The 116949-nt window shown below is 49.4% G+C and overlaps 3 protein-coding genes across 14 annotated transcripts; 1 reads left to right on the top strand and 2 right to left on the bottom strand.

The window, feature by feature from the left end:
- Nucleotides 1–14230: 14230 nt before the first annotated feature.
- On the top strand, nucleotides 14231–24174 carry PRR7 (proline rich 7, synaptic). 3 transcript variants are annotated; one of them, XM_079964271.1, is made up of 3 exons: nucleotides 14231–14966; nucleotides 22241–22554; nucleotides 23409–24174. In XM_079964271.1, exons 2-3 carry the CDS (start codon nucleotides 22257–22259, stop codon nucleotides 23795–23797), a joined length of 687 nt encoding a protein of 228 aa, XP_079820397.1. In that variant the 5' UTR covers nucleotides 14231–14966; nucleotides 22241–22256; the 3' UTR covers nucleotides 23798–24174. The 3 variants fall into 3 exon arrangements, with proteins under 3 accessions (XP_079820397.1, XP_079820395.1, XP_079820396.1); XM_079964269.1 differs by having other exon boundaries at nucleotides 14236–14966; nucleotides 21459–22554; XM_079964270.1 differs by having other exon boundaries at nucleotides 14242–14966; nucleotides 21459–22476.
- Nucleotides 24175–24659: 485 nt separating this feature from the next.
- Nucleotides 24660–64686, bottom strand: DBN1 (drebrin 1). Of its 8 annotated transcripts, none has more exons than XM_079964261.1 (15): nucleotides 64459–64686; nucleotides 41139–41194; nucleotides 40047–40159; nucleotides 38061–38135; nucleotides 36913–37059; nucleotides 36330–36407; nucleotides 35758–35909; nucleotides 32557–32620; nucleotides 32214–32273; nucleotides 31528–31639; nucleotides 28934–29074; nucleotides 27376–27510; nucleotides 26518–27260; nucleotides 25821–25923; nucleotides 24660–25648 (listed from the first exon to the last, which is right to left on the bottom strand). In XM_079964261.1, exons 1-15 carry the CDS (start codon nucleotides 64542–64544, stop codon nucleotides 25578–25580), a joined length of 2136 nt encoding a protein of 711 aa, XP_079820387.1. In that variant the 5' UTR covers nucleotides 64545–64686; the 3' UTR covers nucleotides 24660–25577. The 8 variants fall into 8 exon arrangements, with proteins under 8 accessions (XP_079820387.1, XP_079820388.1, XP_079820385.1 ...); XM_079964262.1 differs by lacking the exon at nucleotides 64459–64686 and adding an exon at nucleotides 44792–44815; XM_079964259.1 differs by lacking the exon at nucleotides 64459–64686 and adding an exon at nucleotides 43896–44149.
- Nucleotides 64687–67780: 3094 nt separating this feature from the next.
- On the bottom strand, nucleotides 67781–110004 carry PDLIM7 (PDZ and LIM domain 7). Of its 3 annotated transcripts, XM_079964284.1 has the most exons (14): nucleotides 109865–110004; nucleotides 104891–104997; nucleotides 86220–86371; nucleotides 84890–84920; nucleotides 81376–81392; nucleotides 80096–80179; nucleotides 79112–79266; nucleotides 78534–78570; nucleotides 73490–73548; nucleotides 72886–73126; nucleotides 71961–72141; nucleotides 70911–71031; nucleotides 69558–69673; nucleotides 67781–69123 (listed from the first exon to the last, which is right to left on the bottom strand). In XM_079964284.1, the coding sequence occupies exons 2-14, from the start codon at nucleotides 104993–104995 to the stop codon at nucleotides 69037–69039; spliced, it is 1386 nt and encodes a 461-aa protein (XP_079820410.1). In that variant the 5' UTR covers nucleotides 104996–104997; nucleotides 109865–110004; the 3' UTR covers nucleotides 67781–69036. The 3 variants fall into 3 exon arrangements, with proteins under 3 accessions (XP_079820410.1, XP_079820411.1, XP_079820412.1); XM_079964285.1 differs by lacking the exons at nucleotides 78534–78570; nucleotides 79112–79266; nucleotides 80096–80179; nucleotides 81376–81392 and adding an exon at nucleotides 83267–83439; XM_079964286.1 differs by lacking the exons at nucleotides 78534–78570; nucleotides 79112–79266; nucleotides 80096–80179; nucleotides 81376–81392 and having other exon boundaries at nucleotides 73490–73544.
- Nucleotides 110005–116949: the final 6945 nt, after the last annotated feature.

Below are 116949 nucleotides of genomic sequence, written 5' to 3'. Positions count from 1 at the left end.
GATTATTATGGCATGTAACACGGTGGCTAAATTGTAACTGCCCTGATTGTGCCAGTACCAAAGTACAGGAGAAAGCAAGCTTACTCTTGGAAGCCTGAGCTGACCTTGAATAGGGTAAGCATCTAATCAATGTCAGATCAATTACTCACAACCAGTCTGTCTTTGAGCTGAGCTTTGATTTCTTAGCCCTACCATCAGGGATGTGTGGGAATCTGTTGCTCAACCACAAGGGGAATCCCCATAGCTGACCCAATATATTTTAGCACCTGAGGCGAACCACAAAGTGGTGCCCCTCCTCACCAGGCAAGAAGCATGACATCAGGAACAGAGGGAATAAAGAACAACGTTGGGATTCGCTGCCCTTGTGGTCGCTTCTTTGAGCCTCTGGTGGGCTGGCCCCGAGCAGCCCCTGAATCCTTTGTAATGCACTGCAGGCAGGCCCACTTGCTGTAGCCAAGGACTTGCATGTGCTTTGTGGCCCTCATCCAGCCCGTCACTACTTGGAGCAGGGGTAGGCAACCTAAGGCCCAGGGGCTGGATGCAGCCCATTCGCCTTCTCAATCCGGCCCGTGGACAGTCCGGGAATCGGCATGTTTTTACACGAGTAGAATGTGTCCTTTTATTTAAAATGCAGTTCTGTGTTATTTGTGGGGCATAGGAATTTGTTCATCCCGCCCCAAAAAATATAGTCCAGCCCACCACATGGTCTGAGGGACGGTGGACCGGCCCACAGCTGAAAAAGGTTGCTGACCCCTGACTTGGAGGCACCTATTAAAGCATCTTACTTGGGTCAGCATAGAAGGTGTGAAATAACTGAAAGGAGCCGAAGCTGCTCAAAACCAGTTCTTGCCTAACAGGAGAACTGGTGTTTTGCACTTAACAGCACTAATCCAGGGTGGGAATTCAGCATTGCACTCTTCACTAGCAGGATTCCTTGTGCAGACACTGGGTTAACTGAATTGGGGCCCGTGTGATTTATGGTGTGTTGTCACTCTTCTTGGTAAGAGTGAGCCACTGAACTTATAAGGTTCTCTGAAATTAAAATTGGATAAATCGTACATGTTGATTCAGCTTTCTTTGTTTAGCTAGCAAAAAGAATCCATTGGAAATACCTCCAGGCTGCAACTGAAGGAGTAGCAAGCTGTTGAGAAAGCAGCAGCTTTGGAGCTGAAAGACACCCACAATAGATAGGTTTTTAATACCCAGGCCCTTTCTGCCCAAGATAGTTTATTCACTCACTACAGCTGCAGGAGCATAACTTCTAATTAGGGCTGCAATGTGTGGCCAATTGATCAGAAGGAAACCATTTTGATGGCTTAAAATGAGATCCCCATTTAATCAGTTGACAGATGTTATCTCTCTTCTTTTTTTAAAAGAAATGTCTAACAGTGTTAATTGAAACTGCATATGGCAAGCAACACTTTAGAAGAGGTATTGCCTCCTAGGTGAGAGAAAATGAACTGCCTCTTTTAAGATGATGCCTCCTGCGACACATCTAAAAACAAGCTAATCTTTTCTGCAGAACTATTTTTTCTCAGAACCAATCTTTTGCAGACTTAACTGCTAAAATTGTGATTTGTATGACTGAGTCTGCGGTTCCTTTAATCAATAGTACCCTAAGTTTGAATGTTCTTGAATTCAGCCTGGGTAGCCTGTGCTCTTTTTTTTTTTTAATAATATTTATTGAACATTTTCAAATATAACAGAAAAAAGAAATGAAATAAAACATCCATTTTGTAACCTTATATTCATTGACATCTTTCCAGGACTTCCCCACCCCACCCCCTCTTGTATTCCAATTCCTTCAAATAGATTCAACAAATTCTTATCCCAAATTTTAAACTTATTATAATTGACCCAATGTTAAAAGTATTTTTCCCTCCCCTAAAATCGACCCCGCTCCCTTCCACGAATTCCCCTCTTTAATATACAGAATAGATTAAAATAAAAGAAAATAGAAAAAAGAATAAGATATAGTTTAACACCCTTTGGATTCCAAACTTCCCTCCCCCCTTTCCCGGTTGCGTTCCCCAATGTCCATCAATGCCTGTTGTCATCCTGAAGATCCCACGTCTAGGCCAAAATCCTTCACAAGTCCACTTTGCCGTCTTTTTAATAGTCTTTGCCATCTTTTTGATCATCTTTAATTTCAAACGTCCAATCTTGGAAAAACTCTGTCTCAAAAAGGTCCATTTTTTCCATCCAGATCTCTATATTTAAGAGTAAAAACTCCAATTTTGTTTCTTTAAGCCTTTCAAATCTGGATGTCCCAAATGTTCCCACTTCCAGCTTTATCCAGTTCTTGTTGTTCATGTTGTTCTTATTATTCTCTCTCCTCACTTTCCTCTGGTTTCTTTCCCTGCTCCACTGCAAAAATGTTCCAATTCCAAAAGCTTCTAAATCCCCTACAGAGGCTTTGTTATTCAGGAACAAAACTTTACGTCAAGTAGCCTGTGCTCTTGATGAACATAACCTGCACCCTTTTGCAATCACTGCATAATTTGTCTACATTTATTGTGTTTAAAGTCTGGGTTCACTTTACATTTTCTAATCCTCTCCAGAGCTTAGCATCTAATGCCATTGGGTGTCTGTACAGCTATGCTGCAACAGATGCTTGTTCTCATACCTCATACCTTCATACCTGGATTAGCAGGTAAAACATCTTACACTGTATTTCCCCGACAGTCCTAGCTTTTGACATTTCAGCTTCAGAAGAGAGGTTGATGATGGGCGTGTAAGCCTGCTGCCATATATAACATAATCGCTTAACAGGGTAACATTTAGTTTATGTTAAAACAAGTCATTGTGAGGGTGTGTAATAGTGCTCTCTGTTGCGCTGACTGTAGCTAAAAATAAGAAGAGAAAAATCAACGTTCTGTGCCAGGGAAACTTGCATTTTGTGCTTAAAACAAATTACGTCAATCCTGAAACTAATTAATTTGCATAATGTCAGTATTGCACTATTTTTGGTATATGCAAGGTTCAGATTAATTTGACAAAAGTGGGATTGGCAGGGGTGGGGTGGGCAATGGAGCACAGATAATGAGATAGGAGGAGGAGGTTTATGCAGCTGCCTAATTATGAACCCCACCCCAAAAAAAGTATTTCCAGGGCATGTATGCCAGTCAACTATTAGTTGAGGGCTCTGGTCTTGACAGTTCTTGGAGGTGGGAGCTCTTCCCAGAAGAGACCAAGGATGGCCCAAGGTTTTGATTAAATAGCTGTTATCAAGAATCCTCACTGTAAGCGGCTGGGAGCGGCGGGAGAGAGAGATCTCTTCCCTGTTCTTTCACCCTGCCAAGAAGGAGCGAGACACGATCTCCGTGCTGCTGTTTCTCCCCGACGACGTTTCCAAGGCGATGAGAATGGCGGAGCAAGGGGTGAGCTGAGCAAGCAGAAGCAGTCGGCGCTCTCGCTAGGGGGCGCGTGATTCTTTCCCGCTCGAGCCTCCTGTTGCTTGCAAGGGTTGCGCCGCGGATGGAGGCAGATGGGGGTTGAGCGGAAACCGCGGCTGAGGGATATTTTGAGGGGGGAAGGAGGTCGGTGGTGCGCAGCACGCGAGGTAGTCTGATAGCTGCACATGGGATTCCTGAGGGCTTCGGCAGCGCGCGTCGTATTCTACGTCGCTATGCAGGAAACACGCTTAGGTTTCCTTTGTGGCTGGGATCGAATGGAACAAAAAGGGGTTGCTTTATTTTTTGGCCACACACCTCAGTCTTTTAAGAGTTTTGCTACATTGTTGCGGATTATAAATAAAACTTTTAAAGAGTCATGTAAGATCAACTATCAGTAGATTTGCCTCATTTGAAGGTGTTTTTCAAGCAGCAGGTTGGCCTATGTTTCAGTAGATCTGTTGAGGTTTTAGCAGACGTGGCAATAAAGTTATATCCTTCGTTTTGGGGGCTCTCTGTGCCTCGGCCTAGCTAGTTCAGCCTGTTGGGCCTAGTGGCTGTCAGTATGGGGGTTTCTCTGAGCTGGTGATGCAGGTACTGTAAATTGAGAGAAGGAGGGAGGAGGAATCTGCAGGCCTGAAGAAAGAGTTGGGCCCTGTAAAGAGTTTATATATATATATATATATATTTAAAACTGAGAGAACTAGCAGTTAATGATCTCTGTTAGAACTTAGCAGAGCTGGGGCTGAAGAGCTGAGCAAGAAAGCTCTCAAGGGCAGAGGGGAACTGTAGCTGCTGGAGATAGGTTTTGGAGTTCCTTGCTGGCTAGGATATGCTCAAACCAAGATCTCTGTTTGAAACTGTAAGGGGACATATTTAGCAGGGGGATATATCCTGCTCCCCGCCCCCCATATATATGCCCCTCATCCATAGCTGTCAACTTACAGATTTGAAAATAAGGGACCAGCAGCCTCGAAAATAAGGGATCAGCAGCCAAAATAAGGGATTTTGCTTAGCTTATGCACGTTGGGGCTGCCGTCGTCCTGGCGCGAGGAGTTCCATCGGCCCTTCCCCACCCGAGAGAGACTCTCACCCGCAAGCCCGGCATGAGGCGGTTGCGGCGCTGCTGCGGCCGCTGAAGCGCCGCCCTTCTGCGTCCCTCCCCCCCCTCTTCCTCCTCCCTCAGGCCGCCTCCTCAGCCGCCACCGCCACTGCCTCCGGCTTCCCATGGCAACGCAGCAGAAGTCTTGCAAGAGAGGGGCTGCCTGCCCACCCGCCGCCACCCATCTCCTCACGACGCGCCCCTGAGGGGGAAAAGGGAGAGATGAAGATACGGCAGCTCGTGCGCACGCTTTCTCGAGGTGGAGGACCCCGAGCCGCTGCTTCCCTCCTGAGCAGGGTGAGCATGAAACCCGGGAAATTTAAGGGACATCATCAATCCGGGACAGCAGTGGGAAACGGCATTGGGATAAAGGAGTTTCCCACCAAATAAGGGACGGTTGACAGCTATGCCCTCATTCCTGAGACTACAAACACTCAAACAATAATAGCATGTGGTGTCCTGCTTCTTCCCTGAGCTAACTGCAGTCCATACTGAAAGTCTGCACTGCAGGCACTACTGACCACAGTGTAAAATGGACCACAAGCTGAGTTGTGCTTAGCAGGCAGTGTTGCTGAAGAAGCCCAGTGTTTGAGAGGTATCAGTTCTGGCAGCACAAGTTTGATGAGGGGGCAGGAATGGATAACTTTCAGGATGATGCAAGGGCCCTTAGATTTGTCTTTGTATTCCTTTTTTGTTGCTTTGATTGTGCGGTGCCGGTGGGAGGGGGGAATTGGTGCCTTTGGAAAATCTGCTTTAACACGCACAACCACCCAGTCTTTTCACCTCAAATCCTTGCAAGCGGCACTTCCAGCACGTGCGCAGCGCTGGCTCTGTCTGCTCTTTCGGAGGCTCATCTTGTTTACACGAGATTCGTCGTCTCGACATGACAGGTCCCTTAACTCGGGTTTTGCTTGCACAACGGGAAGGGTGGGAAGTAAACACGTGGGAGGCTGAAATGCGTTAAAAAGGAGGGGAGGAAGCAGCCTCGGATGCGGAGGAGTGCTTTCCTCCTTGCCGATTGGCGCGCCACTGCCGGAGCTGGGGCGGGGGGCTCCTTCCCCTTTCTTGCCCCGCCCCCTGCCTTGGCGACGGGACGTCCTGTACCTCCGACGGACGTGGCTCCACACGGTCGACGCCCGCCCAGCCTTGTCTTGGAAATCTCCAAAGAAGGGCATTTCGCAAGCTCACAAAGGCCGTTGTTGTTCCATTGTTGAAATGCCCTTGTCCTGACGAAGTTCTTCCTAATCTTGACTCAGAATCTAGCTTCCTGTCTTTTGGAAACGGTGATAAAAACCATTGTGTTTCTCCCCCCCCGCCCCCCCCCGATCTATCCAACCAGGATGGAACAGGAAGAGCCTTTTATTTTTCCTTTTTGCTTCTTTGTAGAGTGTCTCGTGGTGTTGCTTGTCTTTTCCTTAACTGTACCTTTATACGTGGTGATTGTGGGTTGCCCCTGCTGTAAGGGAAAGTGGAGGGTGAAGTGAGGTTAGGAAGAGGAGGAGGAAGAGGCTGGCGCTGGCTGGATCATTTGAACACATCTCTCTACCTCGGCGCTTAGCAACTCCGCTTCCTTCCCAGTGACAGCTCCGCCTCTCCGATCGGGAACAGTATGTGGGGTGGAAGGCTGTCTGCCTAATTCTGGAATCATTTACACTGACTTCAGATCTGCCAACTGCGGCTGCAAAAGGACGGGGAGGGGGGGGCGCTGTGGGAGAGAAGAGAAAAAGATGAAGGCCCCTTTGCCATTCTTGCTTTACACAAAGGCAAAACAAAAACCAGCTCCCTTTTATAGCTGATTGAAGAGTACCGTACGAGAACCTCTAAGGTAGTGGCTGACCAGGCTATGACTCTCCTGTGCTTGTTTGACTCCAACTCCCAACAGCACCCAGCCAGCATGGTCAGTGGTCAGGGATGAGGGGAGCTGTAGTTGCCTACAGTACTTCTGCTCTAGAGGAGTGCTGCGGGGGGGGGGAGAGGAGAAATAGCATGGTGCTTTCAATCACAAATGTTTCTGAACGAAACAGAAGCTCACTGTCACCTCCCCTTTCATTGAGCATTGTTAAGTGGGAATTTTGGTTTCAGATTGTCATTTTTAAAGGGTGTTCCAAAATTTGATGAGCTTCAAAAAGGCACAGGTGTAGGGACACTTGAAGGCTGTAGGTCCAATTATTTAGGCTGTCAGTGTTCATGGAGCTACCTCATTCACTGCAAGTACAGGTAAAGAAGCTCTAAGACATCTTCTGCATTCCAAAGCAGCTTCAGGAGGAGATGCTGTGCAATGTGAATGGCAGGGAGTGTTTAATCCTTCTGCTGTCCACTGTCTTCCCCCCTGCCCCTCAAGTAAATCCCAACAGCTTCTCACCTAGCTGATTTTACTTCTGCCAGAGTTCTTACCTGGTATCTACCTCACATGAGTACACATGTTTCAAATTGCAACTAAACAAAAATACCCCAGTTTGCAAGGATGGCACCCCAAAAAACACACTTTGCTCAAGGAACAGAGCAGGTCAAGCTATTAGTTCCACTGTAGTTAATGGGAGAGAAACAGCTGAGTTCAACACAATTGGGTTTAGATGAGCTGAACTTTTGCTGGCGTGTGCCTTATGAGCTGACACCTAAACTGGGCTTCCTTTTGAGGATGGGGCCATTGAAGTTCTGAAACTCCTTGCAAACAATTGTCTGAGATTGGGCGAGGGGGGGGATTGATCCCAATTCTAAGAACCATGTCCCAGCTACATTTTCTGCAGTGCTTTGCATGAAACTGGTGAGTGCAGTTTGTTATCTTGGGAACAGTTGCCATAGAAACAGGCGGAGGTGGATGGATTTTTTTCCCCAGCCAGCAGGAAAAGGGGGCATTTTAGGGTAAAATCCCTTCGAATATTTTAACTGCGGAGACTCAGCAGAACCACACTCTCAGTCCTAGAGAGGAGGTCCAACACTGGATGTTTGGTCTCCTGGAGAAGCACAATGCATCCACAGCAGGAGCAAAGATAGGGAAGGGAGTTGCCTGCAAATGGGGTCACGGCAATCTTTGTGTTCCTTCAGTCATTGTTATTCATTCCCTATAGACTTATTCGCACTCCCTGGACAGCCATAATATCACACCTGCACTAGCCTTAATACTTGATGGGGTAAAATATATGAAGCTGCTTTGTACTGATGCAGACCAGTAGGACTGATATTGTCTACCTTGACTGGCAGTTCTCTATGGCCTTAGACAGGGACATGTCCCCCCTCCTCCCCAAGCCTTGTTCTTCTCTTTTTGATCCCAGTTCTACAAATTATGTCAAGTATGCATTGAACTGGTCATTTTTTCCAACAAATGTTGCTACTCAGGCAAAAGGCTCTTGTGTCAGCTAATAGACACCAAGTTAAAACACATAAAAAATTCAACGTAAATAACACACAAGAATCACAAAACCTTGACGGCAATAAAAGGAAATCACAGAAGTAGCAATGGACCATTTATCCAATGGGCGATTCATCCAAATGTCATCCTCTTAAATGGTTTAAATTGGCTCAGTCAACTGACCAAGTAAGTTTCTCTAGGCAAATCATTCCCCAATGAGGTTTCTACTTTCAGGGAATGGGCCCTGCTCCTCATTGCCCTAAGCCTTCTTTTCGAAGGGAACAGTACCTCCTCAGAAGGTCTCAAAATAATGGTGAGAAATGCTGGAGATCATGGTTAGCCTATGAATTCATGAGATGAAAAGAGGGCAGCATCTAGCAGTGAATCCTGAAAAGAATAGCCAAGTGTGATATTGCATTAACTACTTGCTCCTAATTCTAGAGGAAACTATCCTTCAGCTCTCGTACATGAACCTAACCAGGACCAGTCTGACAGAGGTGAAAGCTAGAGCTAAAATAAAATTGTCCTAATAAACTGTCCCAAGAAGCAACTTGGTGTGCTTTGATATCCGCTAGATTTTTGATATCTACACTGGATGTCAGGATTTGACAGTATAGTTGATTCCAATTATTGGACACATTGCAGAAGACTGCTTAATATTTCACTTTCACTAAAATAGTCTATGAGACATTATCAGTGGTATCTGATATATATAAATCTATATCTATATATGATATAGATCTGTATATGATATCTATATAAAAATTTTGTATAATTTTCTCCACTATTAATATATCTATATGTTCATCATTTGATAGCTGATAGTCAACATCAGTTGACAATTATCTACATACGTTCATATTTAAAATCTACATTCCAAAGGAGTTCAGTTAATTCTTTGCAATATTGCAATCATTTTTTTTTAATCTGTTCTTGACATGAATTGTTTACTAAGATACATTTTCTACAAGGTTCATGAATTCATAAAGGCAAACGACTGATCAACAAAACAAAGAGAGGAATAAAAGTAAATTTGTCCTACTTAGCAGGTGCTAGAAAGTTCCAATATGATATAATTGCCCCTTAAGTTGCTATTCTCCCAGGCAGTTCCATGCAGATCGCATACTTTTTCTGTTCAAAATATATAGTTCACTATGGAGAAAAAAATTCTCTGAACTTCTTTGGTAGGAAGGGTGGGATATAAATTTAATAAACAAATAGATATTTTAATGACCTGGGTTGGAGTGCTGCAAGAGCTTTCTCTTTAACAAGACACCTGGAGATAGCAACATGTGCAAAAATGAGACAAGCTCTTGATACAGTACACTTAGAAAACTAAAACTGCCTGAAAATGGAATAAGTACAAGTCTCACTCAAAAGCCCTAGGACACAAGACACATTCCCTCAGAGATAATTTGTGGATAGGGACAGAGCCACAACTGAGCAGCCCCTTTTATTTCTGTCACCCCTTTGTCATGTGCCTGAGGTCTGAAGTGTTCACTTGCAAAGAGCATTTGAAATTAGGCTGTGGGCCACAGGTTGCCCATCCCTGCCCTATGAAGAACAATGTGCTGTCAACATATCGGTGGTAATTGTGAAAGAGGGCCAGCCCAAGACATTTTTGTACCTGAGGTGAACCACAAAATGGCACCCTGCTCCCCACCAGGGTAGAAACTGGGAGTGAAGATCGACATCAGGAACAAAGGGGGAATAAAGATCTACATCAGGATTCTCTGCCCCTGTGGATCCTGCTGCCTGATGCGGTCCCCTCACCTTGCCTCATGGGTCGGTCGGTCCTGTTTGGAAACAAGCTACTTCTTATCTGAATGCACCAAATGTGGAGAAGCCTATCTTTTTATTGTTGCAGCCATAGGTGTAAACTTGATGGCAAAGCATAGAAAAGGCTACACCTCTCTTTACCACAGACGGGGTGATACATGCAAACTCTTCCACATCCATAGCCAGAGGGTTTACCATTTATTGATTAGATTGCCACTTACAAAATAGCCTATTAAATGTCTGACAACAACTATTTAAAGAGACTGCTCAACAGTTGAAAGCTCTTACAATCTGCCATGCTTTAAATGTTGAGGCAGAATACTGCAGTTAGAATCCCAATGCTAAAACTGGAAATCTGGAGAGTTCAAAATGTCCCCCAGATCCCAAATCTGCTTTATTCCAAGCCCAGCCAATGGACTCCCCCCTCAAACTGTTCACTGCTGGCCTGGCAATATGGCTCCCATAAAGGTATTTTAAAACCAAGCTCCCCTTCCCTTGACTCTCAATTAAACTGGGCCTATGCTACCCTCTTATCCCTGCAGCAACCTGATGTCCTGCTTCTTTTCCTGGGATGAACTGTGGGAGGCTTCTTTTCAGGGTGAGCAGCGCTCTTAGCTGTTGCTAGGAAACAGCTCCTCACTCGGCACAACACGCAGCTGATGGCAGCAGCTTTTTTGGATACTCCCTCCTTTCTCTCAATTCTAGCCATGACCTGTTCAGTTAAGAATCTAGCAGCAAACCTGATTTTTTAACTGGGTTGTGGTGGAGTTGCAGTTGCAAGTGTTGTGTGCCAAAGTCCAGAGCATTATGAGACTGTGCTACCCTACAGTATGGCACATCTGCAGGCTCCCAAAGTCTTGGGGCTTGTGCACACTTTGAGGAAGCTGGGGTCCATCCAAGCAGTTTTCTGTTTGCATTGCCACTTTCCCCATTAAAATCCACTCTTTGGTGCTGAATTGGAGCAAATGTCATTCCACAGAAAACCTGATTGACATTTGCTCCGACTGAGTGGTAAAAATCGAGTTTCCCTGCGGGAAAATGTTGGGACACGTAGGAGTCTGGATAAGCCCTTAGTGTGATCTTCTCTCAGTGTCAGTGTTTCTCAGACAGTAGGCCAGGGCCAAGTGGAGATCTGCCCACTTCCAGGTAGGCCTCAGTGCCACCATCTACTCGGTGCCTCCCTCACTTGCCCATACCGCCCCTTCCTTGTGGTGTAATATTTTGGCTGAAGACCCGGAGCAATATCAGCACCAGCAGTTCCCCACATACTGTGTAGAGGTGAGGTGAGGAAGGGAGGGCCCCTCTTTTAAGGGGTGAAGGCCAGAGATGATGTTGAACAAAATTAGAGAGATAAAAGGTTAATTTTTGTTTAAGAATAATACGAAATGGGGGGGGGTAGAAAGAATGGGGACATAAAAAACTGCTATGAGGGAAAAAGTGAATGTAAAAGGACAGGGAATGAAAGAGTGGCAGATATAGTACGAGTGTGACAGGGAAGAAATTGCAGGTGAATAAAAATATTTTGAGAGGCATGGTGGGGAGCATCCCATTCCCAACTGTGGGAAACCTGCAAGCAAAACTTGAAGACAAGAGCAGTCTCCCTTCCAGTGGCTTTCAGCAACTGGTATTTAGTTGCATTACTGCCTCTGACCGAGGAGCAGCCATTGATAGCTCTTCCATGAACTTGTCCAGTCCTCTTTTTAAACCATCCAAGTTGGTGGCCTGTGATATGTGAAGAAATAATTTATTTTATCTCTCCTGAATTGTCAAACATCTAGCTTTACTGGATTTGCATGAGTTTTAGTGTTGTGAGAGAGGGAGAAAAAGTTTTTTCTCTATCCGCTTTCTCTAAGCCATGCATAATTTTATAAACTTCTGTCATGTCGCCTCTCTTACTCGCTTTTTCACTCAACTAAAAAGTTCCAAATGCTGCAACCTTTGCCATGCCCCCCCCCCATTTCATTCCTTTGGTCATTTGGGTTGCCCTTTTTTCAACTGTTTCCAGTTCTACAATATCCTTTTTGAGGTGAGGCAACCAGAACTGTACACATTATTCCAAATATGGTCACACCATAGATTTGTATAACGGCATTAGGATACTGGCAATTTTATTTTTGATTCCGATATGATGCAGGGTCTAACATAACTAAAGTATGCTAGTAAAACCAGGGAAATATGCTAGAAGGCTCCGGTGTTCAGTAGATTTTTGCTGAAGAATGGGCATCCGCAAGTGGCCTGTTCCAGTAGGAATACAATGTTCCATGCACAACGCTGAGTAAGTCCCAGTTCCTACCCACACACAGGAAGTGCCATTCTGGGTCACATTCCACAGGGGGCAACAGCCACAGCACAACAGAGCTGACTCACGACATGTAACTGTTTGCTCTCTCGGAGTCTATCCCATGATGCAACTGAAGATTGCTGGACAACTCAGTGATGGCAAGGAGTGTTCATTCTTCTGTAGCAAAGGGAGCAGTCAAGTAGGTACATCAGGACCCTTAGCAACTGAGAACACTTGACATCTATTTCTTGCATCACACAGCTTCCCATGCTCAACATGGCTGCTGACTTTGCCCGGTATGCTGCACTTGGTAAGCTGCTTGCCAATGCTGTCTTGCTAGGTGGCAAGGGATTATTTTTTTTTGTCACACCCATGTTGTCCAGACACCTTGGGCAGCAGGGAGGTGGTAACATTCTCAGCACCAGAAAGCAGGACATTAGAGAGATTTCAGATTGGTGCCCAAGGTGCCCTGGGGTGAGCTCTCTCAGACTGGGACAATGTGGCCACCTGGGTGATGTGACAGCATGCTTGCCTAGGCACATCCTGTGGGTCTGTCAAGTGGCCATGCCACTTTGAGGATGCAGCTCAGTGGAAGAGCATCTGCTGTGCATGCAGAAGGCCCCAGGTTCAATTCCTCGCATCCTGAGGGACTGTCCCTCATCTAAAAGCCTGGAGAGCCACTGCCAGTCAACACTGAGCAACAATGGCCTGACTCAAGTTTGAAGCCAGCTTCCTATGTGTGTCCACTGTCTCCCTTCCTCGCCATTTCCTTTAGGGTGATCCATCCCCAAGTCCCAATACCCTTGCTTTGCCCCTGCCCTGTGGTGAGGTGACAAGGTTATCTGTCCACTTACATTTCCCTGACAGGACTCCTCACAGCTCCCCTTCCCCAGGCTTCGCCAGGCTGGCACGACACTTTTCATTAACTACTACTGAGTGGCAGCTTCGTGTTTCTCCCGGCTCTGTCACCATGACAGCAGCACAGAGAGGCCTGCAGGCTGCATTATTGCTGCCATGGTGTGTGTGCGCCCCCCGCACCCCACCCTGCTTGCTTCTCTGCAGTCAGGAATGACAACTGTCAGCTCTGCAGAGAGCACATGGCTGAGGGGAGGAGGCATTGCTGACCAGCCCCAGGCTCTTCCGCAGGGCTCCTTGCAAATTCTCCAGTAACAATGACCCAGGCAGCCCTTCCAGGCACTATTGCCAGCCCTCTCTGGTCCATGAGGTGAAAGCGCCTAGCACAAAACACAGCCGGCATCATAAATGAGGAACAGAGCACCCAGGGAGTGTGGTGCAGTGATCCTTCCAAACAGCTAATTGGGTCTTTACAAACATTAAAAAAAACCTCTGTGCTTGATGGTGTGCAAGTGGTTAAAGACCAGAATCTGCCGTGCTGGTAGGTTGGGTGTTTGTAAGGGGTGATGAGAGACTTTACAACCCCTAGTTAGTAAATATCCCTCACACCTCCCAGACAATCTGCAGGGAGGTTAGACAATGGGCAGAAATGGTGGCTGAAAACCACAAAGCAAGGGTTATTGAAATTCCTGACTTGTTCTTTATAGCAATAAGTCACCAGCTTTGCGGGGAGTGGATCTGTTGTACAAGACCTCCATGTATGACCTGGGATTTGTGCCAGTACAGTGTGTGATTATCCCACCGCAAAAGCCGTCGGCAGTTGGGAAGCACCCTCTCTTGAACAAGGTGTCAGATTGCTGGCCAAGCCATGCCACATTCCACTTGGCTACACCCACCCCTCCTTTCAGACCCACCCTTCACATTTGGGTTAAGGAGGGGGCCAGGTAGGGTAAGGGCAAATTTGGGCATTGGCTTTCCATTGTTAACCCTTATCTTGCACCATTTTAAGGAGAGCCTTTCCACATATGCTTCACTTAACTGGGTCCCCTGGGGGGACACCTGCACTGGGCATTCCAGAAGAGGAAGGAAAGGCCATGCCACATTAAGAAGGCATCTGCCTATCCACAGGGGGCCTCCAGAACCCAGATCTGAGAATAGCAGGGGATCTGCAGCATGTGTGTCTTCCCAGCACACACCTCAGCGCGGTAACCGGGGGGTCTCCCCCGACCCAAGCCTTTTCTGCTTTATTGAGGCTTTGCTGTGTTGCTGCTCACCAAGACAAGAGCCTAGGAATAGATTTCCTCTTGCGTCTGTGTGCGTTAGGGTGGCGGAGGTGGGGGGAAGGAGGCTATGAATCAAGGCCTCGGTTCCAGGGACTATTCTTGGCTCGGGAGGCGAGGAGGGAGAGATCACGGATTTCTCTTGGGGGGGGGGCTGGGAGGGCCTCGGAGGTGCTTTTGCCGGACTTTCCCTGCTGCCTGGCGTTCTCCCCACCTCTGCGCCCCCCGCTTTGGCCCTGACGTGCCGAGGCTACAGTCGTGACGTCGGGAGGAGAGGGAGAAGCCCGCCCGGATCGGAAAGGACAGCGAGGGAGCCAAGCGAATCCCGGCAGGAAATTCCAACGAGGAGCAAAAAAAAAAAAAAAAAAAAAAAAGCAAGCAAGCAAAGGAGCCCCCAAGATCAGCGAGCCCCAGGCGCTGCTGCCACTGCTGTTTGCCGCTAGCTAGGTCGCCCTCCCGGCGACCCCCACTGCACCCCACTCCGGACGGCCTTGGAGTCCCGGGGTTTCTCCTAGGAAAGACCCGCGCGCCGTCCCCACGAGGCTGCAGGCCCCCCGAAGTGGGCAGGAAGAGGCCGCCGCCGGAGGGAGGAGCCAGAGGGCGGGGCCGGCAGAGCAAGCGAGCGAGCGAGCGAGCGAGGCAGGAGCTGGAGAGAGAAGAAAGAAGAAAGGAAGAGACGCGCGAGCGCTTGCGGCGGCGGAGGAGACAAAGGGAGAGCCCGGCACCGCCCGCGTGGAGCTGCCGCGTCGGGTAATGGGCAAGGCGAGAGGCAGCCCACACGCCTGACGCCGCGCTCTCCTGGCCGCGCCTGCCCCAGCCCCAGCCCCAGCCCCGCTCCACGCCACACCGAAGCCGAAGGGATGGCTGTGCCGGCTTCCCGAGATGGGGCTCCTGCGGGCGATCCCTGATCTCGGCGCTGGAAGTGACGGTGAGGACAAAAGAGACGAGAGACCCTGTGGGAGTCACCGGGGGCCCATCGAGGCGAGGAGGCGGCGGCAGCACCAGCCACCTGCCAACCGAGGCTCCTCTGCGCTTAGCTGCCTGTCTCCTCCTCTCTTCTCCCCACCCCTCAGCTGCCCACAACTGGTGGAAGGGGCCCGGCCGGCCGCCCCTCTCCCCACGTGCAGTTGCCCCTTAAGGTGCCAGCAGACAGGACTGATGGTCTGCTCGCCCCCAAGCGAGCGGGGCGACCCCAGGGAAGACCCTCCGGGGTTGCAGCTTCGACGCCGCCTGTTGCTTGGGCACCTGGGGACTTGGCATAGCTGGGGAACGTGGCGGCGTCACCCGGCGCTGGCAATGGACTTGCTAGGAGGCGGTTGGCAGGTTGGGGAAGGAAGGCGGGGGGGGGGGGGCAGGAGAGAAGTCCTGCGCGCTCTCGCCTGCCTGGGTTGAGCGCGCACCCATCTCTGCGTTGTGGGGTGTGCGTGTGTGCGCGCGCGCGCAAAAGCCGCCTCTTCGCAACGCCAGCTTGGTAGGTGCATTCAGCTCAGGATCGGTGCCTCTCCTGTTGGCTGGAGTCGCTGTGTTTGCGGGGTAGGGAGGATGATAATGGGCACTGCCACGGTAGAGACGCTATTCCGAGAGGTGGGAAGCATCTTAAGCTAGCTGTAAGCACCGGAGATCATCATGCACCAGGACGGGGGAGAGTGGGAGGGCCTTGCATAGGCCCACTGGGTTTTCCCAAATGCAAGCAGCGTCAGAAGGTTGCTTAAGTGTTTTCAGTGGACAGGGTTAATCGGCCTTTTAGAAAAAAAACCCCAGATAAATGGCTCCCCTCCCCATCCTTCAAGAGAAGGAGGCACCATAGCTCAGTTGAGAGATCAGGCCATGGTCCTTGTTCCCCAGTTATTCTTGCTTTGATACTATTTCTGTGCCCCACCAAAACACTTGGCCAAGGAACTTTAGCTACTGTCAGTCTGCGAAGGCAACACTAAGCCAGAGCAGTGGTCTGATTTTAGTATAAGGCAGCTTCCTTTGGGTGACAGGCAGTGGCTAAAGAGATGTCAGTGTGTTAAACCTGACCTCCAGGGTTTAATTTATGCCTGGGCTCAGCCCTGGAATTTGCTTTCTAGGCTGCATCTTGATCCTGGACCATAAGATGGAAAAGCAGGACACTATTAACCTTTGCAGGCTGCCTCACGTGGTCACTATCAGGAGTCAGGTCTTTTAGGGCAACAGGTAAAGCTTATCAGGCAGGAGAGAGCAGAAATTAAGTGCCCCTGGAAGCCATAGTGGTTCCTGGACTCCCACTTTAGGAGTGGATGCGTGCATGGCTGTGGATTGCCAGAGGGTCAGATGGACATGCTCAGTGGTCTGTTTGACTTCATGTGTATCAGCTTTAATTTAAATTAAGCTTAGGAGCTTCTGTAGTGGTGGCTAGGTAGGAAAATGTCTTTGTAAGAAGTGCTTGCCTTGAATTTGAGGTGCCCTCTGTGCTATCAGAGAAAAGAATTGAGAGCTTGTTCAGTTTCCCATTCAGTGTGGACACACACACACACACACACACACACACACACACACACTGCTGCCCAGGAATGTATGTAGCCTACTTGTGCACAAGGGCTGTTGGTGTCATCTGCATGGATGCGCAAAGCTGGTGTGCAAGAAGAAGCCACAGCCTGTAACAGTCCTGGTAGGGACATATTGCCTGTAAAGGCACCCTATCTTCAGAAGCCAACATGTGTCCTGAGCATATGTCTGAAGATGAATGGGGAAGGGAAGGCCTCAAGCCCACAAATGGTGGATCTGACATTGGAGAGGCAAGGAAGCCCAGTGCTCCAGAATCACCAGAGGTTCCAGCTGCAGGCCAGAGCAGTCCCTGTTCCGGATGGATTGGCTGCCTGTGCTTTTAAGGTGGACTAGTCCTTTTGATGCAGTGCTCCTCCATCCCTCCCTCCCTCCCTCCCAACCCCCAACCCTCCAGCAGCCGTAGCCAACACAGCACACCAGTCATCTCAGTGTCCCGTAGATGCCAGCCTTGCACGAGGCCAGATTCATGCTGTGGAGGAGCCCTTGCCAAGGTGCTGCTAAGTCTTTACTTTGACATTTATTGTCGTGATTTGAGGCTGGGATCTGCATTGCCCAGCACAGGCGTAGCTGTTCTCTCCTATTTGAGGAGGAGGGGAGGCACTGGAGTCTCGGGGAGCCGTGCACAGGCCCTGTTGCAATTCCCTCCCGCATCACCAGTTGCAATGCTTTCTATGCAGAAACCCTCCATCACATACTGAAGTGCATGTCTCCATACCCATCCTCATCTTATTAGGGACTTCTAAAAACACACACAGAAAGGATATTTATAGGTAAAGATGAGCTACATTTGCAAGAACCATCCTGGCCTTCTCTGCTGGAATGGACGATTTTTATTAAGTATCTTAAACAGGATGTTAAGGCTGCTGGTGGAGGCATTGCCTTGAGAAGACAATGGTACTGAGGACCGTGGGATCAGTAAGACAGGGTCATATAGTAGGTTCACTTGGAACACAAGTAGATCCCTGCTGGATCAGACCAGAGGCCTAGCTACTCTAGCTTCCTGTTCTCACAGTAGCCACCCAGTTGTTTTTGGGAAGCTCACAACATCAGGGCAAGACCCCTCTCCCGCTGTTGCCTCCCAGCAGAGGCATATATTGGTCACTGGTTTATGGCCACCTGTATCTGGAGCTTTTTGTCCTGCAGGTGTATGAATATTGCACTGGTCTCTGCTGGGATTATACTGTTCTCATGTACAGCAGAATATTCAGGGAGATCGAGGCAGCTCTGTGACCTCTTCCTTCTGGCCAGCAGCCAGCAGTCTCACCGAGTACCAAGGTTGTCCCAGGTGGAGGTCTGGCACTGTGACCTTGTCTTTGTTACAGAGTTCTCTGTGCTCTGCATTTAGAAAGTGTCTGCAATTCTATACTTCTTCGGACGCAGGTTGTGTGTGTGTGTATGTGTTTTTGCACTCAGTTAATTCTAGGAAAGCTGAAGCTTTGTACAATTAGGCAAATTAAAGCAAGCACCCAGGTGAGCCAAAATTGGATAAGATGAGGTAGGCTCTCTCAGACGGCATATTTTGAGGTACCATCAAGGGGAACCAAATTGTCAGTGGTTTTCTTATTACCATTTTTCTTTTTTTAGCTCTCCTGGGAGATTTTTTGGGTCATTTTGCATTATACTTTCTTCTAACCAATGGGAAGGTACATAGAGCTATGCACAACCCTGTAAATCTTCTCCCTGGCAACTGAATATCCTGTTCATCTCCCACTGTGGCTTTTGAAATTTCACGGTTCCCCCCCCCCCCGTCTATTCATTACATTTATTTCCCTGCTTTCCTCCGCGTTACTCAGAACCACATACCTTGCCCCTCTGCTATTTTTCCTTCACAACAACCCAGTGGGCTGGGCTAGGCTATAGGATAGTAACTGAACCAAGATCACTCAGCGAGTTTCATGACTGAGTGTGGATTTGAACCCTGGTTTCCCTGATCCTATCCGAGTACTCTAACCACTTAACCAGTCTGTCATGACACATTGCTTAACCTTACAAGCCTGCCTTCATGGCAATAAAGGTTAGAAACATATTTTAAACATAAAATCTGGTCTTCCCGGAAAGCTGAATTCAGTGCCTATTAACAAATTTCAGCCTTGTACAACGTGATCATTTGCAGCCTTTTTTGTGGGCATTTAGTTAATGTCAGCTTGCTGTTGACCTAATCACGCAGAAATTTTGTAGTTCCTTAGAAAATCCTGTTTTTAATTAGCAGATTTTGGGGGAGAGTAAACTGGGAGGAAGGGGGGGAGCTTGACTTCATCTTGGCAATCTCCCCTGTTGCTGCCATATTGGCAGCTGCAAAGTTGTTCTTCCTGGGCTTGTTTTAGCTCAGTCACACTTCCTTGATGGATCCACCAACTGGGACACGTGCATTCAAAGAAGGGACAAAGGACATTCCCACTCAACCCATGTTTCACGGGCTGCTTCATTTCCTGTGTGGATTCAGCCACCCACCTGCTTACCCAGTTACACTTCCTTTTCTAACTTGTGGCCACCACTTCTGAATGTAAACTTGACAGTCGTAATGCAACTTGTGTTTTTAATAATGGGCCTGCACATCTATGTAGAAAGGCTTATTTATGTGCCTTGTCAAAGATTCAGAAGGCCTATAGCTCAAGGTAATATATAGTTCAGTTGGCTGAGTCCCAGATGGAATATTTTGGGACTATATGGATAATAACAAAGGAAAGGATCCAGACAAGCACCACACAGGTGGCATTCAAACCCAAAACTTTAGTATAGGGCCATTATGAGGAAGACGTTAAGCAGTGGTCAACTGTATTGAGGCTAGAAGACTGACATTTCAGGCATTTTCTGTGATTGGCTGGCCTGTGGTGTCTCTTCTAACTAAATAGTTTAATGCTTACTGGTATTGATTTGCACCTGCCTTATGATGTATGGCAGGCAGGTGGAAGGTAAACAGCAGCCTACTCAGACCAGGGTCCCTGTTTCTGACAGAGCACTCAGTGCTTGTTGACTGATGGGCTTCTTACAAAGAACGCTTGGCTTTGATCTGACCTGATGTGAAGCAAGAGAACAGATCCAGGAACACAGCTTAGTTGCTAGCTGTTAACCTTAACTGTTAATGGCTGCTGATCATGCACTCTGGCTCTGTACATTTAAAACACACCAACAGGGTTGGCAGCTGACAGGGGCTCTCGGTAACGTGAAGGAGATCCACACGAGGCTGAAGCTCAGCCCACTTCTTAAGTTTTAGCGGCTGGTTTGGGCTCTGATAAGAAGGCTGGCTTAGTGTAAGCAATAATAAAAGCTTGCAGGCTTATCTCTTAATGCCTTGATATGGTGGGGGATACCCTCTCAGCTGTGTTTGAGGTGACAGTGAGATACTTTTAAAGGAGCAATGGAGTTGTTCCTCAGTACAGAGTTACTCAGAAAGGTCTAATCCCAAATAGGTCCTGTTAACATTTGGGGAAGTTCTGGTGACACTTTGAAAGGCCATTCTATGAATGGTGCTTACAGAGATTCCCAAGTTAGATAGGGTGCACACTAGCTAAAAGTGGGCAACAACAGGCCTCTCTACCTGGCCCTTGGTTGCACCCTCCCTGCCTAGGCCACGCCCCCTGCTGCCCTGTTCTGCAGCCTCCTTAAGTGTGTTTGCCTGGGTGGAATGTGGAATACCTCTTGCTGCATGTGTGCCTGTCCAGAATGCAGCCTAAGTGTACAAAGGCAAGATTCAGATCACCTCATCCCCATAGCTTGTGATCCGCTGCAGTATACATGCAGGAGGAATTCTCCCTCTCGAGTGATTGTGATTTCCTGAAATGGGGTTCTAGGATGAGTCCATTTATGAAATATCCTGGGAATAACGTACTTACTTGCCTTGGTTTATGGTGGCCTAGCTACTGGCAGACCTCAGAACTAACAAGCAATGAACTAAGGAGGAGGGTGGAGGTGTAGCTGATGGTGGGGCCTTTACCTGATACAAGTGTCAAAGTTCAGTTTTAGCTCAGGGCGACCTGCTTCACGCTCAGTGGTCCCTAAGCTGCATTGGAAACAGCTTTGCTATGAATGGGAGGTTGTTGGTTGGCATCCATTACCTGGGGGTAGGGGGTAAGCGAAGGCAGAGAAGGAGGAATCAGCACACATCTTGGCAGTGGTGTGTGATGTGCCATGTGGAGAGCAGTCCCTTGAGGGGTGAAGCTGTGACATGTGTGGGCAGGAGGCTTCTGTGATGGTTTGTGGATGAGCAGAGGAGTGCTGTTGGGCTAGCAGTGCCATCAGGAGGAGAAGTGAGGTAGTGCTCTGGTACTTGTCTTCTCTTGGCCTCTCCTGGTGCTTTTGTGCCCTTCTGTTTTGTGAGTTCTCCCTTTCACTGCCACAGCAGCAGCAGCAGCAGGTCTGGAATTTGGGTTCTCTCCATCCCTGGCAGTTTATTGCCTCTGTCGGAAATGGCCAGGGCGATGGCGGTCCACAGCTTTGGTTGCAACCTGTTCAAGGAGCATGCCTGAATGCCATAAGCCCAGCCTGATCTGTGAGTGTTCAGTGCATGAATGAGAGTGGACGCATGTGATGGTGAGTGTGTGGGCGGTACTGTGGCCGCATGAAAGAGGGCACATGCCCACTTGGTAGTCACAGGCTTAGATTGCTGGACAGGGGTCGGAGGCTGTACAATACACCCAATTTAACCAAAAGCTTTCCTCCCCTCTACTTTGCAGTTGTAACTGGTGGGAAGCCAAGCCAAGCCACAGGCTTTTGTGTTCAAGGGGAGGGGCAGTGTTTGCAGTCAGGGTCTAAGCTCTATACCCCTTCATTGGACCACCAGTGGCTTGTGCTCGTTAGCTGGGGAGGGGCTTAGAGCAGGCAGGGTGGGTTCTGCAAAATAGCACTTGTCTGTCCCCTCCTCCAATCAATGGCATTGTCTGTCTGTTTGCAGGGAGCGAGCTCCTGTCGGAAGTGCTGTTGGCCCTGCAAAGCCCCGAGCCAGCAATGGGAAGAAGTTGGGCTGGGTGCTGGTGTTACTGGTCGTGTTACCCCAAGTATCCAAGAACTCAGGCGTTTGAAGAAGAGAGCACAGGCCGTGCCCATGAGCCTTCCCAGCACTCTCCTTTCCTCCCTTGGGCTCCTTTAGGAGCCAGAACTCCCCTCTCTCCGTGAAAGGCCCAAGCCTGCGCCCCAGTCTCCGGCCAACCTCTTCCATGGCTGCAGTTGTGGAGCACCTCCAGGAGGCCGCGTAACTCACAAGGGGCTGAGCTGCTGCAGACCCTGCTTCCACTGCCTTGACTGAAGCAGGGCCTTGTTGGTGGTGGCCCCTGGATTGTACTGTGGCTGAAAGAGAGCACCCTACACAATCTTTGGGGAAAAGGCGAAACTGGACGTACAAGGAGAGCCGAGGGGAAGCTTGTGATCCCATCAATATGACTGGGCAGCAAGGGAGGAAGCAGAGCAGGCAAAGGTACCCGCAGAACTAAGCCTAGTCCCTGCCTTTTTGCAGAAGACCCAAAAGTGGGGGAAAGAGAGAAAAAGTCTCCTGCCCACCCCCCACCCCCAAAGCTGGAACTGAATAAACTCCTTGGCTTCAAAGCTCGTAGGGCGAAACCTCTGCCAGTCCTCCGGAGCGAAGATGGTGATGTCCCACGGCACCTACACCTTCCTCACCTGCTTTGCCGGCTTCTGGCTGATCTGGGGGCTCATTGTGTTGCTATGTTGCTTCTGCAGCTACCTGCGGCGGCGCATGAAGCGACGGCAGGAGGAGCGGCTGCGAGAGCAGCACCTGCGCACCCTGGAGATGGAGCCCCTCCACTACGAGGGCTATGGGGGCCCTGCCTATGGGGGCTCCGGCTACGGGGGCGGGTACATCAGGAACCCGCCGGGCATCGCGGTACCTCACCGACTCCGGATCGAGCCCCATCGCCCCCACCTCCCACCCCCGAGGCCGTGGAGCTGCAGGCATGGTAAGGGCACCCGAAGGGGACTGAGCCCACTCCTGGTGCAGAATACGGTCGCGTTTGGGAGGAGCGCTGCTTCTGCAGGTGGGTAGCTGGCTGGCGAGAACAGGAAGTCAGGCCGTTGTTTCATCTAGCATAGGACGGGCAGCACTGGCTGGCAGGGGCTCCCCAGGGTTTCACGCAGGAGTCTCCCCGCCCTCTCTGGGGATGCTGGGGATTGAACCTGCAACCTTCTGCATGCAAGGCAGATGCCCCGCCACTGAGCTACAGCTAAGGGAGCCAAAGCTGCCTCCAGCAGGCTTAAGGGTTCAGCCTTCAGACCAAACTGCTATTCACCCAGAGCTTGCAAAGTTTCAGCTTAATGGCAGCTTCGAACAAAATATGAAGGAATGAAAGAAAACATTGCTTTGGGCTGCCTTCAGAAGTCTTCTAAAAGTCAGATAGTTGTTTATTTCCTTGACATCTGACACGAGAGTGTTCCACAGGGTGGGTGCCACTGCAGAAATGGCCCTCTGCCTGGTTCCCTGTAAATTCACATCTCGCAGTGAGGGAACTGCCAGAAGGCCCTTAGAGCTGGACCTGTGTCTGGGCTGAATGATGGGGGTGGAGAAGCTCTTTCCGGTATGCAGGGCTGAAGTGGGCAGGATCTCAGGAGGCTTATTTAAGAGGAAGGTGGGGTCAGAATGCCCATTCTGTGTATCCAAAGTCTTGCACCATCCCTGATCCCATTTGCTTGCCTGTGAAGTGTAGGTCTGTGGTTGTAGCCAGCTCTTGGGTTGTGATAATAATAGAGCTTAGGGTGTTTGGGTCTCTGTCTCTCCCCAAACCTTGCTTGGGACAGATGAGCCTGTATTTTCTATGCCTGGGGAGAAGAGAGCAGGCAATGGTGGGATGGCACGCTTAACTGCACTCGGTCACTGTGATTGCTTTGCTTGCAGAACCAGATCCATCCAAGCCACCTTGCTACGAGGAAGCAGTGCTGATGGCCGAGCCGCCACCGCCTTACAGCGAAGTGCTGACAGACACGCGCGGCTTGTACCGCAAGATCACCACCCCCTTCCTGAGCCACGAGCAGCCGGAGAAGCAGGAGCAGCCGCCCAGCTACAAGCCCCTCTTCCTGGACCGGGGCTACAGCTCAGCGCTCCACCTGCCCAGCACAGCCAGCCGGGGCCCCACCTGCACCAACCTCTACTTGGAGGCTGAGCATTCGCAGCGCATCTTCCCCAGCTGGACAGACTCAGAATTCAGCGCCAGAGACAGCTATGAGCCGGGGCCCTGGCACCTGCCGGTCTCAATGCCTTTGTTTGGCAGGACTACTGCAGTTTAGCACGCCATGCCGCGCCCTGGGTGGGACTGTGGCTGCTGCTGCTGCTGCTGCTGCACACAAGCTGGAGGATCCCGGCAGCCTGTTTGTTCCCTTGGTCTGCGGGAGCCACCAAGCCTCTCAGTCCGAGCCTTCCAGCCATGTCTGGGGCCATGAGCCCTCGCAGTGCAAAGATCTCCCCCCCGCCCCCCGTTGCTCTTTGACCTCCTGGCCAGGGTGAGATTGGGGCTGGTCTCCCCATCTCGCCCACTTCCCTTTTTCTGGGCCCGCTACAGGCTCTGTTGGTGCTGACTGCAAGGGGGCCTTTGGGTTCATTTCCTATTTTTCGTTTGTTACATTTTGAAAATAATAAAAGTTTGTGGAACCTGATTTATTACAAACCTGGTGCTGGGTGGTCGATGAGTCGGTGCTGCGAAAATGGTGGGTGTGCTGTGCTTTTAAAGATTCCCATGTGCACTGTGGCAGGAAGTGAAGCAAGCCCATTCCTAAATAATCCCACAGAATTAGGAGGATGGAGGCCTAGGCATGTTCCAGAAACACATTCCTTTGTTGGCAGCGACATCTAGTGGTGAGTTCTCCTGCTCAGGCTATGACTTCATGCAGGGCCCACTACAGACCACACAATGCCACGTTCAAAGTGTTCCAATTGCTTAAAATAATAATTCCCCTCAGCTTTCATACCCCTACCCCATCAAAGTACATTTTTGGCCCTTAAAAGCAGCTACTGAAAAAACTCTGAATAAGAGATCAGCCGTTTTGTGCCTGTGGAATATGCCCACCCGACCACCCGGTGGTCTTGCGTTGCCTCATTAATCCTGCCCCACCTTTGAAAGCAAAAAAAGGCACCCTGTACTACAAAGCCAGCTGCCCTGCTTGGAATCAATTTATTTATTAACATACATAAGCACATTGCTGTTACAGAATTTGTGCTTTCAAAAAAACAATTACTGTACGTGAGAGAAAGGAAACCAAGCATGGAATGAAAGAGGAAAGAGGGTAGGGAAAGAGGAAAAGGTTTTTTTGGAGGGGGGAAGAGCCCACCCAGAGTCTCCCCTTGTCCCAGGCTCTCAGGGCAAATAAAGGCCTAAGGAGAAGGGTCTGAAATGGGCTTATTTCTGAAACAAGAGGGGCATTTGGGCACAGAACTCTGGAGGGGGGAAAGTTCCTTGCTGCTAGAGCCCAGAGATGGACGGGGCTCTCCTTTGCTTCCCTGGGTGCCTCAGGTGTGTGTTGGGGGGGACCAAACAGAGAAGTGGGGGGATGGGAGCCAGAGCCTTGCCCAGACAAGGGCCATTTTATTGCCATATTTTATTTTAAATTCGTGCAAAATACTCAAAACTCTGGGCAGAGTCTGAGAGGAGGAAGCGACCCTCCCCACCCACCCCCAAGAGCAGCACTCACAGGAGATCAACCCAGATGGTATACATGGCATTTGGGGGAGTGTCAGAAAAAACCCAATGGGCTAAGAGGCAATTGGAAGGGGGAAGGATCTGCAGGGAAGCTACCAACAAAGAGGGGGACCAGGCAGATTTACACGTTTCCTATTTGACAACATTAGAAAAACAGGGAGAAGAGAGAGAGAGAAAGAGAAAGAGAGCTGGAAAAAGTTACCCCGGAGTACCATGGAGAATATCCTGTCTGGCTGGGGCACAATCTTAGGCCCTGGACCGCAGGGCTACAATACGGAGCAAGCAGGCACCAGGCCCTCACTGCGGCTGCTCCAGGCTTGCACTCGCTGGGCTCGCTGGGTGCAGGATACAGGAGTCGGGCAGGGGAGCTGGCCTTAAACGCTGCCCCCAAAGTTCTCCTCGTCTTCTGGCACTGGGTCCGCATCCCAACAGGTGATATCAATCTCTGAGGGGGGAATCAAATGCATGACCTGTGAGGGAGGGTGGCTGGCTCTTTTCCCCCCTTTGAAAAGGGGTGGTCCCCAAAGCCCGCTCATCTAGGGGTCCCCAGAAGAGGAAGCGCAAAGGTGGATCTTCCCATCCTCCCTCCCACCTGCCCATCCATCCCTGATCCTCACCTGGGGGCTTATTGTAGAACACTGGAGGAGGAGCTTTAGCAGATGGTTCTTCTGATTGGTTAAAGTCTTCATCTTGTGATTGGCTGAAATAACCCTCGCTGGTCTGGAAGAGAAAAGCAAAACGTGGCATGTGCTGTGCTTTGGAAGGTGTCCCTATTCTTTCCCTTCCCAGTTAACCCAGAGCAACAATCACTTTCTGGTTTTGTACTCTCAGACAACGAAGGCCTGAGGAGTAAAATGCTCAAGCTACCCATGAGCTAGCACGTTCCAAAAGTTTGTGGAACATGCATGGTCTAAAGACTGCAGCAAGGTGCACATATTAAGTTGTTCATCATCATTCTTCAACATTAATACATAAAGGAATATTTTGTGTGTGTATAAATAAGACATGAAAGAACATGTGTCCTGCATAGGGAAATTTTTAATGTTTGATGTTTTACTGTGCTTGGTGTTTTAATTTGTTGCAAGCCACCCAGGGTGGCTGGGGCAACCCAGTCAGTTGGGCAGCACATAAATAACAAAATTATTATTATTATTACTTCTCCAGTGGCAGGGCCCAGAGGAGACACACTTTAAATGAACACGAAGCAGCAAGCTGTGGTACCTCATGATCCTGTTTTGATCTGCAAGGCAGGGCCAGGAGCTTTCAGTAGTGCTCCCCAGGCCCTGCTGCCAGCCTGAGCGCCCCCCTCCTCACCTGCGTGCTTTCCTTTTGGGCAGTCTCCCCGTTGGTGAGCAGCTGGGGCTCTTGGTGCACCCCGGAAGCTTCCTGCAGGGCGTGCTGGTAGCTGAGGGTCATCTGGTGCAGCCCCTCAATGGCAATGATGCTGGCTGGCTCTTCATCCTGCTCAGCATCGCAGAAGGTGGCCGGGGGCTCGGGCAGGTCGTTGAAGTTCAACAGGTTGTCTTCCAGGAGGCTGGCGGAGGGTGGGGGCTCCACTGCCCCTGGGGGGGCATCCACCTCGACCAGCATGGGGGCGGCGGCGGGTGGCCCATCGTGAAGGTCCCACGGGGCTGGGGTGGGGGGCCCGCCCTGGAGCTCCCAGGCGTCAGGAGGGGTGGGCTCGGCAGCGGCGCTGTCGTTCTGCCACAGGTCAAGGATGTTCTCTGACGGCGGGGCGGGGGGCTGGGAGAACCCAAAGGCCTCGCCCAGATCCAGGGCGCCTTCGCTCTGCATGGGCAGAGGGGCTGCTGGGAACAGAGGCTCTTCTTTGGGAGGCGGGGCATCTGGGAACAGAGGCTCGTCTTTGGGCTCTGGAAACACCAGGTCTTCCGTGGGGCCAGCCCCGCCTTGCTGCGGCTCTGCCCAGTCCGCTGCCTGCCAGGCTGTGGCCCCCACAGGGGGCTCCTCGGCCTTCTCCATTGGAGGCTCCACGCTGGCAGGGGCCCAGCTCATTGCGGATGCCACCGCTGTCTCGTCGCTGCTGGGGCTGGAGGAGTCTGCAGAGGGGAGGAAGCGAGAGAGGAGGTTCCTCAGCAGACCTGGAGGGAGGGAGCCCGCAGCCCGAGGACCCGGGAGAGGGGCAAGCCATAGGGGCGAGGGGGCTGCACGTACCTTTCAATGCACCCTGCTGCGTTACCTCATCCAGGGCCCGCTCAATCTGCTCCCCAACAGGCGTCGAGGCTGTGCTGGAGTCGCAGGGGCTACTGGCGGAGGCAGAGACCTTTCTGTGTGTTTCCGACTGGCTGCCTGTGAAGGAGCCACATGGGCACTCAGGTGGGGAGCCCACAAGTCAAAGGCCACGACACCCCCCTAGCCACAGGGCCCGCCAGTTGCGCTCCCATGCACGCAGGGCAGCTTCGTTTGAACAACAGCAACAGCAACAAGGCACCAAGATCCGACTCCTCCTGAAATGTGCCATTTCCCCAACTTACCCAGTCGACAAAATTAACCGGCTGCCCTTAAGCGACCCTAACCCTACAGCAAGTTATATGGCATAAAGGTTTCGCTTTGCTTTTTGCGGACAAATGTGTTGGAAACTGAAGGAGTGAAGAAGGGAAAAAAGCCCTCTTTTGTGGTGGGTGGAGGCAGAACTCTTGTGTCATGTACAACCATGGGGGCCCTGAAGTTCTCTATGTCAAATGGCACTTAAAATTAGGAATGAGGAAACCGTGGCTCTCCCAGCTTCCATTGTCCACAGCCATCATGGCCAATGGTCAGGGATGATGGGAGTTGTAATCCAGCAACACTGGGAGGCCGGTTTCACCACCCCCTCCTTTATAGAGTAAGACATATCCTCCCCTTTTTACTATCTTTGGAAGCAGAGTCTACAGGAAAACATAACACCCCTGCAAACATCAGGTGAAGGGACAACTTTAGAAGGTCGTCTCTGTCCCAGACTTAGTACTCCCATCACAAACCCAGTTCGCTCAGTATATCCACCCTACACCCTGGTTCAGGGACATCCCCTGTTCTGTAGTGCAACTGCCCCCTGCAGCATGGTGTGTGTGCCTGTGTGCATACTGTTTGTCTCTCTCTGTGTGTGTATATGTGTGTGTGGTTCATCTTCTGTTTGCATAGATTTTGGCTCCCCCTTTTCTAATCTGGCGAAACAGATGCTCTGTTCTACAGTCACAATCAGCCTAACTGGTTTTCATTTGAGGCTCTCTGTTCACTGCCTCCACCCTGCCTGTAGGGCATCAATACACCGGCCTGCAAATCCATGCTTGGATTTACGGTGTAGCTACTGATGTTGAGAAGTCCCTGTTGCGGCCTACCTAACCGAAGCTGTTTTTTAAAAGGTGAACCAGACGGGGGCATAGATGTGGGGTGCCAAAGGGGAAGTTTCCGTCTTATATAAAAGCCAGCCCTCCCGAGGGTGGTAGCTGCCGAAGCGTAACACTAGGCCCCTCTCCGCTCTTCTGGGGCTACACTCCTGCCATGCAGGGAACAGGAGAGAGAGCAGGCCGTGCCCTGAGTCTTCCCTGGTCCAGTCTGCGGGGCCAGTGTTTCTCGGACACTCATGGACTCTCAGTCCTTCCTTTCAGAGATGCCTGCGGAGTGAGATTGGGCGTGGCCAAAGATACAAGGTGCGGGGCGGGTGGGCAAGGCCCCCGAAGCAGCTGCCTCCCCAACCGACTCCCCAAAGCCCGGCCGGGGCCTGGCTACCTACATGGGAAGAAGGAGGAGAGGTTTGGTGTGCGGTGGCAAGAGATATAGGGGAAGGGAGTCCGTGGAGGGGAGGAGGAGGAGGAGGAGAAGGAAGGCGGCCCACTGTCAGGTGTCTTTATGAAAGGACAGTGCAGACGACCTGCTGAGAGAAAGACAAGACAGACGGACGGAGACAGAGAAAGCAGAAGAGAATGATCAGTCTCCCCTCCAGCTGCCCACTCCATCTCCCGCCCGCCCCCCTGCTCATGCCACTGGGCAAGCAAGGCCCACGTGAGGGGCTGGGGAGGCAGGGGAAGACTGTGAGGGAGGCGGGTCTCTGCAAAGGCAAGGAGGAGGGTGGGAGGAGGCTCCTGGGGGCAGCAGTGCAGGGTGGGGGGCTGGGGAAAAGCAAAGGCAGCGGCTGGGGGGCATGAGGGCCAGGCTGGAGCAGTGTGGAGGGGGCAGGATGGCATCAGGAAGGCTGGGCAGTGCAAGAAAGTGAAGCGGGAGAGAAAGAGGAAGCTCGGAGGCAGGATACGCAAGTGGTGCCGGGGAAGACGAGTTCATGCCAAGGTCCCTACGTCAACTGGCAACCTGGTCCCCAATAGAGAGTCGACCCAAACTATCACATAGAAGTGTGAACCCAAAGCCGTAATGCAGAGGGCTCCAGAGAGCAGAGTTCATTCCTTAGCCCTGAGGCAGGGATAGTCGCAGCTGCGCCATCCTCTGCGGTGGGCAGCCCAAGGAGCCAGAAAAAGCCACAGCAGAGGTGCAAAGGAGTACTCTAGCATGAACCACCCATGGAGGCTGCTGCAAATAAAGCGCTGAGTCTCTGCGCCTCTTTGCCAAAACAATGCCTGGAGGTTCTGCAGCCTACTCAGGTCTGGTGGGCTGTACAAAACTCACACGCAGCCAAGAAGTGTGTCCTAAGCAGCAGTCAGGAATTGAGGTGGGAGAGAGCACAAGAGAAAATCTCATCCGCTGCTGCCCCTGCTTTCTTTTGTCCAGTTCCTTCCATAGGGAAACCTGTGGCCTCCCAGACAATATCAGGCTACACATCCCATCTCCTCTGATCATCAGCCATGCTGGATGAGGCTGAAGGAGCCCAACACCTCCTGGAGGGCCGTAGGTTCTCCCTGCTAGCTACAGAGACACAGTCTCGCTTGATGCAATAAAAACTGCAGCAGGATTTCTGTCTTGTTTACATTGGCTTATTCCTAGTGTCCCTTTGCTCACCTGCCCACCCCAGCAGTACCATTCTTCAGACAGCACTGTCAAGGGCAGAAACAGGCTGCTAGGCCGGAGCATCCCCCCAAGGCTGGCCAATTCGATACATAACAACTGAGAGCTCCTGCTGCCTAGCTAACATCAGACCCATTCGCATACTGGGATGATGCAACTGAGGTGATGGAGGACCCCTTTGCTGCATGCACACCACTTGGAAACTTCCCATCAGGGAAGCCAATTGTCTGCAGGATCCAGACACCATGAAAGCAGGGTGTGGTGATGACAGGCTGCCAATTCAGATTTAGCCCAGAATGGAACGTTTTCTACATCAATGACTACATGATAAATGATCTTTTGCTTCCACGTTAATTTCTCAAAGGGTGAGAGGTTCACTATAGTGTCCTCAAAGACAGATGATCTCCCAGACCCTGTCTTGAAAATCAAGCTATGCTAGATTTGATCCACAGCCCAGAAACACACGCCTTGTGTGGCGTTGGCATCAGCAGCAACCTCTGATCCAGGAGTGATATTGTGAGCCTTGAGCAAGAGAAAGGCAGGACAACCTGGGCCACAGATGTCTCACTCTAAGCCCCATGTGCTGGATAATGACGTAGTATAACCCTGAAGATCTCATTTCTACTGTTCTCCAAAACTGACGAAACTGTTGCCGTTTTGGACAATGAAATAAATATGAACTAGAACACAGTGGTATCCTGGGTTAAGTACTTAATTTGTTCTGGAGCTCCGTTCTTAACCTGAAGCACCACTTTAGCTAATGGGGCCTCCTGCTGCCGCCGCGCCGCCGGAGCATGATTTCTGTTCTCATCCTGAAGCAAAGTTGTTAACCTGAAGCACTATTTCTGGGTTAGCGGAGTCTGTAACCTGAAGCGTATGTAACCTGAAGCATATGTAACCTGAAGTACCACTGTATATATACCCAACAACAACACCTAATCAAATTACTGGACGCAAAACTTGGTTATATGTGATAAGAAAGGACATAAGTCTTTTGTTATAGTTAGGTATTTGCCACTTTTCAGGCTTTCATAGGATGCTGGCTGTTTTCCTTATGGTGAGACTCAGCAGCAGGGAATGTCTCTTCTCTGCACCTCATTCTGTGTTCAACTGACCTCTGGTCATGTTTTTGAGTTTTGCCTTTGCTTCCTTAAACAACCCCCCCATCTGCTCATATCATCCGTAGCAGACATTTCCAAGTGTCTGGATGCCCACTGCCTTGCCCTGAGATTTATACTTCCCCACCTTCCATTCAGAAACAAAAACAAAACAAAAACCAGGTTGCTGAAATCTTCCTGACCGCTTCCCCACCAACCCTCATTCCCCCATTTTCTGTACTCCCTGCCTGAAGCAGCGCCGGCGAGGGCTCTCTACCTGTTCTGTTGATGGGCGGGGCTGTCTCTGAACTGGCCGAAGCCACTCGCTCTTGCTGCCTGAAGAACTCGCGGGGGTTCTCGGGCCTCTGAGCAATGATGGCAGCCGCCTCCTGTCAGGATGCGAGGGGAAGAGGCAAGAGAGGACGGTCAAGGGCAGCCCAGTCCACAGGCCCACACAGACCCCGTCATAAACCCAGCCCGAACCCCCTCACACCCAGTGCTGCCCCTCCCCATGCAGTTGCCAGGGCAACAGTGACAAAACATGATACGTGCCACACACAAACAGTGTCCCTCACCCCATGCCCCAACCCCACCCCCAGCAGCAGCAATGGCACACAGTGGCAGGGGGGGGAGGGAAGAAAAGTGACAGCACCACAATCTGTCTTCCTCTTCTGACAAAATGGAACATGTATGTAAGCAAAGGAGAGACGAGGACAGCCGGGATCCCGCCTTGCTCCCCAGAGAGAGAACTGATGCCCAGCCTTGCTTAAGCACAGACTTCCGCTCATCAACAGCACACTCCAGCTTCTCCACAGGACAACAGTCGCCAGAATTGAAGGCCCCCCTCCCCGCCAAAACTCTCCACACACAAACGCGACAACCCTCATGCAGCAAGAGCCCTGTAGGGTGCATGGAGGTCCTGCTGCCTACACAACGCATGCTGTGCCCCGGGGCCGCACTCACCTCCACCTCTGACTCAGACTTTTTGGGCTGCTGCCTGTCTTCGTCGTCCTCCTGCTCCCCCTAGGGAGAGAGGTCAGCGTCAGCCCCAGGGCACCTCAACCACACCAGAAGACCCTACATTTGTCTGTCTGTCTGTTTGCTTTACTGTTATTCTCCTGGCCTAGCACAAAGCTGGAGAGAGGAAGAGCTCTTGGGCAGCAAGGCGTCCTCACCCTGGCTGCAGAGTGGGTCCCCAATGTCACCAGCCAGCCTTGGTGCTGAATCCCTACCTCTGCCAACCTCCTTGGGGGAGCCAGTGGCACAACTGGACAATCCTCCCCCAAGCTCTTGAAGCATCACTTACAAAGATGGACTGCTCCTTCAACCGCTGCTTGGCCTCCTCCGCCTCCAGGGTCTGCTGCTTTCGCCTGGTGGGAAGGGAAAGGAGGAGAAGGAGGAGGAAAAGAAGGCTTGAGAGATCCTGGTACTGGAATGCTAGGACCTGGGTAGGATAGGCCGCAGGCTGACTTGGCTTTCTAACATTTAACATTAATAATAATAATAATAATAATAATAATAATAATAATAATAATACCCCACCCTTCCTTGCAAAGCAGCAGGAAGTAGCCAATCAGTCAAAAGATAGCCTTCTCCATTCAGGAACCATGGAGAACCGTCTGACCTCCAACTTTATTCCAAAGTTGTGTATATTTGAAATTTTCTGTTGCACCCTCACTTAATCCTTATTATGCACCACTTCCCCATTAGCTCTTATTTCAAGGCCTCTTAAATCATTTTCACTGGTCTCTAGAGCCCACTCTAAAGCTTGCTCTGTGCCTATTTTGCCAGCAAGCAGGAAAATCTCTTGGGCACCTCCAGATAGCATGGCCTTTTTTTGTTTCCTGCGGGTATTTTCTGCAATGTGTCTTTGATGCAATAATAACGCATTAGCCGTGGATTTACACTGGACAGCCCACACATCATTCCGCTTTCTTAGTTGTTTGGCAATGCTACTGCATGTGCTGCTGCACTATTGCCATTGGGAGGGAGGGGCACCCTTTTGCTATAGCACAACCAAAGCAGGACAACCCACCCATCCCACAAGTTGCAGGATTTCAGCAGGAAGCGATGGGGCATGCACCAGCTGGAAATGAAGCAGCATATCCACCTCTGAACCTTTGCAGGCCCAAACAACATTGAAAGCGGAATCACGTATAGCTGCCCTGATACCATCTTGAGCACAGATCATCATGCTTGTGTGATAAAAAGAACATTTGGAGGGGTTATTATGCCTTGTGTTCTGGGAGCCCCTCTGCTAAATGCCTCCTGTCGCTCCGTGTTTTGCAAGTGTGTCCCATTCCAAATCCCATCCTGTTTCTGCCTCCCACCTTTAAACGGTTACCTTCTGAGCTTCCTTTCTTAGGTGTTACACTTTACATGTTAGCCTATTGCATTTCATACCTTGTCAGCTCACCAAGGTGTTCCAAGTTATTATTCTATCACTTGGCATTCTGTCTGCTGCATGTTCACCTACCTAGGAACCACTGTTGTGTATGAAAACGACGATGTGTTTGTACTCTTAATCCAGCCTACCATAGCTGTTTGGATATAAACCACAACACGAGAAAGTATGCCCAAATATGTCCTGCCCAGGCTGGGTCCAATCTATCTCTCTATTAAAATTTCATCACTGCCACTCATGCAAATGCAAAATGATTTAAGTGCTTCACTTCAGAGACCGTAATTGTTCAGCGGTTATGAAACAGCACTGCCATCCGACACACACAGCCCTCCAAAGAGCTGCACAAGTCCTGATAAACCTGGGAAATCACAGAACAGGGACTGTTTATTGCACATATGGAATATGAAACCATTAAAGGCACATTGGCTACTGTTGCATGGTTCCCTCTGCTCCCAAATGAATATGCAGGAGGTGGCAAAGACCTATAATTTCAGATGTTTCTTCAATCTATTCTGGTAAGACACAGGGCAAGTGGTATGGCTTTGACCAAAGCAGCCAATCCTTCTGCCATCAGAAGAAGTAAACATCGTTCAGCCCGGACACTGAGGTCCAGTGCTGAGGGCCTTCTGGCAGTTCCCTTGCTGCGAGAAGCCAAGTTACAGGGAATCAGGCAGAGGGCCTTCTCGGTAGTGGCACTTGCCCTGTGGAACGCCTTCCCACCAGATGTCAAAGAGAAAAACAACTACCAGACTTTTAGAAGACATCTGAAGGTAGCCCTGTTTAGGGAAGCTTTTAATGTTTAACAGACTATTGTATTTTAATATTTTGTTGGAAGCTGCCCAGAGTGGCTGGGGAAACCCAGCCAGATGGGTGGGGTATAAATAAATTGTAGTTGTTGTTGCTGTTGTAAATTGAAAGCTTTGGATTATCCTACAACAACAAGGGAGAACAAACAACTGGGAAAGGGCACTGTTCCAGGGTGCTGCTGTGCAGTGGCTTTCTACTGCACATGACTGCAGGAAAGAGCTCTTTCCAAACTCAAGTGCTTAGCCACCCCCCCACCCCCCCCAAATCTGCCATGAAATCTTTCCGAAGAACACACTCAGGTTTCTGCCAGAACTTTGGGGTCTCATCTCTATTCAGTGTGAAGTGCCAGACTGTGCTCCAACATAACATGGCAGAGAACAATCAGCAGTGGTGGGCAAGCCATTTTTCAGGGAGAATTGCCTGCCATTAATGGTCTTCACTGGCTTTCAAAGAGCCCCAAGATGCCATGGAACACAGCTTGAAAACCACTGGTATTATAGAGAGGAAGTAGAATGTGGATTGGGGAGGTTCCAATTCCCACTCACCCATGAAGCGCTCTGAATGACTTTAGGTCAGCCGCTACCACCCAGCTGAACCTACCTCCTAGGAATGTTTTGGAGGAAACAGCTATTACCAGCGCAATACATTCAATAAACATGTACAGTGGATGCTTGGGTTGCGAACGTGATTCGGGTGGGATGCACGTTCGCAATCTGCAGCGTTTGCAACCCACAGTGGCGTGTCTGCGCATGCGCGGGTTGTGATTTGGCGCGTCTGCGCATGCGCGACCGCCAAAACCCAGAAGCAACCCATTCTGGTACTTCCGGGTTTCGGCGATCCGTAACCCAAAAAAAAACGCAACCTGAAGCGTCTGTAGCCCGAGGTATGACTGTATATGACTCTGTGAGCAATTAAATTGAAAACAGCAAGAGGTGAGGCTGATATATACCTCCATCCGCACTAAATAATCATGCTGAGTTCAAGCAGACTCTCACCACCATCAGTACTGGCAGCATAACATTCAGGAAGGACCAAGAGGCACTTAGGCCTATGCAAACAGAGGGAGGAGCAACAGGGCAGCCAATGAAACAGGGCCACTTTTGCTTCCCACAAGGAAGCAACGTGGAAGAGGCATCCTTGACTGCAAGCAGGATTAGAGCACAAGAGCCCTCTCCCTCCTGTTGGACGAACCGATATTTGCCCATCTTGGCTTGCTAAGGAACCACCCGTGTTGCCTCCTTGGCTCCCTTTGCACACAGACAACACCACGGCCAGACCCTCCCGGCTGCCCCTTGCCTGTGTTCCTCAATCTGCTCCTCGCGCTCCCGGTAGCGCTTCTCTCGCTCCTCCTGCTCCTGCCTCTCCTGCTCCATGCGCTCTTGCTCAAAACGCAGCCGCTCGTCCAGGGCCTTCTTCCGCTCCTCCTCCTTGCGCAGCTCCTCCTCTTTCTGCAAGGGACAGAAAAGAGGGAGAGGGTAGGTGCTGCACCTCACACAGAAAGGCTGGAACAGGGATGAAGGTAAGGAAAGACATACGTGTGTGTGTGAGAGAGCGAGAGAGAGAGAGAGAGAGAGAGAGAGATATGATGGATTAGATAGATAGATGATATAGATAGATAGATAGATAGATAGATAGATAGATAGATAGATAGATAGATGATATAGATAGATAGATAGATAGATAGATAGATAGATGATAGATAGATAGATAGATAGATAGATAGATAGATAGATAGATAGATATAGATAGATAGAGATGATAGATAGATAGATAGATAGATAGATAGATAGATAGATAGATAGATAGTCATAGCTAATCACAGACTTGACCTGCCCAGGGACAGGGCTTCCTTGGTAAAACTTTTCTACCTTGGCCTGCTCCCAGAACTGCTCCCGGTTGAGTCGCTTCATCTCCACAGCAGCATCAGTCTTCTGGTAGGTGGTGCCCTGAAACAAAGAAATCAAATCAGGAGAGAGACGTGTATGTGTGTGAATGAGCACACACAGATAACAAGACAACTTGCCAGGTTCTCACTGCCCTGGTGTGTTTCACAATGGTTTGTAACAGCATGGGGGTAACTGACCAGAATATTCTTCAAGGCAGTTCATAACGTATGCTGGAGGATTTGCAGTGCACCCATCGCAGCCAGTGAGGTTAATCTGAGGTTATTGCTAACTGAAACGTCCACTCCACTGTAACCATCTTTCTTACCCTGCGTCAACAGCCTTCCAAAACCTGGTGCCTGCAGATGGTGTTGGACTACAGCTCCCATCTCCCCCTAGTCCCAGGCCATGCTGGCAGGGGCTGATGGGAGCTGTAGTCCAAATCTGGGGAAGGCTGCCCTAAGTAGAATTTACTTTCAGCAGACCAGCCACACCCAAGCCCAGAAGAGGTTGGTGCTGCTTCTCCCCAGCAAGGGGAAAGGGGGGCATGGCAAAGAAGGAGCATTACCACGGGCTGCGCATTCTCATCCTCACGCAGGCGGAGACGGTGCAGCACGGGGCTGGCAATGCGGGCGAGGCCGTTGGAGAGCCGCTGCCCAATGGCTCCTGGGTCGATGTCTTCCACACTGCTAGCGTTGACAATGACATCCACACCCTGTTGAGACATTCAAACCACATTGAAAAATGAAGGTCCGGCCACCAAGCTGGAGAAGATGACATAGACCTGTCTGTCCTCTGAGGCTCCAGGGAGCAGGACTAGGACCAGGAAAAGAGATTTCAGCTCAGCACCAGAGGACACTTCCTATTTATTGGGAAGAGAGCTGCTAGACAGTAGACAAAGACTGTGTTGGGAGGTGGTGGGCTCTCCTCCAATGGAGCTATTTAAGCGGAGTCTGGATGAGCATATTTATCAGGGATACTGTAGCTTCAAAGGTGGGAAACCCCTTTCAGAGAGACCCTGCATTCCCTCTTGGGTAGTTTTGTGGGGGGCTGCTTGCCAGTGATGGGCAGGGCCAGAGGCAAAAGCAAGCAAGGCAAAGGATGTGTGACATTTACCTTTGTAGAGCAGGCTCTACTCCAGCCACACAAAAGCCAGAGGCTTACACCCACCTGTGCACCTGCTACCTGCCTACCTAAACTGGGCAAGCAGGAGGCATGATCATGGCTCAAGAACATATACCAGCCAGGCAAAAGCACTTTAGAAAGCCGCAAACTAGGCTGATGAGGGGCAAGGACTAAGAAGAGTCCCAAGGGCTGGGTGGAGAGGCCTGGAGGGCCACATCTGGCCCCCTGACCTCAGGTTCGCCACCCCACTTGAAGCTGCATTTTGCATTGAGCAGGAAGTCAGATGAGGATTTAAGGCAGCTACCCTGGAGGACAACAGCGGAGACCCAGCAGCTGGCACAGGTCTCCTGCCAACAGCTCACAATCAAAACTCCTTGCCCATCCCAGATGTGGAGCCTGTGTCCTTCCAGATGTTATTGGGCTACACTCTCTGTCCACAACTGGAGGGCCACAGGTCTTTCCACCCCTGCATTGCAGGAGAACCACGTTCCCTCTTCCACAAAGTCCAAATCCCTTTTCCACAAGATGAGAACGGACTGTTGCATAGGCACTCCCACCTGCACACCCTTCCCCAAACAGTTTGCCACTGACCTGGAAGAATTCCGCGACTTTGGCCACATGGCTGGCGCAGGCACACTTGCGGGCATCAGCAACATCCTCTCCCACCTGCCAGGCATAAAGGTGCACAGGGACGGGGAAGGTTAGTGCTGGAAGATGCCACTCTCGTGAGACAGCAGCAGGCAGCATCTTATTCTACATGCACATAGAGACACAGGCTACTTGGGAGAGCATCTGGAGAGCTCAGAAGGAGGAGGACAAGGGCGGCACCAGCACGCAAGAAAACGGGATATTCCTCTGGATTTTTGAATGGAATGCAAGAGCAGCAAGGATTTTCTCTGCAGAAAGGTCTTCCTTGATAATTTTGGATGAGATGTAGACCAGACATATCACTGTGCCAACAAGGTAGGGAAGAAACACTGCCCCACATGCCTAAATCTGCAGCTTCTTCTAAGTCCTGGAGCATCAATGCTTGGCAGGAGGTTTTTTTGCTGTCTTTTTGTTAAGGACTGGGAAATGACACAGAGAGTACATCTTATATTCCTTCACAGTAGATCTCACCCTTGCGAAGGGGGTCTTGCTAGGGCTAGCAGCGATATTCAGTGGTTTCCAAATGGCTGGATATTTGTTGTTCATTTCTGCCCCATGGCAGCATTTTGTAATGTGTTTCTTCTTTTAAGTCACCCTTCCCCAACCTGGTTCTCTCCAGATGCTTTTGGACTACAAGTCCCATCAGCCTTAGCCACCATGGCCAATACACAGGGATGCTGGAAATTGTAGTTCTGCCCGGACACTGAGGTCCAGCTCCGAGGGCCTTCTGGAGGTTCCCTTACTGCGAGAAGTGAGGTTACAGGGAAGCAGGCAGAGGGCCTTCACGGTAGTGGCACCCACTCTGTGGAACGCCCTCCCATCAGATGTCATGGAAATATACAACTATCTGACTTTTAGGAGAATTCTGAATTTTTATCGTGTATTTAATATTCTGTCGGTAGCCGCCCAGAGTGGCTGGGGAAACCCAGCCAGATGGATGGGGTATGTATGTATGTATGTATGTATGTATGTATGTATGAATGAATGAATAAATAAATAAATAAATATTGTTAATAATATTATTATTCAAAATGTCTGGAGGGCATCAGGCCAAAGGCGGCTGGTTCAGACTGTTAAAGCCATATTTCTACAAAGACATTTTTAAAAAGGCCTAGTGAAAGGAACTGTCCACAAAAGCAGTATTTAAAGATTGTCACAAGCTGGGATATGTCAGGTAGGATAGGAAGCAAGTCTGGACAGAAAGTGGGAAGGAGAAGGAGCCAGCCCAATGTGTCAGAGTGGTCTACCCTTTCAGATTCATTAAGGAAATGGAATTTGTTCCACTAGAGGGCAGTGCAGACAAATCAATGGAAACCCAGCAGTCAGCAAGGGTTCTGCTAGAAAGATCAACCTCCACATTACAGGCCTCTTCAGAGCCAGCCAGCTTTATGTGCCCCTGTATTCACAGCCCAAACAGCACTCATGCCAGCCTTCACAAATGATGGGCTGGTGCTTTTTCCTACACAGAGATTATCTTTAGGTAGAAAAAGACTGTGCACAATTAGGCCTACGGTTGAAACACCAGGGACCTACCATCAGCCTTCGCCATTCAGTTTCTCAAACCTGGGTCTCCAGCTGTTGTTGAACTGCAGCTCCCATCATCCCTGACCACTGGCCCTGCTAGCTAGCAATGATGGGAGTTGTAGCCCAACAACAGCTGGAGACCCAGGTTTGAGAAACACTTGGCTGTTTCTGAATTCTCCACCCTAGTTTGAACAGGGCTGCCAGCTCCAGATGCCGAGAAGATTCCTGTGCATAAAGAAGGCTGAATTTCTCCTTGTCTCACCATAGTGGGAGGAAAAGCTGAACTGGTGGAACTTTCCCTTCCCATGCAGTACCAAGGTCCTTTTTTTGTGTGGCCCCGTCAACTTTAATATTGCTCCCCTTCAGCACAGAGCAAGCTACCTCCCAGACTCTTCTTGGACTTACCCAGTTAATGAGGACATATTTAGGGAGGGTGGCCTGAGGGTCTTTGACACTGCAGAATCCGTACATCACTTTCTGGTTCTCAAAATGGCTGGAGAGTTCTTGTAGGCCGCCAGCTGAAGAAGCAAAGAGACAGATTTTATGGGTCACAGACCACACTGTTTTTTCCCTTAGGGACCTGATGGGGCACTGCCTTTCACAGAGCCAGCGCACTGGTTCATCTATCTCAGTACGGTCTGTGCAGATTGGAGCAGGCTCTCTGGGTTTCAAGCAGGGAATCTTGGTATCTGGAGATGCCAGGGACTGGACCAAAAACCTCTGCATGCAGAGCAGATGACACAGCACTGAACTTCAGCCCTTCAGGTGGGTAGACAGAGGAACACATGATAAAAGGGACTAATCTCTCAACTTACGGGGTGTGCCCTTGCCACTGCTCATGGCCATTTACCTCCCCACCCCATGCCACTTCAATTCTAATCCTGTTGAAAAAAATGGGATTTTTAGTTGTCGTCTATTCATGTATGCGACGACAGCAGCGAGGATACTACTGGCCCAGAGATGAAAAGAAGACGAAGTTCCAACCAGAGAGGAATGGCTGATGAAGATGATGAACTATGGCGAAATGGCGAAACTGACTGGGAAAATCAGAAACCAGGAAGAGAAGAATTTTAAGAAGGAATGGGGAAAATTTACAATGTACTTAAGAGAACACTGTAAACAACTAAAAACTTTGGTGGGATTTGAGTAATGCTTGTAATGTACAAAAAACTATGGAAAAATGAATTGCTATTTTTTTTAACAAATTAAAGAAAATAAGATAAGCAGAAGGGGGAAAAAAGACTGATAATGGTAACCATGGAAGGGTGGAGGGGATTCAGAGAATCCTAATTGAAGAGGTGAATGATGTGTTTGAATTTAAATTTGTTATGTAAAACTTAATAAAAAATATACTTTAAAAAGAAAAAAGGGGATTTTTGGTTTTTTTGTTTTAGGAGAGGGAAGTTTGGTGGAGCACCGAGAACTGCCAGGACTGGATCGGCTAAGCAACATAAGGTTGCCCAGCAAGGAGGCAAGGGCAGGGACAGGAATACTCACTTCCCGAAGCAGCCAGTTTCAGGTTATCGGAGTCATCTTCGTAAGTGTACAAAGCCCTGCAAGTCAGAGAATCACACAAACAGGTTCAGAGAAGCATGTACAGATAAGGGCAGGACTGCGCAAATCCTTCACTATCTAACTCTTGCACTGAGGAAATGCAGATATAGTGCTAGGTAAAATTGGAGGCTAGGGCTTGGATTAAGCAGATTTGTACATGTTGGCTTATTTTTTGCCAAACTGGTTCTGCTCCTGTAGCCCTCGAGTAGCAGGGAGACAAACAGAACTTGGTGGCCTTCATACACACTCTTCTTAGCCCCTAAGGTCTACAAACTTGATTTTTAAAATAAAACGTAAGTTTCCTGGTATGGTCTATGGACCAACACAATAAATACTATTTTAATAAAATGAAAGTTGACCCTCAGGATGCTGAATTCGGTATTTGTGTGGTGCTTGCACATGATGCACAATAAACACAGTTCTGAGTAAAGGACAACAATGCCATGTCCAGAGAATGCCCCTCATTCCAGAGAAAGCCTTGCATTACAACATAATATATTTCAACCCCTCTGAAAGCCGTGCCCCAGGAAACAGAAAGAAAGCAACAGATATTTCCAAACTTGCTTCCTTCCAAATCACATTTGGAGTCTAGGGGAAGAAATGATGGGCACACAAATCCAAAGATGATGTTCACTGTCATAGGGTGATACATCTACCAGTGTCTTGGTTAGTGAGGAAAGATCCACAGCATGCTCTGGAATCCTATTCTATCACCCCTGAAACTTTGCTCTTCCTTCCACTTGTCCCCCAAAGATGCACATTCCACAAATTTGAGAATTATTTATAGAAAGCACCATGTATATTGGGCAGCAGGCACCCTCAGAGGACCAGGCCTCCTGGAGCATGCCTGGAGCAGAGAAATTAAAAATGCCCTTGAGCAACAGCAAACTGCCTGTCTCATGTGTGATTCCCAGATGGGCTATATTTGGTTTGTGTGCATGCACAGACATAGAGTCATTTGAATTAAACTATTTTCAGTAGATTTCCTAAGAAAAGCTCTGCTGAATCAGACCTTTTGTCTGTTCTGAACTTTCTGCCACTAAAGAGCTAAAGAGCCCCAGACCCAAATGTTGTAATCTTTCCTTATTTGGGAGTTACTCCAGCCTCTTGGTCACTTTGGTTGCCTGTTTCTAAACACTCATCCCAGACTAGCAAGAGGCATTCTCAGGCTTCAAGGACTCATTCCAGCCAGGCAAAAGCACTTGGGTGGGAAGGAGGGCCTGTGAGGGCGCAGGGAGAGCTATGAGGGCCACATAGAGAAGCCTAGAAGAGTTGCATTTAGCCATGGGGCCTAAAGTTCCTCACCCAAACAGATGCAACCCAGGACTGGCCTGTGCATGCAGGATCCGACTGGGCTCTCCGTTCCTCCTGTCAACTTGTGTAGGTAAAGCAAGCAGGCTGCCATATTTGATATCATCAGTGTAGGCAAGTTCCCTACACTGGTAGGCTCAGTCTCCACAGACAAGCGGCCCCTAGTGGGTTATTGCAGCATGTGCTGCAATGTCCAGTCCCCCGCAACATGATGTAGACTGCAGGGGTCAGCAAACTTTTTCAGCAGGGGGCCGGTCCATTGTCCCTCAGACCTTGTGGGGGGCCGGACTATATTTTGAAATAAAAAAATGAACAAATTCCTATGCCTCACAAATAACCTAGAGATGAATTTTAAATAAAAGCACACATTCTACTCATGTAAAAACACGCTGATTCCTGGACTGTCTGTGGGCCAGGTTTAGAAGGCGATTGGGTCTGGGCTGGATCCGGCCCCTGGCCCTTTAGTTTGCCTACCCATGATGTAGAGCAAGCATTTCTAGAACATGGCTGCTCCTCCAGCCCGCCATCCAACCCTGCCCGCCCTTTTGGTTTTACATTCTGTCTGGCAATGCTGTGATAAGGAGAGGCGCTCCCCAAGATTTCAGCTAGTACATCTACCCCAACTTCACTTCCAGAGGAGGAACAGCAGGGAAGAGCGATGAAGAGAGGGTGTACAACATCTCCTACATTACGGGGGACAGTCTTCTGTTTGAGGGGATCCTCTGCTGGAAAGGTCATTAGGTCTAGGCCTGGTTGAAAGACGAAAGAACCCCAAGATGGTATGTGGGTGGGTGTGGTGCCTGCAGGATGGGATGGGGCAGGGTGCGCCAGAATCCCAGAGCCCAATTCATGTTCTGCTCCTGTGCCCAGCAGACCCGTGTTACTTTTTTGGGCAGCGCGGAGCCTGCAGGTGCCTGAGCCACCGCGTCACTTCCAGGAGAGATGTGTAGCTCGGGCGCGCTGCAGGCTCCATGGTAAGTGCTACTCCCCGCGGTGTGGTGCCCAGTGTGCCCCACCCCCTGCGCTATGCCTCTGGGCAGGCACAATCACCGCAAACACAGAAGTGGCACAAAAGGGGCAAAAATAGCCTTAAAGAAGCACAAAAATGGCACAAAACAGTGCTTAGCAACCCCACAAGCCTTTGCATCAAGGCCTGTGGGGAGCTTGAGCAAGGTTTGGAGGGAGCGATTGTGGTGTTCATTTGCAGGCTTTTTCAATTGTGTTCTCATTACACAATTGCACTTAAATGAGTGGTGCCTCGGAACGTAACCCCAGCGTAAATGGGGAGTCGCCTGTATTGTATTTCTATTCAAATTATACTGAATTACTTCTAAATTTGCTTCCCTACAAAACTATTAGAACACGGTTTTTAAAAATGCCAATCAGCACCTGCCTTTGTCCTCTCTCTCGTTGATGCGCAAGAAAGATGCTTGGCTGGTATCAGTTCCAGGTGCTTTGTGCTCAAGTGAGAGAGATCCCCTCCGCCCATATCCCCTTGTCTCCTCAATGCTGCATGTGCCCGCAGGCCACATGCAAAAGGATGAGGGAGGAGCTTCTGCTAAATGGGGAGAAATGAATGCGCTGCTGCAGCAGAGGCCTCACCCCTCCAGGATGGTATAATTGTTGCCCACCTGGGGAGTAAGACCCACTCACGCTTCTGGCAGTGAACTGCCTGCTGCCCAATAAGAATGTGAGGGGTGGAGTGGGGTGGGGTGTTAAGAGGCGGAGAGGGAGAAATAGTGAAATTAAAGCAGCAGTAGCAGCATATCAATGAGCCATCAGGGCTTATGTGAAGGGGCCTCCATGGAAACCGTCTCCAAGATACCACCCTCTCTTCCATCTCTGGCGGGGTATAGCCATTCCCTCCATCCTTTGCCAATCAGCCAGCAGAAATCAGAACCAAAGGCTTTCACACCCTAGCCGAGAGCACATGGGGGTTCTGTTCTCTTCGCAACCTCATTTCGAGACCTCATGCGAAGGAGCACGGAGAATTGGTCCAGGTTGTGTGGGCGAAGAGACCGAAAAGGGGGGGGGGGGAGACTCCCTCAGCTTATCAAAGCAACCAGCATCTCTGTGTCACCATGGCAACCACACTGCCATCCAGCTGGGACACAGTTCATATGAGGAAGGAGGTGATTTACAGGGAGGCTGGGTGGTGGGGGGGGGGAGGGAGGGAGGGAGGGGGGAGGTGTTCACTGGCAGCTGGCCCCAAATGCTGCACCTACCGCCATCCTCTCATGGCAAATTGGGAGGTGCCTTCCCTGCCCGGCCTTTCCACAGCTTACAGTGGGAGTTTGCTGAGTTGTGTCTCTTCCTGGGCATCATGCGCTCCATTTGCTGACCTGCCAAATTCTTTGGCTGTTTGCATTCCAGTAAAGGCCGGGGTGCCATATGACCTCGGTTCCTTGGGCCAGAATCCTGCTAGAGTCAGAAGGGGAACTCCGTTGGCAGGAGGAAGGATGCTGGTTGCCGGGAATCGCAGGTGGGCAGAGGGCTCCCGCTCGCAGGCATGCAAGGACAGGGTGCTGGACTAGATGGGCCTGTTGGCCTCATCCAGCAGGCCTGACACATGTTCTCAACTCCCAACATGAACTGGTTGTCTTTACTCCCTGGCCCAAAACCTTCCACAGCCACATCTCATCACAATATTGGCTTTAGCAGAAGTTGCTTACACCATTGGTTTATCTCTTTGTTTCTCTGTGATAAGTCTAGTCCTTTGATATGGAAGAGGGAGCAAGGCTGGCATCAGCACTTGGCATCCTGCCAGGGTCTAGCAGCCTGGTAAGGCCTCTTCCTGATTACTGCTTATGAGCCCTCGCCTTAAAGATTATCAGGCTCAGCACCAAGCACCTGAATACAGTCACCTTTTTAGTTTTCCACAACACCCTCAACCTATTAGGAGGTGTGAGGAACTTCAGGCCTGTGGGCCTAATGCAGCCCTCTAGGCCTCTCCTTCTGGTCCTTCTGCATCCTCAGTGTGTTTTTTGCCTGGCAGAGATGTGTCTTTGTGTGCTGATAACACCTCCTGCTTGCCTGGATGGAGAATAAAGTCAGATGTGTTTACTTTTGTAGTTTCCACACAGTAAACTGCCTACTGCTGGCATATAGGCCTTGGAAGGGTCCACAGAAAATAATGCAGCTCTTGGGCTGCCCACTGCAACCAGGCAAGGCCCCCACCTCCAACCCACTGACAGAAGAGACACCCCACCAGATGACACTTTGTTCACAGCATATGACTGTCTTCGACTGAAGGGAGTGAACAGTTGCCAAGGGAGGCTGGAGCTCTGCCCAAACCTCCCCATCTCACGTTCACACACATTTTAGCTAGATCAAGGCAGTAAGCAGAGGGTGGGTGTGTAACAGGATGAAGGGGCATACAACCATGCATGCTGTGGAGAAAGAGCTTCTCCATCTCTCGTAATATTAGAACTCGGGGCCACCCAATGAAGCAGAAGAGTAGGCGGCTCAAGTAGACAAAAGCGAAGTTCTGATTCACACAGCGCATAGGTAAACTGTGGGATTCACAGTATGTGGTGACAACCACCAACTTTGAAGGGGGATTAGACAAATTCATGGGTGATAAGGCTACCAATGGGATCCCATATTAGAGGCAGTATGACTCTCAGGGTTCGAAATTAGCAGGAAGCCAGGCGCATTTTGCACCTAAAGATTCTCCATTTGCAAGCACCTCAAAAAGTCTGGGTGCCATTTTTTTGTGCCTGGCTGACACTCAAGGATTACTGAAATGTATGTGCTTTGAAGCTTTGAAGTATATGTTAAGGATAGACAATATAAGGAGTGTAACAATAAAGAATAGAATATTTTGAAAACTGAAGTATGGTACCAATATTTTTATTTAAACACCAAATTAGAAACGTATTAACAATTTATGTTAGACATATGATATTAACAAGGTGTCACTTATGTGACTTGCGCATTACTTCATGCTTATCACAATAATAAATAAAAGGTGTTGCTGCCCCCCCAAAGGTGACTAGACATTCTGTTTTGGCGCCCACAACCCAGGTTCTAGGAGCCATCCTAGCTTTTCTATCCCAATTTCTAATGCTAAATTGACTCTAAAGTTGCTGAGGAAAATGGGTGGGCTGCTAAGGGCTTCCCAGAGGCATCTGGTTGGCCATTGTGGGGAATAGGCTGCTGGTCCAGATAGGCCTGTAGCCTGATTCAGTAATGTTGAAACTACAAGCCTGCCTTCTTACTCCTTTTCCCCAATCACTGTGCACGATGCTGCCATGTTCCTTGGAGTAAGCTTTGCCCCTCCTTGGGGCTTTTCCCACTGATTACATCTGGTCTTGTACCTGGGCTGAGGTTGCTGATTGGTAGGTCTTTATTTTGCCATAGTAAGAATAGAGGATGCTCAGCATTTTCATGACTTGGGGAGGGTTACTGTGATGCAGGTGGCGCTGTGGTCTAAACCACTGAGCCTCTTGGGCTTGCCGATCAGAAGGTCGGCTAGTTCAAATCCCTGCAATGAGGTGTACTCCCATTGCTCTGTCCCAACTCCTGCCAACCTATCAGTTCGAAAGCACACCAGTACAAGTAGATAAATATTTATCGTTGCAGCAGGAGAGTAAACGGCGTTTCCGTTTGCTCTGGCTTCCATCACGGTGTTCCATTGTGCCAGAAGCGGTTTAGTCATGCTGGCCACATGACCTGGAAAGCTGTCTGTGGACAAACATTAGCTCCCTCGATCTGAAAGCGAGATGAGCGCCGCAACCCCAGAGTCACCTTTGACTGGACTTATCCATCCAAGGGTCCTTTACTTTTTACTGTGACCAAACTGGAAAAAACATGACATCTGTTGTTTGACTGTACCTTCAGCCAAATTGATTGGGGGCGGGGGGAGAGGAAGAATACTATTCTTAAGCTAATACTACATGTATATTAAGGGGGTGTTGGAAAAGAAACCTACAGAAAAAGAAACCCAATTCTTAAGCTTTTTCTACACATCTATGGAGCTGGATGAAAGAGGGCACCTATGGATTTCATAAAACTGGGAGGGAATATTTGCCTATGGGTCTTTTTAGCCTTCCAAAGCCATCAGCATTTCATAGCATTATAAGCAGATTTTTATTACTGGCTATTGCTGCCTTTCAAACAGCAAATGGTTAGACAGTTCATCTGTGTGCTGAAAGCACCCACGTCAGCTAAAAGTAAGCTGCCTGTTGGTTCTTAGAATAGCATATTTTTACCCAAACAACCTGAAGGGACACTCAAATGTTTGGATGAGATTAAATGAGAATGATGTTATAAACAGTATTGCAATTGATTTGCCAAAGGATTTTTTTTAAGAGGCAAGAGAAGAGACTTGGGGACTGTCGTGCCAATGCTATGCTGTTCAATACAGCTATGAAGCTCTGATATAAAGGTCATCTCTTGAAACAAAGGACGTCTGGTAACTATGGCTTATGCAGACATGGAGTCACATGAAGCATACACTGAATTTATTTATCTATCTGTCTGTCTCATTCCGACAGGCAGGGGCCATGGCTTTCTGATATAGAGCAGTGTTCTTCAACCTTGGGTGCCTATTTGTTGTTGGACTCCAACTCCCATCATCCCCAGATAGCTGAGCCAATGGCCAGGGACGATGGGAGTTGTAGTCCAACAACATCTGGGCACCTAAGGTTGAAGGACACTCCTGTAGAGTACGTGCTTTGCACACAGATGATCCCAGGTTGAACTCTGCTCTAAGGCAGAGCTGGATAACGTTTTTGGCTCTATGCGGCTGCCCACCTGTCAATTGTATGTCATTGGGTGATTTGGTGCTTTGAAGTACCCAAGTCAGGATTTCACCTTGGAAGCAGCAATATGTAACTAATTCTCTACCCCTCTTTTTGTTTTAGCAGGGATTTAAAGGCAAACCCCTTCACACAGCCATGCAGGGGCAACTGCTCAGCCATTGCAGAATTAAACCCTATGCTTCTGCTTATCAGTTAGTGTCAATGAGTGGTATCTGAAGATTGACTTGGCATCAAAATGGAACCCTTGGTGCATCAAGAATGGTCAGATTCCACAACTCTTCTCTAAGGAGCTCATGCAGCCTATATGTGAGCTATCTGGTGTTATCCTCATTAACGAATTTGTAGAGACACTGCAGGCCAAGTAAGGATGATTGGCTAAAGCCCATCCAATGAGCTGCTTGGCTGGATATGGATCTGAACCCAGGTCTCCTTTATCCAAGCCCAGCACTCAACCCCCAATGCTACCAACACTGGTTTTCACTTTATACCTTCAGATAACAAGAATTTCAGAAACAGAAGAGACTATACAAGCCTTGCCAACCCTGGCACCCTCCAGATGTTTTGGACTAAAACGCCCATCAGTCACTGTGGCTTGAGCTGATGTGAATTGTAGTCTACAACATCTGGAGGGCGCCAGGGTTGGCAAGGCTGAACTACACTGTTCTGTTATTTATCACCATATTATCCTAAGCAAATTGGGGTTGGCCACTGTTCATACACCTCAGGGGATTAAATTAAATAGGATAACCTTCCATATATCACACTGACAATGGAGGCTGATGCCCATTGAGATGGGTAGGGCAAAGGACAGGTGGTCAACAGTAGATCGAACCAGAGCTTTGGGTCTGGTTGAGACCAGACTGAGATTAGTGGGGCAAAGCCCTATTCACTCTTATGGACCAGCCTCTGCTGTACACGAAGTTCCTTGGAGGAAAAGTGGGACACAAAAACTTGATAAATTATACAACTGTCAGCATTTTTTTTTTAAAAAACAAACAAACCCTTTTTGTTTTCTAAACAGAAAGTGCTCTAAATTTGCATGTCTCTTTGACTAGATCCTGTGCCAGAATGTCAATAGTCTGCCTTCTGGAAACTTTACCAGCTTCCTGCGTAGTACAAACAGTGTGGAACATCTGCAATGGGGACATGGAGAGCAGAGACCCAATATGATTTGCCTGCCCAGTGCATTACTTTAAATCAGAGGTGGGGAACCTTCTTCTGATGACGGTTCATTGGGTCACATGAAAAGTCAAACAGGGGCCACAGCCAGTGGTAGGCAGAGCCATCATCAAGAGTGGGTGGGGTCTGCAGGAAGGCATAGCACTCTTTTTGTACCACCCCAATCCCACTCTACCTTTTCCAAAGTGGAAGCAATGCCAGGGTTTTTATGCCATGGGGGCGGACAGATGGACAGTGTGCTGGAGAACAGAAGAGGGGCTTCAGGAGGCAGAAGGGCTGGAGGATGCTGAATGCTGCCTGAAATCAGGGCAAGGACCACACACCATCCCCAGGAGTCTGGTTCCCTAACCCAGCTTTAAATGGTTTTGTCAGTTTCTCTCCTGCTTGGGATTATTGTTGCAAGTAAGTTCAGATTTGTCGGGGAAAAACAGGAAATGCACCAGGAGCTATATAGCACTCTGGTTTGCCCTTCAACATTCCTGCATCTATGTACCCAAGGCAAACCCTGCTATGCAGAAGGGTGATCAGCTTCTGCCATGGTGGTGGTGGCTGATGAAAGCAGGAACTGATGAATGGTTCATCAGTAGGACATTTTAAGATGTTAGACCCAAAACAAAGAAGGCATATGTGTGCGCACAGCACTTGGCTCTGCTTCATCTAGCAGAACCACCCCATCACTGGGATACTGGGTTTTGTAAACTCTGGGTACGAGAGCATAATGTGCGTTCTGCACATATGCAGAATTTGCCAGCAAGCTGCTTTATAAGAATAACAAAAGTTTCTAGCTCTCATGATTGTAGACACACGTTTGGAATGACGTCGGCAGAGTCTGATATTCATAGTCAGGCTGCACTTCTGCTGATTAGTGGTGTGTGCAGGATATCAAAATGGCGCCAGCTACCTCCTTGCGCTCCGCCCACCTGCTCCAAGCCCCCTGTTCCCCCTTCTCTCAGATCCCTTCCCACTTCTGTTTTCTGCCACCCGAGCTCTTGCCCGAGGACTCTAAATCCTTTTCAGAACTTGCTCATTGAAGAAGGGGAACTATGCAAAATAGAAGAATGTAAATAGTTTGATTTGCATAATTTATTTTCCACGCAATATAATTTATACATCTTTGGTATCAAGTGCACATAGCACCATCCATCGTGAGACGCTGCGAAGCAATTTAGAGCGAAACTACCCACTGCAAGGCAAACACTGGGGTCTCTGCCCTGTAACATTCATTTTCAGGAGGTAGGGGCATTTTCAGGGAAGAATTGGTAGGGGCCAACATCACTGCTCCATTGCAAACTGGTGTTTCAGTGCCAACGCGACGCGAGCCAGTTCTGCCCCTGCCCCCAACAGTTTCCCCCCCTGCTTTTTCCTCCACATCAGAGGCTAGAAAATCAGCTGGAAGAGAAACAACTCATCCTGCACTCCGGGGTATATATAGGGAGAAATTAGCATCTTCAGTTAGCGTTCGGCACCCCCACCCCCAGCTGTTTCTCCCTTACAAATACAGTGGTACCTCGGGTTAAGTACTTAATTCGTTCCGGAGGTCCGTTCTTAACCTGAAACTGTTCTTAACCTGAAGCACCACTTTAGCTAATGGGGCCTCCTGCTGCCGCCGTGCCACCGGAGCACGATTTCTGTTCTCATCCTGAAGCAAAGTTCTTAACCCGAGGTACTATTTCTGGGTTAGCACAGTCTGTAGTAACCTGAAGCGTATGTAACCCGAGGTACTACTGTAGCTCCCTCTGCATTACCTTTGCAAATGCACATCTGAGAAACAGGTTTTTGTTGAAGTAATGTGTGGCGTCCGTAAGCTCCACCTTTGACCAGATTCACAGGGAAATCTCCAGGTGCAACCTATATAGAGAGGGGGCTATAGAAGACCTAACCCCAAACTGTAGCAACTGAACCATGGGGTGGCACCCTGTGGCTGCCTAGAAGTTCCTGGACTCCAACTCTCATCAACCATGACCATTGGTGATTCTGGCTGAGGTTGATGGGAGTTGGAGTCCTGGAACATTTGGAAGGCCCTCATGTTCCCCATCCATGATCCAAAGCCTTCAGAGTTGGTGGGTCCTTCCTCCCATCCAGGAACAAGCATGTGCTAGTGCTGTTGGAAAAGGTGCAACGCCCCATTGCTCTTCTCCCCACTGTCAGTGAATGCACCAGAAGAGCTGCAGCAGCACCAACTAGCGCACTGGAAGGAGAATGTGCTGGCTAAGCATTTCTTTGTTAGGTAGGCACTGCACCCAGCCCAAGCCAGGATTGAAGGGAAACAAGCTATGGACAATCCCTTCTCAGCCCCTCATGTATGAAGACAAGAAAATCTAATGAGTTAACCACTGGCAAGAGAACCTAACACACTCATGGTCATACTCTTCAGCCTCTGCAAAACTCATGCCTCCCTGGAAGAACTCTGGGGAGAGAACTGTGGGTGGCACAGCTGGGGCAGGGATTGGCATGGAAAAGGAGCAACAAAGCTGCCCAAGTGGGAATAGCAGAGGACTGAAGAAGAGGTGTCAACATATAAAGCAGCTTAATAGTGGGATGCTAAGCTTCTGGCTCACACCAAACCCAATTTATCCTGCAAGGGTCGTACAGCCATCATCCCCATAGTGGGAAGGCATGGTGCCATGCAGCACCCTTCCCATGGCTGGCGAGGCAAGGCAACAGCCACACTGCAGGGAGCCGGACACAGATAATGGCACAAATGAGATTGATCTAATCCAAAAAGCCAAATCCGCTAATTGGCAGCTCAGAACCAGGCTCTTTCCGGGAATATAGCCGCAGCTGCTTTCGGAGAAGACCTTGTGATCAGGCACACCTCTGGGCCCAGCAAGCGACAAAGGCAGGATGTGAACTCGAGTCCCCTTGGTGGGCACACGTCTTACTGGCCCAGGCCACGCAGGCGCTGAGGCAGCGCCAGCAAACATGCCAGGATACTCAAAGCCAGCTCCAGAAGGTGGCAAGATGGGAAAGATGCCAGGGACTGGAGGCCAACAAGGGCTGAGGAAGCTAGGAAAAGGCAACGAGGATGTCCTTGATTTCCTGTATAATATCTGTCTTGTGTAGTTATCTCTCACTGGTTAAGGAACTATCGGGGTATTCTGATGCTCAGGAACCTGTAGCATCCTAATGGGGGTCCTGCGGATATTCACCAGGGTCAATAGCAAGTGGGAAAATGGCTGTGGGGTTCTTACCTAAATTTATACGGCTTAGGAGATGGGGACCACATCAATCTGTGCTCAGGGCTTATCAGCATGAATTATTCTGTCCCTGGAGAATTCATTAGCTCGCATGCACATTGCTGATTCCTCTTGGAATCTGGACACACGCCCTGTGAAAGCAGGTTCCTTAGGGACATTACGTGATTGAGGTTCCAGGGTCCAGCACTGTGAAAGACAGTCCACGGCAACCTGGGGGGGGGGGCAACTCACCTTCCTTAGAGTGTCCTCACAGCCCATCGAGAAGAGGAAAGAACACCTTCAACCTCAGCCTGGGCCGTATTATTTCATGTTGGCCTCCAGCTTACAAATGAGATCTATATAGCCCGCAAATTATACTATATATTACACACACAAACATGGAATCAAAAGCCAGAGATTAGTTGGGCGGAATGTCCTCGCAGCCGTGAAGTCGCTGCCGTTTTGAGGGGAACAATGAGGCTGAACCAACATAGGCAGCTAAACACCGACAAAGAGCACGTCGACGCATGTGGCATTGCAGAACGAAGAAACAACGGACAGGGGCTGGCAGGGCAGCTCGGGGTGGGAGCGCATCAGAAAGCAAGAGGATTTAGGGGCTTTCCAGACAATGTGGTTTTCAGAAGGGTAACGAGTTCTGCTTACTAATTTACTGGGCTCCTGCCAGATGATGTCGCCCCAGCGAGAGTATCTCTTACTGAAGGTAGGGAAGAATTGTAGTTCCCCAGAACTCAACCCACTCAGTTCAACTGCTACAAATCTGAGATTCTTTTCCCGGGGAAGCACACCAACTGCACTGGAAAGTACTGTGCGTTTGGTGGCTGCTGCAGGAGTAGCGGGGGAAGTGATTAGTTACCGCCCATGACATGATCTATTGCACTCCTCATTATATGCTGGACTCCACATTGTGTACTTGTGTCATCCTCCAAAACACAAACGAGAAAACCCAACCCTGTTATCCAGGCAGTAACCCAGTTTGGAAAGTGGATTAAATGAGTTATTTCCTTATCCAGGAAATCTCAGTGCCAACAAAGACATCTAGGGGCAGAAGGGCTGGGCTAACAACCCACTTGCTTTACCTTGGCTGAAATGTGTATTGGAGGAGAAGCAGGAGGAAGATTAGCACACAGTGAGGCAAACAGTTTAGAAACTAAAATTTGGTAGAACCATCAAAACTTCAGAAGACTGGACAAAGCAGAAGGGTTGCGCTGGAACAAAGAGAAAGGCAGATTCTGGTCTCCTTCATCTTGAATTAGCTTGAGGATGAGGACACAGAGAAGGCATTAGCTTTTTAGTAGAGAGCCTAGTGTTTGAACTGGGCTGACTTTCTAAAAATGGCATTACCTACCCAGTTCTGCTGTCTAGAAATGGTCTCACCCAGCTGGTATCTGGCCTAGTGTTCTGTCTAGCAGAGAAACAGTAAACATTCGTTTTTGAAACTTGGGGGGGGGGGAGACTGACACGGGCTTATCAATTTTGAATGGCCTTACTACTTACAGAACTGGTGTCCCTTGTTTGCCCCTCTAAGTAGCTGGGAAAGGGGGTTTTCTTGACACAGGAGGCAGGGAAGTAGAAACCAGCTCACAGGAATTTGAGGACAAGCTGCCAAAGGACCGTGAGACATCCTCAGAGCCCATGCAAGAACACTTGGTATTCTATTTTTTAAAAACAAATTATTTGTTTTGTAATTTCTTTTTTCTTTTTACTTCTACAGATGCAAAACGCCCTGTGCCAATGCAGCAGGGAGTGCTTGCTATAGTTTTACAGTCTGGGAGGAAGGAAACAGGAAACCTGTATCCCTTCTCTCCTCTCCATTGCAGACATTACCCACCATTTCCAACTGAATGGTTTTGTCCCCCCACCCCTTCTCACTTTAAGATATGACTACTGCACACTGCCTCTGCTTAGGGCTGAAATGCATGTGCATCCGTGTGTGTGTGTGTGTGTGTGTGTGTTTTATAAAAAAAAGCAAATAAAAATAGAAAGAGCCACAAATAGACTTTCTGGAATCTAACAAAGTGTCTATATCCTCGGCAGCGGGGTTTGTCATGCTATAGCAGCAGCAGCAGCAGCATCAAGGATGGCCAAAATGCTTCCACTAAGGAGATGGGGGCAGGGGAAGCAGTTAAAAAACAAAACAGTGAGAAAAATGGCCCAAATCAGAAAAGCAAGTGGAGGGGAGGGGGAGAAGGAAGGATGCTTTGATCTCTACATCATGGCATCCAACAAAAAGTGAGTGGAAGTTTAGCTAATGTGTTTTTACGCATCCCTTCCTTTAACAAGGAGCTTGGGGAATGTGCCCCTTCCTTCCCACTTTGGGCTGCTGGCTAGAAGACGGCCCAAGGTCACCTGGAAAGTGTTAGAAACTCAGATAAGCTAGGCGCCACATTGCACCTTCAATCTAGGCTATGGTTGCCACAATGGAATGCCTGTTCGCAAGGGGGCTGGACTAGGTGACCCTTGGGATCCCTTCCAACACTGATACTAGGATCTCGACTACATCCGCTTGACAGTGGCTTCTGCTCTTACAAGAATCTGCTCTTCCCGCTATGCAAGGAGGAGAAACACAGACAGTGGAAATGGAATTGACTGTGGACTAAGGCAGAGGATTTTAAACTGGCGCCCAGAAATCTCCACGTACTGTAGTTGCAACTGGACCCGCACCAGTAGCAAAATGTGCTTGGCGAATTTCGAACACGGCCTGGAAAGTATCGCAGTCAAGCGAAGATCTGGGTCTCCCAGGCCTCAGTGCAACACTCTAACCTTCCCACCACACTGCAAAATGTTGTGTTCCTGCCTGAGCTGTCCAGCTATGGCCTCTGGTGGGGAAGGGGGGCTGCCTTGCATTGGGCAGAGAAATCGCATAACACAATTGGTACCTTTGGAATGAATGGAGCGGATAACTGGTTAGCTATCTGTGTGAATCCAGAGTGGCTCTGTGTCCCCTTTTCCCAGGTGACCTTGTGGAGCAGCCAAGCCTAGCACTAAAAGCAGAGTCACCCACACTCACCTCCGTTCGAACAATGGGTAGCTAATTTTAGTAGTCTTTAGCCACTGCTAGTTTGGCCCCCCCACCCCACCCCGCAGCATGCCCCAAGCTAGCAGCTGGAGTCAAACATTTCCAAGGGCACCTGCAGGCATCTGAACTTGAGCGGACAGGAAGAGATAGAGCCTTTCACAAATGACAGGGATGTCTGGCAGCCCTATCATGCGAATGGGGCAGAGAAGCTCTGAATTCCCCGTCTCCAAACCGAGCAATTAGGCTGCTAGCAGGGGCTGCATACAACTTCTCCCCGGAATATAATTGCTCCCCACGGGTGGGAATGGAAGGAGATCAGCAGCAGCTGTTTTCCTTTCACTAAACAGAGCCCCACTGAGGTCCTCCCAGCGGCACAACCCACCATTGCCACCAGCAAGCAGCAGGTGAGCCCAGGCTTCCCTTCCTGCTATTTTTTATTGTGTTTATAGCCCACCTTTGCAAGGAGCCTAAGGTGATGTACATGGCTCTCCCCTTATCATCCTTCACAACAACCCTCTGAGGTAGGTTAGGCTTAAGAGTTGGTGGTTGGCCCTCCTAAGGCCACCCAGTGAGCATCGTGGCCAAGTGGGGGATTCGAACCCTCGTCTCCCAGGTCCTAGCCTGACATTCTAACCACTACACCGCCCTGGCTGCCTTTTTTCTTGCACTCCCAGCCAGCTCTGTAGTTTGTAGTGCCATGATCTTGTCCAATGATCCGTGTGTTGGTCCTCACTCCTCCTGCAGAGCTGGTGGGTTGCAGCATGCTTCTTCGTACGAGTGAAGCTGCAAGGCCGGCCCTAACCCTCTGCTCTGGATCATCCCACCATGGGCTAGTCAAAAGGAGAGGAGTGTGGGGCAATGAGGAGCTGCCCAAGCCAGATGTTCTGAAATGAGAGGTGGCAGCACCTGGATCCTTACTGACTCCAGAGTTTCCTAATGCCTGCAATGTGAAAGGGGGCATGAAATTCTCCTAAAAGGAGATAAGTTACACACACCCACACCCACTTTGGAGGGGGAGCTCACCTATTCCACGGCAGTCATCAATTTTACTTTTCTGTCTCTGAGTAAAAATAAATCATGCATGCACACAATACTCAAAACATGACCAGCTTGTGTTTAAAGAGACACCCTCGCTACACCTTCTCCCACCAGGCCACAATTCCAAAAGGAAGCCTTCTGTACTTATGGCTTCTGGCTTATCCCAAGTGCCTGCAGTTACGGGAGGGCTGAATGCATCAGGCAACAAAAATGTTTGAACCACCAACCAAGCATCCGTCCGAGGCTGGGGCCACTGCAAGCATCTGCTGCATAGCCCACCAATAGCACCAGGTTTCTGCAGACAGAGCAGGAACAAGACACCAATCCCTGCTGCCTGCCCCCCACCCCCTACCCCTAGAGTGGAAAGGGAGAGGAGCAGACCCCCACCCCCAGCGCCACCCCCCTTGTGCAGCCCCTGGCCCATGCACATGTGTTTCTAATGCACCGCAAGCCCCAGGGAACCCGTGTGCAGAAAAACGGCACCAAATTCCTTTCTGATCGAGTAATGGGCCCCAGCAGCCTCCGCATGGGGGAGGGGCAGCTTGGACCACCAGACCCTCCGCAAAGGGGAGGGGGAGGGAGGAAAGCAGCACATGAAACCTCCTCCTTTTGTGGAAGGGGCAAGGCCGGAAAACAAAGCTTGGCCTGAAGATGGGGAGAGCATTTAGGGATTCTCCGAGAAAGCAAGGACTAAGTGTCATCAGGTGGATCGCAGCTCTGGATCTGCACCCCGCCTCCTGCGCAACTTGCTCTGGATTCCCCAGTATTAGGCCGCAGCCTCTGCAGGCCTGCGCTCCAATGCAATCCACACCTGCGCAACAGGGAGCATGCCTTACAAAGAGCACATGGGCTAATGTAATCCCAAGGCAATGGAAAACCAAAATGTGGGCAGCTGCCTCTCATCCAAGGTCCACATCTAAGCACTCTCCCCCCACACACACACTTCCCCCATGGTAGCCCAGCACCTCCCCCCTCCCTGCTAGCTCTCTGGGCGCCAGCTTCCAAACAGGCCCACATGTGCCATCCCTACAGCTGGCGATTCCAGAAAGCACAATTCAGATGGGGTTGCTTCCTCAAGGGCTGGCTATTTTGCCACCGCCCTGGTGGGCCAGTCCTGTAGAAGGTCACAGGTGGATGGGAGACAGCAGCAGCAGCAGCAGTGCCAGAGCCGAGCCAGCACTTTCCACCCCACCCACCCAGCGCAGAGAGAGGGAGAGAGGCCTTTGTCCTTCCTCCACCAGCTGTTTTTTTTTTTCCTGCCATGTTCAGCACTTTTGGTGGTTCTCAATCAGGAGTCGCTCCTGCCAGGTGATTGAATGGATGCCCCACAGCCCAGTAAGCAAGTGCTGCCTGTCTGGGGATTTACTGCTCCCCACAAAGGTAGGCAGGCTGTCTCACCCCAATGACCTTGAGCTACAGGAGCTGGCCAGGTGCCCCCCCTCCTCCGCCCCCCCTGGATTTCTCTGGAGCCTGGATTTCTCAGACCACATGCACTGGTGCATTGACAGCTGCTGGTCCACCAGGGTGGGGCTCCCCACATAAAGAAGTTATTGTTCAGCCCCACCCCACCCCCTCACCCCCAGCTGCCTCTCACAGCTCCTGCCAGGGAACATGACCCAGAAGAAGGGATAAGCAGGCTCCTTCACCCCATTTCCTAGAAGCCCGGGCAGGGTTTCCTTTGTGCTAAAGTTCAAGCCCAGATTTCATTTTTAAGTGCCAGGGCTGAATCCTGGAACATGCCTCTGTGTGTATGCCATGTGTCGTCCCTATGCCTTATTCGGCCCAACAACACATTTAGAGTGAAGCAGCATGGTTTTGAATTGTTAGAAATTACATACAGGGCAAACACAGGGCGGGGCTTTTTCATGCTATGTCTCTGCACAGTCTGATCTTAGTTAGCCACTTTGATGGTCTGGAGATTTTTTATTCTCCAAAGCAGCAGAGCTCCCCGCCCCCATACACTGCACCCTAGACCTACAGAGACCACCCACGTGCCACAGCCTCTTGCGAGCTCAAGCCACGCTGGAGCTGGGGGAAACTCTCTCAGAAATGAAGAAGCGACTCAGAGGGAGCCAGAAAAGAGAGTCAAAGGGAGCCAGAAATCTCCACTTGCAAGACGGTTTTAAGGACAAGGTACTGAGGGTTCAACTGCAATGCTTTAGAGAGCAGGAGTGGGACCCTGGCAACTGCACAAGGTTTGCCTTTGATATTTGTTCCCTTCAAATCCTGTTCTCCCAACTCTAGGCTCAAATCCCAGTGGTCCCCTCTACACATTTCCTCAGCTGCATGGCTTCCCAAACCTCACCCAGTGACTTGGCCTGCTCCAAAGGGCAGCCCAACCTTCCCTCTTCCATAGTTCACATCTCTCGGTCCCACTGAATACCCTTTCCAACCCTCTCCTGCTGAGAGTTCAGCCTTCTTCTGCTCTGGCCCTCACTGATGCAGTTGCCCTTTCTCTTTGCCATCAATTATTTTCACACGGAGAGATCTGGGCACAGCTAATGGATCAGAGGCCTGCCCTGGGCCCCCAAAGTGGGGACAACCTCTAACCACAACAAGAGAGAAAACACCTTGGAAGAGCCCATTGCATGGGAGGGGAGCGAGCGGGAAGCCCCTTCAACCCCACACCAGACGGAAGGGACTTCCTTTCTCTCCCAAGGCCAGCTTGATGCAAGCACTTCTGCTGCTCAGGAAGCAGGAGCAGACACAGCAAGGCCAGCCAGCAGAGACGGGATCCCGGTGGCAGGGTAGCTGAGTTGCAAAAATACACACACACAAGGTGCCAGGAATCTAGATTCAGGTAGGTAGCCGTGTTGGTCTGACACAGTCAAAATAAAGAGACCAACTAAGTTTGTTCTGGATATAAGTTTTCGAGTGCATGCACACAATTTTTAAATTTATTTCAAGGTGCCAGGAAGGCAGAGAGAGACTCCAGTAGGAGGTAAGAACCAATTTGGTGTAGCGGTCAGAGGAGGGGAAGCAGACGTGATCCTCCCCAGATATTGCTCCAACTCTTGTCAGACTCGGCCAGCACAATCAATGGGCAGGAATGATGGCAGCAGAAGTCCAGCAACATCGGGGGGGGGGGCACCACACTGACTCCCTGGGTCAGGACAGGACCAGGGAGCTCAGGACTGGAATCCCTGTCTAGGCACAGAGCTAGGCCATTGGGCCAGTCTCTCTTTCTCCTTCTCCCCACCTTCTGTCTAACCCACTTTATAGGGTTGTGTCATGAGGATAAAATGGAGAAGGAAAACCAAGGATGCCACAGAAAGCTTTTTGGAGGAAGCATGGGATAAAATAGCCTAAATATGATAAAATAGAGATAGGTCGCACAACAGTGGAGCAGGGGGAAAGTCACAAAAAGGAATGATAATTATAGGAAGGGGGGAATCTGGGATCCATAGTAGGAGAGATTTTAGTAATATTTTCACAAGGGAGGTGTAAAGTTAGCGGGTGCAGTGAGTCTGAACAGTCAAAGCTGGTTAGAGGGCTAGATTCTCTATCTAGTCTCTGGCCAGCTTGCAGGATAGTAATTTATATCCTGCATCTGTGGAGGCGGTGGGGGTGGTTTAGCTTCTTCCTCTTCAGACTGACACAGGGCAGAGCACTAAAATCAGAGTACTGCTATAGAGCTCCCTGGCAGGAATATTTTTTGACTCGGATCCAAGATATGCTGAACCTCTAAACCTTTCTCTGCTCACTCGGAAGATCTCTTTTGCAAGCCGCTCAGAAACTGGGGCTAGAGACTAAATAAGACATAAAAGGCTAGTAGACCAACTGCTAAACCGCTGGGGACATTTACTCCGCAGAATCTTATTGGCTGCAAGGCTAGATTCTCATCCTGGCAATTGCCAGACAGGCACCATGTTTTCAGAAAGGATCAGATTCAGGTGAGTTGAGGGCAGCCCTCTGGTGAGCAGTTCACCAAGGGGGCACTAGGTTCCACTCAGGCTGGATTCCCTTTGTGCTCTCTTCTCCTTAAGTCAAGAAAACATTGCCCAGGAGACAAATCCATTAGCACACCCAGAGCACTCAGCCCACTCAGAGCACTAGACACCACTGCAGAAGCGACCCCATTTTCCATTCAAAAGATCCCCCCTCCCCCGTTTGAGGCCCTGCCAGCAGTACTGATTATATTTCCCATCACCTGTGGCCGACATCTGCCGCTCACTGTCTATCATCCCACAATGACAGTCCATTGTCCTGGAGATTCGGGTGCCTCAGCATGGGTGCTACTAATTTTGCTTGTCTCTTCCTTCTCAATCTTCCCCAATAATCTCCTATGCACCATCATTGATAACCAAACCATTATTGTACTCCTATGGCCCTCCATACATTTTTGGACTCCAGATCCCATCTGCCTCAACCAGCATTGCCATTATAGCCAGGGGTGATGGGAGTTGTAGTCCAACAACATCTGGAGGGCCAAAAATATATCCCTGACATACTGACAATTTTACAGTGGGGAGGGGGGCAGGAAGGAAAGACAGACCCCTGCTTCTAGGCATTTTCAAGTCTGAAAGTGGGGAGATTACTTCCTCTTCACTCTCTGCCTTCCTTAGTTTGCCTTTGTCTTTGAGGGTGACCTGTCCTCCCACCTCTCAAATTCATGCCTTTCTGAGCACACAACTGCACCCCTCCACCCACACTGTCATCTCATGTGTGTGCGTCCCACTTTCTACAACAAACACCAAACATACTATGTGCCCACTAACCAGCCACACTCCTTTCTGTTTGCGTGTGTGTGTGTGTATATATATCATCTGTGGGATACGTCTCCAGCTGAACAGACCAAGAGGCCTGGCTTGCAAGCTGGAAACAAGAGAGGGGTGTCTGAAGTGCCTGGGCTTTGAAAGAGAAGGAAGCAAGCAAAGAGGAGCAGCTGGAGACCTTCTGGTCTAGAAGGAAGAGGAGGAACCGGGTGGGGAAGAGCAAACTACAAAGAAGCAACTGCAAAATAAAGCACTGGGGAGGAAAACTGATAGCAGTGCAGAGTTTACTCCATTTGCACTAGCAAAGTTATAAATTGTCAGGCTGCAGCAGGTAAGAGTACTGATGAAGCTTTATCTAAAGAGAGCAACCGAGCTCTACGACTCCCCACAAGCTGACATGGAGCTAGTAAGTGGCATACCAGGACCACTGCCTCCTTCCTCTGTCCCCCTGTAATCTATGTGCTGCTGATGTGGGCAGCTCCAGCACCATTGTGAAAGGAGAGGCTGAAAGGAAAGCAGTTGTGATGGGTTTCAGCTTCTGAACCAGGAGGTTTATGCCGCCCAAAGGCCACTAGCGTTTGAAAAGACCTTGCCTCGGAAGGATGCCACACACCTGCACACCCCAGGTTAGCAAAGAAGGGGGTCAGAAACGGCCCTTGGCGGTGAAAGTGGTGGCCCACAGGGAGAAGAGCACTTTCACATCCACAGGACGCTTTTTCATTTTTTTCATTTTGGCCTTCCGGAGACAAATGAGCTTTCAGCAACCTGAGTGGGAAGAGAAAAACCACAACAGCCGACACAGAGAGCAGAGCTCCTGGCAGACAGAAAGGGCAGGGTGTGGTAGGGATAGTATGAAGTGGACCCAGGAGATGTAAGAAACTATTTGCAGAGAGAGAAAACACTGCATGTCAGTGCAGACTGAGAAATTGAGGATCAGGGCAGAAGAAATCTCACAGGATTTCAAATTCTGGGTTAGCAACTCTGGAAGGAGAAGGGAAAAACAACAATTCTCCAAGCACACTATGGACTTGGTTTCTTTAAGGAGCATAAAGTACTTGTCAGTTAGGTTTTTAAAAAGCAAAAGCATTTTCTAAGAGCTGCTCTGGAACAGACCAGGAAGCCTATAGTGGCTCCAATTATTATCAGTCACACACAAGCACATGTACAGGACAAAGTGATTTCCATTATTCTTTAACCAACTCATCTGCATAACAAGGTATGGGCGGTCTCCCATTCCCATTTTACACATGGGGAACGGATGCTGAAAGAAAGTGACTTGTTCAAAAGCATCCCACAGAGGCTATAGGTGGCCACTGTTTTGAACCTAGGTCTGAGCACTTGTAAATAATTAGTCCCCCTTGTGGTGCATATTAAGGACCAGATTAAGTGCCCCATAATTGCAGGGTGAATTAATCTTACAGGAGACTACGTGGCAAGTGCTTCCTGGCAACTGAGTCCTGCTATCTTATGTTTAGGGAGCATCACTCGAGCCCTCTGTGCAATTCTGCTTCAAACAGAAAAAAAGGTCCAGAAACTAAACTACCGGGGAGAAACCTTCAGTTGTCTGGGCCATTGCTGCAGACATGGGTGGACTGCTTCATCGCCTGCAGGGAAGTCTCAAGGCATGAGGAAGGCAAAGGAACCTCGCATGAAGTCTCTCAAGAACCTTCTGCCTCTCACAAAGTATGAACGTTCATTGGCTGGGAACGCCAAGTATGCAGGCCTCATTAACAATAACCCCCAACACCCCCACACACAATTGGGTGACTGCAGAAATGGAGCACATGTCTATTGTTTGGGGCTTTGTAGGAGATGGCTCCCATTTCATCTTGGGAGGCAGCCTTCAAATCAAGGCTTCCCCATAGCAGCAGGCCCAGAAAATTGGAAATAAAGGGTTGTGCTGAAAACGTTCCCCAAGTCTATTCTGGGAAGAGCCCCTGAGAGCAGGGATGGGCCTTCGCTGCCACCACCACCTCCAAAGAGAAAGGAGAGCCCCTTTGCCAAAGAGACAGGCGGCCTGTGGACAGCCAGGCCTCGGCAGCCCAAAAGAAAAGGATGCGGCACTTGGGGGCCCTCGACGCCTCCTCCTTGCGCGGGGATGGCTGCCTGCGGAGGGCCCCCTTGGCTCCTCTCTGCCTCTCTCCTTCTCCTCCCCTCCAACCCCACCTCCTCTTCTCCTCCTCACAGCCCACCAGCCCCTCCCCTCCAGTCTCCAGACCCCCTCCTCCCCTCCCCCTCGCCAGCCCCACCTTCCTTTGTGTAGCGCGTCTCTATCAGATAACTTTCACCCCAAAACTGAAGGGGAAGAGAGGCTGGTACCCGGAGGCGCGGGATAAGCGCAGATGGGCACCGGGCGCGGAGCTGGACGGCGCGGGGTGGCTCGGGAGGGCGCCGCGGACGGACGAGCAGGTGGAAGAGGCACCGCGCGGACCCGCCCCCGCCGCATCCGAAGCGATGCGCCCGGGGATGGGGTGCGGGGAAGGATACTGCGGGAGGGTAGGGGGAAGAAAGGGGGCGCGTCCTGGAACCAAGGTGGCACCCGCAGGGCTGGGGCGCGCCTCCGACCCCCCAATTTTAGGGGTGGAAAACGCCTTCGGGACTTCTCTGAACTGCTCCCCTCCTCAAAAGAGCTCCGTGGGGCTCCAGGGCGGGACGCCGCTCAATATCCCCCCTCCGCCCCGGACTCTGAAAAGGCTGCTGGAGCATCCTCGGGCTGTGCCCTCCTTGCGCCCCACAGAAAAAGGCCTCGCCCCAGATCCCGGGCCTGGCCGCGCGTTGCCAATGCACCATTTTGGGTTGCTAATGGCTTCTCTCCCCCCCCCCGCCCCCCAGCCATGTCCCAGGTCCGGGAGGCGAGGAATCTCCTGGATCGCCTCTATGGGGAGCGGGAGGGTGGCGGGGGGGGGAGCGCTGTTGGTGACTCCCCGTAGAAAAGCGGGCGGGCAGACGCCGCCCACGCCCCCCTGCACAAAGCAGAGACGGCAGCCAGCGCCCCCCTCCCCACCGCGGGGACAAAGAGCCCGCTCCCCCGGGGGGGCTTACCAGTCGGTGGGGCTGTCCTCGCCGATCACCTCCTGGTACGAGGCCAGCAGCTCCAGGCGGTTGGCGCCGAAGCTCACGCCAGCCATGCCGGCGGCGGAGAGAGAGGGATGCTGCTTTCCGGGACGTCGGCGGAGGGGCAGCGAGGGAGCCGCGCTCGGATGGAGACAGGCCGCCTGCCTGCTTGCCTCGGAGACACTGCAGCAGTAGCAGCCGAGGGAGGGAGCCGGGCGGCGCGGAGAGGCGAGGAGGCTCCGCCTGCTGGCGCACCCGGTCCTAGCGCCGGCCGCGGCTCAGCATCCCCCTCCCGCCCCTCGGCCGCCTCTCCAGCGCCGCCGCCGCCCACCTCCTCTCGATTTGTCCACATGTGGGTTGCCTGGGATCAGCCATCTTGAGCTGGATCATTTCAGGCACCACCACGTATGTGCAACGGCGGCTCCCGCTTACATTCGGCCCGAGGGGACGGGGAGAGCCGAAAGTTAGAACTTGAGGCACCTGCGCCGTCGGGCCCAAGTTTTTGCAACAAAAACCTGAGCTCCACAGAGGAGAAGTTCCCTCACACTTTTTAAAGCTCAGAGTTGCTCCGGCAGCGCAGAGAGATCCAGAGAAAGGGGCACTCTGCGCACGCTCAGAGGCACTCACGTTCATTGCAACTTTACACGGTTGGCAGCTGAGCTGGCAGTTCAAATGACTAAGGTGCCGGCTGAGCTGGGATGCAGCCTCAGGCTCAGCATCAGTGATCTACACCAAACCTCCAGTTGCATCGATATTGCAGCATCAGTCAGAACTGACTCATCCTCATCTCATGCACTTCAATAGAAAGCGAAGTCTCGCTGCCTACTGCAGTTCAGATCACATTCTTGTGATCTCGGGGGGGGGGGGGGGGGGGACACTTGGTGGCACCTTGTGGAAAATCCCATTTTGTTGCTAGCACACTGTTTGCTATATAGCAATCATGACTAAACTTTGAGTGATTGACAATACCCAGCCAAACAGAACCTCATGGTTTTGTAGTAGTAATCTCAGCACATCTCTCATTCTACCCAGGATGCCTCCACACAAGCCAGTCTGGAACCGTCATATACACTTAGCATCCTCTCAGCAAGCCCACCACCACCACTTGTTTTATAGCCCTACTCAAATGGCTCTTTGGGGAATCAGGAGGAGCTCTTTAAGGATTTCTGGATCCCACTTTGCCTCTTGACTTCAAGGTCTTCTCTGAAAATGGCCTGGAAAAGCAATCTCGCTCCCATACAGTGTGGGCAGCATCTGGGCCACCATGGCACCTTATGAAGTAGGTGCCAACATTCTTCAAGTGTGAGGTGTTTTTTTCCTCTTAGCGCTGCATTTCTTTCCTCAGTCACCTGGCACTTCAAAGCAAAGCCCACGTGGTTTCTAGCAGAAATGCAATTCAGACTTGAGCTACTGTGGAGGTGACCTAGTCTAGGTGATAGAGAAGCCTTTCTATAACAACAACAGAATAAACCCTGTTGCTTTTGTCACTGTCTACCAGTACTTTTGTACTGTCTACCAGTACACTGTCTACCAGTAGTGGGACGCAGGTGGCGCTGTGGGTTAAAGCCTCAGCGCCTAGGACTTGCCGATCGAAAGGTCGGCGGTTCGAATCCCTGCGGCGGGGTGCGCTCCCGCTGCTCGGTCCCAGCACCTGCCAACCTAGCAGTTCGAAAGCACCTCCGGGTGCAAGTAGATAAATAGGGACCGCTTACCAGCGGGAAGGTAAACGGCGTTTCCGTGTGCGGCTCTGGCTCTGGCTCTGGCCAGAGCAGCGATGTCACGCTGGCCACGTGACCCGGAAGTGTCTCCGGACAGCGCTGGCCCCTGGCCTCTTAAGTGAGATGGGCGCACAACCCCAGAGTCTGTCAAGACTGGCCCGTACGGGCAGGGGTACCTTTACCTTTTTACCAGTACTTGCCTGGCACTCCCAAAATTCAATGGGAAAGGCTTAAGCCTAGCAACCTCTCCCCAAAACAGAAATCCTGGTCGTGACATGCCATAAGGCCTCCCTATTTTCAAGAAGCAATTTATGAATGGAGTCAAGCTGGGGTTTCCATCTGTCCTAAAGCTCTGCTTATAGATTATCAGCTAATTACGTTCCTTGTGATTATGGCCTTTAAGAATTCATCCAGCCTGTGGCTTTGATGATGCTCTGCCTCTCTGGAAAAATCTGTTCCATTCAAGAAAAAAAGGGAAAACACCCACATCCCCGTAAGAAGAAAAAACATTCTCCCTGCATAAAGCAAAGCAAACAACCCCAAAGACAGTGTGAAAGGACAACAGCTCCGCTCGCCCTAACATACGCCCCCTTGCAAGACACAAGTCAAAGCTAGCAGGAAGCACAAACCAAGTAGTTCCCTACAACAAGAACTGCAAGCAGCAAGGAAGTTTCTCGCCAAATATAGGATCAGTAACCACTAAAGCAGAAGCTGGAACGAAAGCACAAATGCTACAAGCTGCACGGGGGAATAGCCGGCCAAACAGAAACAGCCACACAGCAGACATAAGCTGCATCAAGGCTGCAAATAAGGAAGTGCATGAAATACTTCTCCAAGTTGCCAACTGTGTTTATTTCTGAAAATGAGTCCTTGAATTCAAGCCATTCTCAGTCACCAACAGGTCTCTGGGCAATCTTTATGCTATCCTAAGCAGGTGCCGTGTTCTTTGGGACCAGTCATTAGCTTAGACCAATGAAGCTTCATATATATGGTTTTGCCGATGCAGATGCCTTCCTCTGTTTAGGCCCACTGTGACCATACTCTCCTTCGCTCACATTAACCTGCAAACAGCCACTGCCGCAAAAGGGCTTTGCTTATTTATGCTGGAGGCAACCTCGCACACCACACCGCCCAATCTGCTCCCGGACTGCCTGATTTTCCATTAAAACATTTACAGTAGCAATACAGGTATGAAATCAAACTCCCGGCCAACAGGATATCACAGGCAGTTCCTGCTAAGTTGGGCAGTGCTAAGCTTTCCCTGCACCACTGTTGCTAGCATTTTCTGAAATGAAAAGTTACCACTCGGCTGAAAGTTGTTCTGCAGCTGTCACTTTTCAACAGAGAGACCGTATTCAGTTTCAGCAGTGCTGAGTTCCTTAGTCGCGTGCACAGTATTTCCATGAAACTATTCCCTTTTGCTTTTCCTCTCTGAGCGTAAGAGGGAGGGCTCAGGTTGCTTCTTCCCAAGTAGGACTAATATTAGTTTCTAGTCTGTCACACCATATAACACCTGTATTTTTCACCCCCCTTCCAGTAGAACCACACACTGCTCTTTTAAAGACAAAGAAATCAGCACAGCTCACATATGCGACAAAAGAATTAAAGACATATTTTATTAGGCATTCAAAGCACCACCAAGGTGGCAAAGAATTGAAGACTCCCAGCCGGACAGCATGGTTCTGGGAAACACACTTAGAGCAAATCAGAAATAATAACTCTTTGGTAGGGATGCTCTGGGGCCACATCCAGCCCAGGGCTGTGCGCTACAAGCAAACGCAGCATTGTATGGCTGGGGAGTGAATCACACGTTCATCTCATGGTGCGAGGAGAAGCAGCTTCTGCTGGTGTGGAGAAGAGGGCTGGATCCTATGACAACTCTGTTCTCCATGGCATTTTAAAATTACTTTGCTTGAGGTCTGTTGCAACTTTATAGCACAAGGCTCTACACACCTTGGAGGTAGTCTGTTTCCAGCGCTAGGAAAGGAGTGGTTAAGTCTTGGGAGGGGAAAGAAAGCTCTTTCTTTTTCTTTTTTCTTTTTTCTTTTTGACTTGGTTCTTCCCAATTTCACTAGGGCCACATGTCTACGTGGAGGTGAATTTCCATCACTGAAAGTGGAAATACATACTAACAGGCAGGACAGAGCCAGGCCTGGATCACAGAAATCACTTGTGATGCCTTTTCAAGGAAGGAAAGGCAGACAGGAGCCAAAGTTGGTAGTTACAACACAAAGGAGGCAAGAAGTCACGAGAACGAGCCCTACCCTGGCATTGGGAAAAGCTATCGCCCCAAGAGGGCGAGGCAGCAAGCGTTCACATACACCTGAGGCAGATAATGGACCTCCTAGGTAAGACCAAGTGTCAACTCTGCCTGCTTTGCAACAGCCACTAATGTATGGGATCCTTCAGCTAGGAAGTAACATTTCTGGGGCTCCCCCTCTTTGGCTGCAGCTGGCACAAAAATGACAAGAGGCACGGGCAAATCCTTTGGACATATGGCGACACTATGGCTTCACAGCATGGAGAAGGGGGGTGGTGATTCTGCCCCTGTCACTCAGTGCTGGTGCAGAATGGGATTCTATTTGAAAAAGAGCAGCAGCCTAAAGCTCAGACTCTAAATCCAGGTACCTGAATCCTTGCAGAGTACTGAAGGGAAATCTGAGCACTGCAGCTCCCCCATTGGGAATGATTGTCAAGTGAAGGGTTTGGGGTGGTGTGTGGGGGCAGCTCTCTCAGGACAGGACAGGACAGGCAGGGCAAAATGTGGGGGAAAGAGGAATGCAGGGCTTGGGCGAGCAGCAGCTTGGGCAGTCAGATCTCCTCTTCCCCACCCGCTTCCTCCTCCTCCTCACACATGCGAGAAAGCATGGCTCTTGCACAGGGGCTTATCCTTTTTAGAGTAGAATGTCTTTCCTTCCAAGTTGATCTGGCAGATCTGTGGGGGGAAGGAAGGGAGGAAGGACTCAGTGAGGCAAGCATCAGTTCCACACTCACAGGCCCACCACCCACTTCAGCTCATCCACAGGGACAAAAGAGGAAGGGCAAAGCCACAGGAATCACCCAATGCACCGCTGCCCAGCTTCACCCCCAACAGTCATTGCCCTGCTAGACCCAAGGCATTGCCAGTCAGCAGGAGGCACCCGAGAGTGCTTGCCACAAAGGCAAGCAAGGACGGAAGGTTAAACCAGACAGCTCCACCCCCAGGGAAAGAGCCAAGCTCAGAAGCTACATCTGACAAGCTTCATGCTAGCAAATTGCTGCCCCTGCCTGCCAGCAATGTCCCTCTATCATGGAATGCTCCTGGAGCAAAGGCTGGAAAGGGTTAGTTAGACCAGTGGAAGGTGGTGGGTGGTGGAAAGAGGTGCTCACCGCACAGACGAAGCAAGTGTCATGCCAGCTGAAGCCCAGCGCCTCCAGGAATCGATCGCCAGCGTCTATCTTGAAGTCACAGCCACGGCATTTGGTTCCAAACATCTTCTCATAGTCTTGAGGCAGGGAGAGAAGGTGAAGGAGAGATTAGGCCAAGGTGTTCAGAATCTGGAGGCCGAGCTAGGAAGAAGAGTGCCGCTGCTTACATGAGCCATTGCCACAGCACCACCCGTCCCACTCACCCGCTTGGCAAAGGGAGGCTGCTTTGATTGCAGAACCATGTTCAAAGAGCAACTAGGATCAAAGGCACTTGCCTTAACACCAAGCCTGTCTGTATATCAACTGGCAAGGAGTCCTGTCCTCCCCAGCCCTACCTGGAGATGCCAGGAATTGAACCAGGGACCTTTTGCATTTAAAGCACGCACTCTACCACAGAGCTACAGACTGGATTGCTAGTGTCTGGATCACTGCCCCAGTGATCTCAGCTACCAGTGCCTTCCCCCCTCTGCTCCACAGTTCTCTGCTCCTGCTCTAGGTTCCCTTCTGTTTCTGTAGCTTTGCTTCTGCTCCACAATCCTGTCCTCTCCCCAGTATTTGCTTTTCTCTGACCAGAGCCCTTCCTGAGCTAAGCAACAGATGCTCTGATGCTGCCCTGGAGCCTGTTGGGCTGGCTGGAAGACCAAAGACTCTGTGAAGAGATGGCAGACAACCGTCCCAGCCATGTCAAGCAAAGCTGCACATGCTGTTAAGAGCCCTGCACACCCCACCCGGCTTATGATGAAAGGCAGCTGTTCATTCATCTGGGAGAATTCCAGATTCTTTCACAGCATCAGATAATGTGGGGGTGGAGAGGGAAGCCACTCCATTTGTTAAGCCTTTCTCCCCCTAGAAACCTCCTCCCAATGGAATATTCCAAGAGAAGGCTGTGTTTATCAGGACTGGAATGAAAGGAAAAGAACAACACTTCCCAGCATGCTTTGCTGCATGCTTACGTGATGCAGGTACTACTCTACTGATCTCCATAGCAACCTGGCAGAACGGGCGCTGCCCGGCAACCATTACCAAGGGGCAGCCAGACCAGGGTCAGAGGAGGACGCCATTGCAAGTGTTTTGTTGCCCAAGCTCTCCCTGCCACTGAAGGTCAGTACTAGGAACTGTTTCTGTGGGGTATCCCCCCACCTCTTCCAAGGAAGGCTGCTTTGGTGCTGGCTGCTGCTCCCATTCCAGGGGGAGCTTAGGACATCCCATATGCTTCCAATTTTATAAATCCAGAATGTTAATTAAAGGCTACCTAAAAGACTTTTAAGAAAGACCCACTACTTTGTGGGTACCACAGCCAAGTATTATTCATACCTCTCTCACAGTAGGGCTGCCCTTCTTCCATGTAGAAGGCACGATTGCGAATGGGCGTTTTGCAGGCAGCACAGATAAAGCAATGTACATGCCAGGTCATCTTGAGGGCATGCATAATTTCCTAAAGAAACACAAGAACGCGAGTCACTCCACTGTAGGGCTGCCCTTTGCCAACAATGCAGGGTATTTAGACAGCACACTACATAGGCAATACTGAACTTTCCACATGCCAGCCATACATTATTTCAACCATCCCAACAACCCTGTAGGGGAGGCCAGGATTTAGCCTCCACAGATTTGGGGAGGGTGAAGATGGCCGGAATACAGAGCAGGTTGCTCTAGCCTGCCAAGTGAGTTCATGACTAATATGAGATTTGAAACAGAGTTCCAGCTCGTGCTCGTTGCTGTGCTATGTTTGCTCTCTGTAGCAGGCCAGAGTCTGGGAGTCCCCAGCCTCAAATATAGTAGCAAGACAAGTCTATCAGGCTTTTTTGGCTCAGTTGTCCGGATCCTTATCTGTCCACACCTCCAAGGGTCAGCTGTGACAGGTGAGTAGGACAACACACCTGTCAAAGTCCCTTGAGCAGCATTTCCCAAGCACCTAATAGCTAGCTGGTTGTCTGCCACTTCAGAGTCGCAGTTCAGGAACCCACAGGGCTGGTAAAACTGCTTTGTGCAGAGACCAGCCCCACACATGGGGGACCCACAAGCATGGTTGGGGAGAAATGGCCCCACAGGCCAGCCAGAGGTCCCCCAACCCTGCTTTATTATTATTTTTTAAATAATTTTTATTCATTTTCCAAACACATAATAAAAACCAACAAAAGACGTAACAAAAACATACAAAACATTTACACAAGTAAAACTTCATAATCGTATTTTCATACACCTTCTTTCCTTCGACCTCCCCATACCTCCCTATCCCTGCATCCTTGTTTTATGATTCTTCAGCAACCCTTTGGTCAATTTATCTTAAGCCCCCCCCCCCCCGACTCTCAGCATGCTTGAGTAGGCCTGATTCCCCGAAGGCTGCGCTCCAACCAAACTCACCCCTGTGATCTTCTTCTTGCACTTGGCACAGTTGGGGGCGTAGCGTATGTCGTAGCACTTGGGGCAGAAGATGGAGCCCTTCTCCTCAAAAAACCCGCCCTCGTCCAGCACCTTCCTGCACTGCGAGCAAGTGAACTCCTCAGGGTGATAGTAGCGTCCAAGGGCCACCAGGTAGCGCCCTCTGGTGGAAAAACAAAAAGAGGAAGGGTTAGCTTTGAGGTGGGTGATGAGCCTGGCCTCTTGCCTATTGGGGGAAAGGACAGGTGACCAGGGTCTTTCCCCTTCCATTGCCAGAAGACAATTCTACCTGTTGTTATGAAGCATGAGTCTACAGTACATGGAAGGGAACACTTCCAAGGGCTGGTTTGCACAGCGGCGTACCATGGGGGACGGTTGCCCAGGGTGCAAAATTTCAGCACCCAGTGCTGCCTCAATACAACTTCGCACATCTGTTGCTGGCACTCTGTTGAAAACAGACTTTCCATGCAAACCAGGAAGTGACCTCTCCAGACAACGGAACAACTCTTTTCTTATTTCTGCGGCTGCAAACTCCTGGGTGATGCAGATGCCATTAGGCAGTTGAATGTCCGTGTGTCCTCCGTCCATTTCCCTTCCTCCACACAGCCCTGGGCACTGGCAACTCACGCTATGCCACTGGGTCCGCACATTATGATTGCAGCATGCCAACATCAAGCAAGGGACTCGCATTCGCGAACAAGCCACTGCAAGTATAGGCACCGAACTTCCAGGTCACCTCTGCACACAATATCCATCGGTGGAATCGGTGCACCCACCCAGAAGCCAGTATTCCAGGCTGCAACAGACTAAGTGAGGTGCAGGTGTACGTGTGTACAAACCACTTCCTATAATTTGGGGTGGGGGGGGTAGGAGGAGAACGATCCCTCTGCACTGCTGCAACTCTCACCTGATTATCTTGTTGCACTGGTAGCAGATGGGTGTTTTATCGGCACTCTCAGGGGCTTGCTGCGCAGCCTGCACAATGGAGTTGCGGTTCTGCATCGGCGTTGGCGTAGCCGGCTGGCTGTGCTTGCTCAGGACCGTGCTGGTTTTATCTGGGGCATACCGCTCAGCAAAGGAAGGATCCACAGCCCAGGGTGGGCGGCTGGCCGAGCTGGAGACAGGTGCAGGCTTCGGAGCAGCAGAGCCTGGAACAGTCACACACAAGGCAATGGCACTTTATCTCTAAACAGCAACCCACTTAAGATCTGAAGCTTGCATAACATATGCATTGGCACTGTATCTAGGGTCTGAGCAATTCACTGGGCACAATCTCTGCCCTTGGACTTGGGTGGACAGACCCTCCTTCCCAAAGGAAGGCCACTGGCCACTGCTCATTTTCATGCACACATGCATTCAAAAATTTAAAGCTAACACAGCTTCACAGCGAGAAGCTACAACAGGTTTTGCTGTAGACACTGTGGAAGATACCAGGTGCCAGTATGCAAAGCTTTCCCCAGCAAGCATCCCTGCCCAGAGGTTTCATCGCATGCACAGCGCTCCCAGCTTACCATATCCAGGCTCCACTTTCAAGGCTGGCGCAGAAGACAGATCCGGTATGGAGACCTGGCTACAGAATAACCAATTAGTTCCAGGCAACCTGGGCCCATTACCCACCCACTCCAGCAGAGGCTGCTACCATGGCCCAGGTATGGCAAGTCAATGTACTGGGGATACCTGTTTTTAATATTTTCACAGACCTCAAGGGGCTCACTGGAGGAATGAAGTTGGGGGACACACAAGAGCATCACTGGAGCAGATTGTGTGCAGTCAAAATATGCCCATACCCACAGTGTAGCAGTGACCCCTATTGGCTGGTGGTTTTGCTGCCCAGAGTGACCAGCATTAAGAAGAAACAGGTCCTATTATGCTAAGCCCAGGCTACAAAGCCTGTTGCCGAGGATGCGAGGACAAGCCAACACAAAAGACATTCCCTCGTTTATGTGCAGAGGGAGCATTCATCTTCCCTTCTCTAAAGGAGGAGTTCAAACAAGTCCTGGAGGAGGAGAGGACATGCATCATGCTGTCCTCTCAAGCACAATGACCGCAGCCACCACCTGCATGGATGGAGGATAAAGAACAAAGACTCCTGGGCCTGGGCCTGGTTTGCTCTCCTAAAAAAAAAGTAGGACACCAGAGCAGGTTCTGCACAGGAGCACCAAAAGCATTCCTGTTAACTGTACAGCATAGCCAGGTCAGAGGCAGATGGAAAACGGAAGGCAGGATTCATTTAAGGAAGTGTTCTTTTCCTTGTGCACAGCAAGTGCCTGCTTTCCTGGCATAGCTGGGGCAGTTCCTATGATCCCAAACTGGGCAATGGTGTGAGGACAAGCACTGTGATAATATCAGCATGAAGGAACAGCACAGCCTTTCAAAGCGTCCCAGCTGCAGGCTGCAGGGCAGGTCTGCATTAGAGGAACAGGCCTTAGCTCAGGGGTACAATATCTGCTTTGCAGGCAGCAAGGTCCCAGGCTCAGTTGACCAGCATCTGCAGGCAAGGGGCAGAAAAGATTCCCTGTCTGAAACTCCTGGAGAGTTGCTGCCAGTCGGCAAAGATAATACTGAGCTCAATAGACCAAGAGTTAGACCTCAGTATAAGGCAGCTGAGATAGCTAAGTCGGTACAGCATAAGACTCTTAAGCTTGGGGTCATGGGTTGGAGCCCCACGTTGGGCAGAAGAATCTCAGGGTTGTGGACATTGGGCAAAATATCCCTGCATTGCAGGGGTTGGACTAGGTGAGCCTCGTGGTCCCTTCCACCTCTACAATTCTATGATCAGCTTCCTGTGGCGAGACAGGTGATGCCGCAGAAAAAGGACACGAGGCGTTATCAACCACGAAATGCACTTGTGGCCAGGGAGTAACAGTGAGAGCAATTTGCCTGTTTTGCAATCGGACACACAGCTCAGCACTAGTAGCTGGCATCCGCAGAAACTTGAGGGGCTGTGTGCTCATCTCTTGGCATAAGATTCACACAAGACAGCAAACTAGAAAGACATGCTGTTCTCTCTCTCACATACACCAAATTCCACCACCTGTTCCAATGGGAGTCCAGAGTTTTGTGCTGTCAGAGGCCTGCCCCAACTTTGCTGGAAAGCACGGAAAGGCCAAAGTGCCCCAATCAGCTCCTTAGCCGTCTTGTGCTGCCTGCTAAATCACTTCCTTAAAGCTTCAGGTAGAAGTTTTTCCATATGTTTAACCCCAACCCTACCTTCTTGCAGCAAACATTTTGTTTCCCATTCTTTCCTCTGAAGGTTACCATGAAGGTCCTCTTCTCTACAAGACCCTTTTAAATATTTCAAAGGGTTTATGTGGTGTGTCGAGGGGTGCGGTGTAGACAACGTCATATTAGGGGCATGAAGCACACCCACAGACAGGTCGCCTCACATAGGGCTCCAACAAATGACACCTCAACTTGGTCCCAGGGAGAGAGCCTATTGCCCCAAGCCATCTAGCTCAGGGCAACAGGACCATGCTACTCGCCCCACATATTCAAGGCTTTTCACTTGGGAGAGAGCCCTTTGGCTTCAAGATGAACCATCAAAAGAAGTGTGGGCTTCAGAATAACTTCCAAGGTCACATGACCCAAGAATGAGATCCACGGCAGGGGAAGAGTGTGAAGATCAGAGGGGGAACCTGGTGATATGGCAGGAACAGCAGCCCAGCTGTGTAGGCAGTCAGTTGAGGAGACTCAAACACTCCTAGCCCAGAGCAAGAAACTACAGTCTGTTCAGGAGTAGAAGCTTATGTACAAGGAAGGAGGTGGGGAGGAGAATGGGAGATGTGTGGGGTTTGGGGAGCTGCAAATGAAGGAGAAGGGTGTCTTGAGCTGTTCCAAGTGCAAGCTTGAAAATGGAAGAGAAATAAAGCCTGCCCTTGTTGAACCCCTTCCTTCCCCCTTCTGAGGTCCCCTTGGACAACCAGTTGAGAGGCTGGAAGAAGAGACCAAGCAGGGGCACAGGGTACACATATTCCCCCACACCACCTCCTTCCTGTACAGAGGAAGCAGCAATCTTGTCGGGAAAGGGTAGACTAGGCTCTCTCTTCTCATGGTGCTCATTTTCTAAGTGTCTGGCACAAGGGTAGCAGGGAGAATATTCTAACCTGAGATTCTCCACCTGCAATGAGAAAGGATACAGCTCATCAAGAGCTGCACTATGTGATTATCCCAGACAGGAGCAAACGGATTCTGCACACAAGGCTTGTTGCAGACTAAAGGAGTGTGTGTGTGTTCATTAATTAATTCCATTGTGCATGTTACATCTCATCCAACCTATCCAAGAACTCTTCCTAAGGTGCAATCAACAGAAGAAAAAGAGTATAGTAAATTACTATAACAGCTGTTTCAGTGCATCACGCAGGCAGAGGTGGTGAGATCCAGGCAGTCTCCTGTCTCACCACCCTGGTCCTTGCCTGCTATCCTGTGATGTGGGCCTAGGATGAGAAGTTCACAATCCCCCATATTTATCCCAAGGAATTAAGAGTTTTAAGAAAAGGAGAGAGAACTCAGTGCTGGCCTGCCAGTCAGGCTCCTGCTCCCAGAGGAAAACCAGGGCACAAAAGCACCCCAAAGTCATTGGTGGGCAAAGGCATTGCATCTTTGCTCAGCTTCCCAAACAACCTTACAGAGGACAGCTGGGTTTATGCTCAGCTGGAAAACAAGTCGTCCCTCTAAGAAAGAACACAGCCTCCCTACATCAGGTGTGCATAGATTAAAAAAAGAAAGGAAAGAAAGACAGGAGCCAGTTACGAGAATAGGAGCATTTATTTTACTACAAAATGAAAGGTAGTAAAGCCAGCCTCCAACTAGATTGCAAACCCCTGCCTGGGCATCGGCTCCAGGCAGCTCAGGGGGTGGGTGGATTACAGCACCATACAGATATAGCAGCTGAATTAGTGTCATGCCTGCAGTCAAAACAATGATTACACACTCTTTCTAGAGAAAGGGGCACACAGCATTTCCTCCACTGAGCAACAGGACTTGCCTGCTGTGGAAGCAGGTTACCTGAAGAGCCAGAAGTCCCATCCCCTAGGGTTTTTTTTCCAAGCCCAACACAAGCAGCCATATTAAGTGTTGTCCAAATCAGAGAGCCTTTGGAAAAACTGAGGTATAATGGAGTTAATCAAGTGCAAGGAGGACAAGTCTAATAACCATTGAGGGGTTGGGGAAGAGAAGGAATCCCTCTATCACAGCGTTGTGGGTGGGCAAGTTCTGCAAGCCTTCATGACCTTATCAGGCATCTAGAAGAGGAATGCTTGTCATTTCCTCAAAGTGGTAGCCACAACCAGCCACTCATAGAATAATGATGGGGAAAGGACCAGGGGCTAAGGGCATGTGCATTCACCATTCACTGGCAAAATAAAATGGAGAGGCCTGTTAGGAGAAGAAGTTTTATGGGTTGAGAAACAGCACTCAACAGTGGACAAAGGAGGGAAGGGGAAGATCAGCCACTACCAAGAACAGTGTTTTTAAAAAATCCCATGCAGCCAAGGAGGGTTGAAAAGGAGCCCTTCCAGATATGAATGTCAGGAAACGACTTCCCTCTCTCTGAAATGCTCGGCCAGGAAGAAGAGCACTGGCAGCTCATTCAACGCGGCAGGTCCCAAAGGAAAGAGGTCTCCGTGCAATGCCATCTTGCATTGGGTAGAACCTTCCCCCCGCCTCCTTGGTTCAGTATGAAGGCTAGAAAGGAGCATACAGAGGTCTCCACAGCCAACGTCTCTTCAGTCAGGGAAGAGAAAACACAGTTCAGAAACAGCTTCCAGGTAGTACCACAGCATCTTGCTTAGAGTTGGGAGAGTCAAGCCTCCTGCCCAACAACAAGAACCCTCTTCCATCCCCTCCACAGCTGGAGGTGTGAAGCTCAAAGAGAAGCAGCCACCAATGCGGAAGACTCCTGACTATTCTCAGGTTCCACCCTGCTCAAGTCGTTCCCCAACACAGTTCAGTTGCTACGTTTCCAGGAGTTGCTGTGGATTTCTAGTGGGGGGTTTTTTTGGGGGGGAGGGGGGTTGTTTTGCTTTTTAAAAGTTTTGTTCAACCAGTTAGAAGGAGACAGACAGAAACACGCCCTTCCCATTCACATCGGCATGCAATAGAGAAGAGCGGAGTCGAGAAGAGAAAGGCCGGCCCATCGCAGGCAGCCTAGGAGAGCACGTTCAGAGAGGTAGCCGATCGCTGGTGGTGCCAGTCACGCAGGCGAGTGTAACGGGGGCTCTGAAGCTCCGAGACAAACTTTTCTCTGGGAGGCGAGAGAGAAAGAGAAAGAGACACAAGGAAGAGATGGGAGGAGAAAGCAGAGACCGAGAAGGAGAAAACCAGAAGGGCATACCAGGCATGCAAGGTCAAGGGAACCAGAACAAGGTGGGAAGAAGGCTTTCATCCCCTCCGCCCCAGACAGATAGGAATGGGACAGTGGCCCTGGGCATCTGCCAAAGCTTAGGAGCGAGTCTGGACTCTGCACTTTCAGCTCCCAGCCCCTGGCACTTTGGGAGTGGGGAGAAGTCAGGTGGAAACCCACTGACTCTCCTGGCCCTATCAAAGGGACCTTCTTACCTGGCTTTCCTAACATGCTCATCATCCGGGTCTTGCACTGGCAGCGGGAAAAGGAGAAAGAGAATATCATGGTCTGAGCCAGTCAAGCTGTTTTAGTTTTCTGAGAAGAGAAGTGGATTTTTTTTTTTTTTTTTTTTTTGGAGGGGGGTGGGTGGGCAGGGAGAGACTAGGCACAAAATAAGAACATTCCCTGGAGGATACAGGGCCTGGGCATCAACAATAATGAGCGGGAAGCAGAATGAGGTGCCTGCAGAGCTCTTTGCAGAGCAGAGATAGACTGAATGAGGTCAGCAGAGCATCACAAGTGGAAGAGCGAGAGAGAGGATCCTCCTGGGACTTGCTGTAGGACAATCTGCCAGCAGAGCCCTCCCAAACTGGCCCAGGTCCAGAATGCTTGTGGAAGGTGACCAGAGCTGTCCCAGAACAAGCTCAGGTGCCTCTGCAACCTTTGCCTTGTCGCCAGTGGCACCAAATGCCTCGTGACTCCCTGCCACTTCCCAGGCTGGAGCCAGCCAGCCAGCCAGCTCTCAACAACACCCCCAACCTGGAGTGGCTCCCCCTGGGAGGGAGGCACTTACTGAATTCCGTGCCTGTCAGATGGGCCAGGATACGGAAAGAACGGGACTGGGTTGTGCCTGTCCGCGGTCGCCAGTCCTCTGTGTCCTCAATGAGCCTCTTTTTGCTGGAGTCATTGGGGACGAAGGCCGGCAGGCTTGCCAGCCGCAGAGAATGCCTACCAATAGACAAGGGCACTCAGCCAGGGCTGCACTGAGATGAGCATCTGCCAGGCATGCATGACACACACAAACACAAGAAACTGCATCAAGCGGGCGGGGGTGGGGGTGGGGATAAACCACCATGAGGCACAAATAAGGACATGGCCATAGTTTCATAATTCTGAAGATCGCAAGTAACCTGCCCTGCAGACACACCGAACGGATCCTGAAGCCCCTTCTGTTCCCTCTCCCCCATCTAGGCCAATTATCCAGGCCTGAGGTAGCTCTGCCGGTAGAGCATGAGACTCTTAATCTCAAGGTCGTGGGTTCAAGCCCCACATTGGGGCGATGAACTAGATGACCCTCGTAGTCCCTTATAACTCTACAATTCTATGATTTGAATTGTCTGGATAATTAAAACCACACACGAGACAGCATTTGGATGAGGACGATGTATGCATGCTGCAAAAAGCCTGTGCATTTATGAGCAGCACCAAGTCCACAATAAATAGCTGCATGGAAGTGTTCCCTTCCAGAAGGGGCCTTGACTCTGTGTGAGATCCTTAAACCTGAAGCCTCCCATATCAGGCTGCAGCAAGGCCCCCAGTTCCTCAGCACTGCTCTGGTGAACATCTCAAAGGAGATTTTTCACTGATGAAAAATTTGAATCCTTGTTGAGGGAAGCCCTGTTACTACTTCTAGCGCTACTCCAACTTCACCAAAGGGATATTCACACGCTATAACGGGACGACAGCAGCAGCAGCACACAACATACGAGGGACATAACAACATCTGTCCGAGAGTTTCTACCCTCCCCTCCCCTCCCCCACCTCTCCCACGTCTTACTGGTCCTCCAGGTAGTAATCTCCATAATCAGGTGGGTGGTTGCTCTGGGGTGGAGCCTTCACCTCAGGGGGGTGAGCGCTAACCCTGAAGCCACGAAAAGTGAGAGAATAAGAGAAAAGATTGGACAGGTCAGGTGAGACATGCCACCCTAGTACATAACCACACAAATAAAAGGCCACATCTCCTGAGGGAACAGCCAGCGCCACTGGAGGTAACAGCAGCTTGACTGTGCAGTGGAAAACACACACACACACACACACACACACACACACACACACACACACTACTCCCTGCCAGTTTTAGCACCACTTCCTTTCCCTTATCTGGGTCAGGCAGTTACTGCTACAGTTGTCAGCACAGCCTGAAGAGTCGCAGCAGGCCATCCCACTCCCTTGGAAGCATCAGGAAGTTTCCCTGAAGCCAAACTGCCAACATTTAAAGCCTCAGGGCAGCCACCATGCCCCCAACTGGCCGTTTCACTTCAGATTAGCCCCCAGGCCTGGTTCACATGACACGCTTAGCCAAACCATGGTTTAGTGCGTATGTGAGGCCTCCTGGAAAGAATACCTTAGACTTTTTGGTTTTTTGCTGCTGCGTCATACTGAGCTAAGCCATCATTTGGTTTAGCATATTGTCTGAAGCTAGCGGTCTCCAGACTAATCACAAGCTGTAACCAAGGTTTATCATGTGGGTTACGCTTCATGGTTTGTCCAAGAGAGAGCTGAACTATGAGCATAGGCTTAGTTAACACACTATGCCAAAGTGTGGTTTGGCTCAGCAGAAAAACAACCAGGAAGGACCAAAGAGGTTGTGATGTCCTCTCCCAGAGTCCACACATTCAGGCTAAGCCATGATTTAGCTTAGCATGACATGGGATCCAGGCCACCGAGTCCTTCAGACAGGCTCCAACACAAACCCAAGAAGTCAAGAGGACACAAATAATGTTGCCCCACATATTGTAAGAAAGGGGACCTCCACGTCCCAATTCCTACACTAAAGTCGTCTGTTCTGCCCCTTCCCCGACTCGCAAACATGTCCCTCAAGCATCTCTTTTTATGAGGGGATATAACCCACCATAACCACACACTCCTGTGGGAGAGTAGGATAGGGGGTAGAAAAGTCAGTGAAGCAAAAAAACAAAAACAAAAACAAAAAAATCCAAACTAAAAAACTGGCAAGGAATGAGGAGGGTTTTAGGTGTTGAAAAGGAATTATGTTTAGGTCATGCATGTTAGCAATAATACACATTAAAGTTACAGAACAGGCAAAGGCTTACTGACTTGTCAGTGTTCTGCACCTGCAAGAGAGAGAAAGAGAGAAAGAGAGAAAGAGAGAGAGAGAGAGAGAGAGAGAAGGGAAGAGAGCAAAAAGACAGTCAGGAAAGTGAAGGACATGTTAGAACCATTAGACGAAGTTTTTTAAAAAACATGGTTCCCTTCCTGCCTACTGTGGGTGAATATAGCCAAGATTCCATGCACAGCTAACCTAACTGGGTCATGGATCCTCAACCTTTTGGACCCACTTTGAACACCCAAACACACATTTGGGGACCCATTTAATATTTCACCATATATTTGTATGGTGGTAGTGCTCCTGTTATGACCCACCTTGGATCAGGTCGCGGCCCCCTAGCAGGTCCTGGCCCACCAGTTGAAGTCCAGTGCTCTAGGTCATAGGATAAGGAATGCAGGAGTATGAAAGAAATGAGCAGCAGCACCATTTCTGCCAGCATGTAGACTACGCTCACCATGGTCCCACAACTGGTCCCATCTAAGGCACCTGACTGGCAGGGGACCCCGCACAGGCCAATGAGAGAGACAGGAGTGGTCAGAGGTGTACAGGACCGCATCTAGCACAGATAGAAGCTTTTCTGTCCCCACCAACAAAGGTGTCAGGGACACATCAATGCACCAAACGAGAAAGGAATCACCTCAAAAGAAGCAGCATCCAAAGCCTAGAGTGTCAGGACACAATTTGCATGCAGCCAGGCACTGTTAAAATCATTTCGGGATGTTTCATGGGAGGTGATTAATAAACTAAATAAACAGAATTAATTTAGGGCTGCATTTCTAGACACGGGAAGATAGCAGTCAGAAGATGGCAGTTTCGGGCTTGAAAAAATGAAGTAGTCACGACACAAGTATAGATTAATCGGTGTACAATTTCACCCAAGTCATTTCCTTAATAAACTAGAAATCTGGATTTACCATAGTGCTGCTCCCTTCCAAAGGATGCCTGAGAACAGCTACACTAGTACGGGAATTTTATGCTGGGATGAGCAGAATTGGAAACTCAGCCAAAAGGCTTGATGTCAGCTACTCAGTATTTTTTCTGGGGTGGACAGCTTTATGCATAATTTCTTTTAGTAATTTTAAGTTTGCATATCATATTATTGTGCCCAGTGATGAGACCTTATGGTACAGGGCAGGTAAGAAATCTTATAAATGAAGATACTGGATCTGAGACCTAGTAAATGATGAACAGTCTGTAGACTAACTGTAGCTTAGATTGCTAGGGAGGCGGTGAGGATGGAAAGTTACATTGGGATCCATAAGCGACATTCATTCCTGCCATAGTGAGTCAGCCACAGAAGAAACCACAAGCAGATAGCACCGTACCTATAGATACAGATCACTTGCCATAGCACAATGCTGCTCAGACCAAAGAATCTAGCGATTCCTTTGTGTGGGTGAGTCAAGAGAACTACTGGCTGGGGTTCCTGGGATGCAGCCCCATGCTCCTGACTGCCACCTACGATAGCATTATTATTATTCTTTGCCCAGGAGAGAAGATTGCAGGACTCAAAAGAAGTGAAAGATGATGAAATGCAGGCCGCTAAATGGTCTGGCTTTTTCAATTAGGCATTCCGGAATGAAGAATACACAAGAGACCTGCCAGATCTAGGCATCGTAATATGAGCTCCAGCCACCAGGGGTCACTGCAACACTAGATGTCTTAAATTCTAGCACAGATTCTGGTACGGGGGGGGGGGGGGCCGCCCACACCCAGCCATTGCCCACCCATAAAAAGGCCACACAGGCAGAGCCCAACATGCACAGTGCGGGCAGACAGGCGAGTGTGTGGGCAGAACAGCACAGGGCAGAACTCCACAGTGAGGCCACTAAACTCCCCCCCAACTCCCCAGGGTGTCTAAATAACACAGCGACATACCCATTGTGCTGTGTGGTGCAGATGGATGCAGAGGGAGTGTATGGCACCGATTTCGTCACCAGCCCAGGCTGGGAGTTTGGAGCAGAGCTGACTCCAAAGGGCCGGGCCGTTTTGTTGAGGGCAGAGCTGGGAGTGAAGTTATATTTCGGGCGCTCAGAGGAAGGGAGCGCATCCTGAGCAGAAGACAAAACACACAGATGCCCAAGCTGGCACAGCAGGCAGCATGCAAGTGCACCCCCCCCCCCCCGCTGCCAGGCAACGCCAGAGGCCACCATGCCCCAGGTGGAAGCCAGGCCAGATTCTGGCCACAAGGGCATTCCTCAAGTCCCAGGGCAATAACCACAGCCAGCCAGCCGAATTCCTGGCTAACAGTTGCCAAGACACAAGCAAACACACCCTGTATGTGCCCAGTTGCCTACTGCCAGCCAACTTTGTTGAGCACCCTATGTGGGCAAATGTGGTCGCTCTAGAACTGACCCCGGGATGAGCCTTGGAGAGCAGGTGAGGCGGTTCAGCGTGGGCACGTGTTGTAGCAAAACTGAACCATGCATATCCATTTCTACACCCTCCATCTCGTTCCCAGCCTCCTCCAACCACAAGGGAAACAGAGGAGGGATACGCCCAAGCAGAGAGGGAAACTAGAAGACAGCCCTGGCCACAATCTTGGAGAAGCTGTTTCCCTCCACAGCCTGACTGCCTGGAAGTCCCCTCATCCCCGCCCAGCACTTCTTTTGTGAGGCAAGGCCTCAGACTCCAGGATAAACATTCATACAGGGTTAGACTATACAGGGAACATAGAGGCAAGGGCAGCAAATGGCTCTATTTGCTGCTCCAGCCCAGCTAAGGCAGGCAGCTCCCGGTTCATCCTCCACCTGACCTCTGATGATCACAAACAAATTCAATACTGTGGTGGCCATTTCGAGTTTCTAGCTTCTGAAGGTTTATGGGTGCAATCAAGAGGAGTTCCACTGAACAGCAAGAAAATAAACTGCCATAGATTTGGAGGGCTGGGGAAAAGGCAGCAGTGAGCTCCTTTAGTGCCAGCACACCAAGGTTCAGGCTACGGTGCCTGGTTAGCTCCAAGAGTGAGCTGCCGAGGGGGGAAGAATCCACCAAAACCAGGTGTAAAAAGGAAGAAGATAGCAATGGATGTATACAAAAGTTGCTTGCTTGGAAACTTCAAATAATCAAAATGCCAAGGAGTTGCAAGCTGCACATCACTTATTTGAGGGCATGGTGAATGCAGTAGGAATGTCTGACTTAGAAAAGAGCTCTCTGAAAGCCTTATAAGCACATGGCAGACATAGCCATAGAGTTTGGCCCACAGATGTAGCACAATCGGTGTAGCTCAAACAGCCCCCTGGAGAAGGGCTGTGCAGCCTAAAACACATTGGTATTTGTTATTATCCTGAGTTTCAGAATGGATTCTTCACACCCCACTACAGTCTCATTTATTTATTTTGGCTTTTACATCGAGCACCTAACTCAAGGAGTGTCAAACAAGCTAAGGCACTTGTGTTTCCTCAACTATCCCACAGCTCCCCTAGACCAGCGGCAGAACTGGTGCCCAGCGAGGTCTGTGAGAGAGCAGACCCACCACGGAGGAAGCGGAGGAAGACGTACCTTCTGAGGCTTGCCGAGGAGATTCTGGACTCTGCAAGAGAAAAGCTGCCGTTAACAAGAAGAAAGGCACTACCTGGCAGGGGCTCTCCTGGGGCAGCAATAACAGGCAAGTGGTGGCAGCTGGTGCTTTTGACTTGCAGCGACAGAGCTGCACTTCCCAGCAGAGATTATGCTCAGAGAGCAGGGCCACAGCAACATGAGGAAAGCAGCCTGCTCCCTTTCACACCATGAGGGAAGATAGTGGTGACAGCTCAGCCATGGAAGATCCAGTGACTGGATTGGTCCTGCCTAGGTTGCCTGGGAGAAAACTCTTCTGGGGCATGGCTAAAAGCCCTGTGTCCTAAGAGCACACCCTTGGCCTCTCTCAGGGTTAATATCCACTCATTCACACACTCACTTAAGCATCACTCTGGCTGGCTGAATAAGGACCCCTGGAGAGTTAGAGAGGCTTTCTTCCACTCTCCAGTGATTCAGATGCAGCCAAGATCACTGTGGGTATAAATATGCTATGAAGCGGTGGCAGTTCACCAAAGTGAAAAGCTAGTTAGCCTACTGCTATGTTTATGAGTTAAGACAGTGCTTCTCAAAGGGTGTGGGACGCCACATTGGTGCGGCAGGAGAGGATGGAAAGCGTGGCACCAAGATTCAAGGACAAAGAAACTTTTAAATATTTCAGTGTAGTGTAGTATCTATCTATATTGCAGAATATGGATAGGTATATTTTCAAAAAGAGCAAGAGCATCAAGTGATATTGAGCATCAAGTTGTGATCCAGGATTGCCATTTGAACAGTGTGCTGGAGAGCAGCATTGGCTATTCTGCAGTCCCACGACACATTGTAGTGAATAGGGATATTCAACTCTGACAAATGCAAAAGATCAGAAAAGAGAAAGGCTTCTTTGTGTTGATGAGAGTTTGTTTGACTCAAGTTAGACCTAATATAAATGAAGCTACCAGCAAAAGCAAGCTCACACCTCTCATTCAGTTTGTATACATGCTTAAAGTACATACGTAAGAGGCTCATTGATCATTATATTTTGGGAATGATACATGTTATTATGTAGCTGCATTGTTCTATACTTTCTGGATCAAGCACTGCTAGTTGGTTCTCTTTTTGCTTTCCAATGTATTTCTTATCAATAAAAAAATGGCGTGGCGTGAGCAAGTTTTTATTCTGGAAGTGTGACCCAGAGGAAAAAGTTTGAGAACCAGTGAGTTGTTATTTTGAGGACTGGGCTTGAGTGCAAGGAGTATGTCAACTTTAACCACTTCTCGATCCTATAATGCATGCCATGCTCCTAGTATCTTAACTCACACCAAGAGCCTCTTACCTGCTCAAGCTGAGCGAGAGCTTGTCCCCGCATGCACGGATCTTGTTCTGTGCTTCAATGTGGGTCAAGGTGCTCGTGTTCTCTCCATCAATGCTTAGCACCCAGTCACCTACTCCCACACCTGCTTGGGCTGCCTTGCCCCCGGGGGTGAGCTGCAAGGAGAGGAAGAAGAGGACTCGGTGACACAGAATAGTTACCCACATGAAGAGACAAAGGCAGGAAGCAAGCAGTGTGGTTCTCAGCATTACACCATATCTAGTGGAGCAGGATCTGGAGTAGTGGAATCAGATCCAATCCTGTCTTCCTCTGTTTCCACCATAACTTCCGCTAAACAAAGTGTGTAATTGTTGCATGCTCCAAAGGTGATAGCACTGTAGAGAACAATGCTCAAAGTGGCTGGAACTGATTTACCGATGGGCCTGAAAGTTGGAAACCAAGATTCAAACCCAGCAGGTAGGGCAACTACAAGGCCACTCAGCTATCTTCCAGTCTAACCTGCCTCCCAGGGATGATGCAAAACGCATAGAGGAAGAGACAGGTACAAATTTATGAATGAGACATATTTCACTGCATAAGACTTTGCTGTCCCATCTCTCCTCCAGCCATTAAAAGGAGATCCCGACTTGCACCAACACCACACATGCTGGCCTCCAAAGAGGCTCCTCTTGCCTAACTCATGGTCTTTGGCTTTGATCAGCAATGATCAGTGTTAGAAACTTAGATATATAAGCTAGGTGCCAAATTGCTCCTTAAACCAGGGTTACAGTTGTCAAAACGAAATGTCTAGTTGCCATGTAGCGGCCAGACGGCTCGAAAGCTGTATTTTTCAATACGACCTTTTGGTTCCTGAAATTCATTCTGATTGCACAAATAAAATATCACGGATACAATTCTACAGGATGGTTGTTAGTGTGTGAAAACAGTCAAGATCCAAGGATCCCCAGGCATGCATTTCCAGATGGTGGAGACATCATGTTTGCTTGGTCGCAAGTGGCCTGGAGAATTTCGAACACTGATCAGCATATCATTTTCTGGTAATATAAAGAGGCCTCTGAAACATGCCTTGGCTGCTCTCCACAAAACCATATAGTTGCACATTTAAATTGCCAACAATCGTATGCATGATCGGTTTGGATTCACACTGTCCCATAGCATTCAACACCCCCCCCAAAAAAAAAAAAAAAAACAACCACCCCACAAGCAAACACAGCCATCCAGGGCGCTGGAGAGGAGGAAAAACAACAACCCCACAAGCAAACACAGCCATCCAGGGCGCTGGAGAGGATGAAGCTTGATCCCTGATAAAATTCCTCTCGTAGGCCCTGCAGCCATCCTTAACAAAGCTGGATTAGCTTAAATTTGCCGAGCATCATGACACACCCAAAACCTTTCCAAACCCCAGTTCTTAGTTTTAGTGCTGCATTACTGCCATCACTCACTGAGCTCCAGTGGCACATTGCCCATGTTTTGCATTGGTTATGTCCACAGATTGGGGCATGGATGAGTTTGTAGATGAATGGTGCCAGGCGTGTGTCTGTCTGCTCACATCCAAGTGCTTTCAATGTTATGTCTCCAAAACCTATGCTGATGTTTCCTACCCGCATAAGTGGGTGGTGCTTGATGGAATCTATTTCTGCTGTGTGTTGTTGTTCCCTCCCCCCTACCTGTGTCTGTCAGTAACCCTGAGTCATTGTCGTGAGCAAAGCAATTCAGAGACATAAATATAAATAATAATCCCCCAACCCTCTGTGAGGTCTGGCATCCATTCTGGGCATGCATGCAATGGCAAACGGGCACCTTTTAAAAAAGAAAAGAAAAGAAAAATTAATTATCTGTGGAATGGTGTTACAACAAACTTCTGCCAAAGCCAATGCTTCAAGCATGCTTTATAGAAGGAGAGATCTGCCAGATTTGCACAAATAGTAAGCGAAAATATTTTTTATTAAATGATATGTCATGGCCAGAACCACCAGTAGGTCACTGAAGAGCACCGTACAAGGATAAAGAACGGCCTGGCAGGTAGGTGTACAGGAACCTCCAATCTGTTTCCATTGAGAAAGTGTGCGTGTTTGCAAAGAAAGCAGGGGCCCTGCTTCATCTTTAGATAACAATTTTATTATTCATTCCTGTGCCCATCTGGCTGGGTTTCCCCAGCCACTCTCACCAATCAAGTAATTGGAAATTGGTCACATCTCTGCAACCTGCATAATCATTGCCAGGAAGATGGCTCATCGCCCATCACCATGGGCACTCATTTTCAGGCGCAAAGCAAATTTCATTTTTACATTTGATATAGCTGCTCTGCAAAATTTTTTAGCAGTTTTATTATTATTATTATTTTAATGCCCCTTCATTTGAGCTGACAGAAGTAAAATGGGAGTAGACAGCACGGATGGTGACAGGCAGCAATGAGTGAGATGTAATGACACATGTAAAAATACGCCCCCACACAATGCGCTTCAGTATATCCAGATGTAATTTCATATTGGATATACTTTCATTATCAGATTATCCCCAAGGCTGGAGATATATAATAATTTTATGGTGGAAGGAGCATAATAATAGTAACAGCAGTAGTTTTATTATTTGTACCCTGCCCATCTGGCTTGTCACTTGAGTGAGGAGGCCATTATGTGGGCAATACCCAAAAAAAAATTGAGGCACACGAAGTTGCAAAACTCCCATGTAGATGAGCCCACACCTGTGGGCAAAAGGAAGCAAAGCTGGAAGAATAATATGTGCTCCCAGAAAAAGAAAAAAGCAATTCCCAGGTTAGCTTTACAAATACATTATGGGGGGAAATTGATACCTGCAATACAAAAGCTAGCTCCTAAACAGCATAAAACTAATTCAGTAAGAGGTTAAGAATGAATTTTATGTGCCACGTGGGTGAGGGGAAGAAAAAGCACAGAATGACCAGGCTCCTGTAGCTTTAAGACTTGTAGAGAAGTGGGAATTTCAGGGAGGTGCAGCTTTTCTCACCCATGCATGGCAAGCCACATCTTGCAGAAATTCCTTCCCTCCTGGCTTGGCGATAGAGGAGCCCTGTCCCGCTTTGCGTCCGGTCACCGTATTTGGATCCACTGCAGAGAAGTTGAGCAACGACTGCACATTTATTGTGCAATAAAAACAAATTATCTGGAAGAGCCCAGGGCCTACGGGAGAGTTTAGACTTGCTGATGAATGCAGCAGACCAGACAGAACAGCCCAAACATAACTTTGCAGTTGCCTGGCTGCTGACCCAAAGTGCACTCCTTGGCCCTTTGAGTTGGAATATGCCAATTCCCACCACGATGCTGTAGCAGCCAGTGAAGCTGCACCTGCCGATACTCTTGTCGTTCAGCTTTTAAAAGCAGGTGGTGAAAAGCCCTGTCTAGTGACACACATTCTCTCCACCATCCCCTCCACCCTCCAGTGTTTTGGCTTTGTACTTCCCTCCTACTGCTTGTATTGGCGTTCCTCTCATGTTTGCTGCGTTTGTGGACAAAGAAGCGCACAGTGCTCCCTGGGCAGGCAAGATTAGAAGTCTGATTGAATGAACTCTGCGCCCAGGTTCTCACCATTAGATTATGGTGGTGAATTAACTTCTTCAAAAGGGCACAAAACTATCAGTCTTAACCGGACTGTTGTCTTCTTGTGATACCTGTAATATACAGTACACACACAACACAGGATGAGGGGGGTTCAGGGATCCCCAAATGAGTAGGTGGGGGTGTTGAAATTCACTCCTGATGATCAGGCAAAAGGAAAAAGAAAAGAAACTACCTTAGTCAAGGCTAAATGAAGTAAGAGAGAGGCACAGCATTGCAACTGATTGCACCATCTTGCCTGCTGAGCCTTGGGAGAAGAGCATTGCAGTACAAGGAGCCCGTTTTTATTTATTTGAATTATACCACGCCCTTCAGCAGTTTCCCAGGGCTGCTTTGCACTAATATGTGGAACAAGAAAGGAAGGGGAGGCTGAGTGGTAGTTAGGAACCGAGGAAGCTGCCTTGCTTGCACTGCCTCAGACTTAACTGGTCTGTCTGGCTCAGTCACTGACTGGTAGCAGTTCACCAGAGGTTCAGAGAGGGGGCAATGCCCAGCCCTACTTAGAGATGCTGGGGATTAAACCTAGGACAGCATGCACCCTACCAGACAACTACCAGACTTTCAGAAGACATCTGAGGCAGCCCTGTTTAGGGAAGCTTTTAATGTTTAATAGGTTATTGTATTTTAGTGTTCTGTTGGAAGCCGCCCAGAGTGGCTGGGGAAACCCAGCCAGATGGGGGGGTATAAATAAATTATTATTATTATTATTATTATTATTATTATTATTATTATTATTATTACTACTACTACTACTACTACTACTACCACCACCACCACCACTAAGCTAAGCTACAGCCCTCCACAAGGTTGAGAGTGAAGAGGGGGAATCTGGGACAGTGTGCTCCTAGAACTCCTTTCACACATTGCCCATGCAATTACTGCTGGGCAGGCTCCTGGCATATTAGTTCCCTCTCAGGCATTGCTGAGGGGACTGAGGCCATGCTTTGGGTCCTGCCCCTGGCATGCGCATGCTGGTTGCCCTCACCCACCCCACCCCAGGTTGGTGTGGTTATCTGCAGGGAAGAAGCTTCAGAAGCAGGCATGGCAGCTGCTTAATGCCACATGCTGTCTACAAATGCCCAGGCGCTAACGGGCTTTGAGCAAACACCCACCCACCCCGACCGCCTGCAGGGAATGGCTTCTCTGTTGCACACAAACCCACTTCTGTCTCTGCCCTATTTGGATATGTTTAGTACTGGTTGGAATCTTCTCAGAAACGCTCAGGACTGCCGGACAGTCATAATCTTCCACAAAGCGAACAGCACACCCACCCACAAAGCCACACCACTTCAAAACTACCGGTATTTGGGAGCATCTCAGAAAAGGGGAAAGTTCTGAACGATGCTTTGAAGAACAATGTTGCTTGCAGCAACGGCAGGCAGTCATAGGCTGAAAACTTGACAGTGAGGAAAAAAGGTACTCCCTTTCCCCAGGGTTGAGAAGCCTCTATGAAAAACTGGAAGTACGGGAGAGGGCCACATTTATTTGTTCAGAAGTAGAGTGTTGCCAATGGGTGGTGTGTGTGTGTGTGTGTGTGTGTGTGTGTGTGTGTGTGTGTTCCCCCTCCACCCGTTGGACTGTGCCTTTAAACAACTGCCAGGCAAACCAAAAAGAAATAAGACAACATTAATTCAAATGTGAACTTCTAGAAATCTGCAGCACCCAACAAGGCAGTCTTACTGAAGCCACCCACTCTCACACCCATGTTATAGTCCAGTGTTTCCCAAACTTAAGTCTCCCATCACCCTTAGCTAGCAGGACCAGTGGTCAGGGATGATGGGAACTGCAGTCCAAAAACAGCTGGAGGGCCAAGTTTTAGAAACACTGGTATAGTCCATATGCAATGAGCAATCCCACTTGGAAATGGCACACCTCTTCTCCCCCTACCCCAATCACTGATAAGCAAAGGACACCCAATATACATAGCCTCAGCGTAGATGCAAATGCTTCAAAGTGGTAGGACCACAGGAGGCTGCCTTATACAGACCATGGTCCACCTACCTCAGTATTACCTACACCAAGGGTAGCCAATGTAGTGCCTTGCAGACACTGTCGGGACTCCAACTCCCATCAGCCCCCACCAGCATCTGCAATGGTCAGGGGTGATAGGAGTTACAGTCCAGCAAGATCCAGATAGCATCATATTGGCTACGCCCAGCTTAGGCTGACTGGCAGTGGCTCTCCAGGGTGTCAGGCAGGGGTCTCTCCCAGCCCTGAAGAAACCAGGGATTGATCCTGATATGCAGTGGGCTGGAAGAGGGCCATGCGATCAAGGCTGTTGTGGGAACAAGCTTTTAGGATCAGCCAAGTGGCTTTTAAAACAGAGGTAGGAATAGGTAGGTGTAACAATCCACACCGTGGGAAGTGCATGGAGAAGGCAGACATGATCCTGCAGCTTGGCCCTTGACCCCTTAGCCCTGTGTAACAGCAAGTCTGCGCTGGGCCACATGTTTTGCGAAGGTGATGATGCAAGCTCCAACTTACTAATAATCATTCTGCTATTAGATAGCATTTTAGATGCCACAGGGCAATTTGTCATCTTAATGAAACAGCCTGTGAAACTTAATAGAAAATAGCACTATTCTTTACTTGGAAAGAAAGGAGAAGGGGGTTGGGGAGAGGAAATGACAAATATGAAACTACCTATGATGAAAGCAGCTAAGACCCAGCCAACCCTTTATCTGAGTAACCTCCACACTGCATTAATGCAAATGTTGTTTGGATAATCAACTCAAGAGCTGGTACATTCAGGAACCTGGGGGGGGGGGCGGAGGGAAGAGGTATGTATTGGATGGTCAAATATTTACAAGTTTAAACACAAAGGAGTCTGTAGATAACACAGAAGTCTTTCTAGCCTGCTTTACACAGTACAGAAGAGTGCGAGACTGTATAGGGAAATCCAATTATTCATAAACTTATCATCAGGCAACTCTGAGCAAAATCGTTCATCACGCTGAGATTTCCAAAGTTCAGCCCAAGGGGCACAATTCTGGTCTGCAACTGAACACAGTTTTAGGGGATTTTCTGCAGATTCATCTTCTGACACAATGCACAAAAGTCTTGCGGCTTGTAGGTTTTGTTTCTGCCACTCAGTTACGGCTGAGAACCAAACTACATGTTACACTCAATGTGCAGCATGCAGCTACATCTTTTTTTTTAATGTACACCTATCTATTCCCTCTCCTGCCAACCTAGCAGTTCGAAAGCATGTCAAAGTGCAAGTAGATAAATAGCTCCTGCGGGAAGGTAAACGGCGTTTCCGTGCGCTGCTCTGGTTCGCCAGAAGCGGCTTAGTCATGCTGGCCACATGACCTGCAAGTTGTACGCCGGCTCCCTCGGCCAGTAAAGCAAGATGAGCGCCGCAACCCCAGAGTCGGCCACAACTGGACCTAATGGTCAGGGGTCCCTTTACCTTTATCTATCCCCTCACCCCGAAGAAACAAACAGCAGTATCGCCACCTTCCATATAAGTTCCCTTATCAGTGGACTGGATATTTTGTGATCACGCTGGATGGCTACTTGTGAGTTGCTGCATGCACTCCCTGATCCTCTGGATATGTCCACCAGATGCAAAGCATGTTGCCTTCATGCCTACCACTCACGGAGACAATGTCCCCCACAAATAACTTTGATTTCCTAGGCTCTTTCTCAACTCAGCACGATTCAAAAAGGCATTTTCCGGGTCAAACAACCAAAGGAGGATCCACACTACCAAAGCTTTTCCTCTCCTCATACAGCTGAATATCTCCACACATCTATGCGCATGCAGCTTTCACGACATCACTCTCCTGCACGTGCTGGATCATCCGATCCCCATTTTAACAAGTTTGCGCTGGAGCTGACTGTAGAATAACTACCCATACACACCCACCATCCAGTCATCCTGTTGTGCTTCTGCAAAAGCCCCATGGCACAGGGCCAGCCCGTTCCCAGCGTTACAAAAGCACCGTTCAGCCTCCCATTCCTTTTCTCTATTCGTAAGCCAACTGAGACACTCAGCAAAGAGGGGAAGAGCCACCATGTGCCCCGCACCCCTGCACTGGGCACCAACCTCATGCAGAGCCCCCAAAGGCAAGAGAAACCTGTCCCGCTTCTGGTGAAAGGACCTAGCATTGAGCTTTGCTGGAGAGAAGCAGGCAGGTTTTGAGGAATCCAAGGAGCCTGTGCTCTTTTCTCCACCGCTCATCCCAAGCCCATCTCTGGACTGGGGGGACGAGGGAGGGAAGGAGGGAGGAGGTGACTGGCTCTAGCATCCCCAAGGGTTTCTCCAGACTTTACTAGAGAGCAGGGCTCTGAAGGAGGGAGCCTGGAGTGAATCAATGCCTTTCCCATAACACAATCCATGTGTCACACTCACGGCCCCGTCGGAGCTACAAAGCCACAGAAATTCCTCAAGCCTGTATGTCTGCTTAGAGAATAGATGGGGGCAGGCAAGCAGCCCACCTCTCTCGGCAGGATCACCTCTCCCAGCCATCTCATTCATCTCCCTCTGTCAGCAGACAGAGACATTAGCTCATCAGCAGCAACGCAATACCCACCCTGGGGGCAGTGAGGCATTAATTAACCCAGAGTCTTCCTGTTCCACAAGTCCCAAGCAGAAAGAAGCAGAGGGGGAACGCGGAGCATGATTGCACCGTTTGGCCAAAAGGGAGCTAGCTGTGTCCAAGAAACTCAAGCCGCAATCATGGCTGCCTGTGGGAGGGGTCAGCAGAAGGCTATGCTAGAAGTTTTGGCTACAGCAATCCATGCTGGCAACTGGAAGGCTACCATGTGGCTTCCTTAGGGCAGGGTTGATTTTTAAAACAGAAAAAGCACTTGAGCCTGTTGAGAGCACGGAGAATTCAACTAATTTTCCAGACCAGGCCTGGATCACGGGCGTAGCCAGGGGTTTTGTGGGGGGGGGGAGGACTTTTGTTAGGAGGGGCCAGAACCAACGTGATTGGTCAGTTGGTTAAGCATTTCTATTGTTTACTTGATGGGGGGCAGCTGCCCCTCCCCACTCTGCCTTGGCCTGGTGTCAGCGCCATCAGGTGCATGCTGAAGCCCATGGATGGGCCGAGGGGAAACCACCAGAGGGGCCAAGGATAAGCCTTGGCTAGCATGCAAAAGGCAGTGGTGCTCTTTCCTCCTCTGCTGCTGTGGGAGGCCCTCCCCACTGGGAAATGGAAGACTGTCCCAGGTACAGTGGTACCTCGGGTTACATATGCTTCAGGTTACATACGCCTCAGGTTAGACTCCGCTAACCCAGAAATAGTACCTCAGGTTAAGAACTTTGCTTCAGGATGAGAACAGAAATCGTGCCCTGGCAGCGCGGCGGCCCCATTAGCTAAAGTGGTGCTTCAGGTTAAGAACAGTTTCAGGTTAAGAATGGACCTCCAGAACAAATTAAGTATGTAATTTGCAGGACCCCTCAGGGCAATTCTTGAGTGGGAAGGGGGCCTCCAGAGGAAGCAGAGCATGGCTTACATGACCCTTTCAGCCCCACCATCATCATCTTCTCACCCCAAGGATGGTCACTGCTGTACAAGCTCAAGCAGGGGAAGTCAGCCTTTCTGCCCCAAGGAATGCATGGGACGGTGGATGGTGGGTCAGGGGCCAGCATGCAGCTGGTGAGAAAGGAAAGGGCCCCCCCCAACACTCTTCCATTGCCTCTGCTAAGAAACCAGGAGCCTCTGGCCCTCCCTCAGCTACTACCTAATGGCAACCCTTCCATCAGGTGACCTGGACAGCTTCCATCTCAGCTGGTCATTATAAGAGCAATAACTGTATGAGAACTGGTTCTGGAGCTTGCTCCCCACACAGTAACGCTTCCTTCCCATTCCACTCTCTTTTAAATTGTACGTCTAAGGGTAGGGACCCTCTTCTTACAGTGCTTTGGGAGCTGGAAACTGCCTTGGCTGTCCAGTATGGTCAACAGAGAGAGAGAGACAGGGGAAGTGCAACCCTCTTGAGTCCCTTTGATCTAGCAGCTCTTGATACCATCTGGCTCTCTTCTAGAGTGGCTGTCCTAAGCTGGGAATGGGTGGTACTCTAGTGGATGCGCTAGACCAGTGCCTGGCCTCAGGGATGGTCTGGATGACTGTGGTGGCTCCCTGACTGTGCAATGCTCTCTCCAGAGAGATGTGTCTGGTGCCATCACCATCAGCCTTTAGGCGTGAGGTGAAGATATTCTTGTTCACCTAATAATTTTGTGCTGAACTGATGGCCATCTTTTAGTTGAGTGGAGCAGGATGTGTCCTTTTAGTTTTGCTGTAAGATGAGCACTTTTAGTGGATGATTTTTAAAACAAATCATTTTTTAATTTGGTATTCTAAGCTTTTTTAAAAAAATTGTAAGCCTCTTCGAGATACATTTTTGGAGCAAATGACAAATGAATAAACAATGTTTTAAAACAATCACTGGACAATTGAACACCATGACCAAATGTGTAGGGAGAAGCTGCACTAAGGGCTTGCCTGCCTGCCTGTCTGCCTGCCTAACCCCCTAAAGGCTAAAATTGACTTTGTCCAGAACCAAAAAGAAGCCGCTTGGAATAGAAGCACTATGTGCTCCCACTTCTGATTTATTGGTTTAATACCAACTTTCTCAGGGACATGGGTGGCACTGTGGTCTAAACCACTGAGCCTAGGGCTTGCCGATCGAAAGGTCGGCGGTTCGAATTCCTGCGATGGGGTGAGCTCCTGTTGTTCAGTTCCTGCTCCTGCCAACCTAGCAGTTCGAAAGCACGTCAAAGTGCAAGTAGATAAATAGGTACCGCTCCGGTGAGAAGGTAAACAGCGTTTCCGTGTGCTGCTCTGGTTTCGCCAGAAGCGGCTTAGTCATGCTGGCCACATGACCCAGAAGCTGTCTGAGGACAAATGCCGGCTCCCTCAGCCAGTAAAGCAAGATGAGCACTACAACCCCAGAGTCAGCCACGACTGGACTTAACTGTTAGGGGTCCTTTACCTTTTTACCAGCTTTCTCTGGGGCAGGACCAGTTACTCCTGAGGACAGTGCAACCATTTCTCTGGGCAACATCCTCTAGCTATTCCCCCCCCCCCGAACCATCTGCCTCCTGACTTGAGGATGGTGGCAAATAAACAGTCATAGGTTTAGGTTAAGTCGCTGCACCATAAGGACCAGCCACTTAGGCACATCACTAAAATGTCTCAAGTATCACTCCAGCCAACCTCTCCCCTCTTCTTGCCAACTCAGCTAATACATCCTCTTAGTTGTATGAAAGGGCAGAAAACTACTGCATCCGGGGTTAAGAGCATCCAGGGGTGATACAGCTTTCAACCATCCCTGCTCCCTTGGGATGAAGATCTGCTGGCACTTGGAGGAAGCCCAAGTTTTCTTCCAAGTCCAGCTCAACATGAACATAAAAGGAGAATCTGGGTCTGCTGCTAGATCTCCAGGCAGCTCAGAGGGCTGGCAAACGCTCCTGCAAAGCCCAGCAGCAACTTCTCACTTCCTTGACACAGGGCTCCGGATGAAAAATCCGGGCTTTGTACCAACACCATGACAGCCCATCGCAAGAGACCTGTGTGAAATACTGAGGACATAATGCTCTAGGAGAGCTGGAAAAGAAGCACCCTAAATGGCTGGAACTTGAAAGGAGCTCTGCCAAAGTGTTACCCCTGGTGAAGCAGGAATAGAGCGAATCGTATGCCCCTAGCAGTACAAATTCGCTGTCGGCAACAAAAGATAAATTACTAACAAAACCACATGCTGCTATATATGGCTCCCATGTTATAAGGGACATTTATGTAGGAACTTGCTGTGGCTTATGGTGCTATTACTCCAGGCAGCTCCCGTGTTTTCATTTTTATATGGAAAGAATCCCAGGGACAGAGCCATACACAGGGGGAGAAGCGCAGGAATGTGTGCAACTTTAGGTGGAATGCACAAGTCCCCCGAGGGATGGAGCAGGCAGATCATAAATTTGTCTGATCTTTCAAATGGGGGGAAATGACAGCTGGAGTCAATGTGCACCAAGATATACCTTCTCCCAACCTGTTCAGTTCACCCCACCAGGCAATTCTGACAGGCCTTGCCCAGTGGGCACAATGCCACCAACTTTATATATAGTGCCAATGTATCCTTTTCCCTGGGAGTCTGAGGAAAATGCTTCCCAGGCATAAGGTAGTGGGAAGTCTAGAAATCAGGCCATTTCACTGTTCAGGGTGAAGGAGGTGTCTGGCCCGGCATGCGAATGGCTCCCCCTAAGGAGGATGAGAAGCCCAGTCCCCAACCTGCGGCCCTCTGGACATTTTGGACTACAGCTCCCATCATCCCCAGATTGGGACTGATAGGAGTTGTAGTCCAACAACATCCAGGGGCACCAGGTTGGAGAAGGCTGAACAATGCAAGGCCAGGGAAAGGCAAACTGATTTATTCAAATAGAAGGAGGATTTCCTCGTTTCCACACGTACACCGAAACTATTATTGTTTTAAATCTGGTTCACCAATGTAACACTTCATTCCTTTTCTTTCTTTCTTTCTTTCTTTCTTTCTTTCTTTCTTTCTTTCTTTGCAAAATCCTGCATCTTTAATTTGCTTTTTAACATGGTAGTGTCATGACACAAAGAGCACATCCAGAGATTAGGACAAGTTTCAACAACCCCACAATCCCAAAATCTGAAATCGCAGGGGATAAAAAGACAGAGGTCATTCCACAGCAGTTATATGGTCAGAAAGAGAGAACACAACACGTCAGGCTGGGCAGTACAGCTAATCCAGAAATGCTCTAGATTTCCATCTTCTGGCACAGTCAAATCCACTCCCTCCTTCCTTCCTGCCTTATTACACATGAGCAAGTCTAAAAACGACCACCCCTTTGGCACTGTGTGTGCATTTATCCAGGCTGGGCAGGAAGTTTGGGGCTCTGCAGTTCCCTGGCCCCAGAGGACAGCCAGTCTATTCCCAGCCAGCAAGCTTAGCTGGCCTCCTCCACCCCCATTGCCCACCCCACCAGCACAGAAAAAAATGAGGGTGGCTGGTCACTGTGGGAACAGGCATGTCTTCCCCACTTCCTGCCTGTGGCGGGGTTTCAATCCTGGAGCCAACTTGCATCAAAAAGGGTCTGGTTTTCACCAAAGGGGGGAAGCAGTTTCCTTCCTTCAATCTCCACCCCTCTGGCCTTTCCTCTTCCCTTGATTTCAATGACCTTCACATTGGGGCGGCCCACACCTGCTTGCTGCTGCTCAGTTTTAGAAACCTGAGCCAACTCACTCCCAGCAAACATAACCAGCTCTGTTGCTGGGAACAAGAAACCACAGACTCCCCCGCTCAGCAATCACAGAGCCACCAGCTCTCAAGCACAGAGAGCTGACAACTTACTTTTGCAAAACAGTTTCGTTGCTTTAAAGTAGTTTGTGTTCTGCAGTCAACATTGCACAAGCTGCCTTATTCCGAGTCAGGCCATTGGTCCATCTGGCTCAGTATTGTCTACACTGACTGGCAGCAGCTTTCAAGGGTTCCAAGCCAGGCAGGAGTCTTTCCAAACCCAAACTGGAGGTGCTGGGGACTGAAGCAGGTCCTGCCACCTTCTGAATGCAAAGGAGGAGCTCTACCATGGAGCTGCAGAGTGGTCAGGAAGGACTTCTTCATCCCCCATCATGACTAACCAAAGCAGCAAAGTTAATGCAATATTGCACAATTTGCATGATTTTAGACCTGTGGCCTTCCGAACTCCCATCAGCCACAGCCAACATGGCCAGCGGTCAGGGATGATGGGAGCTGTAGACCAACAACATCTGGGCAGCTAGAGTCTCACCATCACCGATTTAGAATTCTGCTTTTTAAGTGAAGGATTTTGCTCTGTTTGAGTACAGAATACACACAGCCCTGCTTTGCAGCAGCTATTATGGAAACCTGCATTTTCTTCTTCTTCATACAGCTGTACTGAAATGAAATGCGAGTGTTCAGAATCTATCCTAGCAAACCAGGGCCTTTGGGAAAACGTCAAAATCCCAAGGAAATTACAGCCTTGTACTCAGTTCCCTGGCAAGTTAGCACAAGTGCCTCTGAAGGTACAGTCAAGCTGCAGTACATGGGGGAAGACACCCCTCTGGGCCCAGCCAATGGGCTTCCTTGGACAATGCTCACCTTGCTCCATCCCTCTTTTAACAGCAAGGAGTGTATTTTTATCCTGTTCTCCATCTGACCTCAGCAGCTCTGCTTGGTTTTCAGAACTCAGCCTTGGGACAGCTGAACCAGCCAGGCATCAATCACTGCACCTGCTCTTTTCTATCACCCATCATGGCCTCATCCTTCCACCACGGCAGGCACCTGAAATGTGTGCCCACTGCAATACCCTCCTCCCTGTCACTCCTCTCTAGGTGGCTCTTCAAAGGATCTTCCAAAAGTTAAAGACACAGGCGCTCGGTACAGAAGGAGCAGGTCATTTCTGGCTGTAATGGACACAGCTAGGAACCTGAGCAAAGGACTGTCATTCTCCCCATCAGTCCTCAGCCACCCCACACTGCTCTAGGCCTGACAGCTTGTCCTGTCCCAACTATGCAGGAATAAAACCAAAATAATGTGGGTTCCTAAGGCTGTACATGAGCTGGAAGACCACTCTGACACATCGGTTTCCCAATTGCATCACCACCCCAGATATTTCACCTACTTGCCAGTGTGTGACTCACAGAACATCTTTCTTGTATGCAGAAGTCACAAGTTCACAATGAGCTCAAGGAAGCCTGGGAGCACAGAGCGGTCACACAGCCCATGAACCGTTAATTCGGAGGCATTGAGCTAATGAGCCAGTAGCTTCCTTCCTAACGCAACTAGCCAACGTTTATTTAATACCCACCCTGAGGCGCTAAAGCTGGACAAGTGTTAAGCTCTCTATTCCTGTTCCACAGCTTCCTCCATTGCTTCGATCCAAGGGGGCTGTTCCAGACCAGCCTTCCTGATTATCAGACCACAGCTCCCATCAGCCCCAGACAGCAAGGCCAAGTCAGGAATGATGGGAGCTGTGGTCCAGCAACTTCTGGAGGGGCACAGTTTCCCCACCCCAGCTCTGGGTGACCCATCCATGCAAATATGTTCCACATCCTGTTTATTAAGAGGTGCACTGTATGGTATGGGGAAGCCACTCCTGCAGATTATGCCACCAATTCGTTTAACATAGAACCCTGGACAGCAACTAGTTTTGCCAGAGGCCTGGATTGAGCAAGGGGTGCAGTGGGTCAAATGCCCAACCCAAACTCCCTACAGTGGCTTTCTGGCAAGTCTCACTGCTGCAGCTGTGCCTCCTCTTCTACATCCCTCCTTTGCTTCTGGGTTCACAACTGCGGGAGCCAAGTATCGTCCCTCACGGGAACAGATTTGGCACAGAAGCCAAGTGTTGACAATCCTCGTCACACAGCCCAGGCAGTCTTCAGACAACTCTGGAGGAACAGTGAAGCCATTTTATCCCCTGCACCTTCTGAGATTACCAAGTTGCAAGGAATCTAATGTTTTAACAGGAACGAGCATAAAGGAGCTATGAGGTCACATAAGCTCACATTCTTCTAGGTATTCTGCTGTAAACATTCGATCTTCCATTTTTAGGAGATGAAATCAACTATTCTCTAGATTGTATTAAGTGTTTCCAAAACGCTTATTTAGGTACTACCTTTTATTTTATTTAGGTCCTTCTAAGAGTCAACCCTGCTGGCAGTTTTGAAGATGGCAGTCAGTTTCAAGGTGTATTCAGCTCTACAAGTCTGTTACTAATATTTGCACTGGGGGAGGCTCAGTCCCAATAAATGCAGGGTCTGTTTTCGCCCTACTTCCTGTTTATTTTCCATGCAAGACCTTTCATCTCATGAGAATGAAGCATTTGTATCAGACACCCAGACAGACATTTCACACTGCTGTGCTTCCTACCTAATACTCAACAGCCTCCCCTCCACCACCAGAGCTTTTCTCCTTGCCTCCCCCCCCCCCCTTATATATCTCATATAGATTGCAACCATATGCTTCACTAGTTTTTATTTTTGGCCTAGCAAATTATTTTAGCAGAAGAGAAACCTTTCTACCCAATTCTCACTACTTTTACAAGCCCCTGCCTTCTTCTCTCACACCTGTCTGCTGACATCTGGCATGCAGCATCAAATCAGGAAGCACTTTTGCAAAAGTTTAGCATTTTTTATTAATGGGAATGCTAAATCCCACATCTCTCAACCAGGAAGAGAAAAGTGCATTGCACGGTAAAAAAATACAGCCGCTCCCCCCAAGGTCTGGGACAGTGGAGGACAAAAGCAGTGTTTGAAATTAGCCAGGTTATCAGGTGCATTTTGCACCTGGCTATTAGCGACTTGCAACCAAGTGAAGATGCCTGGGTGCCAGGATGATGTCTGACATCTCCACCACCTGGAGGTGCATACCTGCAGATCACTGGATCTGTACTGTTTTCACATGCTAATACCACATCCTGTAGAATTCTATCAGTTATATTTTATTTGTACAATCAGAATGAATTGCACGAACCAAAATGCTTTTTCTGTGCCACCTGAGCAGGAGCAGTGACCAGTGTTATAGCTAATTGTTGTAGCTTATCTTCACTTACCCTACTGCCCTGCTCACAGTTGTGAAGAATATTCTTACGTTATGAATGGTCTGTGTCCCCATTAAGAAAAAAAGGTGGGAATAGGCCAGTATATATGTGGACTGTCCCTGGATAAAGGGACTTTTCTTCCTTAAGTTCTTAAAGTTCTTAACCTAGCTGAAGGTTGTCATCTGATCTAGCAAAGACGTTTAACTGAGAAAATAAGACTTTAGCCACCTTGCCCCCAAAATGGCAAGAAGACATTCCATTTTGGCGACTGCAACCTTGGTTTAAGAAGCCATTTGGCACCTGGGCAAAAGAAAAATGAGGTTAAATATGACAGCCAGTGGTGGCTGGAACCTAGAATGCCATCACAACAGCCCAGAACAGCTAAGCTCCAGTTCACTTAGTGGGACAGGGAACATTGCACAACACTCCCTCTGAAGCTGCTACAGATGCCAGGAGCCTTGCCAAGGGAGGGCCTACAGCCAAACCACAGGAGTACCGGCTGACTGTAGCCACCTGTAGCTGCCTGAGCAGAAGCACAATGACCTAACAAGTGAGACCTTGGCCATCCTTGGCTGTGACAGCCACAGCCAAACGCAGCAAGCCACCCTCCCCAAAGAGCACAGGAAGGAAAGTTTCTCAAGGCCTGGCCACAAAGGAGCTCTCATACTTCTTGCAAGAGGGATGGGCTGTGGCATGCTAGCACAGGGGAAAGGAGGGGAAGGGTGCTGCTGCTGCTGCTGCTGCTCTAGCCTCTGGTATGTTTGCGGGAGGCACTAGCTGGGGTCTCTCTGCAGAGAGGCTCTCCCCTGTCTAGGCAGGGGCTTTGCTAAGGATTGGCCACGAGCCAGGAGAAACTCTTTATTTTTAAAAAAAGGGAGAGAGTGAGGGAACAAAAACAGCGGAGGCTGCCTCAGCACAAAGCCCTCCAAGCAGGAAAGCAGAGCGTCCCCAGAGATGGGCTGGGAAGAATAGCTAGGAACAGAGCAGCAGAGAAAGTACAAACAAAACCTCCAGCACACAACTGATGGGGAAACCAATAAGGGGGGGGCGGGGGGGAGAGATGGTGCTGCAAAAGATGTGGACGACTATAATTGCATGTGCGTGGGGAAAGTGCCTGGCTGTGGAGCAATGGAGGGGGGGGGGGCTTTCTGGTGCCTTTCTCCAGCCCTCGGGGCTTCTCGTTTATAGAGAAACATTCCGCTTTGCCAAGCGGCTGCAAGCGTCAGCAACAGCAGCAGCGGCTGCACTCAGCATTCCAAGGCTTATAAGGCAAAAGGCAAGCGGAGCAGGAGTTGCCTGCAAGCCGTTCAACGTGTGAGCACCCAAGCCAGTCCAGAGGGGAACTTCCAGGTCCGGAGTGGCTCTCGTGGGCTGGCAGTCCAGGATGAGCAGGGGCTCCTTCAAGCCCAGAAGGAAAGCCTTGGGGTATACCAGTTCCAAGAAGAATGGGGAGCATCAAGAGAGTCCTTATTATTACTACTAAGCGGCAGGGTGTTGCCAATTTCAAACAACAGAAGTAGAATACTTAGTGCTTGCCTACGAGGTGCTCAAGTGCCGGAAGCAATCCACACACATCCTCAGTGCGACCCTGTGAGGTAGGCCCCTATACTACAGGTGGGAAGCCAAGACTCTAATCCAGCCGCAAGCCTTAAAACTGTTCTGTGTGTTTATGGATGTGACGAGATTCGAACCAGTGTCAACCAGAAAGTGGTCCAGTATGACCTTGAGCCTCATTGACAGCACAGGAAAAAGTAGGGCCTGCTTGGCCGTCCTCTGCCCTCCACTCTCCAGGGCTAAAGGTCAGCTCTTGACGTTCAGGCAGAAGGCATTTAGAAGATGAAACAAACACTGCTGTCATCCCCTGGTGCCTGGGCTAGGAGTGTGGGGTTGAATTTCATTTCTGCTCCAGCACAGAGTGGGTGGAGATCCCAAGAAGCCACCCAGAGGGGAGAGACTGTGCGCCTTATTTCTCATCCTAAAGAAGTCAGCCCCACTTCACCCAAACAGGAGATTCATGAATATGCAAAAAAAAAGAAGGGGGAGCCTAAAGAAACCATCATCTGGACAGAGAGGTTTGATTGATTAGGTACCAACAGAATCAGCTGCCAACTACAAGTCAAAGCCAGATTGCTGCCCCCTAGAAGCTGGCATTAAGATCGACTAAGTTACATGCCTTGGCATCACTCTTGGAACAGCCGGAATATCATATTCACATTACCACAAACCCCAAGTTAGCTCCACCCAGCCACAGGCAAGAGCCATTGCCACAGATCCAAAAATAGAGTGCAGGAGCCCCAAGGAGCCCAAGATCAAGTAACAGGCTGAATGCTGAGGACCTTCTCATTACATCATGAGTGCAAAGAAGGCTGGCAGCTCTGGGTGTGGGGAGACCTTTTGCCTTTCCTTTCCTTTGTGATAAAGAGACCAGCACACAACAGAGATGTGAGAGTGCTTGAGCCTAGGAAATGAATGGAAGCAACGGAAGAAAACAACCATGGCTGACCAGCAAGGACTAGCATAGTTCCCTGAGAAAGAGCTTCTTCATGACTTACCCTGGAGATGGAGAGTGGCATGTTGAAGTCCTTGCCACCCTGCAGCCTGAAGCCCCATGGCGCCGGCCCATCCAGCAGCACCTTGTATGAGTCCATGTCACTCATTTCTGGGGAGGAGAAGAGATTATTAGCTTTAAAAGTGATGCAGCAAGGGACAGGAGAGCTGGGAGAGGACAACTGAAGAACAGGAAACATCCGCCTCACACAGTAGAGCCTTGGCTGCCCCAAGTGAGGGCAAAGGGAAGGGCAAGCTCCTTCCCTGGAAGTTGGCACCAAGGCCTAAGCACTGCCCTTCATCCTACCCCAGCCCATCCCTGTCTCCTCCCCACAGCAATGCTCTTCAGCTTTTCCTTTAGGGACAAAGGAAGCAGCCTTATACCAACTTAGACTATTGGGTCCATCTAGCTCAGGATTGTTTACACCAGGTGTGGGGAACCTTTGGCCTTCCACACATTGCTGAATAGCAACTCCTCTCAGCCCCAGCAAGGGATGATGGGAGTTGTAATTCAGCAACATCCAGAGGGCCACATCTAGTCTACACTGACTGGAATCAGGTCTCCACTGGGTTTCAGGTTCCCAGACCTACCTAGAGATGTCAGAGAATACGTTTCACTGTCTTTAGTCTAAACTCCCAAAAGTTATCCTAGTGCATCAGGCAATAAATGGAAGAGGCAGAAGCAGCACACAAAGATACTGAGGAAGCATTTCCTTTCCAAGGACTCGGCCTACCAATACCACAGAAAAGTTTGTTTTCCTCGTTTTGACAATATATGTGAAACCGAGAACCTCTGTATGCAGGAATCACATATGAAATGCATATTCCGGGCAAATCCCACCTCGTCTTTGGGTGGGCTCGTTTTGAGCTTGATTAGCTCGAATCAATATAAGCATTTGAAGTAGTTGTGTAAATGGACTTCCCACGTCCAGCCACTAGAATGGCCATGTGAAACCTATTCACACAACCAGAGTCTAAATGGCTTCCCCACAGGCCAACCCAAATTAAGCCCTCACTCAAAAAACAGATATGAATTAGTTATCATCCCCCCATCCTCAAACAGAGGCCATTAGCACAATTTTAATCTGGACAAGACAGAGTCTGACCCCGCTCATATCAATCAGTAACAACTCATGAAGTGCTCGTAGGGTCTGCAAGTGCCATTTTTAAAAATAAATGCACCCCCTACAGCTGACATAGGAGATTCGAACTTGATAATATGAACATTCAAGAATGGAGGGGGGGGAGGGAATCCAGGGATTAGGATGGAAAGACAGAATAATTGCTCTGTTCCTATGCCTTGTGTTTTAGGCAGCTGCTGGCTGATCAAGGCACCAAAAGAAAAGCCTTCAATTTGTTCCTAATTACTTAAGAGATGGCTTTTGTTAGGTGCAGCTATGGCACTTCACTGCTTTTGGCGTTTCCCAGTCAACGCACCCCTACTATATAGCAAAAGCAATCAAAAATTGCCTTCTGGACATAAAATACTCCCTTCACCCTCCCCTCCCATTCTCCCCAGGCAGTTTGTTGTCTATATAAGGCATGCAAGACAGCACTGCCATATTCCAGTGGTTGCTCATCAGGACTGGGAGAGATGCAAATGAGTGCTGAAAACATAACTTCCTGGCTGGGTCTAAACAGAGGAAATCAGGACAATTCAGGAGGGGAAAGGAGAAAGGGAAGGGAGAGAGAAAAACAGAAACACAACCCAGGAAGACAGTGTTATTTTGGGCTGGGATCTAGGACACCCCTTCCCATCCAGTACAGAGGAAAGAGCTGCAGCAGGGCCTTCTCAGAGAGCTCCCTCTGCCAGACCGGCAAAGGTGGAGTCCCTCACAGGCAGAGTACCAGCTTGTACCATCCCTCCCTGCCAGGCTGGGACACTTCAGCTTGGAGGGATTTCAGCAGCAGCTTAATACCTTCTTCTCCATGGGAATGGCAAAGGAATGCGCTCGGCTAGGAAGAGGCAGGGAGCGTTGATTTCTCCCTCCTCCTCCTCCTCCTCCTCCTCCTCCTCCTCCCAAGGCTGAGTCGGCAAAACATGCCTGGACGGAGCCTTGTGCCACAGGGCTGCAGGAACAGCCCCTCGGGCCTCTGCTCTCACAGTGAGAGCTCGCTCAGGAGTTGCTCTGCCTGCTTTGAAGTTTCCACACAGCATCTACAAACCCGTGGCAACCTCAGCCAAGCAGTTCCAGGGAGGACACAACAAACAAGGCTTAGCCGACATGCTGTGTGGCCTGTAAGCCTGAGTCCCAGGGTCCCAATGCAATCCTGCATGGCTCTCTATCCAGCCCTTGGGACTTTCTCCATCCCATGCCTCCCCCCCCCATTGAAACCACACACCCCATTGGTCCTGCTCCACACCGTCCTTGAGCTGCAACACCTCTTGGCTGCCCAGGAGCAGGACGAAGAGATGGTGTGGGTGGGACTGCAGAAACCGCTCTGTCTTTCGCACGGCTGGAACAGAGCCCAGTGTAGAGAAACATCCATTGGGCTCTGCCCACTTTTGCCCACAGCCCTGCCCATCACTGGCATGTCCCCCTCCTCAGAAGGTGGCCCACAAGAGATTCCCGTTGGGCTGAAAAACAGTGAAATGAATGGGGCATCAAGAGCTAGCTGCTCTCAGGATAAGTAAATGAAGTTTCACCAAGGCATGGTGAAAAAGAAACAGAAATCAAACTGAATTCAGAAGATCACTAGTGAGCAGAATCAGGTTGTGTGCCACACTGCTGCCTAGTTAATGCCCCCTACCCAGCTCAGGTCTAAGGGACCAGACTAGACTGCAAGGAGCCCATCTGGCAGGATAAGAAGTCTATATGCACTGATAAAGCACTTCCTGGAAGTGCCTGACAGAAGGCAAGAATAACAGGGAAAGGGCAGGGCTGAGGTGCATTAAGTTGAAGAACCAAGAAAAGGAGATAGCCCATTACAGGACAACTGAACAGCCAGGGCGGCAAGAATAAATAAATGCATTCTTGAAATGAAGACTACCCTGCAAAATAAAACGGCACAGCAAGAATATCTGCTGCGGTTCTTGTCGTTTTACATTTCTACACATTTGCCAGCACTAAATTAAAGTTTGCCAAATTCTCATTTTTAACAAGCAGCTGCCAATTCTCTTGCAGAATTAAAATACTAAAAGAACACTTATCCACAAGGAAGCAAGTTTTAAAAGAAAAATACTGGTCCCAGGCACAAAAGGAATCAGAAGTACACTTCATCACACTGCTGAGAAACACTGAGCGGAAACTTTTTTCACTTTGCACAACAGCTCTTCCTGGACTTTGGGAAAGCAAATTCCACCCTAGGAGGCTGCCATATTAAAACCTCCAGCACCTGGCAAACCTCATGATATTTGTCCTCACCCTCTCTGGATAACGTCACATGGGAATGGAGGATGCACAAGGCTCCATTTCTCCCCTTTTGTCCCTTGTGCGCATATCTCCAGATGATGACCAAGTTTATTTTTTGTTTTTGTGGATTCAGCTGGCAGCCCTCAAGGAAGGAAAGAGCTGGATGAGCAATAAATAGACCAGCAGGAAAATGCTGCACTCACTCTCTCCCCAACTCCTGGAAAAGTTCTTTTCCCTCAATCCTCCTGCTCCCCCCCCCATCCCTCCTGCCACCACTTTTTTCTTTCACACAATGAAGAGGGTCATCAAATAAAAGCCTTGAGTGAAATAAAGTCAGGTGCCTGCCTCCTTTGCTTGTGTGAAGCATCCCTTCACATCAGTAACGGGTGCTGCTGGGTCTTTACTCCATGATCCAAAGCAGGCAAGGATTTGTGATAAATATGACAGGTTATGTCTGCCCCCTTCATTATTAAACACATTTGCTCAATATATATATGCACAAAAGAAGTCTGGAGGTTAATAGCAAACTCTCACAGAATTTCTAGGTGGTCCTGATAGCAGCCCTGCAGGATCAGACCAAGGCCAGCATCCTCTTTCTAACAGCAGCCAGCCAAATATACTTGGAAGCCCCAAAAGCATGAAAAATCTGCCCCTCCCAGTGAACATTTCTATTGTGGAATGTTTTCCACAAATCTTCACAAACAAGGCCACCAAGCTCAAGGGCCAACTGCACCTCATGTGGGCTTTTTGAAGTTGCGCTTGATAACACAGAAAAAAAAGTTTATCAGGAACACGACCCATAATTTTAAGAAAGCCTATGAAAGTCACTGAAGAAACAGCCATACTTGTGCCATCTCGACACTGACCGCCGCAGGCGCAATGCTTGTTCACAGCCCTTCTGGAATTCAGACCTCCTGGACATGCTGCAATATTAAGTTACAGCTCAGAGACACTTTTAGATGAACGACGAGAATAGACGTCCAGAAGAAGAGCGGGGAGCCGGGAGGGACGTGTGCCGGCGCATGCATGCCCAGGGTCAGACCCTTGACGGCGAGGAGCCCCGGGAGAGACTCACCCCCGCGACGGGAGCCTCCAGCATTAGCCCCTTCCCTCGGCTCAAGAGGGGATCCCTACCAGCCATCACACCCACGAAACGGGACGTCCCTGCTCCGAGCCGCCGCAGGAAACCGAGGGTGACGGTTACATCCTGGTGCCATGAGCAACACGCTAGTCTCGCTGAGACACCGCTAACGCACGGCTAGGGGGCACGCCCCAGCCCCACGGCAAGAGGACGTCCCTATGGAAAAAAGAACGGGGGGGGGCACCCAGGAGACTTCCTAAAGTACACACTCCTGCGCCACGGGGAGCCGGGGAGAGAGAGAGAAGCGCGTGGGAAAACACAGAAAGAGAAAGTACGAGGGGGGGGCGAGTGACGAGAGGCACAAACTCTCGTTCACATCTGACCTAAAGCATGACTGGGATGGAGAAGGGGGTGGGGATATGAGGGGAAAGAGGCACTCATGTCACCCCGACGCCCTTCTCTGCCCACACGAGTCCCCAGAAAAGCCACATCACTTTCCCTTTCCTCACCCACCGCCAACTCCAGCCAGGGACGGGATGCAATACCTGCAAGGTCCCCGCGTGCGACCTCCTCAGAGAAGGGCGGAGCCACTGAGCAGCCTCCGCCGCCCCGTCTCAGCCGCAGCGCCGCCGGCACCCACGGAGCCCTTATATATCTCTCTCCGGCGGGGCTCCGCCTGCTCAGCAGTTCAAGCGCAAGCCCCGCCTCCTGCTGCGCCCCCCCCCGCCTCACCATTCAACAAGCGCGCCGCCTGCTAGGTAGAAGCGCATGCGCGCCGTCGGGGGCGCTTGCTCGGCGTAAGAGCGCCCCCTATTGGAGGTGTGCGGCGCCCGCGTCCCCTGGCTGGAGGAGAAAGGGCGGAGCGCGGCGCCGAAATCGCCGCGCCCTCCGCGGATGTTGCGCCCAGGAGGGCGGTGTCTCCTTGCGCAGCTGCCGCCCAAGCCCCGCCAAATAGGATTGGTACAGCCCCGTCCTTCCTTCTGGAAATCCTAGTTTCGCCTCTGAAAGATCTCCTCGCTGTTGCTTGTGAGGTGGGAGGTGCTTGTGGGTCACTCGCAGCATTCTGCACATGCTCAGGAACTGAAGAGGCACTTTATTAATCGGGTGAGGGCATTCCCTGCGGCAGCCCTTAAGCTGTGGAATTCCCAGCCCCCACCTTCACCATCGTCATGGTTATTATTTTTACTGCGGCTGCTTCACACAGCCAAGATGCTTGAAAGCTAGTGGCAGGGCCAGCACCAGGCATAGGTGAACTCGACCCTCCATATGTTTTGGGAGTACAATTCCCATCATCCCTAGCTAACAGGACCAGTGGCCAGGGATGATGGGAATTGTACTCCCAAAACATATGGAGGGTCGAGTTTGCCTATGCATGGTGTACACACAACTTCTCTTTGGAAAAAAGAGAAATGAGTTTTTGTACCTAGTGCAAGTGGATAAATAGGTACCGCTCCAGAGGGAAGGTAAATGGCGTTTCCGTGCGCTGCTCTGGTTCGCCAGAAGCAGCTTAGTCATGCTGGCCACATGACCCGGAAGCTGTACGCCGGCTCCCTCGGCCAGTAAAGCGAGATGAGCGCCACAATCCCAGAGTCGGTCACAACTGGACCTAATGGTCAGGGGTCCCTTTACCTTTACTTTTAGGGGAAGAACAGAGAAAAGCTCCTGTCCAAAACATGGCGAAGGAATCTGAAATGCTTTTTTGCAGGGTGCCCAAACTTTTCCATGGTACAGTATGCAGGAATGTGTTTTGTGCAGCTGCAACACAACACAGGTATTAACAGACGCTGCCAATGTCTCACTACAGTAACACCTCATTTTACGTTTGCTTCAGGTTGCACATTTTCAGGTTGCATCCCATGGCGACCCGAAAGTACCGGAAAGGGTTACTTCTGGGTTTTGCCGCTTGTGCATGTGCAGACACGCAAAATGATGTCACACGCATGCGCAGAAGCGGCAAATCGCGACCAGTGCGTGCGCAGACACAGGTTGCATTCTTTTCAGGTTGCGAATGGGCCTCCAGAACAGATCCCATTCGCAACCAGAGGTACCACTGTAGTTCAATATAGCAGGCCAAGCACAACTATGGAGGCAGGATGAACAACAGAACCTGCAAAGGATGCATAAATTCCCCTTTTAACATTGGTACCATGGGGGAGAAGAGCAATCCTCTCCCCACTGAAAATAAGGCTTCTAGCCATCAAGCAGACATGAAGCTCCTTTTAGTGAGCTAGAAAGGTCAGTGGGCTCAGTCCACGTGTGACTCTCCAAGATGGGACTCTCATGGGGAGCCTTTCCCATTTCTGCCACCCAAGGCCCTCTTAACGTAGAGAGATCTCACATTTGAACCTGCATGCAAATGCAGTACATACAGAGTGCCATTGAGTTATGGCCCCTCTCTGGAGCTCAGCTTTCTTCAGTGACCGTAGTTCTTCATGGGTGACCACTGTGTTCCTATGCCAAAAGCCGGATGTCACACGCTGACCACAAGCCGGATGTCACACGCTGACCACAGCTAGTCCAAAGTCTACTGGACCATAAATCCACGGTCAATAGCTCTGATGACAGCAAGTCCTTTCGTTTTACTTTCAAATTTGCAGAGCTTTCCCCAGGTGAAGCCAGCCCCTGAAAGCACTCTGTAAAAACAAAGGACCAGAAGCACAGGAAGTTCCTGTTCCAGAATGTGCACAGGCAACAGAACTGACATCATGCTATGTATGTATAGGCAGTGGCATCCAGAATGGGCAACAAGAAGACAAAAAAAGTACAATATTGGAGCTAAGGAAAGTGGCAGGAAAGTATGGGATAAAAAGTGCTTGGCATAAGGCCATGTAGCCTATTTGGAAAAAACAAAACTAAAGATGGAGATGGGGGAAGCATTCTGATCATGCAAAATTGCTGCCACGTGTTTTGAATATTGTTGTTTGTTGGCACACAAGGCTGTAAATAAAACATCACTATACAGAATGCAGGGAGCCACAGTTCTGTGTGGGGAATGAGTACGCAAGCTCACAGCATCTGAAATCTCTCAGAGGACATCTCACAAGCGTTGTGTGACTTGCCTCTCTAGGATGCCTATTAAAACCCAGCACAGAGCCAGGGGAAGCCGCTGAACCAAAGCAAAATAGCAGCTGAATAAGGCAACTTCTCAGCCCCCTCTCCCTCTCTGGAAATCTCCCGTCACTTTCTCTTCTATTTAAGGCAGAATTCAGTGATTCATACTCAGCGCATGTTAGAAGCGGGCTGACAAATCTCAAAACGGCAGATTCTGTAAGTCATGAAACGTAACGTTTTAACCTGGAAAGAAGCCAGTTCTTTCCCAGTGAGGTCTCCAAAGTACTCATTACTTAGCACTGTCACTGTTAAAAGGTGCTGGGATCAGGAGTGCTCCCTGGTCTTTATGCATCAGCTATGATTTCTACACACAGGATAAAGGATCAAGGCGGAGGAGGTTGAAAGCAATGTTTAGCTTTGCTGCTTCAGCCAGAGGCTGCCAAGTTTCTCTCTGCGGGAGGTAAACAAATAGATTTATTTCATTTTTATCCCACTCCTCTTCCAAGGATCTCAGTGGTTCTTCGTTCCCTGTTTGTCATCGCAACAGCTCTGTGGGGGTAGGAAGGGGCGGAGAGAGCGGATCAAGGTTAACCAGTGAGAATAATGGCCAACTGGGGATTTGATCCCACGTCTCCTTGCTCTTGATCTGCTGCTCTGACCACTGACCACAGTGCTCTTTCAATAAAACACCTAGTAGTTTCCTTTAAGCCACTTTAATCCCACATACTCTTAAGTTATTGTGCCATCAAAAGCAGAAACATGGTGGGAGTGGGGGAGGAACAAACTGGTGGATGAGGGCAGAGCAAAACAAAACAGGAAGGGTGAAGCTGTGTTCATTTTTAACCTGGTCTTGGTCTTTTTCCTTTAAAGAACAAAGATTTAGGGATGTAATCTGAAATGAATGCAAATAGTTCAGTACCTAGATTTATTTGCTTTTCTTTCAACATAGGTCGGGGGTCAGCCAGCAGGGGCAGAGCATGTATGGGCTTTTTCAGGTAGGAGTGGAATTTAGAGCTCCCTCTTTTGAAGTTTCAATTGCTGGCAATTATGCACATGGAGGATTTGTCAAGAAGTTATTGGTTTTGCAGTAGCAGGAAAACTGGGCCAATGGTCAACTGACAACTGTACCAAGTACAGTTCCTACAGATACCCCTACAATTGCAGTCCTGGTCATGGTAACCACACATGTCCCCCCAAGTGATATGTAAAATTTTTCATTTTTTTTTTTAATAATAATTTTTATTAATTTTTCAAACAGATAATAAAAACAGTATAGAACAGTATAACTTCAAGCTCATCAGTTCATACCCTTATTTCTTTGACTTCCCCATACCTCCCCATCCCTGCATCCTTGTTTAATAATTCTTTAGCAACCCTTAGGTCCATTATCTTAATTCCCTTTCATAAAAATTTCTTAAGTTTTTTTTGTTTACTGCTGCAATTCTTTACCTCTTACCCCCTGACATCTTAACATTCCTCAATTTTACAATTATTTTTAAGATATATTTTAAATTTCTTCCAGTCCTCTTCCACTGTCTCTTTCCCCTGGTCCCGGATTCTGCCCGTCATCTCGGCCAGTCCCATAAAGTCAATCACCTTTGTTTGCCATTCTTCCAGAGTAGGTAGTTCTTGCGTCTTCCAATACTTTGCCAGTAGAATTCTTGCTGCTGTAGTGGCGTACATAAAGAAAATCCTATCCTTCCTTGACACCACTTGGCCCACCATGCCCAAGAGGAAAGCCTCTGGTTTCTTAGGAAAAGTCCACTTAAGGACCTTCTTAATTTCATTATAGATCATTTCCCAGAAAGCTTTAACCTTTGGGCAGGTCCACCAAAGGTGGTAGAAAGTGCCTTCAGTCTCATTACATTTCCAACACTTATTATTAGGCAAATGATAAATTTTTGCAAGCTTGACTGGGGTCATGTACCACCGATAGATCATTTTCATAATATTTTCTTTTAAGGCATTGCATGCAGTAAATTTAATACCGGTGGTCCATAACTGTTCCCAGTCAGCAAACATAATATCATGACCGATATCTTGTGCCCATTTAATCATAGCTGATTTCACCGTTTCATCCTGTGTATTCCATTTTAACAGCAAGTTATACATTTTTGATAAGTTCTTAGTATTGGTTTCCAACAGTTCTGTTTCTAGTTTTGACTTCTCTTTCTGAAATCCTATTTTCCTGTCCTGTTTAAATGTCTCATTTATCTGATGGTAATGCAACCAATCTCGAACCTTAGGCTTTAGTTTCTCATAACTCTGAAGTTTCACCCTTTCGCCATCATATTCTAAAATCTCATGATATTTTGGCCATTTAGAGTCCATATTAAGCTTTTTTACTTCCCTAGCTTCCATTGGTGACACCCACCTAGGGGTTTTACTTTCCAACAAATCTTTGTATCTAATCCAAACGTTATACAATGCTTTCCTTACAATATGTTTTTTAAAGCTTTTATACACCTTTGCCTTGTCGTACCATAAGTATGCATGCCAACCAAAACTATTGTCGTACCCTTCCAGATCCAAAATGTCAGTGTTCTCAAGAAGTAGCCAGTGTTTCAACCAGCAGAAAGCTGCCGATTCATAATAAGGGCAAACCCCCCTCTATCCTTTGCATCAGTTAAAATCTTAAATTTAATTCTGGGCTTTTTGCCCTGCCAGACAAATTTTGATATGTCTTTCTGCCACTTCTTGAAACAGTCCATCTTGTCCACAATCTGCAACGTCTGGAATAAAAACAGCATTCTAGGCAATACATTCATCTTAATAGTAGCAATTCGGCCTAACAAGGAAAGTTTCAACCTTGACCATATTTCCAGATCCTTTTTAACTTCTGACCAACTTTTTTCATAATTATCCTTAAATAAGTTCACATTCTTGGATGTTAAGTTTACCCCCAGGTATTTTACCCTTTTTGTTATTTCCAAGTCTGTTTCATTCTGAAAACTCTCTCTTTCTTCCATTGTTAAATTTTTTTCCAACACTTTCGTTTTTTGTTTATTCAATTTAAAACCTGCTACTCGACCAAATATTTCAATTAGTTCTAATACTCTTTTAGTACTAGTGTCTGGCTGTTGCAAGGTCAATACTAGGTCATCTGCAAATGCTCTTAATTTGTAATGTCTAACTCCGACCTGAACTCCTTTAACCAACTGGTCCTTTCTAATCATGTTTAACAAAACCTCCAGGACTGATATAAAAAGCAAAGGGGATATTGGGCATCCCTGCCGTGTACCTTTTTCTATGGGTATTTCTTCTGTTACCACATTGTTTACAATTAACTTGGCCTTTTGTTGGGAATATATTGCACCTATACCGTTTTCAAAACCTTGGCCTACCCCCATCCCTTGGAGATTCTTTTTCATAAAAGTCCAGCAGATATTGTCAAAGGCTTTCTCCGCGTCCACAAAAATCAAAACTGCTTTCCTATTAATGTCAACATCTAGCAACTCCAAAATGTCTATAATGTTCCTCACATTGTCTGACATATGTCTACCTGGGAGAAAGCCTGTTTGGTCCTTATGAATCTCTTCTATCAACACTCTTTTCAATCTTTTTGCCAAAATGTCTGCAAAAATTTTATAATCCACATTGAGTAAAGATATAGGGCGGTAGTTTCTAACCTGGTTCTTCTCAGTCTCTGTTTTCAGTATAAGTGAGATGAAAGCCTCTTTCCACGATTCAGGTGCCTTTTTCCCCTTCAAAATTTCATTGCAAACTTCCTTCAATGGTTGTATCAGCCATTCTTTCAGCATTTTGTAGTATTTGGCCGTCAGGCCGTCTGGTCCTGGTGATTTTCCCAATTTCATATTTTGGATGGCACCCTCTATTTCTTGTTCTGTTATTTCCTCATTTAAGATCCTTTTACTTTGTTCTGGAATTTTTGGTAGGCCGTATTTTCTGATGAATTCTTCTATTTCTTGTTCGTTAATTGGCCCTTGTGCATACAATTTCTTAAAAAAACTTTGAAAACAATTGTTTATCTCATTGGGTTTGTGGATAATTTTTCCATCCATTTCTAGACTTGTTACAGTGTTCATTTTCTGCCTTTTTTTCAGTTGCCATGACAGAAGTTTCCCACATTTATCCGCTGATTCAAAAGTTCTTTGTCTCATTTGCTTTATCTTCCATTCTATTTGTTGGTTCATGAGCTCCATGTACTGCATCTGATAAAACTTTATTTCTCTCAAAATCTCATGGGACTTTGGTTTGGACCTCAGTTTCTTCTCTCCTTCTTTTATTTTTTCTAAAATTTTTTCCTTCTTCTCATTTTGTTACTCTTCTACAAGCGATTGCCAAAGACGACGGTGACATGTTTCCCCAGAACACCATGCATTACCTGATCAAGGCAGCTCGCCTGGCCTCTGCTCATATGTCCAAGTCAGGAGCAGTTGCTTTGATTAATGAAACCACCCTAGACCTTTATTTCCATACTTTATTTCTATGATTACGAGAAAGTGATTACGAGAAAGTGACCTAAACACAGAGCAGAAGAAACCCTCTTTCTGCCCTCTACAGCACCCACTTAGGTGCTGGTCAGCAAACCCATTTTTTAAAAAGATGCTACTGGAAA

This window comes from Podarcis cretensis, assembly GCF_951804945.1.
Source record: "Podarcis cretensis genome assembly, chromosome: 2".
Taxonomy (NCBI): domain Eukaryota; kingdom Metazoa; phylum Chordata; class Lepidosauria; order Squamata; family Lacertidae; genus Podarcis; species Podarcis cretensis.
Note: the sequence above shows the minus strand (reverse complement) of the source record. Positions and strands in the feature narration are given on the sequence as shown.

Coding starts and splice junctions, on each gene's coding strand:
- PDLIM7 (XM_079964284.1), bottom strand. CDS start 104,995: ATGAGTGACATGGACTCATACAAGGTGCTGCTGGATGGGCCGGCGCCA. Junction 78,571..79,111: donor TCTGACAGGCACGGAATTCA/GTAAGTGCCTCC, acceptor TCCCGCTGCCAG/TGCAAGACCCGGATGATGAG. Junction 69,124..69,557: donor ACACTTGCTTCGTCTGTGCG/GTGAGCACCTCT, acceptor TTCCCCCCACAG/ATCTGCCAGATCAACTTGGA.
- DBN1 (XM_079964259.1), bottom strand. CDS start 44,038: ATGTGGCCTGCGGGCACATGCAGCATTGAGGAGACAAGGGGATATGGG. Junction 35,910..36,329: donor AGTTCTGGGAGCAGGCCAAG/GTAGAAAAGTTT, acceptor TGTCCCTTGCAG/AAAGAGGAGGAGCTGCGCAA. Junction 25,649..25,820: donor GTTCTACAATAAGCCCCCAG/GTGAGGATCAGG, acceptor TTCCCCCCTCAG/AGATTGATATCACCTGTTGG.
- PRR7 (XM_079964269.1), top strand. CDS start 22,146: ATGGTGATGTCCCACGGCACCTACACCTTCCTCACCTGCTTTGCCGGC. Junction 22,555..23,408: donor GAGGAGCGCTGCTTCTGCAG/GTGGGTAGCTGG, acceptor CTTTGCTTGCAG/AACCAGATCCATCCAAGCCA.